At 39.5% G+C, this 132,428-nt stretch overlaps 3 protein-coding genes across 7 annotated transcripts; 2 read left to right on the top strand and 1 right to left on the bottom strand.

The window, feature by feature from the left end:
* Positions 1-26,599: 26,599 nt before the first annotated feature.
* On the bottom strand, positions 26,600-103,837 carry ODF2L (outer dense fiber of sperm tails 2 like). Its single transcript, XM_052802669.1, has 20 exons — positions 103,394-103,837; positions 102,309-102,429; positions 96,366-96,499; positions 78,977-79,023; positions 78,604-78,704; positions 47,685-47,804; positions 46,243-46,392; positions 44,642-44,704; positions 44,338-44,409; positions 42,413-42,529; positions 39,020-39,205; positions 37,574-37,683; positions 36,053-36,188; positions 35,378-35,488; positions 34,122-34,226; positions 32,805-32,963; positions 30,634-30,719; positions 30,385-30,547; positions 29,369-29,494; positions 26,600-27,396 (listed from the first exon to the last, which is right to left on the bottom strand). The coding sequence occupies exons 6-20, from the start codon at positions 47,790-47,792 to the stop codon at positions 27,268-27,270; spliced, it is 1,821 nt and encodes a 606-aa protein (XP_052658629.1). The 5' UTR covers positions 47,793-47,804; positions 78,604-78,704; positions 78,977-79,023; positions 96,366-96,499; positions 102,309-102,429; positions 103,394-103,837; the 3' UTR covers positions 26,600-27,267.
* On the top strand, positions 71,170-91,339 carry LOC128148630 (calcium-activated chloride channel regulator 1-like). Its single transcript, XM_052802676.1, is given in 19 exon segments — positions 71,170-71,506; positions 73,314-73,454; positions 73,683-73,718; positions 74,146-74,173; positions 74,176-74,244; positions 74,891-75,008; positions 75,735-75,829; positions 76,384-76,457; positions 77,326-77,553; positions 79,324-79,477; positions 79,480-79,547; positions 80,659-80,836; positions 82,625-82,731; positions 85,512-85,736; positions 85,899-86,166; positions 87,367-87,531; positions 88,412-88,579; positions 89,164-89,223; positions 90,577-91,339. Coding segments are annotated over 19 exon segments (2,919 nt in total). The 5' UTR covers positions 71,170-71,197; the 3' UTR covers positions 91,005-91,339.
* An 85-nt stretch (positions 103,838-103,922) lies between the features above and the next one.
* Positions 103,923-131,868, top strand: SH3GLB1 (SH3 domain containing GRB2 like, endophilin B1). Of its 5 annotated transcripts, none has more exons than XM_052802671.1 (11): positions 103,923-104,107; positions 108,710-108,851; positions 111,502-111,630; positions 113,399-113,532; positions 113,923-114,015; positions 116,151-116,237; positions 117,646-117,669; positions 124,467-124,556; positions 125,091-125,191; positions 130,160-130,391; positions 131,395-131,868. In XM_052802671.1, the coding sequence occupies exons 1-11, from the start codon at positions 104,036-104,038 to the stop codon at positions 131,500-131,502; spliced, it is 1,212 nt and encodes a 403-aa protein (XP_052658631.1). In that variant the 5' UTR covers positions 103,923-104,035; the 3' UTR covers positions 131,503-131,868. The 5 variants fall into 5 exon arrangements, with proteins under 5 accessions (XP_052658631.1, XP_052658632.1, XP_052658633.1 ...); XM_052802672.1 differs by having other exon boundaries at positions 103,924-104,107; positions 116,151-116,189; XM_052802675.1 differs by lacking the exon at positions 103,923-104,107 and adding an exon at positions 104,353-104,372.
* The last annotated feature ends 560 nt before the right edge of the window (positions 131,869-132,428 follow it).

Below are 132,428 nucleotides of genomic sequence, written 5' to 3'. Positions count from 1 at the left end.
GCCCAGAGCCTGCCTTCACCCAGGTGCCCTTGGCAAGGATTGGAAGGCAGGAAGAAACACCTTTTGCATTTGGCTAGGATGACCAGGGGCTTGTGTATTGCTGAAACGTCATATCCACAGCTTCCCAGGGTCTTAAAGGCAGTGAGGAGATCACAGACAGGGTCTACGCTCAAGTGCAAGGCTTCCCGAGTTCATACAGTAGTTTGGGGGGACAAAAGGGGATCGCTGGCATATACATTTTCACTGCAATACAAACTAGTATCAAATTACTTCGTGTTTCATTGCAGGACAGGAGTTTGCAGAGTGGCTGTTCCCCCAGGTTTGCTGATGAGCAGTAACCGGCTCTTTGGCGTGCGGTTGTGGGGGCAGCGGTGAGGCTGTGACCTGCAGCATGGTCCCACTCAGCACCTGCACATCTGCCAGGCTCCAAACACATCCAGTGTATCACTACTTTTAAGTGACATTCCATTGCATAGTAGTCGCTATATGCAGCAACAAAGAAACTGTGTGCGCAGCCCTTCTGACACTTACAGACCTGGCAAGTCTCACTCAGTGAGAAGGTAGAAATTGCAGATATTTGCCATTTTCCTTCTTTACACAGGTGTCAGTGTGGGTTGACAGGGCCAGTTGAAAGCATCAAAGCTGAGAGAGCTTTCAGCAATTTCTCTTACATAAAAACCTCTATTATGCAGCTGTCCCAAAGCTTGCAACATTTGGAGGAAATCGGTTTGGATGGAAGAGGAGCTCTGTGCAGGTTAACCATTTGCTGCGAGTCCTGGTTTTGCTCCTGTTCCAGGAGTAAATCAAACACCTGTGGTGAACACTAAGTGACACACCAGGCAGCTCCAGTTTGCCACAGGGTACTGGTTTCAGTACACTGGAGCTTCTGGAAGAGCCCATCTGCTCCCGCCGATGGCACAGGGGACATGGGCATATTGGCTCCCAAAGCATTTTTAAACTGGTTAGATGTGAAAAAGCAGGCAATACCCCTGCGTAAATAGGGACAGAGGCACACTGTTGAATTGCACTTAAAACCTTTTGCTCTCTTCTGTACGCGCTTTGCCTCTTCCTGAAGGCTTCGCTTTTTCAAAACGCTCCTTTAATTTGAGGGCAGTTCTAATTAAATCAAAAGCAAACAAAAGCTGGGTTTCTCCCCTGCCTGAAGCCTGACAGGGAGCTGGAGACAACCCCATGGGGATTCATGCCTGCTCCTGCACTGCAAATGCAGGGCAGTAGTGGGGGACGACTCCTGCTCCCCCCACAACCTCCCCACTCCCGGGGCGGCCCCAGCACTTGCCCACAGCTCTGCAAATCTCCCTGCGCTCACCCGAGCCTCTGTGGTCTGCGGTCACGGCTGCACCCTCGCCCAGAGTCCACCACTGCCAGACACGGGGGGTGGCACAGAGCAGGGCTGAACCCCCACCATTTGGCTCATTTCTTCCTACACCCGGGACAGGTAACACCGGGTCAGTCCTACACGATCCCCCACACTGCAGGGGAGAACTAAGTCACATGCTTGGACGCCTTCACGGGAAGTAAATAGAAGGCACACATTACTTGCCAAGAAAGGCCATCTTGAAGTAAACTTTTTATGATGCAAGTTGTCATTCAGGACAAAGCTTCCTTTCACCAAAGCACAGCATTTAAGATCACTCCCCTTCCCTTAGAGTTCCTCTTTCTCCAAAGATCACACTCCTCCTTTCTTATGTTACCAAAATGATACTCCCAGAACCAGCAAGTAATATAGCAGCCATGCCAAAACAGTGGGAATGCTTTCCTATAATATAGTTTCTTCTCAAGGGATGAATTTAAAGGAGGATGAGGTAAATTCACCCTTGTTTTATTCCCTGTAGTAGGGGCGAATAAATAATGTTGCTACACCAGAGTCAGCAGATTAGTTATTTTGCAGTTCTTCGTTGATTGTTTCCCTTGCCTTTTCAAGACCAAGAGAGATCTTTTTATTACCGGCTCAGTGAATTGAAATACTACCAGTGGTGAGCAGGGATGAAAGTTAACACTATTTAGCAAGCAATCCCCAAGATTATCTCAATGCACCTACATGCCAGTGTTTCAGCTCATCTGCTACAGATTCATTGGTGCAAGTCTGACTACCCTGCCACTGAATGCTGCTTATTCTGTTGCAACAGTATGAAAGAAAGCTAAAGATGTGCCTCATGAGGCCATGGTCTTGGGCTGTCTGTCCCTCTGCAGTGGACATGACACGAGACGGGAATACTCTGCAACATGCCATACTCTCACCAGCTGCTCTCACAGAAGTTTCTGGTCTAAAATCTAGACATGATCCTGAGAGTTTTCTGTTGAAAGCTGTAAAAGCTCATTAGTATTTCTTATCAGTTTGCAGGATAAAGTTTGTGATCTTACTAGTGAGTAAAACTACATTAAATAAAACAGCTGCTCCTGTGCCTGCCTCAGCAGCCAATTTGGCCCCACATGCCTATCAGGTTTCTGAAGCAAACCGGGAATACCTTGCCTTTAAAGGCAAAAAAAATGTGTTTTTTTTCTAATACTGTATTCACTCAAATATATTCCATATTTTTAACATGGCAAAGAAAGTCCTTAACATATCAGAATGCTCTCAGCTCCCAACAAGCTGAGCTGTTCAGCACCCAAAATTGTAGCTGAGATAGTGAGACGTATCTGGAGAAAGCTTTAAATTATTTAAACTAATTCTTACAGTGATGCAGGTTGAGGCAAAGGCACTTTGGATGTGAAAAATGAGGACTTCAGCAGGCAGAAGTCCAAATGCTTTGCCTGTTCACACAAAGCTAAATCACTCAGATCCAGGAGGATCAGGGGGAATGGCTCTGACCCTGCACATCCCCCTCAGAGCATGGAGTCTGTGCTGGAGTCACAGACACACCTTGATTTATCCCATCTGAGATGAGTTTCAAGACAGATTGCTGGGATTTAGTTATAATGCAGAACTTCAACTCTGTGTGGTGTAGCACAGCTGATTTCAGTGGTGGAAACTCAGGGTACAAAGCTGCCCACCACTAGAACAGGCAGAAAAAGTTTTTCCCTTTTGTTTAACAACCATTTGCCATGTGCCAAGGTAGTTAGTGGGACAGATTTGGAAACAACCCCGCATGCAGCGTATTTTACATATTGGACCATTTTTTTTGCTTTTCACCAGCTACAGAAACTAAAGTTTATATTTGGATTTCCTTTCACAAATATCCTACAATTGACAGAGGGGAATAAACAGTACATCACACAAGCAGTGGCACAGTACACACAATGTAAGCGTACCACTCTTCCAGATGTTTTCCAAAGTTTTACAACAAAGTGATAACTCTAGTTTTCTTCCCTTATTCTACACCAAGGCTATAAGAGAGAAAGGACAGTAAAAAAGCCCAAGCATGCATCTGCAATCACAAGTCTACGTACAAACCTTTTACAATATTGATGCATATGACTGCAGCTACAGTCACATATGGTGGCAGAGCGCTGAGACAGCAAAACAACCCATTTAACTACATAGAATAGGTTTCTAGACATACACGTGAGTATCATAGCAGAGAAGAGAAATAGTAGAGATGAACTAAATAAGGACTCAAAGCCCACAGCCACATGCAAGATCTGCATTAACAGCTGCATTCAACCAACCACCAGAAACAGCAGGATGAAGCATATCCATTTCTTCTCAAAGGGACAAAAGTAACCCCAAAGAATCAACTTTGTTAAAACATATTGACCCTACCAAGCATGACACTCCAGCCACAACATGTAATAACAGCCTTACTTACATATTGCTTCCTACGGAGACACCCAAAATAGCTGCCCAGGGCCAGCATTCACCCAGCTGAAGAGCAGCAGTTCTACAAAGGAACGTCTCAGCAACCTCCCACCAACAACGAAGCAGACTACCTCAGGCCTGGGGGGCATATAGGGAAACCAGCTGATTGTTTGGGACTGACCATTGTAATTAGAGACAATACATCTCAGCTGGAGCTTTACCTGGGCTTCTGCTGAGGCTGTTTCTCACACAGAGGGCCACAATGTATTTAATCATCAGTCTATATTTTATGTCTTATTCATATCTGTTATTTACATTTTTCTGGTGTATTGAACAGCAGCCCACATACAATGGGGTGGGGGGAAAACAGCCCTATCTCATCAAAACCATAGCACCCTCAAAAACTCTTAACATGGGGTTAAAACCTTTACCCAGGCAGCCAACTTCCCTTGCCCCAGCTTTTGTCAGGGGGGTGGTGGGGTCGTGGGATATATATATTTACATTTCTTTTGAACTTCAAAATCAAGCTGGAAGGGGTTCAAGTGCCCAAGAGCAATTTATTGTAGCTGCTGGGAGATAGGATATTTGCATACACATTCCTGTTAATATGAGTAAGCAAGAAAAGAAGGCACAAACTCCACTTCTGCATAAAGCACATCCATCTTTATGCTAAAGTGATTTATGAGGTAAAACCATCTGCCTGTAAGCACCTTTTAAAGTAGAATCAACAATTGCTAATAAAGCAGCTATTTAGAGAGATGGATAAATACATTGGTGTAAGCAGGTGCTGCTCTGTTTCAGTCCACAGCACAAATATATACTACACCAATGGTGAACGTGGGTCATTTTAAGTGACATGTTTCAAAGTAGGTTCAGAATTACATCTGATGTTGGGCATCACCACAGTATCTTCCAATATGATATATGTTGTGGTACTGGTGGATTTCTGGGACCTGCAGAAGTCAAAGATGCTTCTCCTGAACGAAATACTCTGTGCTGCACTGAATGACAGCAAAAAAAAGGTCCTGCTGCATGTCGTCCAGTCCTGGGTTTGCTTAGCTAAACCGAGTCTGAGGCCAAAATAGGACAATTGGTTGATAACCCAGGTTTGTCTCACTAAAGGTGACATTGTTACTCAAAACATAATTTATTGAGGAGATTCCTCTACTGACAGGCCAGTGTGCGTGTTCAGTAAAACATGTACAAGAGAAGCTGTGCCCAAGCTTTGTTTCCTGGTTCTTTTTGCACCCGTGCATTGAAAGAGCATGAGAATATTTCATGCCAGGACGTTACTACATTCTCCGCAGACAGGTCGTGTATCTGTGCGAGTCCTCCTCCTGGCGCTGCCCACCCTCAGGGTCTGATGGTGCTGAGCACGCACAGGCATCTGCTGGGCTCTGCTGGCTGCCCTCGGAGGATGCCTTTCCACGCCAGGTGCCTCCGGTGTGCGGAGATTTACACAGTGTGTATATGACTGCCAGCTACAGACCTGATAATATCTAAACACCCACTTTTCACCTCTTTAGGTGAAATGGGTTAAGTCCATATGTTTAGCTTTTACTTTTCCACATTCTAGAGCACATAAATACACACCAGATGTGCATGAGAGGGGATGAACTCCTGTCAGACTGCAAAAAGCTACATCAGAGCCTGCCTTTACATTTCCAGCTGCTTCTGAGGATGCTTTTGCAGTGGCTGGTACTGGCGCAGTGGCTCTTGCTCACGGGGCCCCGGGGTAGCAGCTCTGTGTCTGGACCTGGTCAAGGGTGGACCTCCCTCTTCGCACTTCACCATCAAGGACTTGAGAGCATCTGTCCTAAGTGTGATACCCCAAAGATGTATTTCACTGCAAGCTGTGCCTTTTGGGACTCGGTCTGCTAGAAGTAAAGCACAAGTAAATTTAAAAAGTCAAATACAGAAGACAGAAGCAATACGAACATTTTAACCAAAGTGAAGAAGAGATCAGTCTTGCCTTGGCAAGACGTTCATGGTAATTTCATACATCATTCTGCTGTCAGTAATTATTAATGAATAGTATGAAGTATGTGAAGTTTTCACTTGTTTTCTCATAGTCTTACATTTCTTTTCAGTGAGTTACTATCTGTCTATTGAAATTAACTTTGTACTCCATATCAGAGGACTCAGCACATTTACAGTTATTAATGTCTGTTTGGAGGACCACATTTTTAAGTATCCAAAGATTTTAGCTTAATTTTTTTTAACATGTTTTTAAAAACTTTTTTTCAACCTCAGAAATAAAATGGTTTTCTCTGTTTATCTTTACAGACTACAAAACTCTTAAGGGATTCCTTCTGCTGCAAAGTATTTTTGTCAAGGGAACATGTGTCTTTTATTTTCAGAACATTATATAGAGGTATTGTGCCATGCATGAGATTTTTATTCACAATAGATACTAGTTAATAAAGAAGAAAGTGCTCTAAACGTAAAATTAAACCATTCAAGTCAGTAAGAGCATCAACAGAAGCTGGTTTGTGCAGTTTATTGGAGAGATGTTACTAATACTAAATGATCTGCAAGGATATCCCAGAAAAATTTTCCCTGAGCTTAGTAAATTTTAATGATGATTTTGCTGAAAATTGAGTATATTCAGAAATAATGCCCAGTGCAGGTAATGATCCTGCTTACCATAAGATACACTTAGTTAATCAAAAGTACTCCAGAAACACTATCAGAGTGCCTTTATTTGACTGAGTCCAGCTGGGAACTCCACATATGTTAGGAATAAGATTTGCAGTTAATTGGCAACAGCTTAAAAAATTTGAGAAAGGCTCCTCTGTACAGAAGGACAGGATCCATGTCCATAGAAAGTCATATCTGACTCACAGATGCAGCTCCATCTTGAAGACAATCTCCTGCTGACTATTTCCAGCAGAGCTGGAGCTGAGGCGTCTTCTACTGTCACACAACCAGCCGTTTGCTTGAAGCCTTTCGGGACAGAGGCTGGGCTGGCCACTCCTCCTACACGTGGGGACGTGCTAGTGCCACTGCCGAGAAGCTTCTCACAGCAACCAAGTCACTTTTCTTTCTTAAAGCTTCTAAACAAATTAAACTCTCTTAGTAAAATAACACTTAATGGAGCCATCAGCTTATGCTAGAGACAGCAGAAGTTTGCTAAGAAGGTCTAACCCAAGAGGGTGTTTACAGTTTAAGATTTGTTTAGCGCTTATGGTATAATTTGTGCCATATGTTCTTTTATTTACAGTTCTCCCCACAAACCATTTTCTATTAGATGCAGAGCACAAGGAACTTTCTAGCTCTGCACCTTCCCCCATAACATACCCCTTCATTACAGCTGGGATCCTCCTTCTGAGGCAATTTGTAACTGAGTAGCACATCCCTTGAATCTTTTATCTGGTCTCTGGCAGTGAAGAAAAGTTGCAGCTGATGAGCCTGGTTTACTGAAACCTAATCTGACGGAACGGAGCACACATGGAATATGGAACATTAACCTGGTTTTGCAGTACCTTTCTGTATTCATCTCGGGAGAAAACCTCCTCGGGAGCCTGTTTCCAGGTGATAACCTGGGACACTCTGGAGTGAATCTTTTAGTAAAAAGCAGCATGTTTTCTGTTATTAATCATACTGAGATTGCAGCAGCAGTAGTAAATTAGTGAGCATAAATTGTCATAAATAGTCTGAAGTGAAGGGCTGAAACTGTCAGCCACCACAGAAGGGTTTTTACATTTCTCCTATCCTCCTTGAAGGGACTGAGTGTCATTATTTCGGCAGGCAGTGGAAAATCAGGGAGTAAGCCACAAAGGCACAGGGAAGAGAAGATCTGAAATGGCTGAAATATCAGATTGACCAAGGAGCTGCTTTTCTTGCATTTCTGAATGAGATTTCACTCCTGCAGTACAGCAAATATTTCAAAGTCCTTCCTGTGTCTGAGAAGGAGAGGCTTTCCCTTTACTGACAGAGGTGTATTTCTACTGGCCCTTTCTATTAGTTGATGTATTATCAAGCGGTATCCAGGCAGCATAAATAACTGTGGGAACTGAATGACTCCTAGTTTTTTCTAAAGTAGTTCTTCAGGCTACCTCCATGGTGAGTGTGGATCCGATGCTTGATGGCAAGTGTTTCTACACAGCTTCTACTGTCTTCCCACTGTACCTGATGACACTCTTTCATCCAGCGAGCAAAGAAGTGGCACTTATAATGGCCAGACATGTAACATTCGGTTTGATTTTTCTGCTTACACTATTGCTGGACTTACTATTGCTGTTTATACATCATGTCTTTGTGCAGAGCCTGCTTCCTCTGTACCGTTCTTGCTCAGAAAGAAACAGGAGACTGTTTGGACTGACATTGTCCAGAGTTTTCACTTTTCCAGGCAGTGCAGGGCTTTGCCTTATTGTAAAATAAATCATTTTTTTTCCTCCTGCTGTTCTTGAGAGCAATGTTTGTGAGCTAATAAAAAATGAAAGATGTATTGGTGGGTTTAGGTCAACACAAAAATGTAAAACAAAAGATAAAAACAAGAAAAAGGTTGTCTCAAAGTCCTTTGCATGGTCCCTTTTCTTTGTCCTGTGACCAAAGAATATATATAGTGGAAGCTACCTCTGGGTGTGAAGTTTATGTTTATTTCTCTCACATTTTAGCTTTGCTAAAAGACTAACCATGGGCTGGAAAAAGGGAAAGGTTCCACCTGAATGTAACTGTGGTTATACCGGAACGGTAGAGGTCTGTCCTCACTCCAGTGCTGGGCCCACTGGGAGCACTGGTTTCTCCTTGGCACCTGGTGGTGCGTAGCTTCACCCTGGGGCTCTGCCTTCCCCCTCCCTTGCCCTGCGCCGGCTCCTGGGACACAGCCCTGCTCCACGGCGGCTGCCCCTCACCCTTGCCTGCTTCACCGCCAGGCATCGTCTAGGTGAGTGCCATGTGGCATCATCGCCATCATCGGCTGGAGGACTGCTAAAAATCCCGTGCAAATGATCCACAGGGTCTCTGCTGCCCTGCCGGCACTGCGGATGGGAGCCCACACTGTGCCCATGTCATCTGCACCCTGAGAGGTAAATATTTATTTATGGACCAAATTTGACATTATTGACCATATTGACAAAGGTCAGTGGCATATGATAATATTAATGTAATACTTTTATTTCAAGTATCACTGAACATAACTGGTAGGCAGGAGAGAGCACCTTTACTCTAGTAAAATAGAGTCAGCCATGCTCAGCTTAAAGTGCAGTGCAGTAGTACACCTTACTAACTGTCATTCCTTTTAATTTCATCACAGCCTATTTTTAACTCCCTCTTGCAAATGTTCATATATTTTTTAAGGATCCTCACTTAAAAATAGATCAAGGGTGCTAATTTAGCTGTAAACATAATCCATCTGGCATCTTTGAAGTAAGTTCTTTAATGATTTCACTGAAATCTTAGAATCATAGAATGGTTTGGCTTGGAATGGACTTTAAAGACCATCTAGTTCCAACCCCCCTGCCATGGGCAGGGACACCTTCCGCTAGACCAGGTTGCTCAAAGCCCCATCCAACTTGGCCTTGAACGCTTTCAGAGATGGGGCATCCACAGCTTCTCTGGGCAACCTGTCCCAGTGCCTCACCACCCTCACAGTGAAGAACTTCTTCCTTACATCTAATCTAAATCTACCCTCTTTCAGTTTAAAACAATTACCCCTTGTCCTATCACTACATGCCCTTGCAAAAAGTCCCTCCCCACCTTTTCTGTAGGCCCCCTTTAAGTCCTGGAAGGCTGCTATAAGGTCTCCCTGGAGCCTTCTCTTCTCCAGGCTGAACAACCCCAACTGTCTCAGCCTGTCCTCATAGGAGAGCTGCTCCAGCCCTCTGATCATCTTTGTGGCCCTCCTCTTGACCTGCTCCAGCAGGTCCATGTCTTGTACTGAGGTCCCCAGAGCTGAACGCAGTACTCCAGGTGGGGTCTCATGAGAGCACAGTAGAGGGGGAGAATCACCTCCTTGACCTGCTGGTCACACTTCTTTTGATGCAGCCCAGGATACAGTTGGCTTTCTCGGCTGCAAACACACATTGTCAGCTCATGTTGAGCTTCTCGCCAATACCCCAAAGTCCTTCTCCGCAGTGCTGCTCTCAGTCCACTCATTGCCCAGCCTGTATCTGTGCTTGGGATTGCCCCGACCCATGTGCAGGACCTTGCACTTGGCCTTGTTGAACTTCATGAGGTTCGCACGGGTCCACTTCTCAAGCCTGTCAGGGTCCCTCTGGATGGCATCCCTTCCCTCCAGCGTGTCAACTGCACCACACAGCTTGGTGTCATTGGCAAACTTGCCGAGGGTGCACTCAATCCCACTGTCCATGTGGCCGACAAAGATGTTAAACGGCGCTGGTCCCAATACTGACCCCTGAGGAATGCCACTCGTCACTGCTCTCCACTCAGACATCAAGCCATAGACCACAACTCTTTGAGTGAGACCACCCAACCTACTCCTTATCCACTGAGTGGTCCATGCATCAAATTCATGCCTCTCCAATTTAGAGACAAGGATGTCATGCAGGACAGTGTCAAATGCTTTGGACAAGTCCAGGTAGATGATGTCAGTTGTTCTTCCCTTATCCACCAATGCTGTAACCCCATCGTAGAAGGCCACCAAATTCACCAGGCTTGATTTGCTCTTAGTGAAGCCATGTTGGCCGTCACCAATCACCTCCTTATTTTCCATGTTCCTTAGCATAGTTTCCAGGAGGATCTGCTCCATGATCTTGCTGGGCACAGAGGTGAGACTGACTGGCCTGTAGTTCCCTGGGCTTCCTTTTTTCTGTTTTTAAAAATGGGGGTTATGTTTCCCCTTTTCCAGTCAGTGGAAACTTCACTGGACTGCCATGACTTCTCCAATATGATGGATAGTGGCTTAGCCACTTCATCTGCCAGTTCCCTCAGGACCCGTGGATGCATCTCATCAGGTCCCATGGACTTGTGCAGCTTCAGGTTCCTTAGATGGTGTCGAACCCAATCTTCTCCTATGGTGGGCGGTTCTTCATTCTCCCAGTCCCTGCCTTTGCCTTCTGCATCTTGGGTGGTGTGGCTGGAGCACTTGCTGGTGAAGACTGAGGCAAAAAGGTTGTTGCGTACCTCAGCCTTCTCCATGTCCTGGGTAACCAAGTCTCCCATTTCCTTCCAGAGAGGGCCCACATTTTCCCTAGTCTTCCTTTTATCACAATGTACCTATAGAAGCTTTTCTTGTTGCCCTTGATGTCCCTGGCCAGATTTAATTCTGTCAGGGCTTTAGCTTTCCTAACCTGCTCCCTGGCTGCTTGGACAATTTCTTTGTATTCCTCCCAGGCTACCTGTGCTTGCTTCCACCCTTTATAGGCTTCCTTTTTGTGTTTGAGTTTGTCTAGGAGTTCCTTGTTCATCCATGCAGGCTTCCTGGCATTTTTGCCTCACTTCCTCTTTGCTGGGATGCATCGCTCCTGAGCTTGGAGAAGGTGACCCTTGAATATTAACCAGCTTTCTTGGGCCCCTCTTCCCTCCAGGGCTTTATCCCATGGTACTCTACCAAGCAGATCCCTGAAGAGGCCAAAGTCTGCTCTCCTGAAGTCCAGGGTAGCAAGCTTGCTGTGCACCCTCCCCGCTGCCCTAAGGAGCTTGGACTCCACTGTTTCATGGTCACTGCAGTCAAGGCTGCCCTTGAGCTTCACATTCCCCACCAGCCCCTCCTTGTTGGTGAGAACGAGGTCCAGTATATCACCTTTCCTCGTTGGCTCCTCCATCACTTGGAGAAGGAAGTTACCATCAATGCATTCCAGGAACCTCCTGGATTGCTTATGCCTTGCCATGCTGTCCCTCCAACAGGTATCGGGGTGGTTGAAGTACCCCATGAGGACCAGGGCTTGAGAACGTAAGGCTGCTCCTATCTGTCTATAGAGGGCCTCATCCGCTTGGTCTTCCTGGTCAGGTGGCCTGTAGCAGACCCCCATTACAACGTCCCCTGTCCCTGCCCTCCCTTTAATCCTGACCCATAAGTTCTCGGTTGGCTCCTCATCCATCCCCAGGCAGAGCTCTGTGCACTCCAGCTGGCCATTGACATAGAGGGTGACACCCCCTCCTCATCTCCCCTGCCTGTCCTTCCTAAAGAGCCTGTATCCTTCCATCCCACCACATCTCTGTGATGGCAATAAGACCATAGCCCTGCAGGTGTGTGCATGTCTCTAACTCCTCTTGTTTATTCCCCATGCTACGTGCGTTTGCATAGAGGCATTTAAGTTTGGCCCCTGATGAAGCTGACTTACTGGCTGGTGTGGCTGGAATTCCTTTGTGTTGCTCTTTGGGTGCTCTCCTGCTGACCTGTGATCCCTCTCCAGGCTCTGGGCATCTATTGCTGGCACGGGCATCAAACTGGTAAGAGTGGGATGGATTGAGGTGCCCCTCCTCCGGCAACTTTAGTTTAATGCCCTCTTCACCAGCTTGGCAAGCCCATGACTGAAGATGCTCTTCCCCTTCTCTGACAGATGGACCCCATCAGCCCCCAGTAGACCAGGTTCCTCAAATCAACACAGCTCACTAACTGTTAATTAAGCATCTTCATCCGGTGGACCACAGCCTATAGAATTAAAACTGTGAATAATAAAATGAAGGAAACATGAAAGAGTTTCTTTTGATCTGGAGTTTTTCCCCACCAGAATGAGATCACAAATGCTTCATTATGTTTTATAGGCTGACGGAAGTTCAAAGCTAACACTACACAGAAATTGGTTGTCATCGCTGGATTAAATATCTATGATTCAATCAGATATGGTTATTGGTTATGATAATTCCTGCAAGAGTGCATCTGTGAATAAAAACGGCAAGTATGGTAATCATATATATTCACAAAAATATTTAGGCTTCCCTAGGAGCATCATTACTACCTGTGGGAATAAGAATCAGCATTTTACTATGGAATGCTAGAAACAAAATAAGAAGCAAGACATTGGGGCCGTTTTAAAAGATGCAAGTTTCATCTAATATGCAGCTGTCCCCAGCTGGTTGCCAAAGGACCAACGATGTGCCTCTACACTGATCGGATGTAGCAGCAAAAGCCCATTCTTGACTGTACTTCCAGTCAAACACCTCTGCAAAAGCTGCCTGCAGAGAGGAGCTGGGGATTCGTGAACAAACCAAAGCACCGGTACAGAACCAGATGTGAGGGAGCCACTCGCTCTGAATGCAGAAACCCTCCATGGCTGAGGTCTTGCTGTCACGCTGCTCAGATCTGAGACTAAAAAGATGTGAGAGAAATGAGTAAAAAATAAGGAATTGGCCAGGACTATACTTCATTTCCAATGAATTTGGTGTAAAAATATATTCTTCATTGCTCACATATATCTTCAAAACTTGGGTGCTGCTGAAAATACCTGCAAGTTTTATAGCAGGAAATGTGTAAAAGCTCTTAAAAATACAACACGTATGTGAGCACTTGCTTTTGAATACTAATCATAAATGGAGAGCCTACACCATCTTTGGGAAGTGTACTTAATACAACTTAATATAGTTGTGTTCTGTGGACTTCTTGGGAGGATTTTTTTCACATCAATGAATTCTTTGTTTTATGTTGGGAAACAAGTGAATGAGCTCTGAATATATATATATGAAAATATATATAATTGCATATGATGGTTAAAGGAAGTCTACAGGAATCACTTGTTGATATTAAGCAAATGATATTTTTAAATTAACATCTGGTATAAATGAATATGATGTAAATCACATCTAGCCTAAATCAGCTTTAACTTACTATAGAAAAGGTATTGATATACAGTGTAATGCAGAATGGAGAATAATCAAGCTTTCTTCCATTTGCCCTGAGACCTTTCCACGGATGCTACAGCTGCCAAACTTTTCAGAGCTAAGAGTTGTTATGGCCATTTTTGGTACCACTATTATCACAAATTATTAATAATATGGGACTATAATTAATTTAATTGGATACTGTGATACAGCAGCCTAGAGTTTAATTGTCATACCCATAGGAGAGCAACTATGTTTTAGAAATTTGAACAGAATCAATCTGATTTGAGAGTTCATGCAGATAAAAGACAGAAATAATACTGTGCTTCATTTCATTTCCTCCCCCATTTCCAGTGCTAGTACTAAAACAATACTATCAAAAATATTCCTGCATAAGCCACCATAAGTATCACAACGACGTAAACCCTTATATTGTGCAGAAAAATGAGAAGTATGCAGACCAAAGACATAATAAATGCTTTCCTGAAACTGAATCAAACAACTTCCCTTTGGAGGTATTTTGCTGTCATTCCTCTATGGTGAAGTTGGTCGTTTTCGTTATTCCTGCTGTGAATACATGCTATTAACACCTCTCAAATGATTCTGCCCCATGAATATTTCAGTAAGAATGATGACTGTGGAAGAGGCAGATGGTAGAGCTGTCTAGAAAGCAATAGTAGCTCTTTAATGAGCAAATCCACACCAAATGACATTTAGGCATGACAGTAACAAACAAGCAGCCACAGGGATTTAGTTTCATTCCTTGTCTGCTGTATTTCTGGTTTTGCATTATTAGAGGTACATTTTAAAGAGAGCTACTGACAGTAGCACACAGCTGAAAAGATCATAGAAACCATTCACAAGGTAGTATTGAATGACAAATTGTTTTTTAAAAAAAGTTATACCAACACTTTCTGAGGTATAAACTGGATCTTGTGTGTGTGCACTTGTATGCCTACTCAGCTCCTATCGTATGCCTGTGTTTGGAGAATGTAAAAATTCCTCAAAATTTGGGGTTGTTTGGGAGTGGGAAGGAAGAAACCAAGGTTCTAGGTTCAGCCAGGTGCTCGGTAGTTATTCTTGAGGACTGATTCCCGGCCTTATTGACTGCAATGAACTCCTTGTCGCTGAAAAAACAGCAGAGAGAAACACCCTCTTTGTCCGGTTTTCTCCAGTTCACAAGTTCTCCAGCTCTGAAATTCTATTTGAGAGGAAGGCAAAGAAGCCTTTCAGTTTCAAGCAAACTGTCCTTCCCTGGGGAAAACTTCTTCCCAACCACCACCAATGATGCAAGGGAGAGAATATCCTGTGCCAAGAGCAAAGGGTTGCTTAGAGGGTTCCAGCTCTTATTGATCCTCAAGGCAGGAAGAAAAGAGTTGACTTTTTTTTGCTTACCATGGCTGGCTGTGCCTGGGTCTCAGAGCATGTCTTTGGTGGGGCAGAACAGTTTCTCAAGGGTGAAAGATTTCACCAAGAAAATGAATATTCATGCCTCTCACCAGCACTCTTACTGGACCCATTTCAGTAGTCTGACAAGAGGGCATTTGGTCCTCTACAGGATTTTATTTTCTTCTTTTTGCAATACTGTAGTCCCATTTTTTCCCATTATTATGGTCTACTCTGATGCCCTGCTAGGGAAGACACAGGAGATGGCATGTGCCTGAGCTGCTAACATTGAAAGATGCGCTAGATGCAATTTTGCTAAAATTAGGGCCTGTTCACTTGCAAGCACAGCTTTGTAAGAGTTTCTTTGTCCAACATATGAAGCATAGATTGTCTCAAAGCAAATGGAGGCAAATGAACAAAATCTGATATACAGTGAGTATTCAGAAACAATAAAGTAGAATAGCAAAAAGGTAATTTCTTCCAGGGTATTGGCCGTGAGTGTTGGGAATGCCTGGGTGCCTTAGCATCAAGTTTGATGTGTGAGTAGAATTTTCATCTAATTTTACCAGTTTCAATCATTATCTCCTTTCTTTTATAAGGTCAGTATACTCTTTAAGAAGAAGGGTTTCAGCTAAAGAGGTCAATACAATTGAAAGGCTACTTAGCATCCTTTTTCTTGAGCAGATGCTCCAGAGAGTCAACCCCAATTTATTATTTGGTTTCACGGAGTTTAAGGTTATGTTAAGAACTACAAAACCCCTGATTATTTATTTAAATGAATCTAAATATAGCTTCTTCTAATGTTTTAGTACCTAGTGAATAAAACAGCTGCCAGCAATATGTTCTTCTGAGAGGCGTTCATATGAACACTAAGTCTGTTGTTTCTAATTTCAAAAAATATGGCCATGGTCAATAGTCACCCACAGACAGGTGTGCAGTTCAAATATAAACTTTGTATTTGCCAGCACATATGCACGTTAAATACGAAGATAGTAATACTGAGTTTTACACAGTGGAACTGTAAGAGCTCTAAAATTAATATCAAATGCCTTGACACTGTCAGATGGTTAGCAGGTGCCTTGGCCTATGAATTTTACATCATTAGGGACATATTTAAGAAACACGATTTGTGGTGCAATATGTCACTGAAGTTGCCAAATTCAAACATTGAATTATGTTGGGTAAAATAATTTCTCAAGTTTGACAGATTTAAGTGGCTTAACGTGTGGAAGTTATTTTTGTCCTATGGGCTCTGTGAGCAGTTAATACAGATATTTTCAAGTGGGCAAGCTAAGGATCTGGAACAGGATCACTGACTGAAAAGGTGCTGCACTTGTTTATGGCCAGATTGAATCGGTCCACATTTCTCTATAGTTCTGAATAAAACAAAAATCCCAGCTTCAGAAGCCAGCTACAGACTTTTACGTCATGTACAGTGAGTAGAAAAGTATATGACAAAGTCCTGGCCATGCTGATGTCACTGGCAAAACTCCTATGGAGTTTTAATAAAACCCTAGCCATTGACTCTAACAGGTACTATTAGAATATCAAAAAATGAATTAGATGATAGATAGAGACTGAGCATAGGAGTAGGAGTTGCTTCATTTAATATAACACATTGTGTTGTGTGAACTAAAACTTAGGTTTTGTCTTTGTTTCTTCTCAACTAAGAACAATAGCATGCCTGAGAATGTGTGGAAAACATTGCATGCAACTTCTAAATAAAGATACCGAAGTTCACAAATTTGTGAGTTTCTTTTCCCACAAAATTGTGCGCAAACATTATTTTTAAAGAAGGAAGGGAGGGCAAGTAGAGGAATGAAACCAAGAGTTCTAAGGTATTTCTGTATGAGAGTATTATTTCATTTAGCTAGGAATAGCGGGCATGCCAGACAAAAGGAGCGTACTTTGAAATGAAGGCACAATAGCTGCAACCACAAACATTCACACTCTCACTTTGCTCACAACCCCCTTTTCTTTTTATGTTTGTGTGCATGCCTGAAATACGTTACATGTCCGCACATTTCTCATACAAGTGTGGGACTGTGAATCACCACCACGTGTGCATTTGTCTCTGAGCACTGGAAACACGCTCTCTACTAACAGTGGTCAGGAGCACCTTCCATGAGCAAACAGAACAGCATCAAAAGCCATTGCGGAAGCAGACTAAACAGAGCAGTTTACTGCTTTGAAGGAAATGTCTGAGACTGGTACGGACCCAGAAAGCCTTTATTAATGGCCTATGGATTTTTAGTTAATAAAATTCTGATAAGTCTAAGTTAATCTTGAGTTATGTATTGGTATGGAAACAATCTAGTTCAAAGGATGATTAATCCATTCCAGTGCGATAAACATTAAGCAAGGATAATTAATTCCAGATTTTTAGATTCAAGAACTTAAGCTTCCGAATGGCTAATCAAATACATACAATGGTAAGATAATTCAAGAAGTCTGATCACATCTCACATGCCCCACCAGAGGCCTCATCTATCATAAAAGAAATAATCTCATTCTCAGAGCAGTTTGACAGCACAGTCAGACATTGTACCTAAAACTATCCATCCCACATCTAGCCATCCATCCCAAACAAACTGCTTGGGCATTCGCCTTGGAAGGGCTTCTGTAATCCATATGCTCTTTCACACAACTTTGCAAGTGTATGTGAATCTTCATTATGATCTCCTGTTGGAAGCACTCAGTTTATATCATCCCAGACCAAAGTAGATGTTAAATCACTAAAATCTGGAATCAAGTCTGGCAACCTTGGACATACCTTTAAATAATTCATCCATGTGTACAGTTCTTAGATGCATCTCTTCACACTTTGGGAAGTGAAGTCTGACACGCAAAATGAAGTATGAGGTTTGCTACTATAAACCAATATTTATCCAGAAGGTAATAGTTACAGTAAAATACACTTTTCCCCTATTTAAGTAAATGATACCGTGAGGCTAATAAGATTTTAAAACATAAGTTTTTGCCAAAAAAGGAAAAAGCAGCAAATTTAGGATGGTCCTGAACGAGTAAGGAGATTCCTAGAGAATATATTGGGGAGGGCAGTTGCTGTTATAGTCTTCCTGTAAGATTTGGGCTACTTGTGCTAAAGGCAAACAGAAAAAAGTAGCACCAGAGAATAATTACTGAGCTCTTTCTGGCATGATTGTCTTGTTTCCAGTACTTGATTGGCCAAATTACAGCTGTCACTGAAATGTGCCATTTGTGAGAAAAATGAAATGGCTAGTCAAAACAAAGTCTTCACTGTAGAGTCATATAATCCCTGGGAAGTACATCATCTGGAGTTTCTGAAACTTCCTCAGCTGATGTAAATAGCAAGATATAAAGCAAAGGCAAAATGGAAATGAGCAACAAGTCTTGGAGCTAAATTACATCTTCACTTGGATTGTTGCAGCTGCAGTGAAAAGAAAACTCAGGCATTAGACTCTAATGTGTGCAAAGGTATTTCTAACATAACTCTGATCTAGCTTCCAAAATAGGTTTTAGAAAATTACTAAAAAATGTGTTTGTTTCTGCCTGGAAAAAAGCTTGAAGGAAGGAAGTCAATTCACGAGTTTCAACATTGTTCAAAGAAAGGACAACCAAATCATCAAGGTGTCCTTTAGAAACTGTGGAGAGTGATTAGATCAAGTAATGTGAGTTTGCCAAAAGGCACAATGAGAAAGGATGCTTAGAGGGCTTGTGAAAAACTGGGTGCTTGGGCACTTGAAGTTTTCATACTTTGTTTGACTGTTCAAATAAAGTATCTTCACAAAAGACACCTTCAAAGAAAGAGCCACTATTTTTCTGTTATGTGATACTGAAAAGTGCTCCAAAGGGGGCAGAATTGGATGGATGAAGCAAAGTTCCTATTTTAACACAGAATTTTAGTTCATTATATATAGTGAGAAGACAGAAGGGAAAGGAAATTTTTGATATTCACCATTCAAAGCCAGATATGATGCCAAGAACTGAGAAATGATTAGGCTGCTAGAAAGAAACAAGACTTATTGTATAAAATCAAAAAGTTGTCCTGTTTCCAGACATTAGCTTGGCAACCGAAGCCAGAAGAGCTGAATCCTAGCAAGCAGTATTTTATAAAAAACAGGAACTGCAGTTGATACCACTGTTCCAAGTACCCCCAGCAGATGTGAGTATTGCTTAGGCACACTAAGTTTGGGAGTGGAACCATGCCAAGAATGCTATCAACAAGCAGTACCTATCAGGATTCAAAGGATGTCTTCTGCAAAACAACAGCATGGAGTTCTTAATTCTGTTACTGGGATTTATTTCATTCTGGGGAGCTTGTTTTTGTTTCAGATCTTGGGATGATGGGTCTGCTAGAAACATGTCACTAGAAGACAACCGCATTTCCCCTCCATTATTATATGTGCACACTGAAAGAGAAATCAGCAAGACTACCACCTCTGAATGCTTCTGTCTGGGGAAATCTCCCATGAAATACAAATACGCAAAGAAGTATTTAAATGTCTATTTCTACGTCACACATGCTTCATAAAATATGTCGCTGCTTGAGTATAACTGCATCGAATTACTAATGGTTGGAATGTCATCAGTAAATGTCAGAACAATATTTGAACTCTCCATTTATAGCATTTAACTCCCTTTTTCTCTATAGACACACTATAGGATTATATCTCTTCAGAAATATCCATGAGAAATTTCTCCTAAACAATAATCTTAGTAAAACAAGACTTAATAAAAGTAGGAAATTTATTTGAAATGGAAAGAAACTGGATTTTTAAAAATATATTTGGAGTTAAAATTCTTACAAGATAAACCAGATCATTCAGCTTACACTTAATTCCAGAAAAATGCAAGCATCTAATTTTATATTATTTAAAGGCACTCTCCTCTCTCTTGATTGTTCCTATCAACAGCAGTCTGCCACCTACAGAGATGCTCTCTTCTGCTAATTCCAGGATCTTCTGATCCTGCTGAACCTCTTCCAGAGCCACCATCCTTGCTTTCTAAAACCATCTCGAGCTCTGAGGTTTCATAAAAAGATGGAGGCCAGAAGCTACTGAAGAAAAGAAAATTTATCAATCCTAGACCACTTTGCCTGTAACAATTCTCAACCAGGTCTCCAAGCAAGCTTTCCCAGTAGTTTAATGATTTTCAAGAATATCATAGGCAAAGATCTGATCCTTTATGATAGCTTGGCTAGTTCTGAAATTTCATTTTGACACTATTTGCCTGTCATTTTACTGTCTTGCAAAATTAAAGTAGTCTACGTTGTGAGCAGACAATGAGCACCAAAGGTAGAAGAGAAACAGGCTATTTAAAACCTTATGTGACATGCTTCTGGTAGTTGCTGGCTTTAAACAATTACATAGCCTTATCACTTTGAAAAAAATAAACCAACATTACTTATGACTCAGTATACTTGACAGCTTTGATACGGTACTGCAGACATGAGATGGATTTTATGTTTTACATAATATAATTGTATCGATTATCAAATCATTTGCAAATATAGCAACCCATGAAGTATACTGTTTGTCTCTACAAAGTAATCTGTAAGAAAAAAAGTTGGCTTCTGAATCACCGCCTGGCTCAAAGGGGTCACTTGTGTGCTTCAAGCTAAGTATACGTAAATGACTACCAGACTGTGGGTGAAATTTGCTACAGCAAATTCCACTTACGTTCAAAGGTCATCTCGTGTTACAACACGACCCAATTTAAAAAAAAAACAGCTAAACAGTGGCATGTAAACATTGATGTCATTACTGTGTTTTATGTGGTTCATAAAGCATAGGACCTAATATTCTACTGCATGGCAAGAAATTCAGAAACAAATTGGAAATAAAGCCTAGGACAGAATCAGGAAAGTTTACCTGCACTCTGGCAAAGGATTTGCGCAAAGACTTGAAAGCTCCTAGGTTGGGCTCTTTCTTCAGATTTCTTAAGATTTTTCCCTCTAGAAAAAGAATGAAATGTTGGTACAAAACAGTTCCCGTTTTGCAGCATATTAACGTATTGATTTTCTCAAGCGGAGAAAGGAGGAGGAAACCTTACTGTGGAGGAACAGCTAATGTCCTGAGAATAACCTGAAATGCCAACTTAGCATTTTTGCACTTCAAAAATGTCTTTGACTTTTATAAACAGGCATGATGGTAAAATTGAGGCTGTTAAAAATACATGGTTTACTTCAGTAGTTTATAATTCACAGTGGCATTTAGTGGGTGGAGTTGTAAATTAGTAAGTGGACTGCTGCCACAGCAGAGTAAGCTGCTGCTCTGCAAAGGAGAATCTTTGCTAAGAATAGCAATGTGGTCACGGTGATAATGAACAAGGGCTCGGCATGCCTGAAACACTGATGGGAGAGCTGGAGATGGTTGTTGGATGGGTAACAGCTGCTCTAGAAACTAGATGTTATCAAAGATTTTTTGAAAGATTGAATTGGATGAAAAGCATGCAAAGCCTAACCAACAAGACCTGGTTTCAATTTTTAGTAGTGCCACCGAAAGGAAGAGTGGCATATGAACTATTTATGTTGTCGATAGATTGGAAGGTAGAGTTTTACAGCCAACAAAATGCTATGTTTATTCTGCCAGAAGAGGGAGGCAAGATTGCAGCAGAGTCTCTACACATAAAACCATCCTTTTCCCTATCGCTTTTAAATGAAGTAGATTAACCTGCCATAAAAGTATTACGATATGTTAATCAGGTATTTGATCTGGTCTGTCAAACACTCAAACAAAAAAGGCCTGTCTATAAGTCATTTCCCTCCTGGAAACAATATTATTGTTCTCAATAAAACCAGAATTTTAAAGACACTAGATTTCTCTGAGCGGGAATGATTTACTTATCACTAGGATGATATTCCTTTGGCCTGTTAGTAGCTGTAAAAGCCCTTATCCAAAGGTTGCAAGCCAACAACATTACGTCAAGAATCCTGAGTGAGGGGTGCAGATAGGTGTGGATGGCAATAGAACTCCACCTTCAAACCTTTGGAAGATTTACCACTGAGTGACAGCTGCTACATGATTACCATTCAGCCAGAAGTACACAAGAAAATATTCTGAACCCAAATGCATAGCAGGGTGACCTGTGTGACTGCAATAAATCAATGTTTTTGACTGCTTGACTTCCCCATCAGTGGACATCAACACAGTGTTCTCACTTCTCTGGCCTTAAGTAACATGCTTGGGCTATGTCAGCCTTAAAAAGATCCACAGGAAGCTTTCGTTGAAAAAGCAAAGAAATCTGTATGAAATCATTGCGTCTAATTCACGCCCCGCACAACCCTTTCCTATCAGGCCCTGCTTTGATCCCTGTTTGTGCTGGCCAGCTCTAGGCCTCCCAGCGCAGTGAGGGCTGTACACAGATGTTATGTGGCTAAACAGCTTTCAGCAGAGGAAGCCAGGTCACTTTTCCTGTAGGAAAATCACCAACAAAGTGATTTTGTCACAAAAAGTCTAATCTGGCTCTTTTCCGAGGCAGGATGCTGGACACTATTCTAGCAGAAGACATTTTGAGCTGCATGATAATGGCCCCTCCTTAAACTTTTCTCAAAAATCCAAGTGTTGATTTCATTCCCCGTTCATTAGATGAAAGGACTAATCAAAAGAAATGCTGTGCTAGTAACCTACCACACACTTCCCTGAGGAGTCATCTGTATGGAGCTCAATGATTACTATGTGTCTTCTATAAAGATATCCCTTAAGGAGGCAGGTGTCCACAGAGAAATTATTAAGTTCCTGTGCTCTTACTGGAAAGACTCCGTCATACAATAGGATTTATAGCAGTTTTTGCGCCATAGAGAGGAAACAGATAAAGTTCTTCGATCGGCCTTAAGCCGCTAATATTAAGCTACTTGGGAGACAGGATTAAAGGGGGTAGGGCCCCAAGTAGCCCTAAGACTTAGGCTTCTGCTTTAAATTCTGTGTTCCCATACATTAACAAATCTAAAGCACATGATAAGATAATGATCTTTTACTTCAAATCCATTCTTTCTCAAAATCAGCAAGATATGAGGCACTGATGGGTTACTGCCCATTTTATTACAGATAAAGAATTGCAGGAGCGGGAGTTCAGGTCAAGTCAACTCTTTAAGGTCTGCCAATTTCAGGACTCTGCATGCTTACAATTTACCCTAATTAAAGCTCTGAAATTATGATTGAATATGGAAATGCACTGGCTAGGAAGTGAATCTGCCAATCTCAAAGCACTTCGTTTCTCATAACTCCGAAATCCTGTCCCATTAGGAAATGCATGCAGCGGTATACACCGCACTGACAAGGAGCACCATACAGATTTAAATGCTGTCTGACTGCTAAATCGCATTTTAAAATGCAATTTGGAAAGGCACCACTGAGGGCAAAGCTGGTGGAAGAGAAGAAACCAGCGACAGCGGGATCTGTTCCCCAGAGCCCGACTCCTCCTGCCTGCCCAACGCCTGCCTGGCCAGCCAAGGCGCCTCACATAGCACACAGCTTACGAGGGGTGGAGAGCATGCTAGCCCTTAGCCTAATAGCTCATTAAATCCTGGCTATCTTCTGTGTGTGCTAACCAATAAATAACTGCTGTATGCATGTTAAGTTGCACATATCCTGCTGGCAGAGTGTCTCTGCACCCAGCTATAAATGACAGAACAAACTGACCCAAAAGCAGGGCCATGGCAATCACACTTAAGCCATTCCTGGAAAACTCCACAGAAAAAGATCTAATTCATTATTTAACATGGGTAGCAAATAAAGCAATATACAGATACTGGGGAAAAATGGGACCATTGCAGGTGGCTTTGATTTGATTTACAAAAAGAACATTAGTATCAGTTCAGCCACAGGCTCTCTTATGTACCTTGGATCATACCGAGTCAGCTTTTGTGAAAAATGACCACAAGATCTCATCAAAACCAAAAAATCCTGCAACACATACAATGTGTAACATTCGACTACGTACCTTACTAAGTCTATGGTAAAAAATGTCTTCTTACTAGGAAATCTTCTATATACAGTGGGATAGAGAATACTAGCGTTTTAATCTTATTTTTTTCTCTACTCTGTTCTTACCCAGCTAAAAATCTCTTTAAGACTTCCTACTGGGTGAGCTCATCATTGAAAGCATGGTCAAACTTTTACACAGAATCTCTGATTTCTACTGCTCTTCTGGCCAAGGACTTTCTGAGCAGCAGAAGAGAAACCTTCCTGCTTGCTAAGGGTCCTGTGAATGAACACTACCAGACTGAAAACATAACCACGTAAGCAAGTGCAGTACAGACCAGTAACTGTTGTTTTGATAGTTTTTCTGTACATATTTGCACCAGTAAGATGTTTCATCTGACCATCTGTATTTGAAAACTGCAACAGCATATTAAGCATTTTGGGGGGAAATGCTAAATCAAAATCTCATTTGAAAAAAGGCTGAGAGGTGAGATTCTGGTAACACCATCATTATCAAGGACTTCTGAAATAGTCTAGAGATGAAAATTCCCAGAAAAGCAAGCATAATGAGTCTGTTTCTTCCCAGAAAATTGAGTGCCACTTTGCTATGTGATGCAGACAGTAAAAATAAATTGCTTTAAAGAAAAATATTAGAATCCCAAAATACAGTCAACTCAGTATAGCTGTAACCAAGAATTCTGCAGCATGACACATGGCTTTCTATGTTGTAAAATGAACAAGGCAAGAACTACTTTAGCTGTTATTTTACACCATGACTGAAAACACAAGCAGCAATCTAGAGTAAATGCGAGATCCTTAGGTAGTTAGAAAAAGAATTCATTCTTTATTAAAAAAAAAAGACAGCAACTTCTGTCTCTAAATGAGCTAAAAGGATTTAAAATGCAAGTAACATGATCAGCTAACACCAATTCAAAAAGGAACTGAGGAAAAAATAAGTGATCTTTGTGACTAGTAGCTCTATTGCTACCACGCAAATAAAAAAAATCAGTAATGGAGAGCCATAAAAACACCACCATCATTTGGAAAATGCTGTCTACATTTTTAAGATATTTCTAAGACTTCAGAGATGAAGAATGTATATTCCAGTGATTGAATATGAAGAAAAGGAAAGAAAGTCTAGATTAATAGAATGGAAACTATGGGTTGAGCTGAAAAAAATACAAGTTTCTGATTTTATAAGTTAAATCAGTTCACATATAGTTTGATGTACCTTAAATTTATTCTGTTTATAGACATTTAGAGGTAAATAGGTACCTGAAGCTGTCAGCAACTTTAATAATTCCACATCTATTTCTTTCGACACAGGCAGAAAAAAAAAAAAAAAGAGAGAGGAAAAAAAAAAATCTAGTTTCCTGGTGTCATGGTTTAACCCCAGCCAGCAACTAAGCACCACGCAGCTGCTCACTCACTCCCCCCCACCCAGCGGGATGGGGGAGAGAATTGGAAAAAAAAGTAAAACTTGTGGGTTAAGAACAGTTTAATAGAACAGAAAGGAATAAAATAATGATGATGATGATAATAATAATAATGTTACAATAATATTAATAAAATAATTGGAATATACAGAAAAAGTGATGCACAATGCAATTGCTCACCACTTGCCGACCAATGCACAGTTAGTTCCCAAGCAGCGATCTGCCCCCCTGGCCAACTCCCCCCAGTTTATATACTGGGCATGACATCACATGGTATAGAATACCCATTTGGCCAGTTTGGGTCAGCTGTCCTGGCTGTGTCCCCTCCCAACTTCTTGTGCCCCTCCAGCCTTCTTGCTGGCTGGGCGTGAGAAGATGAAAAATCCTTGACTTAGTCTAAACATGACTTAGCAACAACTGAAAACATCCCTGTGTTATCAACATTCTTCTCATACTGAATCCAAGACATAACACTATACCAGCTACTAGGAAGAGAATTGACTCTATTCCAGCCGAAACCAGGACACATGGATAGCAAAATACAGGCTGAAATCAAGTTACTCTACGTCTTTGTATCATTTATCAATGAAATGCATATAATTTTTAAAACCTTTTAAAAACCAGTCATGGACTAGATTCAACACTTTATTTCTGAAATCTTTCCTTCATACATGATGATGTTCAAAAAGGTTTTGATATTTTATAAGTAGCACAAGCAGAACTAAATGAACACAAGTATGGTTGTAAGTATGTGTGTGTAACGCAACAAACCCCCGAATTTAACAGAAATATTAGCTACTAGCATGTCATACATAATAAATGATAATTCTGTTTTTAAAAAGTGCACACAAGCAGATCATTAGCACATATCAGTATTTGTTAGGATGGCTAAGCATTTGCAAAAATGGAAAAAAAAGTCAACATTTTACACATTATAAATAACTAACACTGAAATACTACATTTAACACACAGGTATTGTCCGTGCATGAACTAGCTTATGTTTTCAGTCAAAAAAATATATTTAAATACACATTCTAAATTACATATATTTATCTGAATGTACTACTTTTAAAAAAAACCTATCACAGCATATATCTATAAAACCAATTACTTTCTCAATCAAAATTGTTTTTGTATTAGTCCTGTATCAGCTGAATGTTTACATGTGTTTAACCTGAGGCATAAGTCAGTCTTACTCACTTCAGTGAACACCAGCTCTTGTACTCAAACACAGCCAAATACTTAAATACCTTACTGGAGCTGAGTCACCATGAAAGGGTGACATTCAGAGCTTAAACTATGCCTGTATCTAAAATACTTTCCTACTTGTATTTTTTAAATATTACTATAGTATAGTCCTGATTACAATGGGCTGTAGGGAATAAAAGGCTGCAAATATTTCATGCGGTGCAGTAGCGCGTGCTATATTGGTGCTAAGCTACAGTGAAAAGAAAGGAAGGGAGCCTAATGCTCTCTAAATTTTTGCCTGTCTTAATAGGATAGATATCATTACCTTGGGCAACTAGACTTCTACAGTAACAGAATTATAATGACTGATAAACATTATATAATTATTAATAATTAAAATACGGAAATTACTGTGCAACCAGTACATGGGTGTTCTCTTCCCCCACGTGAACTGAAAGGTAATCTGTGATTATCTGCATTTACCAGGGACTAAAAGGACACAGGTAAGATTTTACAGCACAGGACCTAACACATGGTAAATTCGCTGACCAATTCACAACTTTGTGTGCGTACCCCACACTCACACACCTGTCACTACCATCATGCAGTCTGCCTTTTCACTTCTGTTCCATGAATAATACAATTCTTTGTATCAGCAACACCAGGTAAATTTTCCATATGTGACCAGCCAGTAGGATATACAGTAATGATTGACCTGCTTTTCCTTGCCCACAACAGAAGTTTTCCTAGGGAAGAAGTAACATTAGAGTACTCAATCCTGCAAAATACTATAAGGCTTCAACAGCCTTGCCTCCAACAAGATTTAGAGCCAAATCTTGAAAAGTTTCTTTATTAATAAATAATCTAAAGAATTCAGCCAAACATTGTTATGTATGCAGCTTTCAAAAACTGGACATAATTCTGGATGCTCTGGTTCTTGTTCTCTGACTTTTGAAGGCTGTTCTCCAGCTCTTTCAAACGTACTTCATGGTGCTTTTCATTCTAAAGAAAAAAGAGAAGTGCAATGCAACTTAGAAATAAAATACAAATCAATCAGAATTATAATGTAAGACAACTAGCACCTAAATTTTATAAGCCTTATTTACCTGTAAAAGTTTTCAGAGGCTCCACAAAACTGAAGGCTCCCCCAAAGGCCTCAGAATATTGAAGCTTTATTTACGTTCAGTCAGGACCAAACTGAACATGTTTGAATAGGCTTATAATCCAAAAAAAGCCTGGGAACGTAAAAACTAACCTTCTGAATTTTTATCATGAAAGATTCCTAGCATCTTAAATCTATCATGGACTTAACGCTCTCTCTCATGTTGACTTTTCAAGGAAACATCTGTTACTGATCTCTGATGCAACATGATTTTTGATGCCTGTAGTTCCTAATATAAAAAAGGATCATTGATAGCAATATTACCTGCTCATTAGTTCCATAAATGATGCACACCATAGATAATTTGTTATATAAATACTACCGATATTCAGGTATTTCCTTTTATGTCTATTATAGATTTCAGATGCTAGTTGGTTAAAATAAATTTAATTTTTTTTAAATGGAATTATAGTCATCAGATTTAAATCCAGCCTTAGAAAAAAATAATCAGGTTAGAATGAATAACTGAATAAAGTTACCTTCACAGTCCTATTTTGTTTCCAGTTTCACTACAACGACAGGAATAAGACCATTTTATAATTTTCTGTAATGCATTCTCAGTTATATGTAAATGTAATTGGAATAAAAAGCAAGTAATTAATTTAGACCAGTTCGCTCAGACGTATCTTTCACATTTATACTTTAACTGTAAGCTTCAAATGGAAACCATTTGAAAACATACCTATGAGTTTTTCTGGGATGAAAGACAAGAAAATTTTCTTTATTTTCTATTTTACTTTAACATAGTAAGAAATTCCTATGAAAAAATATTTGAAGTAGCATAAAACACTAGCCGATGCCTGATTTTATTTTAAGAACACTTTTGTTTTAGGGTAAATGCAGATGTTAAGTTACACTTGATAGAGACAAAAATTAAAGTGTACTGAATTCAGAACAGTATCTCTGATGTCTTATTTAAATCTTGAATAGAGTTTGCATTTAGGTTGGCTTGATTTTAATCTTCAATACTGCAAGTCAGAATACAGAATATTGTTTTTGAAAGTCTAGGAGAGGGATAGTAAACATTTTTAGTGTCCTCTATTTTAAATAGCTTTGTAGCTTATTATCACTGATCACAGGACAGATCTCTAACTGTATCAAAACTTTGATTAAAGCAAATTATTTGCCATCACTAATCTAGGGAATTCAGCGATGTCTGACATTTTATTAATAGAAAATGTGCTGAAATTTTGTGGATTAGATAAAACAATGTTTTGTTTTCAGATAGTATTACTCATCCAAAATACCTTCTTCGACTGTGGCTTTGCTGAATAGGTAAGTATCAACATATCAAAACTTGGGCATTTAAAGGCTTGACACTTTGAAAAATCAGAGTATCTCCTTTGTCAGTAACTACATTTATGTGGGACATTGGTATGTGAGCTGAAAGCTTTTCACAAATTGAAGTAACATCAGATTCTTGTAATCAGCTCAGGAAAAAAAACAGATACCACTGTCATTATGGAACTGTTATGCATTTATTCAAATCTAAGCATGCTTACTGAACATGTTGTAATTTCCCTCTCAGATTAATCTTCATACATATTTTTTTATTTTTGCCTTGCTGGGAAAACTGGATTGAGTAAGAGATGTAAAGTCATTATTATTCTAGTGATTTAGTTAGACTGGGCATCTGTTAAGTCTGTTAGAAATGTCAATAGACAAAGTATATTGTCAAGTTGAATTAATTTGCTGTTCCCGAAAGTGTGTATCAATTGTATTAGTAGTGTGTTTTTCAGTAAAAGGAATTTTTACTGTAAATGGTGATGCAGTAAGTAATTTCTTAAGTCATAAACAGTATTATTTACTTACATGGTGAAATATGCAGAGGAGTTGTTTTTTCTCTTCTTGCCCCTCTCTCACTTCAGTTTCAAGTGCTAGCATTTTTGTCTGAAGGGCTTGTTCTTTGTACGACATTTTTTCCAGTTCTTCAGCTACCTATAATAGTAATGAGAGAGAAATTATGTATGTTTACTTTCACTTAAAGCCCAAACGAAATTATTTTCTTATACCTTAGCATTAATAGCTCTACTTCCTATTCTGTCATCTAATACTTCAGTTATTTCCCATGCACAGAAATTAAACTAACATGGGAAATATTCTGGCTAAATTTGAAAGAAGTTTCAATTTGGAAAAAAATGTAATATTATTGGGAGGGAGACACTTTTGTAACTCATTTTTAAGTTAAGCCAAACTTGCCATTTTTTCAAACCCAAATCAATATCCTCACACAGTACTGAGAAAATTCAGATAGTTTATTTACATGACTGAGACAGAAATTACAACTTCATAAATATTTTCTGATTAAACTAATATAATTCACTGAAATCTAAATTCCTACATTTCCTCTTCCATTTGATTTACTGTTTGTATCCTTTCTACAAATGAGAAATCTCTGCTTAATATTGAAAGTGTGCAAAGCCTTCCTCTAAAATGAGAAGGATTTCAACACTGAAGTTCTTGTGGGCTGTCCATTACAGAAAATAAGAAAAAGGCATGATTAAGCTTTTGTTCAGAAACTTTCGCCACATGTGTGGGATTTAGTATTAGGTGCTTAAAGCATTTTGATTTGCCACCAAAAAAATGATAGTGAAATGTTGGTCCACTGACCTTTGTCATTAATTTCAATAGGATCTGAATACTACAAAGGAGTTGAATTGTGTAATCCATATTTAAACATGCAGAAATTCCCAGTAACTTTTTAGTATTGCTCCCTGTGTGCAAAATAATCTTGTCCCATCTTTTCTCCTCAAGCACATTTGGTTTTAATGCTATTTTTAAATAGAAAATGGCAAACAAGATCAAGAGATGTATTAAATCATCAATACCATTTTTCTCCCTTCTTCCAAAGCAGATTCCAGTTGTCTGGTTAATCCATTATATTCTGCAATTTTCTCTTCAAGCTGCAATTTACTGCACTGAAGACTCTCATCTTCTTTTTTGAGTTGACAAGCAAGTTCTTCATTTTGAAATTGCATCTTTTCTAACTGCCTTTATGCAAAACAGATTAACGCATTACAGTTCACTATAGCAGAAAAGTGTAGGAATTAATTGCAGTCAGATTTTTAAAAAGTTACCTTTTAAGATCTTCATATTTCTTCTGAATGTTACAGTTTTCTTCTTCTAAGGAATGACTACCCACAGAAGTTACACTGTCTTCCTCCTGTGAAAATGACAATTAGTTTCTAGTTGGAGAGACCTATATATAGGACATTACAGAGTAAAGTAAGCTTGCCTATTAAAATCCAATCAAACAATTGAACTGTAATTTCAGGTGAACGCTGTATTATGTTCAAGTAAACATTATCTTGTATTTAAAACAAATAAAATACAGCCAAAGTAGCAAACTAAAACTTTGTGTGAACACTTTAAGACTGAAAACCCACTATGTAACAAAGTTAAGTCCTAACAAAACCCATATGCTGCTCACACAGCCTTGTGTATTAGGAGTTGGCTGGGTCTACCTCCTTGTGAACTTTGACTCTTAAGCTTTAGATTCCAGCAAAAATAAGTTCTCTCACACTACAGTCACAGGAAGCATAAAAATAATACTGCATATATATACAGTTATCACAGAACACTGTAGCACTGGCAAGGAATTTCAGAAAGTAGTTAATATCAAAAAAGACAATCAAGTTTGTAAAAAGAGGTATATCAGTAGCAGAAGCTGAAGAAAGCAAGCAGCCAAACTGTCTTCCCCTGCGCAGCATCCAGACTGACAAATTTTTACATGTTTTCTTTTAAATCTCATGACAGTAGTGATGAGATTATTGCTCTTGCTACCATACATCAACAGCAGATTAGCAATAAACAGCCACATCACCAGCCTGCTGGCACCATCATTTAAGGGGCAACCTTCATCATTCACTGGACTACCTCAAGTGGTTCCATCCAGTAATTTGAGCTAATCTGGTTGATTTTGTTTATGTGAATTACAGGCTGTTCAGCTAGCAGACTGGTAGTAGCAGAAATCTCCAGCAGAGGAGCAGTAAACTGATGTCCTGGTCTAGCTGAACCCAGAAGAGGGTTTCTACACATGGTCCAGTTGCTCCAAAAGGAATTTTCCTAAATTCTGGTCATAGGATCAAGGGTCAGAAGCTCTAAAGGACATCACCGAGATTTAAGGCTGAAATTTAACTGCTGTTCCACCAGACTAGTGATTATATTCCCAATTACTTCACTATACTGAAAAGGTTTTTTGCATTTATTGAGGAAAACATGTAGTTAAGATTAAAATTACATACATCATTTTATATATGCACCTCAAAATTGTTGCTTAAGTACTTTGCTAAGCAAAGATGGATTTATGAGCATCCCTGGAAGGAGTATTTAAAATGATACAAACAAGAACAAAATTCAATGCTATAAAGATCATCTTGACAAGAAATCTAAAACAAAATCAAGAGCTATTTTTTTTTATAAGCATGTAAAGTCTACAGGGACACAGAGACTCACTGTGTTTCAGGTGAAGTTTTCCCACTGACACAGGGAGAAGATTAAGCCCCTTCCCCACCCTGCTGATTTAAACACCTTTGTCATTCGTGCTAGCAGAGTATTTTCTTCTAACTCAAAAGCACATTTCAAAAAAACAAGAGAGAAAAGAGAACAACAAAAAACCCCAAGCTTAGCCCTGCCATTGAAATTGACAGAAAAAAAAGCTGAGGAATATTCATATTCAGCCTTAAGAGAAAATACAAGCAGTAGTGCTAAAATACTACTAAAAATAGAAATGATCCTATTAAAGCATATTTTAAAAAATATTATATCAGCCAACACAATGTAATCATTAAAATGTTAAAGTTATACATCATCAACAATATAATTTATGACTATTTATCTGAGTAAATATTGTCTGCTTCATAAATCAGTCATTAAAAACAAAACTAATGTAGAATTAAATTATTCCACTAGACACAAACAATAACTAGACTTGCACATTTATTTCCAGGGAAGAATTCTGCGACACATCTCTGGACATAAGTATTCAAAAGGATCAAGAATATACTCACTTGAAAGATACAGAATCTAAAAGCAACTAGGCTCGTCATGTACTGAATTCACATATATACAGTTGGCAATGGTTTCATTTGCATTATGCTATTTCTACAGAAGAAGCTTTTGATTTATGAAGCAAATAACAAAGGAAACTACACAACTGTCTGACACATTAATAGGAAAAAAACGTTCCAGAGACTTTCTTCCACATAACTTTCTTACTTATCTTTAAAAATCAGCATGTTCTAAGCACCTGAACCTGCAGCTCCCTAAGGGTTTTGCATTTCTGTGCATGGATCCTTTCCCAGGACATAAGCTTTTCCTGATATCCTTGCTGCTTTTCCTCAGCTGCTTTCAGCAAGTCACAAACATGTTCTAACTCCTTTAACTCAGCCTCTGTTTTGTCCCTCACCTGCATAGTAGCATCACAGGAGAAAAATGTAAGTGTAAAACCATAAATTAATTGTTGCAATACTTAATGGCTTTCCATGTAAGTAATAAATCTGAAATTCTATACAAGTTGCATATCACCTATTTATAAAATACTGACAAAGTTACAAGTTCATCATTCGAGAAATTTCCACCTCTGACTACATTTCATTAAAGACTCAGTGACACTCACAATGAACATACACAAAATTATGCAAGTGTTAGCAGTTCATCATGCAACAGCAAATTTTGATTTTATTTTTACTGCAATATATTTTGGGAGATGGCATACAGACACACTAAGCAGCTTACAGGAAAAATTCTGACCATACAAGTATTGCAGTATTTGAAAAGAGGGCAACACCTAATACCATCTGAAGCCACATACAATGTTGTGCAAATATTATTTATGGGATCAGAAAATATTTTTCTCCATTCTACAACTCAATCATGGAAAAATAAAGTTAGTATGAAATAAAATGAACATCTAAGACGCTTCTCTGTGAGGACTAATTCTGCTCTCTAAAACAGAACATTGCAGGCAATGCAAAACCTGTCCCTGCCTCATCGTTATCACTTAAAAGAATATGTATTTTGATGAGCTGTGGAACTGAGGAAAGTGATTTTCCTACCAATTTTTTACTGTTTTCTGATGCTTAAGAATGCGCTGTGTTCCAGTATTCAGCTCCATATGCTGAAAAACTTAAAACTCATCTCTGTACGGATTCTCTGTTTTAACTGCTAGTTAAAACAAACAAAGCAGTCTTACAGTAGGTTTGCTTCCCTACGCAACTTTCACAGCTGTTCTGTCGAGAGACCTAGTTTTAAAATCATCAACACCAATATCACACTTTAAAAAGTGATAAAAGAATCCTTGAATTCTAAAATAGCAGCCCAACTCCTTAGTCATTATTCTAAGAACCATTTCTCACCTGTTTGCAATTGCGTAGTATCCAAAAAAGCACCAGCTCACAAGTAAGAGTTAGTAAAACATTCAGTGAATTTAAAATCAATTCTATACATGGGAAAAGAAAAAAGAGCCAGTACCTTTTGACTTCTAACAAGTGGATCACAATAATGTAGGGAAGATCAATGTCCTACAGAATTGTTTGGAAACATGCTTCATTACTGCAAAACTTACCTTATCTACTTCTAAGCATTTGTTTTCTGTTATTCTTTTGTTTTCATTTAAGACTGTTTCATATCTGGATTTCAATTCTTCTACTGCTGTTTGTAATTTTTGTACCTAGGACAACATATATTTTTCCACATACATTTGCAAGGTGTATCTTTTAAATATAGAAAAGACAGAATCATTAGTATGGAGCATAAAGGAAAACCTTTGATTTCTAAATAGAATCTCAACATTTGTCATTATATGAAGTTATTTATTTTCATTATCCTACTCACCACAGCAAATATAAAAGGGTAACCACGTGAAGAGCGCTCGGATGTCAAAATTTCATTTTCAACAATGGAGAATGAGCTACCGTTGTGCTACAGAAGCAGCAGCATGATTTACCCTTCTCTCCCCACATAACAAGTATCACCAACAGTTCCCATCTGGAGTCACCACAGCTACGAGCTAGGGTATTTCATCCCACTCGCTGCTTTAAGGCTGGGTGTTCCCTGGAACTACATCTCCCATCTTAAAGCTGGCAACTTTAATTGTGGTGATGCATTCCACAGACAAGGCACACTGGCTGTACTTAGATTTTGTGTCATGTCTTTTGTCAATGATTTTAAAAAGAGGTAAGTGAAGATGGTCAGGGAAATGCTGTTTATACTATAGCAGAAATATATACAACTTTGAATCAATGTTCTAAAATGCCTTCTGTGTAAATAAAGCCAAGTACAAAAAAGGAATTGATAAAAAGCCCATTTTAAGTCTGATTTATATGTTTTGCTGGTATTTTCAATGTGGAGCTGCCTACGTAATTAAGATGACTCTTACAACAGTACCTGAATGCTGGTTTACTGTTCTTAGGAATGAGGAAATAAAGATATGACCAAGGAGAGGCTAAATATCATTGGATATGTCCACCAAAGACATCAGACTCAAATTTTACTTTTTAAATATAGTTTACGAGGTTGCCAACTTGCTTTTTAGGAAGCAAATCTTTTCTAAGCAAGTAAGTAATTAGCTCTGTTGGCTTCAATGAGCTTCAACTGGGCTTCACACAATTCAGTAAGGATTATGTGTACTAGTAACAGCGTGGAGACTACTCTTGGATAGGGCTTGTAATGGCACTCTCTTCTATCATCCTCAGTGTTAAGACAATATAATAATCACTATGACAACGAATCTGGTTTATTACAAACAAAACCTTCATAATTTCCTCAAAGCTGCTTACGACTTTAAAAACCATACTTGAACATTTCAAATATGCTAGTCACCTGATTTTTATACTGTTCAACAAGGTTTTCCTGCAGCTTTGCCTTTTCTTGCAGATTTCGCAGCTCATTTTCAACAGAAATGGTACTGTTTTCCAATGTAGCAAGGGAAGCCTTGATTAAAACACGGAAAATATAAAAATTGTAAGAGTGTTATTAAAATAGCACAATCTAGAGTATGATAGTACTAGCAAGTGACCTGCAGGCATTAAAAAGAGTCACACAATCATTTATCCTGTCAAACAAAAATAATAGCCCACAGTTCATTTGCCAGCTCATGAGAACATTTACTTCGTAGGATAAACACAATACAAAACCTGTAAACCCTTTAAAAATTGAAATTAATAATTGAGCTAAACTCAGTTCTTTAACTTGAAAGAAAGTTTTACAAACATAAAAGAACAATTTCTAGTTAAGCAATTTTGTAGCTACTGACAGTGAAGTAAATGGCATCCTGGTTAAGCAGGTAGATGATTAGACAACCCTGTTCCTAGCTTTGCCATAGATTTCTGACACATTTTCAATGTTGCATTTTCACTTACTGTAAAAAATGGATGGCAAAATTTATTCTACGGGTTTGGGATCTCTAGACAGAAGGCCCAAAGGGAATTAATGTGGTTATTTCATTAATGTATCAGAAATACAGAGCCATTCAACAATGATTTATAATGATCTCACCTTTAGTTTTTCATTTTCGAGGTAAATCTTTTCATTTTCAGACTTAACAGAATTTAGCTTTCCAAGAACTTCCTCATCTGAGTTTCTTCTCCATTCCTCCTTTCTTTTCAGGTCTTCCAAAAGGCTTGTGATCTGCCTTGTTAGATAGGCAAGAACTTCTGTATAATATACAATGCTTCCAAAACTCTCACTATACAAATTAAATTGTACCTTAACACATACTCCTTCACTGTTCTTATTTAAACAAACAAACAAAAAAAAAAAAAAAAGGAGAATGCATTTAAGCATCCCAAGAAAGCAGTATCTATTGAAATAAGAAACCATCCCAAAGAGTGGTCCACCAAGGAAGTGGTCCTAGCTCAAATATAAATAAATCCATTACCTAGAACACCCAAGCATACTTCCAAGACAACTATGCATACACATACTGTACAAAATTGAATGATATTGAATTTATAGGGTCTATCAGATAGTGTCCTATTAAGAACATTCCATAGCTAATTTAGGAATGGTACTTTCCATTATTAAAAGCAACAGGAATTAAAACCAGCTGGAAGCAGAATGAGTACTTGAGGGAAGTATCATAGATGTTTCCCTTTTCTTATTCTTTCCTAGATGCCTCCTCATGTATACTGGACCAATAGTGGGCTAGACAGATTTCTGGACTGATGTCATGTACCTGCACTCCTGTTAAATTCTAAAATACGCTGAAAATATTTTCAGAAATGTCAGATTTTCTGAAACAAAAACAAAAGAGTCAAGCCAAATTAATTTGAGCTGTTACATATTTGAGCATGAATCAAGTTCTTTGTAAAATAAATATTCTGTGTTAGACCCAGCATAAAAAGGCACCTACCAGTTTCTTTTGCTTGTTTGAACTACAGTCCGTATTTCTACCAACAAAAAAGGTAAAAGGATATGTCACTGTCTGCCAAAGAAAACGGCATATCCTTCATGTGCATTAAGATTTGACCACATAGTTTGAATAAGGTTGGACAATTTTGTGTTGCTTTTCCTTACAAGAATAAACTGTTCAAATGTGCATCTGAGAGGAGTCCCTCTCTGTCCGCTAGTGGGGTGAGACATTAGTGGAACTGAAATAATTTTGCCATCGTTAGTCTGAAGTAGAAACTAGAAGCCTAAGAACCTTATTCTATACTGCAGCAGACAGAAGGGTTAACACTCAAGGGTTAACAAGCAGTTCAATCAGTTACTAAATAAGTGGTTCTGAGGAAGCAGCACAGTAGCTACTAGCAAGTTCAGGCTAATCGGAAGTATGCAGGGGAAGGAATATGTTCCTTACTTGTACGGGGGAATGAAGTTTTTTAAAAAGTTGTGAAATGCAGCAGAAAGAAGGCTAAAAATCTTAAATTTGTTCTAGTTTCCAACTTCTAAATTCTGCACCAAATTTTAAAATATGAATACATAAACTTGTTTACATTGTCAACACTGAGTACTACACTACTAAATATCAACACTGTGTGACTACAGAAAAAAAAATAGATCAACAGTTTAACTCACTTCTTAAGATCTTCTGTTTGAATTTCTAATGTTGTCTTTCCTTCAACCATTCTATCATGCTGGTTTTTCCAGACATCGGAAGCTGACAGTATCTCAGAGAGTTCGACTTCCTAGAGAATACAGGAATTACAAATAATGTTACAAAATAATGCCATCTAGTTGTACAAATTTTTCTAAACACAAGAGCTATTTAATATAAGATGGCTTTACTGGATCTCCCTAGTACAAAGCAATGTAAGTTTTGTCTTGTCTCAGAAGAAGAAAATAAATAAAACTACCCATATTTTAAAAAGTTAAAGTCTAAGTACAGACTTACTTTCAAGTCAGGGACACAGTTAAACACTGGCACTGTATATGAACTGTAGAATACAACAATATTTCAAAATTTAAGATGAAAATATTTTCTTACAACAAAAATATTTGTCTCCAATACATCTACTACATATAAATTACATAAATCAATACAAAAATTAATTTCTGCCAAAACATTTTAAGAATAAAAAATAATAGCTAGGTAAGAAATGCAAAGTTAGGTAAAGTCCCTCAAAGAAGTATGGATAATTAACCAACACATGCTATCTTGAAAGTACACTGGGTCTTCAATGGGGAAAGAAAACAACAGTGTGACTACAAAACATCAAAAGTTCAGTAGTTACCAGCCCTCTGCACTGCAAAGTGCACTTAAAGATCCACTACTGTCTTCTCACAAAAATCAAAGAAAACAAAAAAAGTTATTAAGCATCTCCTGGTATACTAACTGGAAAAATTTCTCTTTAATACTGACATATCAAAAATGATGGCAACACATCTAAGAGTATGAAAACATACTCTTATTAGGAAATCTAAATAAGGCAATAAAGATCTCAGCACAGTTCTGATCCACCTGGCCTTTTTGAACATTTACATACTGTAGGGATATGCAGGGCAAGAATCTAAGGAACAATTTGGTTTAAGGAAGTTTTGTACTTGGATTTTGAAAAGGTTCAGAGCAAGCTGCTTGGAAACAGAAAGCTAAGTATCCATATGAGATGTCATACACCGATAAATAAAGAAAACAAAGAGTTCAAACCCCAATCATGGATTCAAACCCCCCAATCTCAGTTAGTATACTGTACTTCTGAGTTAGTGTATATCATCCATAAAGGTCTAACAGGAAGATAGGAGAGGTGTAACTGAAAGCTGGTAAACTCCTCTTACTACAGTTTGAAGTGTACAACCTCATGGCTTAAGACATTCACTAAATTTTAACAAAACAAAGGCAGTGAACGTAGTAACAGTTTGCATGTCACTTACAGCAACCTTTTCTTTAACCAAGGAGCAAAAATATAAATGAGATGAAAACACAGCATGACCAACCAACTTTTCCTATTTTCCACAGGTGAAAGTCTCTCAATTGTTCAATTTAAAACAATACAGGATGACATTGCTAACAGTGTAGTCACTCACACGTTCTCTTATTCTGGAGGTTAAATTTTCCACTGCTGCTTCAAAGTGTTGTGCTCTTTGTTTCTGGGACCTCATTACTTTTTTCAGAGCAGTCTTCTTTTGCTCACTTGTTTCCTTTAAGGCTAACATCTGGTGCTTGTATTCACCAACTTGATGTTTCCACTCTGCTATTTTCTTTTCTAGAGTCTGCAGCATAATTAAACATCAACTCTTCAAATTCTGTAACTTACAGATCATTTTGTGACATAACATAATCAAGAATACCAATTACATTTATAATCTGTTTCCATAATGTCTTTGTATCTCAAATCTTGTGGTTGATACAAAGAGCTAGCCAAGATATGTACAGCAGTAGGCAAGAGAAAATACATGTTGGGAAACTCATTACAAAGACAATCAAGAGAAGAGCTTGAGGAGCTGCAGAAGCAGGCAGGAGTAGGGGGAAAGACAGCAGTCTAACCATCACTGTGTGCTTTTGGAAATGGATCCAGAATTTCAGTGTAGAAGGCATGGCATGGATGTTAAACACATTTATGAGAAGGAAAATAAAAGTGGTTTCATCACCCCTAGCAACTGATTTCTGTAAAGAGTATCACCTTAATGACGCTACTAGTGATATTCACTGATGTAGTAGTAGTCTGTGCTCTGAATCTATAGTGAACATATACACAACTAGGGCTGGAGATCAGTATAACTGCATACGAAATTTGAATATGAAAGTTAAGATCTTAGATTTGGGTTTAAGTCCAGAAGCTAGGAAAGGCTGGGGTCTTTTCTTGAATATATGTATTATGATATGGTCTGTGATTAGATGACAACATACTATTTTCTTGGAAGATCTCTGACTTTTTCCAATGCATATAATGGCCCCACTCTTTTAATGAAACAGAATTGTTTAGTGAAGAAACTATTTTCTATGGCAAGTTATATTTTGTGTTCAATGGATAGTGAAGCAAAAAACAAAAAAACAAAAACACAAAAAGAAAAGATTAAGCACTCCCTTGCCCACAGCAGACAATTGTTTAAAGATAATTAAAACAGGCTATGATAAAGGTTAAACTACAGCAGTAAATCACACATTGTAAGGACAACTTATAATTTCCTGAGTGCTTGGTTTTGCAGCACTCAGGAAATAAAATACCTTTGCACTAAATATATTTTTTATTTAAATACATGTAAAACTACGTTTGCATTAAATGTATTTTTAATGAATTTAATTATATTATCAGATGTGTACAATGCAATCGAGATGAGAGCTGGGTTCTACAACTGTCATTGTATTATCTTTTCTATTGCTGTTAATATTTCTGACTAACTAGATTTTTACATCACTCAGATGAAAGCAGTGTACTGATCCCATCCAACCCAGGAAGCTGACCTCTCTAACTTCATGACTTTTGTATTTTTTCATCTATATATCACTTGTTATTTAAATGTGAATGGAAAAAAAGACCAGACATTAAAACAATACATGATGACATACAATAAGAACAATATCAGGCTCTGCTTCAAAGAGAATCTCACATGCAATTATTTTTAAGGTGCTACAGCTTATCAAAAAACATGAGCAAGCTACCAGTAGACAACTACTTTCATAAAGACAAGTGCAAGTTCCATTCATATTGCTTACTAATCTCTGCCAAACTACAGAAATGTAAGTAGGCTAGAAGTGTAAATAAATTGCTCAAGTCACTAATAAATATCCTAATCAGAAGAATGATTAATGCATTTGTTTCTTTCATTTGAGTCTAGGTCTGACACTTAATTATGTTCTACATGAATAACAACCAGAATGAGATGCCATTTACCTACTGACTACATTAATGTACCAGCCTTATTCAAGATACTATTTGCCAGTTGCTATAAAATATGCATATTATGCATATGAGAGGATAACTACCAGTACAGGTCCTGCTAATGGCCCCCAAACTTTTCCACAATCAATGCAAAATGTATGTGGTTTTCCAAGTAAAAGATGGTCTCAGGTACTGGGACTCACCAAAAAGGAAAAGTACTACTTCAAAAAAAGAAATGACAAAACCCCCCAAATATGCAGGAAGCAGTTTTCATATATAGATGCTTTTAGGGCATTTAATAAACAAAGATGTGACTTGGGGGCAGCAGCAGAACACCTTCAATCAACAGGGCAAATAGAAAACCTGAGTCTATGTACAGACTTCAACTGTTGATATAAGTAAACAGCTGTTATCCCCTGTTACAACCGCAGGAGGTCACAATTACACTAAGAGTAAGTGCTTTGGGCATTATTCAGTGGCTGAGGTAAATTTAAATCGAGAATTAATTTCATGAAGGTAATGTGGAGCTTTCGCAAGCTTTTGTCCAGATACTACCAAAATCACCATCAGGATTTAAGCTAGCAACTGACTTCAGCACTTGTGCAGAGCAAACAAAACTTCTAAATAAAGACTGAATGAAGATACAGCTGTATATCAAGTTACTTTATGTAATGAAAATATTGGAATTCTATAATGGCACTAGGTAGAACAGGAATTCTATAATGATACTAGGTAGAACAAGAAAGTAATTTTTATTCAGAAGAAAACATGAGGTATTTATACAGACACAGACATACGTGACTTTTTTTGAAATTTAGTTGCTATAGGTTACTTGACAACTTCAAATTATACAATTAATAGGGGATGCTACTAAAAAAAGTTTGGCAATTAGAAATACATTATTTTTAGCCAATGTTTTCTCATTCATGCCTAAGTTCTTGACAAGTTTCAAATACTGAAATCTGAGGCCAGCTCCAGCCTCTGACACATGACCTCTTCCTTGCCTTGTTCTAAAGCCAGTAACTGATGCAAATGCCCAAATTTGCCTCTTGCTTTTTAGAACAGGAAATGAAAATAACTTCACCTACCTTAAACAAAGTGAGGTTAGATACTAGTCTTAAGTGTTCCTCTTTCAGTCAGTATTAAGAGTTTTATTGATTCCTTCACAGTCAATAAAAAGAAACAGGTGGTGATTCATCACCCTTATCTTACAACAGAAACTCATCTTGGGGACTTGCCTATCCCTTTCTATTGACTATATGGAGACTGCCTCAGGATCGATATCTATCATCTAGATAGCAGTTAGGTGAGTGCAAATACTTCTGTGTGTTTAGCTTCTCTTCAGCAGAAGCACTACTACGCACAAGCTAAGAAAAGAAGAAAAAAGAACAAACTTGCAATTAAGATAGTGTGGTCAGGCAGACTGTGCAAAATATAAATGCTAATGATTTTTATTGTTTGGGATTTTTCTTTTACCAAGGGTTTGATTTCAAGTGATACTTTAAGATTTAACTCTCACACCTGAGTTAAACTCTGACCACAATAAGGATTTGCTATTTTTTTCAATAAACTGAAACACAAGTAAAAATATGCTGACCTGTATTTTCACTTTTAACTCATCATTTTCCACTTCTTTTCTTTGAATCTGACATTGCAGGTGAGCTTGTACTGCCTTTACTGATCTTGACAGGTGGTCTTCTTTCTGTACATTGACCTAAGAAAGAAAAACAAACACAGATCTATTGGTCTATGGAGATATGCTGTATGCTGCTATCTATGTTCTTTCTACTTTGCCATAGTTTCTAACTGACATTTGAATGTCCTCAAAAGCTGGAAAAGATAAAACATGCTCTACAATTATATTCATAAGCAGTAACTTGTTACTAATGGTATTAACGTTAAACAGAAATCACAAACTTGAAAGAGTGTATGTATAATTGATGCCTCATATTTAATCTGACTCTTGAAGTAGTATGAACAAGGCCTCGAAGCACAAACTCAGAAATCCAGGCTGAGCAAAGGCATCTAGCTAGCAGGTTGGCCAAAATTAAGCCACACGGATCAGCTCTGCCCTAACTAATTAGGCCTGAACTGATCTTCATTAAATACCAAAGACCACCACCTGCTATTACAAGTATTGATACATTTAATTCAAACTCTAATTCAGGGGGGATACATAAAGCATAAGGGAAGAGGCAGCTTATATCACCAGAACCGAGGTCAGATGATTCTATGAAATTTCTTGCAACTTGATTCCCTTGGCTTGTTCTACATAAGAAATAATGAAAACAGGTAGAAAGAAGTCATATTATCAGTATAGATTAGAAAAGCATTGTAATGCACCAGTGCAAGTGTTCATTACAGATACCAGTAAGACAGGCAGACTCGGACTCAGTTAGGTATTGATGAAAATGCCATTTATTGGAGATAACATAAGAAGGAACAAAAGGATAGCATAGATAATTATTTCTCCCTTCAGATCCTGAGCACCCCAAATTGTTCAATGTTAGACAGATCTCTAGTCAGGGCACAGCGTGCTGCGCAGATGCCATCAACGCTGAGGTTTGATGGCATTGTGGTCTTCAGAATCTTTATAGGTTTTTCTGTTCAGCATTTCTACTCCCAAGCAAAAGGATGTTTCTATGAAAAAGTGCTGCTTCACTTCAAGATAAAGACAAGGATGTGCCAATTGCCAGGTGTGAAAGGGGGCACCCACACATGCTCCTCTATTACAATTAGCTGGCTAAGTTTATCCTGCAGCCAAGCATTATATTCTCTTGGTTAAGGAAAGAAAAATTCTTAAAGAAGAACCATGGCTCTCAACAAACCCCAAGGAGTTACAAAAACCAAAGTACACCATTGTCCCCTCAAAGGTTTAACTGAGCCTACTCTGTCCGTCACTAACACTGAACCACACTGCACTGTATACACATAAAGTGCACTTTAGGTATACGAGTACTGTAACACAGATTGCTAAACTACCAGCAAAATAATTTTGAAACTTTCATAGTACCTTCTTATGCAGGACAGATAATTCTTCTCTTCCTATGTTGGTTTCTGCACTGAGCCCCTTCTTTTGGCTCCAAGAATTCATGAGGTCTTGTCAGCCTTTGATGATACTAGCTCTGCTGTCAGTACTACCTCTCCCTATTCATTGAGCTCAAAGAGCCATGGAAACTAACTGTGAACAGTAATCTGTTTAGTTTACTCTGTATTACTTCAATATAAGTACTTTTTTCCAGAACTATTGCAAATCTGTAAATGAGAAACCAAAAGCCATTAGTCTAGATGTATGCCCCTCCCTGAACCATGGGACATCAGTGTTAAGGATAACCTATATCATCAATAGGTTTGGATACAGTCTCAATGGTTTTAAGATATTTCTGTAGGAAACATCTTTCAGGATTTTCCTTTTTTTCCATGGATCTTTGAAATAATTGCTCTTCTCAAAATTTAAAATTTGTAAATAAGAATCTAGTACATTGGGAGAAAACATTCATTCCAACAGAACTGGTCACTCACTTTTTCAAGCTGAAGCCTGGATAAAAGTTCTTTAACATGTTTCTCCCTTTCAAGTATTTTTCTCCTGAGATTCTTCATAGAAAAAAAATAACAAAGAAATTATTTTAATGTTTGTACACAACAATGCAACAGTAATGTATACTGATGAACATTTCAGCTGTAAAACTAAGATTCCATTTTGTGATGATAAACCACAAATGCTCCCAATTTGCCACTGTCACTTGAGATTGTATGATCCCAAGACATAGCCATTTTCAGATGTACAGCATAGAACAAAAAGTGACAGAAATTTTAATTTACTTACAGTATTTTGGGTTTCATTTTCACTTAACTTCTGCATCAAAGTGTCAATGTTTTTACTGTTTAACTGCAAGAGAGAAGCAGGAAACATTAAAAAACTACTTGCAATTATAATTGATGTAGCATTTTTCAACAGTTTTGAATTTGGCACATATCATTTGCTACATTTTCTAATTTGGTACATATGAATGTAAAAGCTCGCATACTTTATGAGCTACTTAGAGTTGGTGGTTTAAACCCTAAAGATTCAATTTATTTTGCGCATAGAACTTCATAGCTGAAGAAAACAAACTAGGCTCATTCCACACACCAATTTATTTATTTTAGCTAAAAGGACTCTAAATACCATAAATACTTAAGTGTTATTTAAACATTCAGTCAAATAGTAAAAGCATTTGTACAACTTGTAATATTTTAAAGATTAAGTATTAAAGCCTTTCAAGAACTTAAGTTAGGTAGGAGAATTTGAAGATTGAACCAGAAAGCATAGGCTAGAAGATCACAAAAATAAACCTACATTAACTGTTACTACAAATCCAAAAGAATTTATGTGCCTATAATATTGTCAGCTAAACTTCTCATCTTAAAACGTCTGATTCTGGGAGTTGGGTAACTTTCCATTTTAAAAAAATTGACTTGTGGGACTTTCAGGTTGTAAATCCTAAACATTTTAATTTCACTAGTGAGAGCATAAACCCACTGCCTCAGGGTGGAAACTTTGGCATCAAAAGTTCTACTGCAACTACCTGCAAAGCATATCTTATCCTGGCCTGCATGTAATTCCTCAGAATGTTCTGTAACCTTGATCCCATGTTTATCTGTAAAGTCAGTACATGGACCCCAATTCTGCATCCAGGTTTCCACCTCCGCATGCACTGCAAACTTACAAACATTGTATTCAGTAGTAGTCCTATCCTTTCCTGACTACACTGAGTCAGATTTGCTATCAGCAAAAAACTAATATATAAATAGGAATGGTGTTTTGTGACTCCACAGTAATTCATCAGCAAAACCAGAAGTGCTTAGAAGACTTCCCAGAACTGAGAGGCGACCGGAAACCTAAATTACTCATACCATCATTCCATTCTCAGGAAATTGTCATCCCCGCAGTTAATTCTCTATAAACTTCCTCTCTAATGAACAACAAAAGGCCTCATGCTGTAAGACAGCTAGCATTGTCTATGAAAACCTGAAAATCAGGAAGGTTACCCTTAAAATTAAAAAGTTCAGAATAAACACCCATCTCTGTTAGCTTGCAAAAGGTTAGCTTTATGACTTCCGAAAGAAAGCTGAGAAAGTCAGCAATGACAAATCACATTTAATTTTAAAAGAAATCTACATTCTTCAGTCCATCAGGTTTCTGTGTGAGTTCCATATGACACTACTGTCAAACAGGAATTCACTGTGATCCACCTCCTGTTTTAAAATACATAGCCCACCAAATTCCTTCCAATTTTGCAGGAACTTTCTTAGTGTCCAGGACATAACAAAAAAATCTTGCCAATACGTCTATTAAAGATAATAAGACTAAACGTTAGTTTAAGACCTGCATAAAAAATGTGTATTTGCATTGGTTCTATGTTTATGCCTTACATATTTTCTTACTTGGTGCGCTAGACTGTCAGATTCTTTGCTTAGATCAGTAAAACATTTTCCATCTTGGATGGCTTTTGTAGTTCTGTGATAATCCTTTTCATACAGCTGAACTGGTGAACAGAGTTTTTCTGCTTCTCCAGGTGGCACATACGTACTTTCCTGAAACAGCATTCATAATTGTGTAACAATTTAGTATCACTCACAGTTAGGACACTGATCTTGCTAATTCAACATGAAACAACTCAGCTCTTCAGGAGAATCATTAAGGAAAAATTTTAAAGATCAAAGAGATCTCTCATTTATGACTTCCAACAAGGGTAAAAGCCTGTGATATCACAAGATGTACCCTCAAACTGATCACTCACAGAACACACCTAATCTATAAGGCAAAGGTAAACAGTTTACCTCCAGTGAAGGTGGAAGCCAAGTCCTGCTCAGACACCATTATGTTTCACAGCAGAGTTCTTCCAATTTGGAGGCAGCAATGGCTTTTCTCTTCTCCCAGTTTGGAAAAACTCCTCACCAGGCAGGGCTGCACAGGAACATGATGCTGCCCATGTCACGGCAAGTCCAGAGCCAAGTATCGGTGCCTACTACCTTAATGCATCCCATTTTCCCTGCTTCCTTGTCAAGCACCAGGAACCTGCCGTCACCCTCACCCCTTCTCCAAACACCTCTCTTCTGCCTCTGCCCTTGCACTCCAGCATGATTGATGTCCTCGCTAAGAACAAAGTTATCTGTTTACTCCATTCGGTGCTCCACTGACTACTCATTATTTTTCAGAAGCTCATTGTCTTGCCTTCTCCACCCACCAGGATGCATTTCTCCTGCTTTCAGCCTGTGCCAGGTGCATCGCCATCAAAAGGATTTGTCAGACTAAGAGTTTATATTCCTATATCCGTATCTCCTTAGCATAATTGAGAAAATGAGTAACAGAATTTCGGAAGTCCCCAACGAAATAAATCACTTCCTCACACAATCAGAATGTAGACTGCTCTGCTTCCAATTGTTGCCATAATGCAAATAACTACACTCCAAACATCTAATTGTTTTTACATATATATTTATGTGTCTTTTTATTACAGGCTTACATTTCCTGGCAGACCTCAACTTGTGTAACACAGTGCAGGTCTCTACAGCTTTTTCTTCGTTATATAACCAAAACTAAGTTCTTGAACTTAATTACTTTGAGTGAAAACAGCATCTTGGAAGATTAAACATTGTGTTTCATTTATCCTAGCCCATCGATGTAAGCAGGAAAGAACAAATAAGAATTTTTCCATAGTTTCAGTATACCATTTTTATGTCCAGCACTCTCACCCGTTTTTTTAAATATCACCTACTTCCCATCTGTAGCTAGGAAGTATGTTTTGAAATATCTGGTTTGAATCTTGTTAACCGAGTAAATAGAATGAAAAAAATCAAGCTTAACAGGAACAGAATGAACTTGCCTCAGTAGCATGAGGAAGAAGAAACTTTTCCTGAAGATCGAAGTCCAGTAAAGGAGCAGTACCGCTACATACAGGTAAAGACGAGGATGACTGCGATGATGACGACATTTTGTTTTAACGCTGTGTAACAAGACAGTATATGTTAACATATATTGGTGTTCTGTGAATCAGTAACTGAAACATTACCGGCATCCCTGGTCATTCCCACAGAAAACAGTGTACCAGACCACGTAAACCCCAGTCTCATCACAGATTTAACACAGTTAATGCAACTGAAATCTTGCACATATATTCATAACTTGTAATCTCTTAAGTATCACTGAATTCACACGTTTGGTGCACAGAAAGCAAACCCCTCAACAGCAGAAAACTGAATACACGCGAAGGACGGCGTAAAGCTCGCAGCTGCCATTTCCCACTCCCGCGCTCCCCGGCGCAGAGGGTGAGGAGCGGGGGCGCGGGCCACCCAACAGCGGCCCTCACCCCGGGCCCCGTCCCCTCTCCCCTGGCCAAACGCTCCTGCCCCCGAGGTGTCCCGCGGGGCAGCGGACCCCCCCCGCGCCCCCTCCCGCGGGGCAGCGTACCCTCTCCCCGGCGTCCCCGCCTGCGCCCGCCGCCCCCTCACCACCACCACCGCCGCCGCCGCTGCCCGCCGGGAGCCGTTGCCGCAGCAACCAGCCGTTGCCGCGGCCTGCTCCTCTGGTGGCGGGCGGGCGGGCGGGAGGCGGCGGCGCCCTCCCCGCAGCCAGCGTTCTCCCAGGGGCCGGGACCCGTCCTGGCCCGCGGCGCAGCGGCTGCGGACGCGCCCCGGGAGGACCCCGCCGGGCCCCCCCCGGTGGGGGCCGGTGCGGCCCGCGGAGGCCCGGGGAGACGGCGGTATGGGAGGCAGCTGTGCGGGCCGCTCCCAGCTCTGCGGAGCAGCGTGGGCCTGCGACCTCCGCGGGCCTGGAGAAGCAGCATCGCCCCCTCCCCCGAAAGAAAGAGTCTCATGCCGTCAGGATTCCCAGGCACGTCAAGAAGTGGCTGTATCCATTACCACCGCGTAGCTTGTGCGGGCGGGGTGGTGGTCGTGCGCACCCAGGAGCTTACTGTCGGAGCGAGATGGACAAGAAAGTTGGAAAGCTCTGGGGAGCTTTGGATCCTGTTTTCTTTCTGGGTGTTTCCATTAATATATTTTTTCTGAGGTTAAACAATAAGAACTCATGTAACCTGACTGTATGTGAAGCTTTTTTGGCCACACGTTCTCAAACATTGTAGAAAAGCCACGTATTTTTAAATAAACACTTTCTGATGAAAAATAAACCAATTACTCTTGCATCACATGAGAAAACACTAATGACACTTGAGGCGGCACTTTATAGAATATCCAAGGCATCGCAACAGACGTATGGAAAGATCACTTTCAGATAATGAAGTGTGCAAACCAGAATGATCATGTGGTATGAATACAATCATATGTATAGATATATATAGATCGTATGTGTAGATACATATGATCATACATAATGATAATCTGCACATTTTGTTTAGAAAGATGCATACTGATAGAAATGTTACTTTTTAGTATGCTCAGTAAATACCAGTGTCAGCAACTTGTATTTTTTAAAAAATCTTGACATTGGGGGAAATAATCAAAATATAAAACATATGCTTTGGCATCACTTGTAAACATGCCAATGTGTTTGTATTTTCTTCTCTTGCTGGCAGTGGAATTTCAGAGAACAGAGCAGTTATTCCCTTTATACACTCTTCGGAGAATATTATCTAGCCATGTGTGCACCATAATAAAAACAGATTGAAGGTTAAATTTCAATCTTTTTAATACTAGTGGAGATTAAATCACTCCAAATCCATTCTGGAGTGAGTGCCTGTTTGTACCTGAATTACAAGAGAGATTTTGTCTTTGCATGTGTGTTGCCGAAATCCGGAATAAAACTCCTTAACAGCAATGAGAAGTTAAGAAGCAGGCACTCCTTTATTGCAGCGCTGGGCACACGGGGGATCGCTCCACCTATCGTGTGCACCTGTCTTGTCTAACGATACAGTTAAATACACACCTGTTATACATATTCATTAAATATCTGGGAAATGTTATACATAATCATCAACTTTCCAGTAAATCATTAGCATATGTATATGTCTCTTCACGCAGGCGCAGCAAAGGTCTCTGGTGGTCTTCAGAAGCCCTCTGGTGGTCTTTCATAGTCTTCCTCACTTGTCCGCTTCTTGACCTCCTTTAGCTGATTCTGCGCAGTATGGTTCTCATCACTATCTATATTAGTTTGCATAAAAATGTATACTATGTTCTCTTTTGAAATCCAACCTTTTCAATGATTGGTCTTTCAGTTTGTTATCAAAATGGGAAAGGTAGGGAGTTTTCAAGAAGCAAATCTTCTTGGCTTCTTAAAAGAAAATATAAGCCAACGATAATCAGCTAAAAGTACAGTACTGCACATTCTTTAAGTTCTTTATCTACTATGGTTACACCCCACAACTCTATATTCCTAATATTTCAGTTGTAATCAGATTTGATTTCTTTTAAAATGTAACATTTCCCCCCTTTGAAAGTTTTGAAAATCACTTCAATACTTTCACTATAATTCTACTGATCAGTTACTATATATTGGAGGAGGTTCTGGGATTCTTTGTTCATTTTGTTGTTTTGTAACAGCTTGGACGATCATGTGATTAAAAGAAGTTTCACGAGTCAAACGTGTTAGTCGATTCATCATTCTCCAAGTTAGGATATATAATATTGCTGACAGAGTCAAACTGATCAAAACCAATATCAAAAGAACCACGATGGGGTGACACAACTTGTTCAGGATGCCTGTAGCAGTAGGTGACCATCCGAAAAGTGTGTCCCACCATTTATGTTCTGCATCTTTTTGCACTCTTTCAAAAATTCGGTGTATTTCTTTCACATTGTTATGAACAGTTATTAAGGTTTTCTGTCCATTTTCCCTAATTTTTTTCCAAAATCTCAACTAAATCCTTGTGTTGTAATAACTGTTTTACCAAAGCAAGATTCATTCCGATGGGTATAGGTAGTAATTCATGAATCAACATATAGTTAGATTGCAAAAGTTGGTGAGATGTGACCGGGGCCGAATAGGAAAAGTCACATCTTACAATCTTAGTAAAATTGTAAACACAATAATTTGAATGATTTTTAGTCTCTACAACTACCTCGTCTACAGATAAAAAGTCACAAACAGTCCTCAAACATACACAGCCTTTGCCGATATATATAAGTACTGTTTTAGGGTTTTCATTAGGATGAATCTCAAAATGGTAAATATTTTGTTCAGTATCTAAACAAATATCTTGTGCCTCCATTGCATTACCTTCACAAACAAATCCTTGTTGTTCCCGTACAATGCAAGATTCCAAATTAACAGTTTGCCATTTTTCATTCTCTTTTCGGGCCCATACTCTATGCTCAAAAGGATAGAGTATAGTTCCGTTGTGGTTCAACCCTAATGCAATAATGGGATAAATTGGGTATATGGTAGCATTATATATAGTTAATACAAAAGTTGTAGCTGTGTTTGTAACGGGATCATAAGTAAAGTTTACCAAGTTCCACTAGGATTGGAGTTCTTTCTCAAAATCAGTGGCACTGTCCCAAATTATTTTCCGAATTTCAGTAGGGAGAATGCCTTCTTCACCTTCTCTTATAATTGAGGCGGCTACCGATTGCATCCATATTTCAGCCTGGATACAACTAAGAGCCAAAGAGAGGTTATTTTGGACCACCCCAAGTGCATCAGTAATCAATTCGTGGTCCCTTACATTTACCTCTTCCCATTTTGGTAATATATTGGACAACAGCCACTGGTTGGTCCCCAAAGCCAATAACGAGGATCGTAAAGGTTGTTGCAATTTGGTCAAATCACTAATTGAAATAGCCAACTTGTTCATTATTACTTCCGAATCAATGTTATTTAAAACTCCCAATCCTGTTCCCAAAACACCGGTTAGGTCCCTCCGCGTTCTTCTCATGAAAAGAGTTCGTTTTTGTAGCCAGGTTGTCCATCCCTCGTAAGAAGTCTTTAGGAAAGGTGAGCAAGCTGGCTGAATGTCTGAAACATTGTTCTGCATCGACTATTCAACCCGTTTGAGAGACCATGCCGGGTTAAGCAGCATTTGTTGTAGGCCCGTATTTCTGATCACATACGGTCCAATTTCAAAGATTTTTGGGCTAAGTACAACAATTGGTTGAGTAGTAGGTATTGTAACATCTACTTTAAATCCTCCCCAATATTTGGTATTGTTTTTTTCCACACATGACGTTATAAGAATATTGTACAGCAGTCAAATTTAACCAACAGTCTAGATTTTGATTTTTACACAACAAAGTAGGGTCATATGGTCCAATCCCATAACTTTTTGTGGATTCAATGTGAGATTCAGTGATCAGTCTACATCTTATTGCGATGTTATCTCCTTGTATCACCGTAAAAGAGGGTATAACTTCACCTTTGTCAGTTAGCGGAAAGAGGGTATCTATGTCATCGTGTGTGACTACTGCAACAAGCATCACTATAGGTCTAGTTACAGCATTCATTTTGAATTTAAATGTTAGGCCTGATAGTTCTCCTATCGGTGGATTAGATCGCCAATTGTACACCACATAGACTGGTTTGGTCAGAGTGAAATTGTACCAACAATCTCCTTGTTCCTTAATACAGGATTTGGTAATTTCAACATTGCTGGTACTTGGGTCTAGGGAGTAGTTACCGACATTCTTTTGACGGCAACACATAATGATAGAATCCTGTTTGTTACATCTCCATTCTATAGTAGGACAGAATTTCGTAGTGATGTTGGAACTTGGGTCTAATAAATTTCCAGAGATGGTAATTGAAGAGGCTTTCTCATAAAGAGATCCTTCCACTTTTCTGCATCCCACTTGAATTTGTTCTCTAACCGTTCCAGTCAAGACACGGACCCAGTCTTTTCTGTCCCATTCCCTCCATTCAAATGGGTGGTACACTTCAGAATCATGCATTACTACAGTGGCTAAGCTTGGGAAACGGCCTTTGGGATATCGCCCCATACTCTGAGTATACTGAACAATAGCTTGTGACCATGGCCATTCTGTATTTCTTTGGCTACAAATTAGGGGTGAGATACAAAAAAGTGTTATCAGCCTAATTAAGTGACTCATAATTCAATAAACAACATGCCAACTATTTATAAATTTTCAATTTTAAAGGACCAGTTTCTTTAGCCTTCCAGTTCCCTGTTAGTGTTTTCTTTACTCGAGTATAATGAATCCATGCATCTGACTCCGCAATCTTGACAGCGGTGAAGGTGGTCAACAATATTTGGAAGGGTCCTTTCCAGCGTTCCTGAAGAGGTTCAGAAGTCCATGTCTTCACATAGACATAATCACCTGGCTGGAAATCATGTACTGGATTTTCCAAAGATAAAGGTCTGTTCCAAACAATTGCACTCCGAAGCGCAGTTAGAGTTTTTCCTAAAGAGAGCAGATAGTTATACACATCTTGCTTTCCTTTTAAATGTATGTTCAGATTTGGCTCAGGAGATTCATAAGGTTTACCATATAATAGTTCATAGGGACTGATTAATGTCCCACTCTTTGGCTGAACCCGAATTCGTAAAAGGGTTAGTGGGAGGGTCTGAGGCCATTTCAAATTAGTTTCCTGACATATTTTACTAATTTGTCTTTTTAATGTTTGATTCATTCTTTCCACCTTCCCACTAGATTGTGGTCTCCAAGGTGTGTGCAAGTCCCACGTAATTCCTAAAATTCTACTAACACTCTGGACTACTTCTGCAACAAAATGGGAACCTCTGTCAGACGAGATTCCAATAGGTACCCCAAATCTCGGGATAATCTCTTGTAATAACCATTTAATGACTTCCTTTGTTTGATTAGTTTGACTGGGAAAGGTTTCCGGCCATCCTGTAAAAGTATCAACCCCCACTAGAATGTATCGATACCCATTCTGTCGAGGTAACTCCGAAAAATCTATTTGCCAATAATCCCCTGGTTCCATTCCTGATTTCAACATTACCATTTGAACTTTCCTTTTTACAACTGGATTATTCTTTAAGCATATCTCACATTTCGCAGTTGTCATTGTAGCTATTTCTAGCATTTTTACTGATATTACTTGCCTTTTCAAAAGAGTTATTAATGCTTCTGCCCCCCAATGACATTCCTTATGTTTTGTCTGTATTATTTCCCTCATTACAGATGGTGGAATTACTACTTGTCCTTTTGATGTCACCCACCATCCTTCCAAATTTTTCCTTGCATTTAATAATTTCCCCAATTTCTCATCCTCCTCTGAATATTTAGGTTTTTCCTTTGGTATTGCAATAGTTTTTGTAGGAATTAATGTCATTTGTAGGGCATTCCTTTTGGCTGCTTCCCTAGCTGATTTATCTGCTAATCTGTTCCCTACAATCTCTTTTGTATTCCCTGATTGATGTGCTTTACAGTGCATGATTGCTACTGCAGTTGGTTTCCGAACTGCTTGTAGTAAATGTAAAATCTCCTCTTTATATTTAATGTTGGACCCCTGAGAGGATAATAGTCCTCTTTCCTTCCATAAAATCTCATGGACATGGACCACGTCAAATGCATATTTCGAATCAGTCCAAATATTCACTTTTTTTTTCTTCACTCAATTCTAGAGCCCTTGTCAAAGCCACTAGTTCCGCCTTCTGAGCTGAAGCTGTGTTTGGCAAAGCATTGGCTTCTATAACTGATTTTTCAGTTGTTACCGCATATCCTGCATAGCGGATTCCATTTTCAACAAAGCTGCTACCATCTGTGTACAATTCCCAGTCTGGATTGTCCATAGGTACATCCTTCAGATCTTCTCGACTGGAATATACATACTCAATGGTAGTCAGGCAATCATGTTCCAGTTGTCTTTCTTCCTGTACAGAATTCAAAAAGACTGCAGGATTAGTCAAATTAGTGGTTTTCAAAAGTACATCATCTTGCTCCATCAAAATTACCTGGTATTTCATCATTCTGCTTGGGGAGAGCCAATGGCCTCCCTTTTGCTCTAACACTGATATCACCATATGTGGTACATATACCACCATCATCCTTCCCAAAGTCAATTTTCGGGCCTCCTGTATTATCATCACAGTGGCTGCTACTGCTCTCAAACAAGCAGGCCAGTCTTTACTTACAAAGTCCAATTGTTTGGAAAAGTATCCAACCGGTCGCTTCCAACTTCCCATCTTCTGAGTCAGCACTCCCAGTGCAAGGTGTTGTTTCTCATGTACAAATAACTGGAAGTCTTTAGTCAGATCCGGAAGTCCCAGGGTTGGTGCTGTCATCAGGGCCTGTTTTAGATTCTTGAAAGCTCTCTGCTGATCTGGACCCCATTCAAATGGTGGACCTTTAAGAGCTTCATATAAAGGTTTAGCCAACAGACCATAGTTCATTATCCATAGCCGACACCACCCAGCCATTCCTAAGAAGGTTCTCAATTCGTGGGTATTCCTCGGCTCCAGGATACTGCAAATTGCTTCTTTGCGGTCTGTTCCCAACTGTCTTTGCCCTTGTGAGATTTCAAAACCCAGATATATCACAGTCTGTTTTGCTATCTGGGTCTTAGTTCTAGAGACTTTGTATCCGTTTAACCCCCAAAAGTTTAAAAGATCAATTGTTACCTTTACACACGCTGGTCTCTCCTCTGTTGCTATCAATATGTCGTCTACATACTGTAGGAGCAAATGTCCAGGTTTGGGACCATCTTGTTTTCACATCTCAAGTTCTTTTGCTAATTGGCTCCCAAATATTGTTGGACTGTTCTTGAATCCTTGCGGCAATCTTGTCCATGTCAATTGTGTTTTTCGTCCTGTTTTTGGATTTTCCCACTCGAAAGCAAATAATTTTCGACTTCCTTCTTCCAGGGGTATACAAAAGAAAGCATCTTTTAAATTAAGCACTGTAAACCACTGGTGATTCTCCCCTAGAGCTGTTAAAAGTGTATATGGATTGGCCACTACAGGATGTATGTCTTTCACTATCTGATTTATCGCCCTCAGATCCTGTACTAATCTATATTCTCCTGATGGCTTTTTCACTGGTAAAATTGGAGTATTATATTCAGATTCACACTCCTCTAAGATTCCATATTCCAAAAATTTATCAATTAATTTCTTGATTCCCAATCTAGCTTCAGGTTTAACTGGATACTGTTTTAATCTCACTGGTTTCACATTTTCCTTCAGTTCTACTTTTACAGGCTGTGCCATTTTAGATTTTCCAGGTATCTCTGTGTTCCAAACTGTAGGGATCACAGCATCATCAACTTCTTGTGGCATCTCCTGAATCTTAACCTTCTCCTGTATCATCAGTATTTCCCCTGTCTTTGATTCTGGTATTTTTAAAAGAATTTCTCCTCCCTTAAAAGCTATCTGTGCATTCAATTTGGATAACAAATCTCGACCCAACAGGGGTATCGGACATTCTGGTACATACAAAAATTCATGTGTAATTGCTTTATTTCCAAATTTTAAATCAAGGGGTTGAAAGAATGGTCTATTCTCCTGTTTCCCAGTCGCTCCAATTATGTTCGCTGTTTTGTTTCCCAATTTTCCTTTATAAGTATTCAAAACAGAATATACTGCTCCCGTATCAACTAAAAATTCAACTTTATCATTTCCCAGCTTAATTGTAACCAGAGGTTCAGCTGGGTTCCCCTCCGGTCCCCTTCATTCATTTAAAGTTATCATTTTTGCAGCCTCTTGCTGACTTATTTGCCTTTTAGGGCAATCCCTTTTCCAATGTCCATCCTCCTTACAATATGCACACTGATTCATTCCTAGAGGTGCATTAGGTTCCCGGTTACCAAAGTTTCTAAAACCTCCTCTTCCCCGAGCTCGTCCTCTTCCTCTTGCTGCATTCTCTGTTAAGACAGCTATTAATCTACTGTCTCTAATCTTTTCTTTCTTTTCTTTTCTTTGCTCTTCTTCTTTCTCTCGATTATTATAGACTTTCCATGCTGCCTCTAACATTTTATTTAAATTTCTTGAATCCTCTCCCTCCAATTTTTGGAGTTTCCGCCTTATATCAGGCGCCGACTGTCCCATAAAAATCAAAGCTAATTGTTGTTGTTCTGCTTCTGTTTCCAATTTCAAATCAGTATATTTTCTAGCGGTTTCCTTCAATCTTTCTAAAAACACAGAGGGAGATTCATTTTTGTCTTGCTTTATCTCATATAATTTAGACCAATTCAAAGCTTTCGGCATTGCATGCTTTACTCCATACAATACCCATTTTTGATATTGAGTTAACCTTCTCCTGTGTACAGTGTCATTTGGATCCCACTGGGGATCCCCTGAAGGAAAACTCTGTTCCAAAGTCCCAGAAAGCGTTTCATTCATAAGTGCTGCCTCTGCTTGTGCTTTTCCAGTTTTTAATACCATCTGTTTTTCAGTACTATCCAATAAATTATCCAATATTACTTGTAAATCATTCCAATCGGGATCCTGAGTTCTAATAATTGTTTCTACAACCTTTCCTACTCTCTCCGGATCTTCTCTATAAACCCCTGTTGCCTGTTTCCATGCCATCAAATCCATAATAGAAAACGGCACCTTGACATATACTGGCCCATGTTGTCCCACTCCCTGTCTCAAGGGAGCTAACAATTGAGATTGCTGACGAGTTCTCCGAGACACTGGGGTATGAACTACTACTTCTGGTGTCTCATCAGCTTCTTCCCTCATTCTAGTACTGTCCGGTTCTATTATTCTCTCTGACTCAATACTCCTCTCTCATGGATGTGAGGGAGAGAGATCCTGTTCCTCCCTTGGTGGGGCTATTTCCAATTCTAGTCCCATTTCATCCTCCTTTGGCACCGTACATCTAATGCACCTCCTTCCAACATCACAAGCTGAACAACAACTCTTAACTTTCTTATTTTCTGAAGTCAATGTCATCACCAAATTGTCTCGACTTATTAACTTGCATTCTTTTTGTCAATCCGTTCTCTGCCTCAAATAAAAGAACAGATCCACATATGGCACTTCACTCCATTTACCCTCTCTCCTACAAAATAACATTAACTGTAATATAGTATTATAACTTAAAGTTCCATTTGTTGGCCATTTTTCTTGATCTTCCAAAACATACAAAGGCCACCAATGATTGCAATATTCAATCATTTGACTTTTACGTAAATCATCATGTAATTCACTCCAATGTGCCAATAAACATCCCAATGGTGATGTTTTTGGTATCTTTTCATCAGTGGTTATATTTCCCATACTCTTACTCTTAAATAATTTGGCTAATGCCATTATGCTTATATATCAATTACCAAATACACCAAATATCAATTATTAAAGTTCCAAATATTAATAACCAAATATTAAAAATATCAAATATCAAATACCAAATATCAAATACCAAATATCAAATACCAAATAAATGCAAATGACAATTGTCCCAGATACACAGATGTCCAACCCAGCAATAGCTTTCGCTTATGACTTACGGGCAGACGCCTAGGCTTCTCCACAGACAGGTACCCTCTGAGCCCCAACCCTGCGAAGCTTTCGCCGCGCCTTACGGGCAGGCTATCCGAACAGATTCCAGAGAAGAAGTGCCTTACCCTTTCTCCAGGGAACGTTGCGAGGAGCTTTGCGAGTCGAGAGCGATGGTTCCCCCCCGAGAATCCCTCGGTGCCGGCTGGAGTTCGATCACCACTCGATCTCGTCCAGTCTCACTCGCAAGGTCCCATCTGGGTCGCCAAAACTGTTGCCGAAATCCGGAATAAAACTCCTTAACAGCAATGAGAAGTTAAGAAGCAGGCACTCCTTTATTGCAGCGCTGGGCACACGGGGGATTGCTCCACCTATCGTGTGCACCTGTCTTGTCTAACGATACAGTTAAATACACACCTGTTATACATATTCATTAAATATCTGGGAAATGTTATACATAATCATCAACTTTCCAGTAAATCATTAGCATATGTATATGTCTCTTCACGCAGGCGCAGCAAAGGTCTCTGGTGGTCTTCAGAAGCCCTCTGGTGGTCTTTCATAGTCTTCCTCACTTGTCCGCTTCTTGACCTCCTTTAGCTGATTCTGCGCAGTATGGTTCTCATCACTATCTATATTAGTTTGCATAAAAATGTATACTATGTTCTCTTTTGAAATCCAACCTTTTCAATGATTGGTCTTTCAGTTTGTTATCAAAATGGGAAAGGTAGGGAGTTTTCAAGAAGCAAATCTTCTTGGCTTCTTAAAAGAAAATATAAGCCAACGATAATCAGCTAAAAGTACAGTACTGCACATTCTTTAAGTTCTTTATCTACTATGGTTACACCCCACAACTCTATATTCCTAATATTTCAGTTGTAATCAGATTTGATTTCTTTTAAAATGTAACATGTGCAAAAGGCCTAATGATTTGTTCTCTATAGGACCCGTAGCCTTGAATTGAGAATGGACCATCCCCGTCAGTCCTTTGCTTCGGCACTGCAGTTTATGAGCTGTGGCTTTGGTGTCTCATAGTCATCTTAGACAGAAGTCATAATTTTAGCTTCCCAGAACTTGCTATATGATTGACTTATTTTTAAAAGAAAGCAATAAATTGTTGCAGTTACCTAAAAATGTGGTGATCGCTTATGTAATAAGCAACCACTATCCATCAGTGAGGGCTAATTAGGATGATAATTAGCACTGCACTCTGTACCTCATAAACAAAGAATGAATTACAAGTTTCAGTCCTCAAAACCGCATTCTAATGACTGTGGCACAATCCACAGATTGGAAAATAATTAGAAATATGACACACAGTTCTACGATGACATAATTGCAAGCCTTAATAAAAGAGATGTGCTGGAGAGAGGCTTCTTTAGATACCACAGGAACTCTGCTGAGTGTTTGTCACAGCTCATGACTTTATCTGCTCTAGAGGCATAACTGAACATTTAATTTCTGTGTCAGAAATTCAAAACTCCAATGCCTGCTTTTGTTCATTGTTTAATTTTGGCAATAGCCTGCTATCACAGTCTCACAAAAGCAGCAGATTTGCTGCGACCCTGTTTATACACTGTTCCTTCCCCATCCTTTTATGCACTGTGTGGTGTAATACTGACCAGAATGTCTTTCTCCCAGCAATCCTTAGACACTCACTGCCTTACACAGAAATACTTATCCAGCAGAGATGGAGAGATGACAACATTTCTTCCCACACAATCTTGTAAAATAGTTATGGTGGGGTTTGCTACTTCCCTGGCTGTGTCTCAGCATCTCCCACTCCGTGTCACGGTGTGACAGCTTCTCAAGCAGGGAGACAGGAAAGTCCTTGACTCCACAGTGCCTGGGGGCAGCGGGCAGCGGGCAGCGGGGTGAGCTGCCCGGTGGAGTTACAATGCTGTAGTGCTATTGAATTCCCCACAGCCAGTCACCCACTCAAGAAGCTTCATCTCTTTGCACAGAAGACTTAGCAGGAGCACTAGATCATCTTCACTGCTCAAAGAGCAGCAGTGGGTGTTTCTGCACCCACTTAAGTGATGGAAGAAATATAAGGCAATTCCAAGATACAGGGAAGTAGCAGGGAGGGCTTTCTTCAGAACAGCATGTTACATGGCAGCAGGTCTGCGTGTCCTTCATTTGCAGATTGCGGATTCAGTGGTGGTGGTCTTAGGTTTTGGCCAAGGACGTTTGTGAACACCTTACCCCAGATGCAGATTATAGCAGCCACAGTGATGCAGAACTTTCCTTATTACGTGTATTGACCTGCCTGGGTCAGAGTTCCCAGTGTTCACCATAAATCCTCCTGTACTGGTGCCACTCCTCATTTCCATGTGAGTCACTTCCAGCTCAGTCAGACATCTCAGCTGTTTGCAGGAGACTTTTTACATTTTCAAAGGAGGCAAAAATATCTTTAATTTATTTCTCTTTTATTAAGCAGTCCTTAAATCCACTTGCATTCATTCCTCAACTTAGACTTTTTCCCTGTGCAGTGCAGCCCAGGGGGTGAGTATGGGACCTGTTTGTTCCCCTTCCTTAGCACGTGCATCTCCTGGGAAACTGCTTGCTCCAGTTCCTAAATTGCTACAGACCCTTCCTTACACTGTAAAATGGCCAGAGAGCAGTGTGAGGTCCCAGAACTAGGGTGGGTACCACAGGAGTCTGTTCAAGACTTGGGAAATGGGATAGAGACTTTAAGGGTGGAAGAAGGAGCAAGAGGACCCATTACAGAGCGGAGTTCCAAGCAAAAGGGTAGAAACAACTGAGAGCGCATTGTATTTGCAAGATTAAGATAGCTTAATTTGTAAATAATTTAGTTACAGAAATTCCTGTCCAAGAGAAAGGGGCACACTCAAACATATAAGTTCCATTTTAGACAGACTTTTGGAAGGCCTGATTCTTTATCTGGCCAAATTCTCTCTTATCAGTGACAGCCCATTAACAAGTAGCCCTGGAAATTCTGCCTTTCAGTGAGTGGAGGCAGACACTCTTCTGTGCATGGGTGGAGCAGACAGCCGGGCTGTGGTTAGCGGGACACAAACAATATCTACAGGAAAATGGGGAGTTCCTTAGAAGTTCTTAATGTGGCCAGCTGGAACTGTGAGCAGAAACCTAGGTGGATGTAACACACCATAACAAATGGCAAGCCATTCTCCCCGTGTAACAGCAGGGAACCCATCCCCAGCTGGTCATTCATGGTGCTGCTCAGGGAAGATGCTCTTAGATTCGCCAAACCTCTGCTTAAGCCCCAGTAGCCTGTGGGTTCCCCAGTCCCGGGCATTCTCTGTGGTCGCAGCAGTCCCTATGGCTAAAAACTCCAGCTTTTCCATGGTGGGAGGGCTGACCTCACCTGCCCACAGTTAGCACAGCCTGGCCATGCCTTTGCAGAGGCCAGCCCCACATGGGGCACTGGCGGGCTCCAGCTCTTGGGATTTTGGCAGCACTTGGCCAAGGACGACTACTCAGGAGAGAGATGGGCTGGAAAGGCCCCGACTCACCCCGTGCTGGGAAGCTGGGAGGGAGCTGGGGATCACTGCCCAGCCTGGGGTTCCTGCTGGGGCAGAGCCGGCCAGGGAGGAGGGAGCCCAGCAGGCACCCGCCTTGCCCTCCCATGCGTGCGGCTCCAGCCCTCTGCGCCCTGCGCCAGCTCCGCTCGGGCATCCTTCATGCTCATGGGCAGGATTTGGTTTTGGCACTTCTGGTTATCACCAATGAGAAATTAAAACATGAATCCTGTGAAAAGTTACAACTCAAAGCCTGTTGCAGGGAATAGAGTGCAATACATTTTTTTACACACATTTATTATTGCACCCAATGTACCTTAAATTTTAAAAAGCGATGTGAAAAAGTATTTGCATGGGAGTGCCCTTAAGAACTGGCAAAATCATGATCTATGAACCACCATTAGTAAATATATAAGTAATGATCATCAGTAACAACATCAGTAATAACAGCTGTACCATCCTGTTGGTTATAAATGAACAATGACAGTGCTGGACTGTAAGAAGCTCCAGGCTAAATCTATCGTAGTCCATAAGTGGAGTCCTTGCAAGCTGTTTAATCATAGAATCATGGAATCATTTAGGTTGGAAAAGACCTTCAAGATCATTGAGTCCAACCATCAACCATGCCCACTAAACCATGTCCTGAAGTACGCCGTCTACTCGCTTTTTGAATACCTCCAGGGATGGTGACTCAACCACTTCCCTGGGCAGCCTATTCCAATGTCTGATGATCCTCTCAGTAAAAAAATTTTTCCTAATATCTAACCTAAATCTCCCTTGCCTCAACTTGAGGCCATTTCCTCTTGTCCTATCTCCAGACACCTGACAGAAGAGGCCAGCACCCACCTCACTACAACCCCCTTTCAGGTAGTTGTAGAGAGCGATAAGGTCTCCCTCAGCCTCCTCTTCTCTAGACTAAACAGCCCCAGCTCCTTCAGCCGCTCCTCACAGGACTTGTGCTCCAGGCCCCTCACCAACTTGGTTGCCCTCCTCTGAACACGCTCCAGCACCTCAATGTCTTTCCTGTAGTGAGGGGCCCAAAACTGAACACAGTACTCGAGGTGCGGCCTCACCAGTGCCGAATACAGGGGAACAACCACCTCCCTGCTCCTGCTGGCCACACTGTTTCTGATACAGGCCAGGATGCCATGGCCTTCTTGGCCACCTGGGCACACTGCTGGCTCATATTCAGCCGGCTGTCAACCAGCACCCCCAGGTCTTTCTCTGCCGGGCAGCTTTCCAGCCACTCTTCCCCAAGCCTGCAGCGTTGCATGGGGTTGTTGTGACTGAAGGGCACTTGGCCTTGTTGAACCTCATACAATTGGCCTCGGCCCATCGATCCAGCCTGTCCAGATCCCTCTGTAGAGCCTTCCTACCCTTGAGCAGATCAACCCTCCATCCCAACTTGGTGTCATCTGCAAACTTGCTGAGGGTGCACGCGATCCCCTCATCCAAATCATCGATAAAGATATTAAACAGAACGGGGCCCAACACCGAGCCCTGGGGAACACCACTTGTGACCTGCCGCCAACTGGATTTCACCCCATTCACCACAACTCTCTGGGCTCGTCCATCCAGCCAGTTTTTCACCCAGCGAAGAGTACACTTATCCAAGCCATGAGCCGCCAGCTTCTCAAGGAGTATGCCATGAGAGACAGTGTCAAAGGCCTTACTGAAGTCAAGGAAGATAACATCCACAGCCTTTCCCTCATCCACTAGGCGGGTCACCTGGTCATAGAAGGAGATCAGGTTGGTCAAGCAGGACCTGCCTTTTGTAAACCCATGCTGACTGGGCCCTTCTTATCCTGGACTTGCCATGTGAGTGCTCTCAAGATGAATCGTTCCATAATCTTCCCCGGTACTGAGGTCAGGCTGACAGGCCTGTAGTTCCCCAGATCCTGCCTCCGACCCTTCTTGTAAATGGGCATCACATTGGCAAGCCTCCAGTCCTCTGGGACCTCCCCTGTTGACCAGGATCGCTGATAGATTATAGAGAGTGGCTTGGCAAGGACCTCTGCCAGTTCCCTAAGTACTCTTGGATGGATCCCATCAGGTCCCATAGATTTGTGAGTGTCCAGATGGCGTAGTAGGTCACTAACTATTTCCTCCTGGATTAAGTGGGGTATGTTCTGCTCTTCATCCTTACCTTCCAGCTCAAGGGGTGCAGTACCCTGAGGATAACGGGTCTCCTTATTAAAGACTGAGGCAAAGAAGGCATTAAGTACCTCGGCCTTTTCCTCATCTCTGGTTGCTATGTTCCCTTCTGTATCCATTAAAGGATAGATATTCTCCTTGGGATTCTTTTTACCGTTAACATATTTGTAAAAACATTTTTTGTTGTCCCTTACAATAGTGGTCAGATTTAGTTCTAGCTGAGCTTTTGCCTTTCTAATTTTCCCTCTGTATGATCTAACAAGATCCCTGTACTCCTCCCAAGTTGCCCACCCTTTCCTCCAGAGAAATCATTTTAGAAACCTGGTCTGTGACTGGTCTGAATAGCTTTGGTCTGAATAGCTTTGGTCTGAATAGCCTGTCTGGTCTGTGTATCCTTCATACTCAGTTTCATTTCTCCATGTGGTTTTACATTTATTACAAGTCAGAAACCTTTGCTATGAGTTCCAGTGTTTTTCTGCCCTCCTGCCTTGCTTTCTTAACCCATCACCCCTCTAATAACTCCTGGCTGGCAATTGTGCTGAAGACAGCAGTAATACTTGTCTAGGTGGAGTTTCAGAGTCATGAGGGAAGGCCTGGCAAGAAATCCAAGGAGAACAAAGGCAGGTTGTTGCTACAGAGGCAGAAAAGGAAGTGTAGAGGCAGAACAAGAAGTATAGAGGCAGAAAAAGAAGTAGGGACTAGTTCATAACAGTTGGTTAATTAGCCTTGCTTCTGTACATGCCACTTTTCACTTGTAGCTATCAGAGGCTGAGCGAAGGATAAGAGAGACATGTCCAAGGTTTGCCTTCTAGTCTATCTGAAGCAGAGGTAGATGCTCACTACAAAACCCTCTGATTTGCAAGTGCCTACTTATTCTCTCCTCCTCCTCCCTCCTTCGGATGCCTGCTGTTCTCTACATACATAGTGGCAGCTCCTTCTTGGAAACATGGCAATGACCTGTACACCCTACAACATGAAAGCAGGTGGAAAAATGGTAAATGTATCAGTTTCACACCTAACTTCCTAGTAAACCATTATTTGATAGACATCTAAGGCTCACAGGGTAACTTCCCTAAACTATTTTACTTTTCTGGTTTGCCCTCAGTTGTTGAGAAGAAAAGACTGAAGAATACAGAGCATATGTTGTTTAACCCTTTCCTGTAGGTTTCCTACATGTCTCAGTAGCATGTACTGCTGTGCAAAACCTGCGTTAAATGTATAAAGGTAGCCTTTTTTTCCTAACCCCTTAGTAGTGTGTCTAACTGGAAAATGAAGCACTAGTTTGTTGACGTTAGTTCCACTTACAATGTCAAATATTAAATTACAATTTGATGCGTGGTTTACTCTCATGTAAGTGTATATTAAAAAGCATCGCTGTTTTATCATACATTTGCAGAGACAGAATTCAAGTTCAAACACATAATGGTAAAAGCCAATTTTAAAAGACATAAAAGCTAAGACCTTCAAATGGTGTTATTTAAAGTTAGTCACACGTAGCCACAAAAGTGAATTACTTGATATTAAAAACTGCCTAAGGTTGAGTGTTGCTAGAAAGTTGCTGTTCAGAAAGTCCACCATATAATTTTGCTGACTAATTTTGCATACAGTGATATAATGGCTGACTACAGTTATCATGCATTTGCCCTTCTGTTCTTCCTGCAGGCAGAATTTTTATTCATGAGTGGGTCCACGTTTGATGGGGGTGTTTGCTGAGTATGACAGTGACAGGCATTTCTATGCAACTGGGCAGAATCAGGTTAAAGGTACAAGGTAGCTCAGCGTTTTCCTCCATCTACAAGCACTTTGTGTTGGGCTTTAGAAACCTGACTGGTCTTTTTCTAGAAACTTTTTCTATAAACCTTTTTCTTTTAGTCCTTATCTTATCCCTCATTAAATATCTTTCCTACTTTATGAATAGATCATGTGATTTTCTCTGCATTCATCTTTACACATTTCTGTGGTTGATGGATTGGCAATGATGTTGGGCATTACTTTTTTCTGAACTGACACCAGACACTTTATCACTTCCGTGCTTTCGTCACCACTGGAGATGAAATGGTGCTTGTACAGAAATCCTCCTTCCTTTCTGCTCACAGTGTTTGTCTAAGCTTTTCCTTCTCATCTCACCTCTCCCTTCTCAGAGTACACTGCGACTTTGGGGCTTTCCTATTAAGCTTCTGGGTCTCCCTTGCTTCAAGCTCATTTTTTGTATCTTTGCTACTTCTGCAAAACTTCACCCCATGCTCTTACCACTGCAGGAGTGCCTGGCTCACTATCTGTTTTTCCTCTCTGTCCATATGGCCAATGGACCTCGAGAAACAAAGTTCTATTACAGCATATTTGACCTGCAACTCACTGATCAAGTGCCTGTACATAATCAGGAAGCAATTTCACGGGCATTTTCCAGGGTACAGCAGTATTTGTAAGTGGTAACTACTGAATTAATAAGACTACTTCTGCAGTTATAAACTTTAAATCTGTAACTGTAATATTTTTACTCAGGCAATGAAATGATGGAGAAGCAAACAAATCAATAATTATTCTTGGTGTCATTTTGGAATGTATATTCATATTTTTTTATAAGGGTAACTTTTTTACATGGACAGAGTGCAGACTACACTCCAAGCACCATTAATGTCAGCACTATATTCAGATAGGGTTTTTAAGTGGAAATGTATTCTGTTTTATCCTTAGGTGTTCCTCTGATCTTACCAGCATCTATATCTGTGAAAAAAAATGCCTGCACTGAAGGTAATTGTGTCATTAATGAGCTAACATGGCTTTTTACGGAAGGATATGCATTTATTCCTGAAAGAAATCAAACTGCAGAATTGTCAATAATATATATGCGAAGTTTATCATCTTTAAGTACAAACACATAAGAACAGATTTCTTTCAATGAAACATACTGTTATTAAATTTGCTATATCCTCCTTTTTGAAATGTAATATTTATTTCAACTTTTATGTAAGTAAATAAACTGTAATGCATACTGTTATAACTGTAAAATGAAGTTTACCATCAGCTGAGGTCTCAACTGTATAAATCAGCAGTTAAGATTTATTTCCATCCCTATTTTTATTTGTTACTCTTTTGTTGCTTAATTCTGATTTTTGTCTATTTGTTTATCATTGTAGGTGGCTGAATTCTGTAATGAGCATAACCAGAACAGAGAAGCACCCAATCTGTAGAATCAAATGTGTGACTACAGAAGCACATGGGAAGTAATTAAAAACTGTACAGATTTTGAAAAGAATCTGTTCTTTAGCTTTATAATGAAATAATAGATGATTTTGTCAAGAAATTAGCATTTCTTTTCATTGAAACACAGTAAAAAAAGGCATCTTAAGACTGCAGTCTTCTCGAACAGTTTTAACATACCATCAAAACCAGAGGACCTGCACAGATTGCTATCAGAGAAGAATCTTCCTGTTATTCTTATATTCTGGATAAATGAATCTAGATAGCATGAATAAATACAACCATTTTTTATGTTAATTTATGTCATTTTTATAGCTAGGTTCTGATATTGTTAAGAATGATGGGATCGATTCCAAGTACTTGTTTACTTTCCCTGAGAATGGCAGATGCAGCCTGAAATTTTACATCCAAGCTAACAGAACTATCGTGCCACAAACTGCAATGCCATGGAGTCATGCCATGTCTATACCAGTTCATGTAGAAAATGGTACAGGGAAGTAAGGCAGAGAAAATTATACAGCTATTTATTCCAGCATTTGTATACGTCAAGTCCCTTCACAAATACTAAGGGTAGGCACTAGAGCAATGACAGCCCAGCTAAGAGGTATTTAGTGTTGAACACTTTTCAAACACTGTGTGTGGTTGTTTCCCTTTAACACAAGAAAAGTCTGTATTCCCCAGAAGAATGTTTAAAGTAGACTGTAAACAGCTGTAATAGAGCACTGTCTGTATACTACAGATAGACAGGATTTGTGTTTGCCTGTGAAAAGAATAACTGCAGGTTTATTAACTAGAGTACTATAATCAGTCATCTTAAATTAAGAACTGTTGAAGTTTCAGTAAATTAAACTGTCCTGTAATTATAACAACAGTTACTTCAATTTCATAGTAACTTTCTTAGTAATTAGCACTCTTGAAACTGTAAAGAAATAGCTATTGCACTAGAAATTATTGTACTTGATTGAATGAATTGAATGAATTGAATGAATTGAAATTAATGAATTTTTCAGATTTAAAACCATATAAATGAGGTTCAGGTTACCTCCATACTATAAGAATATGCATATAGTTAAGATTAATCAGCATTTTTTAAAGCTTGCGGTAAAATCAAGACGAACCCATCAAGACCCTCAGCTATTAAAAATGATATTCAGATCAGAAGAGGAAGTTTCCATAGAACAGCTGCAGAAGGCTCCTTCGTAGTGTCTGCAGTTTCAATGGGACCTTACGCTGATGTGTTTCCACCATGTAAAATTATTCATCTTGATGCCAGCATAGAAGATGATAAGGTCATTTTATCGTGGACTGCCCCAGGAAATTATTTTGATGAAGGCCAAGGTACGTTTTTGCCTTGCTATCCTGCCTCCTGCCCAAGGTGAAATTGCAAAATGAATACATTTTCTGTGGGCATTTTAATTGAGCTCTCAACCTTTATCAACAGTATTTTGTTGCATCTGGAAACACCTGTATAAGAGCCAACTCAATTTTTGTCTGTACTTTGTAGCAGAAACTGAAGACTCAACCTTTCTCATTCTTCATCATGAATCAAATTTTTGTTAACTGTAAATGGCTTAAATATGCTATCCTAGTAATCCTGTGTGATACACATCACACAACACAAGTTCTGTAATGGAGCTTAGTCTCAATGACACCAGTGGGAATTTTATGCAGTGGTTCCAGGGCTTTATTCTTGCTCTGCTCTTGCAAAGATTTTAAATTGAATTAACCGATATGTTTTTAGAAAGAGCTTATTGGAATTTTAATGGAAGGCTCTCTTTCACTATGTTGTAGTATTTTGCTACTCATGGAAGACAGACATATACTCTGTGAATATAAGGAAAGAGTGGGAAGAAACATCAAATTTGAACAAGAAATAGAAATTTTACTTTATTTAGTGCAAGGTCAAATTCAGTGAAGTCAGAAATACTGGGAGACTTCAGTGTGGGTTCATGATGGCTGCCATCATCTATTCATTTCAGTGCTGTGCTGTGAGAAATTTAATCATTCAAGCACTCAGTTTTGGTAATAAAATAAGTTTTTTGCAGCTCTATCTGCCATGCTGCATTTATTTTTCCCAGCAGCTGAACTAATTAATGAAACTGATACTAAGAAGGTAATATTTTGAAAGTATTTTGAAAAGAAATTATTTTGAAAGAGATCAAAAGTTTGAATGATAGCTAACACACATGACTATCTTCTAATACTTTTATTTTCAGCTGCAAGTTATGAAATCAGAACAGGTGAGACTCCTCTGGAACTAAGAGTCAACTTTTATAACACTGCTTTTGTGAACACTTGCCCTCTATCACCTGAGCATGCTGGCTGCAAAGGTAACTTAAATAGTTTCACTAACCAGTAGTGTGGAGATGTTTAAAAAGGAATTGGTCATTACTATTTCCAAGGCTTCAGTGACTGCTAAAGAAAAACTGAAAACAATAATTATTTCATATTTATATGGACGCCCCCCCCCCCCCGAAGAATTTGGCTAATTTTTGTGTCCAATATCTCAGAAAAAGTGGGATGATGTAATTTCATACCATGACTATCAGGAGTTATTTTCTGATACACTAGGAAAACAGATGGGGATAAATCTTCAGCCTGAAGTACTTTTAAATGCATGTGCCTGGATAAATTTCCCACAGTGATTTTAAAAGATTTGCATAAGACCTTCAGCAGCAGTTTACTCTCTTGATTATTAACAACTCTTACAACATCACCAAGAAGACACAGTATTTTTAAAAAAGGCAGAGGGGATGACCTGCAAAATTATTGGAAAATCTCCTTAACATCTGTCCCACAAAAACAATGGGAAAGCTGATACAGAATTTAATCAAGAATGGATCAAAGGATGAAAATATAATCAGGGTCAATCACTACCACATTTATTCCATTGTTATTATTTTTAATGCAATTATGAATTTAACAATGTAGCTGTATCAGGAGATATTTGTGAACTGATTACTGTGTGATAGCTCAGTTCAAAATATAGTACTATGTTGGATTAACCAAGCACCTCGTTAACAAATTAGGAGCTACCTAGCTGGGAGATCTCAAAAAGTAGCTGGTAGGGAATCATCATCTAATAGACATTTCGCAAAGGATTGCAAATCATGATAGGCGTGATGCTGTTAAATACTTTATCAAGGAATTGGAATAAAATATAAAGTAACTTCTGGACAAGTTTCTTTGAGTATGAAGTGAGAAATGATGAGGAGGGATAGGACAGCCTCAGAGAGTAATGTGGCTTGCTTGACAAACTGTTCCCACTCAAGAAAAACACATTTTATTCCAAATGGGATGGTTATTCATCTAAAGGCAAACAATGCCATTTAAAAGCGGAGATTTTACATACCAAATACTGTATACAGAATTTATCAGCATTTTACTATCTCACTGATCTAATCTTGCTTTTTCTATTGTTTCAAGTTCATATTACATAATTATTGCATTGTTCAGATTTTTTTTCCAGGAAATTCCAGTTGTGCTTTTGCAATTATTTCTCTCTTCTAAAATGAATAACAAAGCATAGATCACCTGAAGAGGCATAAGGAAATGAAATTGTTTTTTTCAGCTCACAATAAAACATCAAGTATTTTCTCCTAAAATTAACACATAACTAAATGCAGCCAACAAATCCGATATAACTGTACTTGCATAGAACATCAGTGTTTTGTTGCAAACTGTTATACCTCTTTTTGACATAAAGGCAGTTTTAGGAGCAAAGATCAGGTGCAAATCCCTCAAGGATGAGGCACAACACTCAGCGAGTGAAAGCTTTGGCTTTATGGAAAGTGTAGCGTTACCACGGTGGGAGCCCCAAGGCACTGATGCTAATCAAAATGGGGACCCAATGCAGCGGAGCCCTGCTTGGGAGTGAAGCTCAAGGGAAAGCACCGCAGGGGTGGATAATAAATCTCGCGCTGATTAACATATCATACATATGCAATGTCCTGTTTGGCTCATTAGCGAACTCGCTGATGTAATGCAGGTCCTGTTGTCCGAATGCCAAGATCTGTAGCTGGCTCTCATGCTGGCGGCCACGCAATGAGCGGGAAGCGAATGACCCCAGGTTACTATGACAAAGAGATAAGACGCGCTTGGGCACTCTACATACTTGGACAGGAAGAAGCAAACTATCCCAGGTTGCTGTAACAAGAAGATAAGATGTGCTTGGGACTCTACATACTCGGACAGGGGAGGCAAACTATCCTGGGTTACCATAATGAAGTCTTCTCCCACCCTACAGGCGGTCATATAAATAAGACTGCTAAGCTATCATTTTCTAACCAAGAACCTCGCAGACAGGAACAAGTAATGGAGGTGTTTAAGAGTTTGATATTTTTGCTGTCTTTTCAGCTCCTGCATGTGGCAAAAAGTTCTATGGTACAGCTAAATAAGAATGGCTATGAGGATTTGGTTGTTGCAGTTAATCCCCAGGTGCCAGAAGATGCCAACATCATCCTGAACATGATGGTAAGAACATTTGTGTTTACATGTATTGTTTCTCAGCAGTTGTGACTTGACTTTTCTGCTTGGAAAGTAGCACAAATCAGGTCTAGCTCCCATTCTTGCCAATAGTTTTTTTTCTTGTTGTTTTGAATTAATTATGGATTAATCCCATGGTTACTAAACTAGTAACTTCTAATTTGTCTTGCCATCTGTTGTCACTACTAAGAGCACTAATTCCCTCAGACAATGCTGTAATATCTCTGTTGGGAGGCAGACTGAAATTCCTTTAAGTAGCTTTCCAAATTATGTTTACCTGAAAGAATATGCTATGAATGCTTGTTTAATAGCCATCGATTATACTACTGTTTGTCATTAGCTAGTACGTCTCATAATGTTCCTTTAAAAATTGTAAATGAAAAAAAGAAATTAGGTTTAGTGGCATTTCTGGCCTTAACTTTTATTCCAATCCAAGTAGATGCCTCAATGGATAAATCGCCCTAGAATAGGATGCTGGCCAGGTCTCAAAGTAAAGAAATTGTTTTCTACAAAGTCAAATCATTTTAGAGAAAACCTGCTGAATGGGACACTTCTGACAAATGCCCAGGTTCTGCAGTATGTCTAGTGCCTACTAGACCCTGATGTAGGGTTATCTCAGTCCCATGTAATCTCTAAGATCAAGTACAAAGGATACCATGACATTTTTAACATTTCCAGATTTCTTTCATCTTGTGAGAAGAGGCTTACGTGAAGTAAAAGTGGATCTGATAGTTTACTTTTTACCATCAGTCACTGACTGTCCCCTTTTTTAACAATAACTAGAGTTTAGATCACACCATTTTCATTAAGGACAAAGCACTGCATGTTTTTTAGGGTAGAAGTATATGAGTGATGGTTACTGTTACTGTGAGATACCTACCACGTATTAAATTCACATTATAGCTGACCTTATGAGAACTTGCTCTTACACCATTCCTTCAGTTCCCTTGAACCAGTTAAAACTGCTCTGTTCTATCTGCAGAGCAGGCAAGGGGTCGCACAGGAACAGTTGAAGTGGCATGTCCCATTACTGCTGAGCTTCTCATGGGTCAGCACTCACTATCACTCTCAGTCCTGGCAAACTGAACCTCTTCAAGAAATCTCCTTTAGCTGAATTTTATGTACATGTAACGTGGACATTTGATTCCAAAGCCTCTGTCACAGCTTGTTTCTTAGCTTATGAAAAGCCTATGGGACAGATTTTAGTCCCCTCCTTCCTGTTTGTTGTTTTTCCACTAAACACTTAGTTGTTATTGGAGAGAAAAATAAACAAAGGGAATGCTTTTTCTGATGCCTCTACTCCAAGAGAGGTGGTAAAAGAGCAAGAGGAAAAGAAAGTAACGGCAGCGTATAGTAGCTATAATACAAATAAGGAGAGATGTGAAACAGCAAATTTGACAGAAAAATTATGACATTAATCAGATAAATGAAAAGCAGGTGCAATGTTGAAACTTGCCCACACTTGCTGTCAGGCCAGTATTAATTTAAGGGTAAAATCCTTGTATTTAGTAGTTTTCATCTCAAAGGAAGGCTAGAGTGTGAATTTTACCACAATCTCTGATTAAAAGCAGGATTATAGAATGGGTGAGAGATTCCAAGAATTACAGCTTAGTCCCTGGCTTCTTTGTTTATTCTTTTCTTAGCAAAGATTGTAATACTTTCTAGTTTTGTGTTATGTACTTAGTTCTACTTTATTGTACTGCTGTGTCTTGATAAGGCTAAATTATTAATTGCACATACAGTCAAATTTTTAATATTAACATTGATATTAATATTTTATTCTTTCATTCCCTAGAACATGATTAAAAATGCTTCTAATTACTTGTTTGAAATGACAAAACATCGATTTTTCTTCAAGTCTGTAAAAATCATAATTCCTAAAACGTGGAAGAAAAACACGAACTATTCAAGATTAAAAACAGAATCATATGATACGGTATGATTTAGAGAACTCTTTATGATTAGAACAACAAGGAAAAGCTAGACTGATAAGGCTACATTATGAATCACAGCAAAATCTAGGACTAATCCTGGAAGTTCTTACTCAAAAATGTTGAGAGTGTTCATAGGATAAAAAAAATTGCAGGACTGAATTTATTCAAGAAGAATCACCTAACTTTTCTCTATGCTCATGTCATGTATAACTTTGGTCTTACTTTTTCAGGCAGATGTCATCATAGCAGACCCTTATATGACACATGTAGATGATTGTCGTGGTTTCAGCCCAGCCGGTAACAAAGGACCACGCAGCCGCTCGCTCACTCCTCCCGCCCCCCTCCGGTGGGATAGGGAGGAGACGGAGGAGAGAAAAGAAAAAAAACCTGGAACCTCGAGGGTTGAGACAAGGGCAGTTTACTGGGACAACACAAAAAAAGGTTACAACAACGGTACTAATGAAAGAATATACAAAAAGAGTGATGCACAGTGCAACTGCTCACCACCCGGAACCCGACGCTCCGCCACCGAAAATCGGGAGACCTCCCCCCGGCCCGCTCCCCATTTATATACTGAGCATGATGTCACATGGTATGGGATAGCTCCTTGGCTAGTTCAGGTCGGCTGCCGCGGCTATGCCCCCCCACCTCCCAGGTTCCTGTAAAAATTAACTCTATCGCAGCTGAACCCAGGACAATGATCCTTATACCTTACATTATAGAGACAGTACATCCATTTCACACCTAACTTCCTGTTAAATGACAATTTGACTAATGTTTATGGAGAAAAAGGTAATACTACTATTTAATTTAATTGTCTGTTTTATTGTTCGTACAAAATGGCCAAGATTTTTTAAAGTGATTAATGAATTTAGGTACTTTGCTTGCTAAAATGAAAAAAACTTCGAGAGACTTATTTTTCAGAAATAGCAACTACCTGTGAAATTTCTGAAGTTAAATATTCAAACACTACATCCAGAAGGTGTTCATCCCTTTGAAAACCTTAAATGGTTATTTCTCTGCACTTAACTACTGCCATTAGCAGTAGCTTTCATTTTATGACCACTTAATGAAATAAACTATCCAGTGTTTGTGTACTACACGGTGTCAAAATATGTAAGGTTTGCTGCTCTATGGGACAGAAACCTCACAAATTTCCTTAGGAGATTTTTGCCAACTTGGAAGAAAGCCTCTAGAACAGTTGCTGCATTTCTGAGAGTCAAATATGAATAAAAATTCTGGTCCTGGTTGCTAAACTGATGCCTTCCTAGTTTTACCTCAAGGAAAAATTACTAACCCAATTGCTTAAATATTTCACAATCTTCCTGTATTACCTCAGATAAGAATTATTTTAAATTGTTAAAATGTCTAAGTAAAACACTGAGTAGCTTTTAAACAGTTGTATTTAGAATGTGTGTGTGCTATTCTTTTTCAACAGGTCGAGTTTTTGTCCACGAATGGGCTCACTTTCGGTGGGGGGTGTTTGATGAATATAGTAGTGACATGCCTTTTTATGTGTCTAGAAATTCTGAAGAAGCAAGTGTTGAAGCAACAAGGTACTATTTCTTTCATATTTCTCCTTTTACATTACACAGGTTTAAACATTTCAATAACGTTTTCAATATTCTCCTTGTCTGTGCTGAGTTTGTAGAGTGTCCATGACCTGTTCATATGATTAAAAGATGCTTAGTCAGCAACCCCTGTTGCCTGCTCTGCAGCCCAGAAAACCACAGCTGTCTGGTGCTGTTTTGTAAGAGGTTCAGGAGATCAGGCTGGATAATCTTGTGCTCTGTGTGCAACTGCAGACTTCAGCCACCATTTGTTTCGTACTTATTTATTTAACAAAATTTTATTAAAGAGCAGTATCAACAACACTGAAATTGCCTACTGAAACCACTGTGGTTTTAAACACTTTCTACAAACAGGGATAATAACTGAATGGATGCAGAGAATTAGTTCAGGCTCGCCTTTTTTCCTAGCTCAGGCATACCAACACACTTTTTTGTATTGCAACTACTAGCAGGATGTCTTGTCTGCATAGCCTACAATTATCACAAGGAAGATCACAAAAGACCGCAAGTATTTTATGATTTTAACTATTTCTAGATTAGACTGAGGACCATGCCAGGCACTGAAACAGCCTACCTATGTACTTGTGCAGTGTCTAGTACAGTGCTGTGTCAGCAGCAATTTGGCTTTGGGCAGCCAAAATTCAAATAAATAACCAGTTACAGACTATATATGGGTTCTTTACCAGCCCTGCCTATCTTCTCTTTCCTTAGCTGTCCAGCTGGTGTGACTGGTATACCTGTTTTTCAAGACTGCAGCGGAGACAATTGTGAGCCAAGAATCTGTAGATATGATGGTCAGCTATATGAAAAAGTGTGGGATGCTTGGAAAGTAATGGGCACATAGTGAACAATACAGACTCGATAGAATTGATCAATTTGTGAGCCAAGGATGTTTTGTAGGCAGCAGGCTTCAAGGACGCTTTGCTTGTGGACACATATTTAGCTAGCGGTAGTAAGAGCATTCCAGACGCCTTTAGAAGGCCTTAAACAGAATAAACAAGAAGACAAAAAAAGAAAGATACCAATTAGAAGAACACAGGTGTGCATTCCACAATAAAGGGAACTTGGCACAAAGAACCTCAATTCCGCAGCTTATCTTGACCAATTAGACTGAGACAAGTTTAGCATGTTTTAGTTAATACAACCAATTATGCCTTATGTTTATGCGCATGTACAGTGTTGATATAACCAATCATTAGGTGTAACTAGGCGCGTGGACAGCTCATGCTAACCAATCTCTAATTTGCTTATGCGTGAACAGTAACTAGAATGAACATATAAACCGAGCTACCTTGGCAATAAAGTGGCATCTGCTTGATCATATTGATTGTGTGCAGTGTCCGTGACTTCCGCGTCAACAAAAAAGGATGTATATTTATTCCGGATATACAACAAAATATGTCATTTTCTGTTATGTATTTGCAATTACCTTCTGTAAGTATTACTATACCTTTCTGGACTGAGAGTTTAGTAACATTTGGGGTCTAGTCAGTTATTTCTGCTGGGGAGAATGATCAGTCAGGTGTTTCTTTAATTAATTTCTATTTAAAAGAATATGGATGATGCTATCAGTTCTATCAAAATCTGTTCAAAAGAGAAGACAAAGGAGCTACTACAAATGATTTGACAGCTGTTTCCTGTCAATAAGGGTGAGATGTACTGCAGTGTCAGCATCCTTCTTGCTCCATGTTTGGAGAATCAGGTCAATAGGCATGAAAATGAAGCATTCTTGCCAGATGCCTTGTCCATAAGACAACTGTGGTTTTTGATCACTCCTTATGTACACTGGCACCTAAACTGCGTTACCTGGTTAGCTCTATTACACTCCATTGCAGAACAATCTGGTCTGTCTATATATCCTTAACACAGAAGCAGCAGCCCACCTCTCTTGAAAGCAGCCAGGACAACCAGGCAGGCCTCCTTACGCCAGCTCTGTACTGTTCCAGTGTCTGGGAGAGGGTGCTGGGACAGGGGTTAGCAGGACAGTCAGTCTCCTTGCAGGCTAGATCTCTGTCGTACAGGATCACAATTCCTCCAGTTATTGACCTTATTTCTTTGGGCAAGCTTTTACCAAGAACTTTGTGGGTGTACTGGGCCTGGCTAGGATACAGTTAATATTCTTCATAACAGATCGCATGGTGCTGTGGTTTAGATTTTTGACCAAAACATTACCAATAACACACTAATGTTCTAGGAGAACACCTCCATTTGTCCTGTCCCCCACCACATATTTTCTGAGATATTTTCTTATGCTCATACTGTTCGGTTCAGAATTCTTATCAGCTTCAATCTGACCTTTTAGGTGGTTGAATTTTGTGACAAAAACACTCACAATAGTGAGGCTCCAAATATGCAGAATAAGATATGCAACCACAAAAGCACATGGGAAGTAATTATGGAATCTGATGACTTTCGCAACTCGGCTGTTATAAATGCTTCTGCACCCCCCTCTGAGACTACCTTCACACTACTGCAGACCCAAACCAGAGCAGTCGCCTTAGTACTTGATGTTTCTGGGAGCATGTCAATGGTAAGAATATGCATTTTATAAGCAATTTTTGGCAAAAATTTTAAGAAACAGAAAAAGTTACAAAATAAAAAAAAAATCAGTCAATTCTGTAATTAACTTGATTATTTTAGAAAAAAAAAGGACTACTCTTATTCTCCTTGGTAATTTTATTTAGGAATTCCTACAAGATACTACTTAAAATACTGACAGTTGTAGACCAAACTTGGTCTTTTTTTTCTTGTAAAATCTCAATTTTATATCCTTTCCTTCCTTTGTTCCAAACCTAGAATGACAATGCCTTTGTATTTCTTCCAAGCAGAAAATGTATCATAGATGGAGTTTCACATTTTATTTTTGTTATGAATGATTCTAAAATTTAAAGTAAATATGTAGGTCACAATACGTCAATAAATTAGATGTTCTTTCCTCATTACAATATTGCTCTTTGGAATCAAGAATGTGAGCTGGCATAATGTTATGTCTGTCATTTTAACAAGGCTGAGGTTATTTTTCCTTTTTTTTTTCCATAAAACTTTGCATAGGTTTATTCTTTCACAGCTCCTTGTGGCATGAGATACTAAGCTTGTTTATGGATGGAAGCACTGAATATGTGCTTATTTGCATAAACATCCTAATACTTTTATAAAGCTGTAAGCAATCTGATCATCAGTAGAAAGATGACAAAATTATCTGGGTAGGTAAGGCAGCTATCTCATGATTTATTAATAGACTTCAAACATCTTTGCATACTCTAACAGCTGTTAAAAAATCAGCCTATATATTCTTTTGACGACATACTGCATTTTCTTATCCGTAACTTACCTCTTCCACAGTTCAGTAGTGAGCCGATGGCCATTGCTCTCTTATTGAAAATACCGCAAGTTCAGTGTTTCATTTCCCACAGGAATTCAAGGCTAAAAACAAGACTATTCATCTAAAGAAAGTAATTCAGAAGGCTCAAACATGTTGAGAAATACTCTTAAATATTTGACAGTCATACCTTAAACCAAAATATACATGAAGAAGCATAAAGCAGTATATGCTCCAACTCTGTAGTTATGTCATACATACAATAATTGGGGGATTCTCCCATAGGGCTCCATCAACAGATCTATTTCCAGATATGCCGTTCTAGTCCAGAGCTGTTCTTGAGACTGATCTTCAGCAAAGATCTGCAACTGTAATAAATTATATTATTTTTGTAATACAGATGTCTCCCAATCATACATTTTATTAAATCAGTTAGTAAATAATAATGTAATAACAAAAAACAAAATTAAGATAATTATGAAATAAATATTGCAAGAATAGCTAGCTCCAGAGATAAATGTTTTCAAATATAACTTTTTTTTTCAGTAATCCCTTCGAATATTTGCATTTAAAATAGCCATACTTTTACTTTAATATTATATATATTCTCAAAATATTTAGTCTCTAGACTAACCTACTCCTCAGGCTTCATAGGTGTTGTCCTTTTGCATTGCCATCACACTATCAAAAAAAAAAGTGACAAAAATCTTGATTAGGAGTAAAGTCATAACATCAGAAGATGGACTTTGCCTAGCGACATCTTTCCTGGAAGCTGCAGTTTGCTGCACTTTCACAATACCAGAACGTGGTTTACATCTCCTCTCTTCTAGAACTGAGCATACATACGAGTTACCTTATAGCAGATAGTTTTTAATTCTTAATTACAATCTGATCAACATAAAAAATTCCTACATTTTGTTCATAGTCATAGCTTTTCAGAAGAGATTGCATTCTAAGGATGTTGATTTTTTTCACGTACAGCATGACCGCCTCAGACATCTCGGTAGTGCTGCAGAGGTATTTCTGCTCCATATTATTGAAATTGGTTCCTGGGTTGGAATTGTCACATTTGACACTGACGCATCTGAAAAAGCTCCTTTGCAACAAATAACCAACGACGCAGCACGCCAAAAACTTTTCAATGTTTGCCTACAATTGCTAGTGGACAAACTAATATCTGTGCAGGCATACGTAAAGGATTTAAGGTAAAGTACAATGTGGAAATATCTCCTGGAATGTATGGAAAATGAGGAAGAAGCGAGAAACATACCTGAACGTGGATTTCTACACAATGGTAGAGTTAAGAAAGATAACATGATTCTTGAATCTATCAGGAGAAAATTTGGTATAGAAACTATTACCATTATATGGCATTAGAAAGAGTATTACCAGAAAACGGGCCAGATGTGATGTCCATGCTTCAAAAAGGATATTGAAAAATAAGATCAAATTCCAAAATGAACTACAAGAATGATCTAAATTTTAGAACAATTCCCACAGTTCACTAGTCATGAATCAAGCCCCTAAAATTGTGAAACCACATACAAATCATGAGATTGGGAAACAGTGATGGATATATATTATTATTTATTTGTCTGTTTTACTTCCTTGGGCTGACAGTCTGAAGTCCCAGAAGATGTTACCTAATTCAGATGCAAAACTGAAAATCAGGAGCAACGTGTAGGAAAAAGGAAGAAAGAGAAAGACAGAAATTGTACAGAGAAGGATGAGACTACTGAGATAGCTGACAGTCCAGGGCAGAGAGGAGGCTCAGGACAGGGGGACATCAGGAGGAAGACTGGCAACCAGACGCAGATAGAGGCCTCCCCCTTGGTTGCCCCCTATGCCTTTCTGCCCCACCTTCAGTTACCTCAGAGTCCACCCTTAGACGGAAGTCTGTCCTTCTCTACTCCTGAAATTTTGATGGAGAATAAAGAGTAGTTCCAGACAGTGGACATAAGTTTTTAATATGATGCCCTTAAACATCCAGTCCCTGAACCAGCAAAGCATGTACAGGCAGAATGCTTCTGACATCTTCAATTTGGGACAGGTTCCTTCCCTAGGAAAACATATATTAAATATTCATTGTTTATAACTGAACACTTACTAAATCTAAGCAATTAGATCTTGCAATATCAACTGCAATAATTAATACTGTAATAGTGTTACATAAAAATTTAAGCACTTATTAAAGAATAAATGTGTCTTATATTTGAAGTTAACAGCTCTAAATGCATACATTGACTGTGCTCTGGGATAAACTAGTATTTAAAAATTATTCTGCTGCTTATATCATGAATTCTTTTCTTGATGCAGTTAATTGCAGAAAAAATGACTACTACATGTGGTTCAGAAATTGTGTTACTGACAGATGGAGAGGACCCATGTATAGCAACTTGCCTTGATTTGGTGAAACAAAGTGCAGCAACAATTCACACCATTGCACTGGGGCCATTGGCATCCAAAGAATTAGAAAGATTTTCAAAACTAACAGGTAAATATTCTAAATGCACTCTTTGTCTGGCATGCATGTTCAAGTATGAAAATGTAAAAGCATGGCAATTAATAGGTCTGAAAAAAAGAAATTTAAGAAATGTAAAACAAATTTAATTTTAAAGAAATTTGGTTTTCATGACAGGCTTTTTTAATGCAAACAAGCAGAACTCTTTAGATCCATAGATAGGCTTTAAGAGCTGTCTTGATTTAAAAAATGCAATAACATGACAATACCCTATTACTAAAGGAGATTTAATTATGATATTGTTATATAACATAAAAAGAAATGTCTAGAATTTTATTTCTGGCATTACATGCAATGCCTAGAACTTTCTATATGCTTTTACTTATAAGCATTTTTTATTACATAAAGAATAATAATTTTCTCCAACTGTTGAGGCTGAAGTGCACTGGCTAGGAAATTGTAAACATGGTGACTACCCTTGTCATTAGCAAGTATAGCTGTCAGCTGAGCTGGAGCTACATAATCAGTTTGAAAACAATCATTTAAGAACTATCCATAGCGGTGTTGCTTCATGCTAAGGCACCTGCAAATGCCATGGAAGAACAAAAACTTCTTGTGTAGATCTAGAAAGCAAGCTGACTCCAAATAAAAATGGTGAATAAATATTCTAATAAAAGGTGCACATGCTGTGCATTTTCAGACTACAATCCACTTGTTTTAGCAATTTAAATAACTTGGAATGCCCTTATACACTCTACAACATCATCAGATCAACATGACTATGGGAGAGTCCAGAGTTCAATTCTATTCTGGCCTGTATTTTAAGACAGAATTTGTTGTTTAAGCTCCACTTGCGGAGTATTTATTAAGAATGATTTGTGAGCCAGAAAGAACCCAGATAGTCCTTTAGCATATAGTCATCAACCAGCAGGCCTTCCTGCTTAGAAACAAAAATCAATTTTCCAAAGATACTGAATAGATCTCTGAGCTAACACCTCCTCCAGCTCATACGACTCCATGTGTTCTCTCATGAGACAGACCCATACACCTGATGTAACCTGCACACCTTATGTCAGTCTGTGTGCGAGGGATGGGGGTGAGAGGTGTTGGGTGGTAGGGAAGGGCTGTGCGCAGCCTCTGCACACCCCGACTAGGCTCCACAGGGCTCAGTGCTGCACGGCAGTCTCTCCCCAACTCTGGGATTCCAGTGACCTGTACACAGTGATGGCTCAGTTTATGTCCGGCATGCATGATCCTAGTTTGAGAGAGACTTGCAACAAATGTGTGAAGTGCAGATGCTTCAGTAGAGCAGTGTGAAGCCATATTCACAATGAATTCATTAATAGATCTGCACCGAGTATGAGAACCTCCAATGGACTAGAGCTGCTTGAACTCGGTATGCATGAAGAGAGATCTAAACTTCACACTTGGAAATAAAGATGATCTGGATTTTAAGAGTCAAAAACCATGGAATGCCACTGTGTCTTTTCTACAGAGGTATTTTCAGAGCAGAATTTCACTGAAGGGATAATGTGACTCCAAAAGTACTAGGAGAAGTCTAAAAATGCTGTACTTGATGATATGCTGCAGGGAGTGATTTTTTTGCAAACTTTGCTAATGAGAGATTAAATGAGTTCATCACACAAACCAGAATTTACTATGACACATGCTTTAACAGAGTAAGAAAAAGATACATTTCTTTTTTGATTTTGTAACAAATTGACTGCCTCAGTAGAACATTCAGTACCAGAAGTCACATAAAATTTAGCAATTTTAGAGTAAAAAAATAGTATTTCTAATTCTTTTGCTCTTGTCTTACAGGAGGTTTAAATCTTTATGCTGTAGATGGAGCTGTCCCCAGTAAATTAATTGAGACATTCAGTGCAATTACATCAAGAAGCGGAGATATTTGTGAACAATCTATTCAGGTCTGAATTTCAGCACTTCTTTTTCCTCCTATGCTTTTAGTTGATCAGTAGTTGAATGAAATTAGACATTAATGATCATAATTGTCAGTGGCTCAATGTAGAAGTAGGAGCAAGCACATTTTTTAGTGATCTCCTACATTTCACTGCAATGAAATAAGTATATAATTTACATAATGTATATAATTCTTGATTTCACAAACTCAAGAAAATTATTTCTCATAATTGTCAAAGTCCAAGAGACTTTGAGAGAAAAAAGCAAGCAGAAGTCCCCCAGGATATTTAGTTCACTCTTACATGAAATATTATCTTTTAGAGCATTTTAACAGTCTAACTCAAGTAACAAAGATACAATTTAAAATACAGCTTCTCTCCTAAGCCATATGTACCATTTTAATGTATAAACTTTTAGACTTTTCATCTAGGCCAATTGTTAATTAGAATTTAGCAACTCATTCCTCACTGTTAATCATAGAATCATCTAGGTTGGAAAAGACCTTTAAGATCGAGTCCAACCATCAAACATGCCCACTAAACCATGTCCTGAGGTGCCTTGTCTATGCACTTTTTGAATACCTCCAGGGATGGTGACTCAATCACTTCCCTGGGCAGCCTGTTCCAATGTCTGACAATCCTCTCAGTAAAAAAATTTTTCCTAATATCCAACCTAAACCTCCCCTGCCGCAACTTGAGGCCGTTTCCTCTCATCCTATCTCCAGCCACCTGACAGAAGAGGCCAGCACCCACCTCACTACAACCCCCTTTCAGGTAGTTGTAGAGAGCGATAAGGTCTCCCTCAGCCTCCTCTTCTCTAGACTAAACAGCCCCAGCTCCTTCAGCCGCTCCTCACAGGACTTGTGCTCCAGGCCCCTCACCAACTTGGTTGCCCTCCTCTGAACACGCTCCAGCACCTCAATGTCTTTCCTGTAGTGAGGGGCCCAAAACTGAACACCGTACTTGAGGTGCGGCCTCACCAGTGCCGAATACAGGGGAACAATCACCTCCCTGCTCCTGCTGGCCACACTGTTTCTGATACAGGCCAGGATGCCATGGCCTTCTTGGCCACCTGGGCACACTGCTGGCTCATATTCAGCCGGCTGTCAACCAGCACCCCCAGGTCTTTCTCTGCCGGGCAGCTTTCCAGCCACTCTTCCCCAAGCCTGCAGCGTTGCATGGGGTTGTTGTGACTGAAGTGCAGGACCCAGCACTTGGCCTTGTTGAACCTCATACAATTGGCCTCGGCCCATCGATCCAGCCTGTCCAGATCCCTCTGTAGAGCCTTCCTACCCTTGAGCAGATCAACCCTCCATCCCAACTTGGTGTCATCTGCAAACTTGCTGAGGGTGCACTCGATCCCCTCATCCAAATCATCGATAAAGATATTAAACAGAACGGGGCCCAACACCGAGCCCTGGGGAACACCACTTGTGACCCGCCGCCAACTGGATTTTACCCCATTCACCACAACTCTCTGGGCTCGTCCATCCAGCCAGTTTTTCACCCAGCGAAGAGTACACTTACCCAAGCCATGAGCCGCCAGCTTCTCAAGGAGTATGCCATGAGAGACAGTGTCAAAGGCCTTACTGAAGTTAAGGAAGATAACATCCACAGCCTTTCCCTCGTCCACTAGGCGGGTCACCTGGTCATAGAAGGAGATCAGGTTGGTCAAGCAGGACCTGCCTTTCATGAACCCATGCTGGCTGGGCCTGATCCCCTTGTTGCCCTGCATGTGCTGTGTGAGTGCACTCAAGATGAATCGTTCCATAATCTTCCCCGGTACCAAGGTCAAGCTGACAGGCCTGTAGTTCCCTGGATCCTCCCTCCAACTCTTCTTGTAAATGGGCATCACATTGGCAAGCCTCTAGTCCTCTGGGACCTCCCCCGTTGACCAGGATTGCTGATAAATGATATGAATGATAATATTTTAACACAGATCCAGTCCTATGTTTTATCCAAAATATACCACTCGCAAAAATAGCTAGATTATAAGCATCAGTCAATGTAGATTTGAAAAGCAGGTCTAGGATTTTTTGAGTCGTTATATTGCCTTTAATTGACTCTTCTGTCCCACCTATGCAGGCTATTTTCTAACTGCAGACTTTATTGTTCATAATATAGGAGTGAGAAAATTACACAAAATTATTTTAATTTGAATAAAGGAAATATTGTTTACGTCTCTATTCTATATATTCTCCTCTGTTCTGTTGTTATTTCTGTCTCTCTCATTACTCATAAGCCTTACAGTCATACATGAGACATTTTCTTTCTCTCCTCCAGGATTTTGAGACATACAAACTGCAGTGGAAATACAGCTTACTGGCACAATGGGTTAGATAGGTAGATAAATAGTTTAGATACAGAAATGAAGGACTTCCACTTACTGTAACTTATTCTGTTTGCCATAATTTCACACTTACTTAAAATCAACATTACTATGCAAGCAGCCATTTCATAAAGTGAATCTGGTGTTCTATTAGTTTTCTTCATTCAACAGTTATGCCAAATGGCTCTTAATTTTCCTGTAGCTAGAGACAGCAGAACTAGAAAGCCTGCCATCTTCTCTATATAACTCTGAGTTATAAATAAGTAAGAAGAGATCCTTTTTTCATGCTAGTTTCCAAAAGGCATAAATGCTTTTCAATTCTCTCCTCCAAGACTAATCCATTTTAAGTCAGCATTGAATGGATACAATATTGTGCAATGGATGAGGAATCACTCTGAAAATACATTAAATGCTTCTTTACTAAATAGCAGTAAGACAAATTTTATTTCTCTAACAACAGCTTGAAAGCAAAGACCTAGTTGTTCAGCATTCTGGATGGATGAATACTACTGTGCCTGTGGACAAAACTGTGGGAAATGACACTTTCTTCCATATTGCATGGAGTCTATCTCGGCCATTTTTTTTCCTGAGGGACCCCAAAGGAAAAGAATATGGAAGTTCAGACTTTACAACCAGTAATTCAAACCCAAACACAGCCAGACTCAGTATAAGTGGCACTGCAGAGGTAAAGACTGAACATTTTCTTTTATTTTCTGAATTAACATTTCCTATAGACTAGCATACAGCTTTTCTTTAGTTAAGTTTTCGTTATATAAGGGAGTCAATGGCCCTGTTAGAACATGAAGCTTTTTCACTAGTTTTTTATATTTTTGTATTTTATTTGCAGGTGGGTGATTGGCAGTTTTGTATTAAAAATGTTCATACAGCAACTCAAACTATATCAGTAACAGCTACCTCTCAACCAGCATATTCTGATGTTCCTCCTGTGAGAATTGCAGCTCACATGAACAGGGCAAATAAAGCATTTAATCCAGTTGTTGTTTATGCAGAGGTTAGCCAAGGGTTTTTGCCTGTTCTTGGTGCAACTGTGATAGCCACCATAGAGAAGGATGGTGCTGGAGCAGTAACACTTGAACTTCTTGATAATGGCACAGGTAAGATTCCATATACATAGTAAAAACCTTTGCATTTATGCATTTTGGAATCCAAGTCTGCATGCTCCCCTCAGATTTATCACTAAGGACTGAGTCATGGCTATGCCCTAAATCAAGAAAAAAATAAAAAGGGAGACAGAGAACCCTACTGCTTTAGGACGGAAGTAAGCTACAAAGCTTTTTCTTGGTGAGGAAAACAAAGACGTGGGCCTTTACCTGAAAAATTGTTCTGCTTTCTTTCCTGTGCTGTCATTGAGGGTGAAAGCAGAAGAACTGTCATGGTAGAGGGTACATTGCTCATATCTACTTTCTGAAAGTGTACTTCATGTAAGCATCTGCCCTCAACAGGGAAGTAAAAAGAAAACAAGCTGTTTTATTAGTCCATCTCATATTCAATGAAGCTGGACCACAGTCTTAACATTAGCTCGCCAAACGTTAGCTTTATCTCTTTTGTTTGCTAAATAAGTGCATTATTCTTCTTTTCAAGAATACTCTTTCTTAAAGCAACAGCCAGACATTCCTAGCATTCAACATCCATCGATCTCTTTTCATCTCTCCTCTTCCTTTCCTCTCACCGCTGCTGTAGACCTGTAGCTTTATAAGTTCAGTAGTAGCCAGCAGTGCCTCCTCATTCTGTACTTGCTTTCACATTGCTGTACTTAAAAATATAGTAAGATTTCAATGTGTTATCCTGTGTTTCTTAAGCATGTTCTCTTTTCTGAACCCATGAGGTTATTTTTACATTGCTGCCAGGCTTTAAAATAGTTAGCTTGGATGCCACCAACAGATCATCCACTGCAGCCAGTCAGGTACAACTGCACAAGTTCACTTAAAGAGAAGGAATCCTGTTTTGATGAATTCCTGGCCAAAGGTTAAATTATGACATTTTTCTAATTTAAAGGTGCTTTATGTAGTAGATGGTCAATAAGTATTAACTTGGTGGTTCCATATAGTAACAAGAGATTTACCTAGTTAAAGGTGTTAATGGAAAGTGGTTCTTTTTAACACAATACATACGAAATGCAGGTTGTCATAGCAGGACCACTCCTATTTTTAAAGATGTCCACATTACAAAAACACTGTCAGGTTTTCTGCATAGTAATGTTCACGTTTTATGTTTATGTATGAATAGCAAAAATAACCGTGTTTACCAGCAGGTATCTTATTTGAGATATTAATTCTCAATATTTCTACACTAAGGCGCTGACACGATGAAGGATGATGGAATCTACTCAAGATACTTTACTTCTTTACAAGGCACTGGAAGATACAGACTAAAAGTGAATGCCCATGGGAGAAATACAACCACCAGACTTAGCCTCAAGCAAAATCGAGCCTTGTATATACCAGGCTACAGAGTAAATGGTAAAGAGCGTTTATGAAACAGATAATTCTTTGCATGGTATGTATGTAGGGGGATGTAAAGGTTTAGCAAATGGGATCATTTAGATTCACAAAAATTGCATTTGATCATAAAATGTGTTCCATCTGTAATTTTCACTACAAAAAGCCCAAACAAAACAAACCAGCTCTAACTACTGTTTCCTATGTATGGGAATAGCATAACATCTTGTCTTTAATCTAAAAATTATTTTCTCTTACAGCCATGAGAAGGATAAATATTGCTCAGAATCTGTATTTCAGCATCTCACAACAGGAATTTCAAATCTATAATTCTTCTTGAGACTTTAAAATGGGGATTTATGGTAAATAAATTCAGCCTGAAACATTAGTATACGAACTAATGCTGCTAGAAAACTTAGCTTTTGAGATTCTTGATTTTTTAGTACTTTTTCATCTTAATGCTGAAAAATATATTAGTTGTTGCAATTTAATATTCTCCCACTTATACATTGTGAAATTTAGAAAACCCAGCATAAAAATTGTCTAAAATACTCACAAAGTATGGCCTATATAACCGAAACTCTCTTAGGGCTTGCAATATGGGTGAAGAGATGGATAGAACTACCTTAATGCAGCCATGGCTCACCAACATCTGCAACCTGCTTTACTGGTTGCATAATTTCCAATTTTTACACATTTCAGACTTGGTCTGCTTTTTGGGCTTTTTTGCTGAGAATTCTGAGATCACCTTATTTTCTGTTTTTACTTCTCTAACTTTCCACTAAATTTGAATAAGCTAAAGAAAAATTACAGGATGAGAAGAGATAATAGATAAAAAAATTAAAAGAAAATGCAATTCTGAGTTCTGTCATGATGAAAAGTTGAAAAATGTTTTAAACAGGTAAAATTTATATGAATGCACCAAGACCTAAATTTGCTGATAAAGAAATCCAAGTCAAGCTGGGAAGTTTCAGCAGAATTTCAACAAGTTCTCTTGTAGTTAATACAGCAGGAGATTCTGCTCCTATTTATCCACCCTGTGAAGTTACAGACCTTCATGCTCGTTGTCGTGGTTTAACCCCAGCCAGCAACTAAACACCACGCAGCCGCTCACTCACTCCCCCCCCACCCAGTGGGATGGGGGAGAAAATTGGGAAAAGAAGCAAAACCCGTGGGTTGAGATAAGAACGGTTTAATAGAACAGAAAAGAAGAAACTAATAATGATAATGATAACACTAATAAAATGACAACAGCAATAATGAAAGGATTGGAATGTACAAATGATACGCAGTGCAATTGCTCACCACCCGCCGACCGACACCCAGCCAGTCCCCCGAGCGGCGAATCCCTGCCCCCCACTTCCCCGTTTCTGTACTGGATGGGACGTCACATGGTATGGAATACCCCGTTGGCCAGTTTGGGTCAGGTGCCCTGGCTGTGTCCTGTGCCAACTCCTTGTGCCCCTCCAGCTTTCTCACTGGCTGGGCATGAGAAGCTGAAAAATCCTTGACATTAGTCTAAACACTACTGAGCAACAACTGAAAACATCAGTGTTATCAACATTCTTCGCTCTGAACTCAAAACATAGCACTGTACCAGCTACTAGGAAGACAGTTAACTCTATCCCAGCTGAAACCAGGACACTCGTATAGAAAACAAAACAATAGTCTTGTCTTGGACAGCTCCAGGAGGTGACTTTGACAATGGAAAAGGTGAGTCAGACACTACATTTTTGTGAGATGAAGTTGCTATTTTTATCTGAAAGTACATACCCTGAGGACCACCACTCAGGAATGAGGGCTACATCTTTCCTACCTGAAAACGTAACCAAACAGAAGGTTACCGTGTTGCATGATACCTGGTTTAGTTCTTAATTTTTCATGTTAAAAAAAACCCAAACCAAGTAAACCAAGGAATATTATAAACAAATCAAATAAATAAAATTGTAGTACAACCACTAGAGACTTTAGCAACAAGTCTTAGTCCATGTCTGTGCATAATTAAAAAAAATAAAAGAAAATCAGCCAACATGGACAATACAAAGCTTTAGTCTATTTACAAAAATGTAAGTGGACTACAGAGATGCAGTAACACTCTATCCAAAATACTCACTTTAAAGTTGTTGTACAGGAAAAATGAAACCTAATTCCAGATGAAGTGTACAAGCATTTCCTTGCATAAACCAGAGATTGTATGTTAAAAAATACAATCTACAGTTACACAGACTACAGTTTCAGATTAAAATCTTATATTTATCTAAAATTTTTAACAACCAGCCACACAAGGAAAAAAACTCAAAAAAATTCTCAACTTCTTTTATTGCTATTTAGCAACTATATGTCTAAAAACTTTTACAGCTAAAGTGGTCAGTTATTGCATTATAGTTTAAGATAGCAGGCCCTGCACTGGTTTGGAGCTGGGCATATCATGCACATCTCTCTACTATCTAAAGAGGAAAAGATACTCATAAGAAGTTGGGGGGAAGAGGGGAAAGTCTTGAAAAGCTACAGACTTGAAAGAGAAACAGCAGAACCCCCCAAAATTAATCAAACACATTTATAGCAATGTAAGTACCAGTTCTTTGATTACAAATGGGAGAATCATTTTGTGTCTTTCACAGTTTTTGCTATCAAAACCTCATGTTGAGAGAGAGAAAACAGCTCAGATGCAAGGCCCGCCCCTGCTATCTACACATATATTTTAACTGCCATTTCACCTTATGTTTGTATTGGGACAGCACAGTTTCTCATTCAGCTACATTTTGTACAGGTCTGCACAAAGCTAAGAGTGTTGGTGAAACAGTATTTTTAAGGCAGATTCAATTTCAACTTTTATTGAAAAGAAGGAGTTCCCAGACTGAGCAACAATAGACCTTTGACGCTGTAAAGTAAGGTTTAAAAGCAAACTTGCCAACCCTCCATGCTGAGCAATAGTCAGTAGTAAAACAGGAATCATCAGCACTTTTTTTTACAAAATGGCTCTAGAAGTCCTATACTGTCACCACAAGCAGTGATATTAAAACATCTGTTTTAATTTGTTGTTAACATGTGTTCTTTTTTCCCTAGCTGGTCACTACATAATAAAAAGTAGTAAAAATCTTCTGGACCTAAGAAATCATTTTGATCATGCTACTTCTCTGAATTCCTCTAATCTCATACCTAAGGAGGCTGGTAGAGAAGAATAATTTAAAATAAAACCAGAAAATTTCATAATAGCAAATAACACCATAATCTACTTTGCTATGCGTGCTGTTGATGATACCAACTTGATTTCAGAGGTGTCTAATATAGCACAAGCCACATGGTTCATTCCTCCAAAAGCACCTGTGCCTTTAGATGATGACGGCAACAATGATGGTGCTAACAGTACAGTAATAGTGGCAATAGTAGGTCTGTGTGTAGTAGTTGTCTGTACTATTGTAAGTTCAACTCTGTGTGTTTTGCAAAAACAAAAGAGAAGACTGGATATTGAAAAAATGCAAAAGCATGTGTAAAATTAAAAAAATAGAAGGAATTTACTGTAATTTTTGCTATACAAGTTTCAAAGTAGGGAAAGAGGTATTTGTATATTCAAAAATAAGTGCACTGATTTTAAACAGATTTGTCTTTTTTCATAGGTTTATAGGTATAGATTTTCAAAAGTGTGTCTTATATTCAAGTACATGTACACTGATTAAATGTTAAACATGAAAGCACATACTCAGAAATATAGTAAAGTATAATATGTGTACCGTCATTTGTTTCTATGTGATAAAAATACTTAACTCTTCTGTTGCAAGATTTTTCCAATGTAGTGTGGTTTTTTTCTTAAATAAAGGCAGCAAAGGAATATGATACTTTCCTTATTTTTATTCTCCACATAACAATCAAGTAAGGCAAGGTGGGAAAGAAATCAGAAAAAACTTCAAGTAGTGCAATGACTTCCTATGTATCTTCCGCAGGTTTTCAGTTAGGCTTAGTGTGCCGAGAACAAAAATATGTACCTCCAGGCTGTTTATTTTTTAAAAATTTTTTAAAAATATGTTCCTTCAGGCTGATTATATTTCAAAAAATATTTAAGTATGCATATCTATACGTGTGTAGAAGAGTTGAGTATATAAATACTTTCAGAATGAGAGTTGCAGAGTATATGCAAATGAGCACATGGAAAATGTTTCTAGGTGAAGACTAAACAAAGCTATAAATTTGGAGCTAGAATAAACCTTTATATAATAAGAGGTAATTTAAAAGCTGCTAATGAAGAAGAACTGTGAGGGATACAGGGAGAAGGGTGATCTGTGTGACTCTTAGGTTGCTGACTAGCAATTTAACAACTGGCTCAAACCAGAATGCTTCAGTGGCCATACATGGCCAAGTACTTTTTACCTCTGCCTTCCAAAAACTGGGAGAAATGTACAATAATAATGAAAAAATGTTAAATTCAACAGTCAAATTTTCATTCACAGTCTAGCATTACCCAGTAAATATACCATGTCTAGCAAATATGAGTATTTTTATTAACAAGCTTGATACTATTAATGAAATTTCTGATAGTGGGAATTACACTTAAGAACCAATATACAGTTTTTATAATTAATATAATATAATATGCACCCTCACCAAGTTTGCTGATAACACTAAACTGGGTGGCAAGGTGGGTATGTCAGAAGGCAGAGGCCTCTCACAGAGAGACCTGGACAGGCTGGAAGAGTGGGCTAGCAAGCACAGTATGACATTTAACAAAGAGAAGTGCAAAGTCCTGCACCTGGGATGACATAACCTAAGAGCCCAGTACAGGCTGGGGTCTGTGCCTGGGGAGCTGCCTTGCTGAAAGGGACCTGGGGGTCCTGCGGAGTCCTTGCTGAACATGAATCAGCAGTGCGCCACTGCAGCAACAAAGCCAAATCAGATCCTGGGCTGTATCTGCATTACTAGCAGAGATAGACATGTGATCACCCTGCTCTACTCAGCACTTGTCAAGCTGCACCTAGAGTACTGTCTCCAGTTCTGGTCACAACAATTAAAAAAAAATGCAGACAGACTGGAGAGGGTCCAAAACGAGGGTCATGAAGATGATCAGAGGACTGGAGAACCTGCCCTGTAAGGAAAGACTGAAGGAGTTAGGTCTCTTCTACTTGAAGAAGAGAAGGCTCAGGGGGGATCTCATCACAGTATTCCAATACTTAAAGGGTGGCTACAGAGAGGATGGAGGCTCTCTCTTCACAAGGAAGCCACATGAAGAAGACAATGGGTACAAGTTGCACTAGGAAAGGTTTCATCTTGATACAAGAAAGAAATTTTTTACAGTGAGATCAATCAATCACTGGAACAACCTCCCCAGGGACATGGTAGAGTCCCCATCACCTGAGGTATTCAAGATGGAACTGGACAGGGTGTGCTAGGTAATCTCATCTAGGCTCCCTTTTCCATGAAAGGTTGGACCAGATGATCTTTTGAGGTCCCTTCCAGCCTGGGCTGTTCTATGATTCTGTGGTTTTCCTGCATACACCAAAAAATCTATGCAAATATTGAATAATCATCTGAAGTTTTCTTCTCCGTCTTTATATCTGCAACATGAAATTTTGCCCTTTGTTCTACCTTAACTTTTACATTTTAACAGCACCAACTTTTTAATATTTTAATGGAATTTCTCTACCTTTCCTTTCCTATTTCTAGACTTTCTACAAGTTCTGCTTTTTCTTTATCTAGGTTTCCCATTTTATGTGGGTTTCTGTACTTCTAATGAACCATCTCTTAATGAATCTTACTATTAGATGTGTTTTCGGATCTAAAATTCCATTTCCCCAAGCAATAATAAATGCCACAATTTCAGTTCATATCAAGGCCAGAATAGTTGTCACATTTTAAAGAGAGACTCCTTCGGAGAAGAAAGTCAGAAATCAAAGCATTATTTGCTGATATCAGTTCCCTCGAATAGTTTTTAGGTCACTGAATGTCCATTTATTCAGAAATACTTCCTTTTGTTTGCTTGTGATGTGTCTTCTTATTCCCTAAAGTATTTCTGCTGCATACAAATTGTATGGTAGGAACTACATCATACAATCAGAATAAATGGGTTGCAGCAGTGTTCCCGGAACTATTTCCTAGAGTTATGTAAAAATATGACATAGCCAATCTCTATGATCCAAGACAACTCATCCATTACTCTGAAGACACCCAGTCTACCTGCCTAGCAAGTAGAGCTGCAGTAGTCTATTGTGTGGCGATACTGACATCTACTGGGCTCCAACAACACTTCCAGTTTTCCCAAATGTTCCAAAAATCGGTTTAGATCAAAGCATCTCTCTCTGGGATGCTCTGACCTTAATATAAATGCATATTTTAAAGTACAATCAAATATGAATAGTCGAAGGTTGAATTTAGTACTTAAGGCTGGCTCTTACTACAGGAGCCTGAAGAAGATTTATTTGAATTAGGAGCTTCAGTTTACTGAGCTCTGCCTATTGTAAAAGCTCTGAAGAACTAAGTTCAAGTAATGCAGGATTCAGCACTCCCCCAACACCTCTGCAAAAGACAGACAAAATTTGCTCTTTGTATTGGCTTTGTGCGGCAAAGTTTTGACAGCGGGGGGGGGGGTGTGGTGGTGTTACAGGGGTGGCTTCTGTGAGAAGCTGTTGGAAGCTTCCCCCGTGTCTGACAGAGCCAATACCAGCCGGCTCTAAGACGGACCTGCCGCTGGCCAAGGCCGAGCCAATCAGCGATAGTGGTAGTGCCTCTGGGATAACAGATTTAAGAAGGAAAAAAAGTTGCTGGGACACACAGAAACGGCGGCCAGAGAGAGGAGTGAGAACATGTAAGAGAAACAACTCTGCAGACCCCCAGGTCAGTGAAGAAGGAGGGGGAGGAGATGGTCCAGGCGCCAGAGCAGAGACTCCTCTGCAGCCCGTGGGGAAGACCATGGTGAGGCAGGCTGTCCCCCTGCAGCCCAGGGAGGTCCACGGTGGAGCAGATATCCACCTGCAGCCCAGGGAGGACCCCAGGCTGGAGCAGGTGGATGCCCGAAGGAGGCTGTGACCCCGTGGGAAGCCCACACTGCAGCAGGCTCCTGGCAGGACCTGCGGACCCATGGAGAGAGGAGCCCACACTGGAGCAGGTTTTCTGGCAGGACTTGTGACCCTGTGGGGGACCCACGCTGGAGCAGTCTGTGCCTGAAGGACTGCATGGCATGGAAGGGACCCATGCTGGAGCAGTTTGTGAAGAACTGCAGCCCGTGGGAAGGACCCACGTTGGAGAAGTTCGTGGAGGACTATCTCCCATGGGAGGGACCCCACGTGGGGCAGGGGAAGAGTGTGAGGAGTCCTGCCCCTGAGGAGGATGAAGCGGCAGAAATAACGTGTGATGAACTAGTCTGTAAACCCCATTCCCCGTCCCCCTGTGCCGGTGGGGAGGGTAGGTAGAGAATTTGGGAGTGAAGCTGTGCCCGGGAAGAAGGGAGGGGTGGAGGGAAGCTGTTTTGAGATTTGGTTTTATTTCTCATTACCCTACTCTGGTTGATTGGTAATAAATTGAGTTTATTTTCCCCAAGTCGAGTCTGTTTTGCTCGTGACGGTAATTGGTGAGTGATCTCTCCTGTCCTTACTTATCTCGACCCACAAGCCCCTTGTTATATTTTCTCTCCCCTGTCCAGCTGAGGACGTGGGAGTGACAGAGCAGCATTGGTGGGCACCTGGCGTCCAGCCAGGGTCAACCCACCACACTCTTTCATAATTCCTGACAAGCAAGTGCAAAATGACAGGGTAACACTGACTGATTTCAATGATTATGTCTACACTGCAGTATGTGTGCTCAAAAGCTATGTGGGCTGGGGTCCCTGTCAGTGACACAACTGCCACATGCCCGTTCAGACTAGCTAGAAAAGATGCGATAGTTAAAGTCAAAACTGTACAAGCTTTGTTCCTCAATATGTTCTTCTCAATGCTCTTAAAGTAATTTCAGCTTCCAGCTTCCTATGCAGACCTCATGGTGTTCCATGGAGAAGATAAGTTTAATTATTCCTATGCCACATATGGAGAAACTGTAGTACCATGTAATAAAGTGACTTTCTCACAGTCATCAGCAGGGAAGTAGTAGAGCTGCAAATACACGTCCAGTCATTAAATTATCATTGCATAGTAAAAGGAAGATACCCCAAAACTTTAATTTTTATTTCTATAGGGGTCAGTTATGGCCTATAGAATTTTCCATACAATCTTCCTCCAAGTGTAAGAGAGTCAGCTGCTTCTAAGATAGACAGCTGGGGTGTGGGATCAAATTATTATCCTGCCTGGGTATCAAACTAACTCACTATGGCTCTGGGAAGTGTGATACTGAAAGGACAAAGATCACAAAAACAACACATGATTTACCTAGTCCAATTCCCTGAAATTTCAGGACTTTCACCAATTGCTGCATGCAGTTCTAGTACAACTCCAGTTTAAGTGTTTAGAGGAAGCACAGCAACAGCTGCCACAAGGATCAGTGGAAAGTGCACTAATGTGAAAAGGAGCATTAATTCTCACTCAGATAGCTGTATTTTCTGAGCAGAAGCATGCTGTTGAGAACAGCTGCTTTCTGGTTCTGTCAAATCCAGTCCCCAGATTTTTCATGAAAGCCTGATTGTACAGAGGCCAGGCAGCTGGCACTACTGATTTTATAATCTTTGCCTGGTTATTATCAAGCTAAGCTCACAGTTGTTAATGTTGGCACAGAAGCTGTAGACTCACACACAAACAAATGCCCTTACCTATTTTAGTAAAACAAGCTTTGACTATTAAATAGAGGTAAAGTTTAATAATGTTTATTTAAAATGACACATTCTGCTCCTTTTATTTTTATATGTCTTTTAACTACATTAATAAATGCTAAATCAAATTTACCTTCAGATTTTCACGCACATCTGTTTTGAAAATCTGGTTCCAGGATTGCTGCTATTCTTCAAAGTATTAGTTGGAGCTCTGCAGAATTGTGACTGGTAATACATTGCCAGAAGTCTTCATTTCCCACTGTTTAACTGCATTAAAAGATGACATAAATACATAAATATTCATAAAACAGCTGTTTAATGCAAATACATGCTGCAGTTACGTAAGTCATGAGTGGGAAGGGGAATAGTGGATATACACACAGTGACACAAGATGCGACCCATATAACTCAATGTATTATAGAACTAAATATGTATTAATTCCAACATGGGTACTACATTATTGGGATTACACATGCTACCAAAATGTATTTGTTTATTTTACCATGTTTTCACAGTGATATAAACAGACTTAAGGAGGCATTTTTGGGTTGTCTTTGCTAAACCTCTGACTCCGAAGCCTTTGTTTTAAACACTACCTTCTCATAAAGTCAGAAAGCAGTACTGGGAGTCAGCTTAGAAGCATTTCAGTTATAAGCTATTATTCTTTATATTAAAATATTTTGTTTTCTTAATTATACTATAAACCTTTATATTAATATAATTTTGGTTGGTTGGTTGGTTTGGGGTTTTTTTGGTAAGTGTAAGCCTTTATGGATATGGTCCAAGACTTGTTAGCATCCAGGAAAGAATACTGGAAGCACTCCCAATGGATACACTAGATATTGGTAAGTGGTATTCAAAGGATTGCTTTAAAATTCAAATATTTTAGGACAATCATACATTCCTTAAAATTAAAGCACACCTTAATGGCAAGGTCAACAAACACTATAAAAATTGGCATTTTCTATCAAGCCATTCTGAACCATACTAAACTGTGCTAAACCTACAATGTTTCTGCAAAGTGACTTTAAAAAAAGCTCAAGATTCCACACACTTTCAATGCTTTCGATTTTCATCAAGCTTTTCAAGAAAAGTCTAATGACAAGAAATAAAATCTTAATTTCTTCACAGATAAGCCTGACACAGAAGCAAAGTTAGTACAGAGTTACTAACAGCAACTGTGCTGCAGCATCTAGTTATTCAACCTACAGATGTCAAGTTTCTTGCCCTATTTTGCAGTGTATTCAAATGTAATACTTGCTGCAAAACTTTACAGCTACATGATCAAGATTTACGTAGACAAATGTAATGATCTAGAGAGATATAAAGGGCTAGAACTACAGCAATTCTAACCATTGGTCTTATTTGTCTCCCACTTCAGGAAATCTTAATCAGAAAGCCTCAAAGCCCTCACTCAAATTATTACCAAGTAACAGTATTGCAGTTCTCTATATAAATTCTACTTCTGATCATAGGCAGGGATGTTCCAGAGTCTGTTTCTATCCAACAGTAAAATGATGTAAAAGGTTATTTCTTCTTTTTGGACATGTTATACGCAAGGCTGAAGATCAGGCAGTAGGCAAAGTACCGTGTTCACCATACCTGCTGGTGCATTAGTCACCCGCCACCTTCTTAATCGTCAGAGATGAGAGGACATGGCATGCTTCAATTTATTTTTCAGCCTGACACGATTATGTAGATTCTCTTGTGGCTTATACTTTGGTACTTTTACAAGTGACCATCCCTGCTGTCTACCCTACACTTCTGAGGGAAGATACTGTGTGGACACATATTTAGCTAACGGTCACAAGAGCATTTCAGACGCCTTTAGAAGACCTTGAACAGAATAAACAAGACAACAAAAAAAAGAAAGATGCCAATTAAAAGAACACAGGTGCGCATTCCACGAGAAAGGGAACTTGGCACAAAGAACCTCAATTCAGCAGTTTATCTTGACCAATTAGACTGAGACAAGTTTCACATGTTTTAGTTGGTATAACCAATTACGTCCTATGTTTATGCGCGTGTACAGAGTTGATATAACCAATCATTAAGTGTAACTAGGTGCGTGGACAGCGCATGAATAATGTGTGTAACCAATAGTAAAATAGCCAAACGCATGTACGGATGTAACCAATGTATAAAAATGATGTCTGATGCTCTAGTAAAGGGTCTTCGACTATGATCATATTGATCTGTTGTTGAGTCCATTACTATGCTCCCGCAGTTGGTGCCTGAACAGGGACCCCCAAATTCTGCGCTACGTTTGGAGAACAAACGGCAGGATAAGAGGAAGACGGGAGGAACCCGACCGAAAGACCGGCTGCCCTGGCTGGTGTGCCCATAGAGGCAGATAAGACAGTGCTGTCATTTTTTCGCCTGTCGAGGTGAGGACTCGCCCGTAAAGGAGGTGAGCGGTCGGGGGAGGAGATGGGGCATATGCTTTTCAAAGAAGAAGAAGCGGTAGTTAAGCTCCTCCAACATATACTCTCAAAGAGAGGCATAAAATATGATGAAGCTTGTTTAAAGCGGCTTTTACAATGGACCAAGGACAGACACCTTTTAATTAGTGTGGGTACAGCTTTTGAGCTTAGTACCTGGGAAGCTATCGGAACCTTCCTATGGGATGAAATTAGTGACGGGTCTAAAGAAGTTAAAGGTCTTGCAACTTTATGGAAAGTAATTAAGACAACTCTGCAAGAAATGAAAGCCGATCGTAAAGCGTCTGCGTCTGCTTTTGCTGCTTTCTCCCCAACCGCAAGCGAAGGGCAAACGCGGGGAGAAAAACATAATGCAGCGAGAGAGACTTTTGGCTTCCTCGGAGCTTGTCCGCCTGCTCCTGTGCCCTTAACTTCTGCTCCAGTCCCTGGGACTGCCGATATTAATCAGCCATCTGACAGTTCCCAAGCCTCCCTAACCGTACGCTCAAAGGAAACCCTACAGAATCAGGAAGCGAGTAAAAATCCGCCTAGGAAAAAACAGCCCCCAGATACCGCCGCTCAACATGAACAAATTACACTTAGCATATACCCTCCGTTGCCTTCATCTACGCCTGGGTCGCCTCAAGAGCATGAAGAGGGGCCAGAGCTCACCTCACAGCAGTTGCAGTCAGTAATAGAAAAGCTGGCACAGTTGGAGGCTGCTGCAAAGCGAGAAAAACCACCAGCCATATCCTTTGATGCACTCCCTCGCTCTCCTCCTCCTCCTCCTTCAAACCCTTTTTTACCTCTGCCCCCTCCTTGTCCTGCACCTATACCTCTGCCTTCTCCACCTCCCAGGGAACCGATCCCCACCTTTCCAGAAACAACAGACCCCCGGAATAAATGGCGGGGAATTATTCGCGATGCCTTAATTGAGGGAGAAATCATAGCAGCTCCCACAGCGTTCCCGGTTATTGCTGGGGCTGGGGGTGGACCTAATCAATGGGTTCCATTTGATTGGAAAATCATAAAAGAAGCAAAGGTTGCAATTGCTCAGTATGGTTTAAAATCCCCTTTTACGCAGGCAGTTTTGTCCCATATATTTTCTGGGTCAACCTTAACTCCACATGACTCGCGAATGCTTGCTAAAACCTTGTTGTCGCCATCACAACAGTTATATTTTTTCCATAGGTGGCAGGAACTCTGCGATGATGCTGAGGCAGGAGATAGGGGACGTCAACAAAATGATCCCTTATTTCAATGTACTGCTCAAATGCTGATGGGTTCTGGACCATTTTCAAACACCACTTGGCAAGCTCAATTTGATACTCAAGTTTTAATGCAATCACAGGAATTGGCATTTAAAGCTCTCCAAAGCATACCCGAGCAAGGAAAGGTTTCTCCTTCCTATGTTAATATTCGGCAGGGAGAATCTGAACCATTTGCTCAGTTTATAGACAGACTGCATACCGCATTGGAATCTCACGCAGATCTTGATAGTAACATGAAGGTTAAGTTGCTTGATCAGTTGGCGTTTGAAAATGCAAATGTGAAAACAAAGCGAGTATTGTGGACGTTACCTCGAGGTGTTACTGTTAGTGAGATGTTAGAAGCTTGCGACCGTATGGGTGAACAAGGGAAAGCTGCTCTTTTTGCTTCTGCATTTGCCGCAGCAGTGCGACCTCTGCTACAAACAAAAAGCAGGGGAAGGCCAGGAGGAAAGAAATGTTTTAATTGTGGAAAGCCAGGGCATTTTAAGGCGCAATGTAAAGTTTATGGTAAAGTCTCTGGTGAAACACCATGCGATCGATGTGGGAAAAAAGGCCACATGACTAAAGAATGTAAATCAAAGTATCATGTCAGTGGCAGAGTTTTGGGAAACTCTCAACTGAGTGCGAGATCCCCGCGCACTACGACACAAATACAGCAGGTGTTAATTGACAAAAAACAAAAAAAGGGGGAATTGTGGACACATATTTAGCTAACGGTCACAAGAGCATTTCAGACGCCTTTAGAAGACCTTGAACAGAATAAAGAAGGAGACAAAAAAAAGAAAGATGCCAATTAAAAGAACACAGGTGCGCATTCTACAAGAAAGGGAACTTGGCACAAAGAACCTCAATTCAGCAGTTTATCTTGACCAATTAGACTGAGACAAGTTTCACATGTTTTAGTTGGTATAACCAATTACGTCCTATGTTTATGCGCGTGTACAGAGTTGATATAACCAATCATTAAGTGTAACTAGGTGTGTGGACAGCGCGTGAATAATGTGTGCAACCAATAGTAAAATAGCCAAACGCATGTACGGATGTAACCAATGTATAAAAATGATGTCTGATGCTCTAGTAAAGGGTCTTCGACTATGATCATATTGATCTGTCATTGATTCCATTACTATGCTCCCGCAATACTGTTCCTCAGCACAGGTGGCAGAAATAAACATGCTGACTCCTCAGCTGTTTGCAGCTGATTTTATCAGAATGAGTTAGGGTATCTCTACACACTGTACATTCTTTGAATATACCTTCAGAGCTCTCTAGGTCAGTATCTAGCTTGTAACTAAGCCCACATGCTAGGTATGGCTTTCTTTACCCGAGCCAGATATATCGGTTTATCCTGAACCCAAATCCCTGACAATGTTTTTGGCTCTGAATAGCAGCTGTAGAGAGGGACCACATTTCCTACCAGGACCAGGTATCGAAGCTTCCAATAAAGACAGGGCAGAAAGCCTGTGTGTGGTAATCTCTTAAAATGACAACAGGAATCTCCAAGATTCAGCTGTTAACACCTGAATGCCTGTTCCTTCTAGGATGCCAAAAAAAATTCCAGAGTTTGTCCTGAACACTACATTATAGGCCTACGGGGTGTGGAGAAAGAGAATTTCAAGAAAGGGAGTAACTTAGCAGTGTTTTAAGAGTAGTAGAATACTGTGGAACTCAGGAAGCACGGAGTTTCAGGTTGTGATCCAATAACTGAATTTATTTATACATTGTAGGATAAAACGGGGAAAAAAATTATCCAGACCTAGGGTTTTATATGAAATATATAAACATGCACTAGAACAGATCTTCCTCTTAGATAGGTGTAGTAACCATTAGCCTGAAGAATTATTTTCTCCCTCTCACTCACATTCTGACTGCTTAAACATTCATGAAAAGAAGAAGGATGTTAGAAGTGAGAACTGAAAAAACACATCCAATGTCCCACATATGCCAAACAGCCTATCTGCTAAAGGTGGAAGTACTGCCTACTTAAGGCATTTTCCTAATAAGTAGTACTGTTCTGTTCAGGGCTCCTTAGGAAAGCAGCAATTAAAAGGAGGTATTCCAAATACTACAAGAACACTCTAACCCATGGGGGGCTTAAAGGATGGGAGTCTTCTTCCTCTTCCATCCCAGGTATGCTAGAAAGGAAAGGTATCTAACCATTTTCTGAAGGAAAAAGCACAGTGTCAAGGCTGTTGGTTAATATACCACAGAAAGCAGCGCTTCCCTCTCTGGCAGGTGAGGCTCATGTCATGGACAGCAACAAGGTGCAAACTTCAGGGAAGAACTAGCAGTATTTTGTTTTGGGAAGAGCTAGACTGTGTTGGTTGCTGTCAATTCCAGCCTGAACATACCACTCTCCCAAGGCATTATTGGGGTACATTTACCTGAGGTGGTGTTTCTGCCTCAAGGTCAGGAACTGCTGCTGCTGCTCTCAGTTGTTTGGCATCTCTGTCTTTTTGTGGAACTTCAACAATGGGAACTGCTGATGCTTAGCACCAATGAAAGCTATGAAGTGAAATAATTGCAGCTGTGTGTCCAAATTTAAAATCTTTGATGTTGGTGTCTTTTCACGTATCCTACACTGATATCACAATAAATTGTAATCAGCTCTTATATGACCATGTAGTGCTGAGCATTACAAGAGAGACTCATGAGACCTTTATATACCAGTAATACTCATTTTAAGAAATGGAAACAAACTTGCCATATAGTTTTATATATAAACACTTACACCCTTGTATAAGTGAGACAATAAAAGCTGAAAAAGGTAAAACCTATTCAAGTAAAGCAAACACATACACACAGTAGCTTTCAAGCCCTCTCCTTATCAGTACTAAAGGTACAATGGGAACTTGACAAAGCCTGGGTTTTGTTTTGGTTTTAATTCCTGGAATCTGACCAGCATGTAAGCGAGATTGCTTTGATTGTTACAGTTATTTCCTTTCTCTGGAATTCACTTCTTGTCAAAATGCCCTAGGATTTCCTCTGACTTTTATCAAATTTAGCCAAACATTACTTACTATTTGGATTATGAGGTAAATTACTTAACTGAATGACCAGGGTCATTTTCAAGCTGGGAATATTAGTTTGTTGCCAATGATGCCACATTGTAAATCTGTTTTCTAATCGCTAGCCCATGTCAAAGGTCCTTTCTTTCTGTCCTGGGCATTTGAAAATCACAATGACAGATGTTAAAATAATGGAAGTTATTAAAACTAGAGACTATTTTCTTCTTCTAATTTGCTTGATTGCTGGCACTGAGTTACGCTTCTACAGCCAACGCATTTTCAAATACTCCCTTTGTGATGCTTTGGTGCTATTTTATACTTGCGTCTCAGCATACATTCACCTAAAGAAGCTCTTTTAATCAACGGCCTTTTTCTGAACGATTTGTTAAAAATTCTTTCCCAGCTTACATTTTCACGGTCTATCCCAGAACTATTTTTCATGATGACAAGATTTGACTTACAAAATACCGGACTCAAGAAACGGGAGCGGGGGGGGGGGGAACTTGTCCTCTCTGAGCCGGGTCCGAGGGTGCCAGCCCCGGCGGGCCAGGCCGGGCCTCAGTCCCCCGGAGCGGCGGGGTTTCCACGCGTAGAGCCGCGGACGAAGGTGCCGCGGGCGGGCGGGCCATCACCGCCCGCACAAGAGGCCTCTGCCTTTTCCGCCCGCCCCGCGAGCTGGTCTTTACGATAAAGGCCGCGACCGGCGCCGGGGAGCCTCCCTTCCCCCACGGCTGGCGGGCGGGCTGAGACTCGCTCCAGAGGCAGCCCCAGCCGCAGGCCCTGGAGCGCGCCGATAACGGCCGGGGCTCCCTGCGGCGGGGACGCGTGCCGGGGCCCCGAGGGGCAGCCGCCCCCAGCGGCGGGACGCGCCGCCCGCCCCGCCCCCCTCACGGCGGCGCGGGGCGGGGCCGGGGCGGGCGTCGCCGCCGCTCCACCGGTCGATCCGGGCTCTGCGGCTGACGCCGCGGCAGCGGCCAATCCGTTGCGGCGCCGGGCCGGGCCTGGCACCGCCCCCCGGCGGCTCCCCACAGGGACGGGCCGGAGCGGCTGCTGCCGCCGCCGCGGGTGCCCGGGCTGAGTCAGCGCCCCCTCCCCCGCCGAAGATGAACATCATGGACTTCAATGTGAAGAAGTTGGCGGCCGACGCGGGCACCTTCCTGAGCCGCGCCGTGCAGGTAACGGCCCCGGTCGCCTGCCCCTGCGGGGGCCTCGCCGGGACTGGGCTTCGCCGCCGCGGCCCGAGCTGCGGGAGGTGGGCGAGGCCGCGGGCTGGCACCGCGGGGCCGCCGCTGGCCCCGGCGCGGGGCGTTGGCCGGGGAGCTCGGCTCCGCCCTGGGCCGGGGGAGCGGCGGCCGGGAGGGGCCGGGCCGGGCCGGCGGCTGGGCCCGCCGCGGGCTGCCAGCTCTGAGGGAGCGCCAGGCCTGGCTGCGCTGGCGAGGGGTGAGCCCGGACCTCTGGCCTGGCCGGGCAGCGATGTGCTGCTGTGAGGCGCCTCCTTCTCAAGCCAGCTCCTTCCCCCGCGGGTCCCCTGCTAGCCCCGGGCTTGGCAAGACGCGGGGATTTCGGACAGGCTGGTTGCAAAACAGCTGGCCTCGGGGGGCTGGGGCAGCCGAAGGTCAGGACAGGCAAAGAGGGGAGGAGGCTCCTGGGCTAGGGGGGACGAGTTGGGCAGGCATTAGCTGCGGGGAGATACGGTCGGACTTTATACGTGGAAAGGACAAAGGTGTGTCTCGCCTGAAGTAAGCTGGTGTTTTTACTGGCTGCTAAAAATGTATCCCGCTGCCTGATCGTAAAATTCGAGCTGTGGTGTGACACGTGAAAGTATCTGTCTGCTTAGGCTTTGGGGGTTTGTGTGAGCTTTAGTATCGTTTTTTAAGCTTGTTCGATAGCCCATTGTTTCTGAATCGGTATTCCCCTTTCTTCACGCTAAGGGCACTATAATTGGCTTTTGTTTCTTAGCTGTTGTCTTGAGCCGTAATCCCCTTTCTTTATATAATCAAACCTGAACAGATTTCCTGTAGGGAGGTGGACATCCAAGCAGTGCACAGTAATCCACTTTGGTTTCTCATGAGTTCTCGCTGGGTCACAGTCAGGTTTGGAACGTGATTAAAGTTCTTATCTGGTCCAATCGGTCTGGTGTATTGCCCTAAATCTCAATATTCAAGCAGAACCAATGATCAGCAGCACAGCAGAGCTCTGAAAATGCAAACTCGTCAGAAAACATTGTTGTTCAAATTTAAATGAACTTAAAGCAGTCGTTGTGGCTTCTCTTTGTGATGGAGGTCTTTCCATGCTTCCCCCCCCCCCCCCCCCCCCGCCCCGCCCCCGGCTTCTTCTAGGTCTACATGTTTCCCAGACCATCTCTTCCTTTCCAGCCTCCACCCCTTTCCCCTTTCTTGCTGGACAAGACAAAAAAGGAGATGCAGTTCACCCTTTATTGTAAGATCCTGTGATGGGATGTTGTGATTTCATCTCTTATCTTGAGTTTTTACATTTAAATCAGCTTATTGCATTAAATCTAATGTAGGTTTTTGCAGTCTGTCAGGGTTTAAAGGTGGTGTGAACTGTGGTTTACTCCAGCATGTGGTATCTGTATTGTTCGTTTCCATCTGAATAGCTACATTAGTTATCTGCTTAATCTAAACTAAAATTAGTGGAAATGTGGAAGTAGTAATTTTGCTCTACCAGCTGCTACTTTCCCCTAAACCGAGAAGTTTAATGAAGCCATTGAGGGGGAGGAGCAAATCCCTAACATGTTCTTACAAACTAACTCATGTTCTCTGTGCTACTGTTGCTTCCCCTGTTTTTTTTAAAGTTACTATGTAAGGCCTACACATAATATTGATTAATTTTGTGGATTTTTTAAAATATAATCTGGGTGTAGATTTTGTGTCCTCTAGTAAAAATTACAGTTCTGTATATTGAGTTAAACTCTTATGTTCAGGTATCACCAGATGATGTGATACGACCTGACACTAGTTGCTTTGGGATATTAGAAACCAAAAACCCTACCAAACCCTATGAAACAGTTCAGCAGCATAATATGGTATGTAGGAAAATCACTTAAAATTTCCATTTCAATTTGTAAGATGGTGAACATCTTGTTAGTGTTTCTCAGCCTTATCAGACTTTTCTGTTACAAGGGGATTGGGGCTGTTTTACCCACAACTACCTGATATTCATGTTCCAGGAAACCTGTCCCTTCTGTGGGTGAGATTATACTGTGTTCAGACTGACATATTCTAGTTAGTAATCTACAGAAAAATCAAGCTTACTGGCCATCTTCATCCAAAGCCTACCCTTCCTTCTGGCAGGCAGAAAATGCTTGAAGGAGTCATTCTCAGTCAGTCTTGCAGTAGTTGCAGTTTGTGGAACAAAGTAGTGAATGGTTATAGTTAGTGATATTTGAGGTGAAATAAATAATTTCGTAGAGTATAGTAATAAGAATGTGAGTCCTTCCTCTTGCCAGGCTGTGTAATCGACAAGCTGCCTGCTTAGCAGTCGGGAGCGAGCTGCCCTTTTACTCTTTGGTAGCAGGAACACTTTTATTGTTCATGACTTCTACCTGAAGTTAGAGGCTTATCTTAATGTAATTTCTCCTAGTAATTTTGCAGTGTAGACTTGAAATGTCGATTGGGCTGAGATAACCCAGTTGTATACAAAACAGTACAACTTCCTTCTGCGTTAGCTGGTCATATTCAGGCAACTTTTGTATATATTTTGAATTTAATAAAGGTACTTAAATTTAATAAAGATAGATGTCTTACTGATATGATTTATTCCATCAAGTGCTTACATTAAGTATCTCAGTATGACATGTTTTAAGCTTTAATAAAAATGAAAACAAAACTCCTAGAGCTGTAATCAAAGTAGAAAATCATTAGTATCTGCCTATCTTGGAACATTTTTTTCTAAGCAGAAGAGAAATTCTTGATTCATAGCACCACCTTCCTTATTTTGTTCTTATCCTTAAGTGACAGAGTAATGTCTGAAAAAGGACATAAACCAGAAAGACCAGTTCAAATTTAGGTTTCAGGGTAGCTGAGATGGGAAATCAGTGGCAGCATTGTTGCATTAAACTGATGCTGGAAACCGTACTTCTGTCAAACTATTATTTACCATGCTGCTCAGTATTGCTAAAATCAAGTTTTTCCTTTAAGTGTATATGTCAAATCTAACATTGCAATCTTCACTAACCAATCTTCACACTGCTGAGAAGATTTGTCGAAATATTAATAGGAAAGCCCATTTTATATACAAATACTCTTCTCTGTAATTAGTAAAAAATCATTTCAAAACCATTAATATTTTATTGTGATGAATTTGTACAAAGTTTTTGAGAACAACTTATAGTACCTGACATCTTTTTTAAGGAGCCTTTTAAACAGTTGTAGTAATACATCCATAAATAAACTCCATTCTTCCCTATACTGCAACAGAACTTTCTCACAAAGGCAGTTTGCTTTTATGTAGAACTGGAAATGCTCTAGCATTTATTTAGACTTTAGATGTGCATGCTATCAGAGTTGGTTTTATTTTACATCTGATAGAAATTAAAACAAACTTGGACAATGTAATTTGCTTGTATTGTATTTTTGTTTCTTACTGCAAGTTTAAATATGCCACCAAAGAACTTGTTAAGAATGAAGTTTGACAGTCAAAAATGCTTCCAGTCCTATTATGTTCTTAATTGGTAAGCTTGTTAGGGATTTAATCATAAGCCAGGTTCTTCTGAAAATGCCTGACTTTAAACAGGCTGTCAAGTGGTGAGATCATCATTGTCATGAGGAACTACTGCTCTAAAGAGAGGCAGGCAAAACCCTCGGTTCCGGTTTTGCTTGGTTCCCTGATGTGAAACGTGTGGCTTCCCCCTCTCCCAGAGAACTGGGATTGAAGTACAAACTGCTTGTGGATTAATAAGAGTTGGCATGAATTTAATATCAACTGAAATGAATCATCTGCTGGATTTACTTAGCTAAATGGAGTTACATTATATTTCATTGTCACTGAAAACACAGCTTGGAAAAGAACAGCGGAGGTCATCTTTCTGTTTCTGTAAGGCATAACAGGATCACTTATATCTAAACAGTTCATCAAAACATTAATTTGTCCTATTCTAAAGAGCAAAACACACCCCATCCCCAAAGATATATATTCCAAAACTTCCCAGAGAAGTCTATTTTAGCTTTTTATCCTTGTCTTTAAAAGCTTTCTCTAATGTCAAATTCTAATTTAAATCTTCATGCTGAAATTTCAACTCACTACTTTTTGTCCTGTTTGCTGTGGGCAGGATAACATTTTTTGAAACACATTAAAGGTAGCTACAATGAGAATCTGTTGTGTCTTCAGGTTTTACTGCGGGAGAAGGGACAAACTTAATTATAAAATATACAAGATTGAAGTAATCTTTTAATGGTCTTCCTTACTGCTGGCCTCTTTCCTTTTGGCTCGTGTTTCAAAGCCAAAATTGGACAAAATGCTTCAAGTGAGAACTCTCAGTACCAAGTAGAGCAGAGGATTTCTTCATAATGTTGTAAATTACCTTCCTCATCTTGGTCTGATTATCACCCCCCCCCTTTTTTTTTCCTGATAGTAAGGGTGTGTTGTTGAACTTAACAACTTTCAAATATATCCTTAGATTTTTATTGATGACTGGGTAATGGTTATGTCTTTGAAAACATGATCTGTAACTAATATGAATGAATAGTTACTGTCTTAAACTTGTCCTGGGAAATTATTTCTGTGAACTAACTATTTTCAACCTGTCTAACTCATAGTTTACAGAAGAAAAGCTTGGTCAAGCAGAGAAGACTGAACTGGATGCTCACCTGGAGAACCTTCTCAGCAAAGCAGAATGCACTAAATTGTGGACAGAAAAAATAATGAAACAAACAGAAGTACTATTGCAGCCAAATCCAAGTAAGGAGCCCTTCAGGTTTTTGTTTGCAACTTTTGAATTAATAGATCTGCCAATGTAAAAGTTTAGTGCAACAGGTATTGCATAAGTTACGACTAAATATAGTATTTTTAAAATACGAAGGTTGGAGTTAGGGAAAGCACATTTTGAAGAGCTACTGAGAATCAGAGGCACTGTACCAATTGCTGGTACTTCCTTAACCCTTCAAATGGGAAAAACTTTAGACAGAGCTCTCTAAACTATAGCATTGGTTCCATACTTTGGTCAGTTCTCAGGCTGACTGGTTTTTGAGGTGTTTCCAGTTTAATTGATTTTCCCACTCTAATTCCAGAAGTCTTAGGTAGCTGTAAGAACTCTGAAATTCTTCATGGGGTAGATGCAGTGGCTTAAGAAATTTCATTACTATTTCATTACTTTAAGCTGTCTGCACCATATGATTCAGCTTGAAGCAGGCAAGATGAACTTAAATGTCTAACAATTCCTTTACTAAAGAATGGTTAGATTGATACACCATAATTAGGCAATACAATAAAGTTTCAAATGAATTTTCATCACTGGTGAATCTCTTACTGTAACAATAACAGAAAAAACCATGGGTGGAAGAAATGTAGTTTTCTGGTGTGTTAATTTTTTTTGTTTCTTAAATTGCTGCTATGAGTAGTAATGTTGAGGATATCAGTTTCGGACATATCCTATAGTTTTCTGTGCCATTCGTGGCAGTTTTACTAGAGTTGGCAGCTATAGGAGTTTGCTTAGTGTCTAGATCTAGATTTCAAGTCAAGACCTGGTCTTTAGTCACTGGGTGAACTACTTTTATCAAAAAAAATCGAAGCCTCCTTTATGTTCACTCAAATGATAAAATTATAATACCACTAATACCTCTGCATTGAAAACATAAATATTCTCCATGTAATGATATACTGAGTTAGGATTTATTAGTACAGGTAAACCATACACTGATAGCACTTCTCTAATGCCAAATAGATAAATTCTTTATAATGCTTATCTTAGAAGCATTAATTTGGAAGCCAGTTGCATCCTTTAGTTCTATAAAGGATGGAACTTTAGTTCCATAAAAGCAGTATTTAAAAAACAAACATAAAAACCAAAACAACTAATCCTGTGGGAAGGATGCAGTAGAACTAAAAGAATATTCTGGCTCAAGTTTCAACTTTTGTCTAGGCCAGAGGAAATAGTTATCTGTTCATTTAATTCAGTATTTGTAATATCTATTGACTTTTTCAGAAACTTGTAATTGTAGAATATTGAATCACTAACTGAAGGCTGGTAGAACTGTGTGAGGAAGATTGAGTTGGATGATAATGTATGGTAGGTAGTATCTCAGTTATGCTGACCAGTCAATTTTCTGATGTGTAAAGATACTCAGCATTAAGCAGTGGTCTTCGTCAGTGAATGTAACTTCAGCTTTTTGGCAGCCTACTTGGGAGGACTATCACATGCTGTAGAGAGCTTCTTTTGGTTGTTAATAGAGCAACCCTGTCTCGGAGAGGAAAAATGCCTTTCAATCACATTTTTAATTGTACCTTTAGGTCAGACCCATGTAATAGTCCATTAATTTTAGATTACTTTTCAGTTCTTTTGTCATTTAGTCAAAAATAAATATTATGGATAGATTAAATTAAAACCAATGAATCTGGATCATTTTTAGTTCACCCTTGGTGCCAGGGAATGTGCTGGTACGCATGTTTGTCTCTGTCGGGTTGATTTTTGTAACCTTCATGAGAGAGTAATTTAATCCAGTGCTGATGAAAGTTGTCTAATTAACAGTATTATTTTTGGTTGCATCAAAGCAGCAGGTTTATTCATTGGAGAGCTTCTTTGTGGTTGTCTGTACTATTGCAGGCTGAAATTAGTTCATACTGACAGCATAAAGTGAGCTAGTTATGAAGTCAAAACAGTTGGTCAGGGAAATTGGGTGTTGTATTTGAGGAGTTTGCTACTGTAATTAACAGTGTCCCTGCTTATGTCTGTGAGGCTTTTTCACCCAAGAAGCATACTGTGGCTTAATATTATGAGAAATGGATGGATATTAATGATCATATAGTCATGACAAGTTTTTTTGATAATTTTGCTGCTCAAACTAAGGAAAGATAGGAATACAAAATGAAACATTTTCTAGTATCTTTAGTGGTTTCTTTCAAAGCATTTCAAGGAAGCAGGGAGAGTTGGAAAGAGAGGATATGATTTCTGGGGCTACCAAACTTTCAGAATACCTTAACAGGGAACCTACAGTAGTTGTTGAACTTAATTCCTACACTCTTAATTCTGGTGAACAATTTTCACAACTTTTTCCTGGAGGGGGCAAAAAGACTGGTTTTGTTAAGAAGTGGTGTTCTATTATGCTATTACAGGGAAGACTTCTGGACAAAATTTTGAAAAACTATAAATATGCTGATAGAAGGGAGAGGAAGAGTATAATTTTTCACTTTCACAGGTGACTCTAAGAAACACTTGAACATAGCATGACAAATATGGAATAAAGTCAGTTGCCAAGAACAGTATCTTCAGCTTAACGTTGTTCACTTAATGTTGAGTTTAATGTTTGGATTTTGAATTTTGTTTGTTTGTTTGTTACTATTTCTAACTTGTGTTTTGAATGACAGTAATTATTTCAAATAAACATTTTTTTAGATGCCAGAATAGAAGAATTTGTCTATGAGAAGCTGGACCGTAAAGCACCAAGTCGCATGAATAATCCAGAGTTACTAGGCCAGTATATGATTGATGCTGGGAATGAATTTGGCCCAGGAACAGCCTATGGTAAGTAGAAGTAAAAGATATGTCTTGTGTTGCAGAAATGAAGGGGGAAAAATGCACAGCTCTAATTTTTCTTAACAATGTAGAATGATATTTCTTGTCTTCCTCTAGATAAAACAGTTCAATTACTTTTGTATCAGTTTGAGATGACCTGCTGTATAACTTTGAGCATTAGGAGATCAATGATGAGGTTTCTATCCAAATCTAGAAATAGAACCTGCTGTTGGAATGATAACAGTCTTTGTGGATGGATAACTTTCTTACCAGAACAAATAATTCTGGAATTTAGTTTCCTCGTTAAAGGACCACACTTGCACATCTAACAACATTTATGCATTTTATTTGTGGAGTGAAAATGTTATCTGAAATTAACTTCTTTAGAAAGAAGCCTCTCTAACTTTAAAGTACTACTGCTTTTCGTATTATGTATTTTGCTAAAGATGAGAGTGTAGAACATAATCTAAATTTTCTTCCTTCTCCAGCAAATTTATATACCTATGATAGGCGGATTGGGGGTGCTATATCTAATGTTTTTACCCTGGCATTAGTTATAAAGTGTAATTCTAGTGTTCTCTACAACAAGACTCTTAACGTTCCTGATAATAGATTTAGCTGTTAATTTAACTTAACCAACTGAAATGCATAGGTGTTTATGTATATAATATAGTCTGCAATCAAAGTCTGAGTTAGCTCTCTTTAGTTGCTTTCTTCAAAATTGCAGTGGGAGGGAAAACTTTTGTTCTGGGAAGAGTGAGTTCTTTATATCTGGAAATAATGGTGTTCCTTTTCAAAAGAAGGAAAGTGCACTTAAAAAAAAAAAAAAAGTAAATGTTTTATAGAAGACTTATGGACACAAAATCAATAATGGCAGGCTTTGTTCCTCTTACTTCCACATGGTTTTATGCCGGTATCTGTGGCCTTCCTTCTGATCATCAGCGTCAAGTCTTGCTTTTTAACATCAAATAAAGTTGTACTTACAGGCACACTATCCCTTAACTTGCAGAATTTTTGGAGTTCAGGCAAGTAAAATCTATTATCATAAAGATAGATACACTGTTAGCCTTCATGTGGTGACACAAAATATTTTAGTTCTCTGAAAACTTAGTGTCTTTTCTGACTCAGCCCTGTCAGTCTGTTGAAACATGATAATAATAACTGTATTCTTGATACACTAACTTCAGTTTCAATACCTAGCTCACAACCAAATTTCAAAGTATTGTTCAGTTAATGTACAAATGCATATTTAGAAGTTGCAGTAGATGGGGGCAGGGAAAAGCACATTATTTTCCAGTAGCTAAATGAGCTTTTTCCTTGCGACCAACTACTCTTGACTTAAACAAAAATATGGTATCGCGGAGGAGGTTGTTGGATTAAAATAAGTAGGTACAATATCCAGTTCTAAAATAGGTGTTCACAACGGAGCTGCCATAGTTGGTGCCACGTCTACAATGCTGTATCTGTTCTCATTGAAATCTTGCCTTGACCTGTCACTGTTGTTAATAAAAATTGTTTGGTTTGGTGTGTGGGTTTGTTTGGTTTGGGTGGTTGTTTATTTGGGGGCGGGGTGTGTGGTGTTGTTTGGGTTTGTTGGGTTTGGGTTTTTTTGGTTTGGGCTTTTTTTTTGTAGCTGGTTTGGATTTCTTCTGAAAGCCCTTGTGATGGCATTGGCTTATCTTTCAAACTGCTGGCCTAAACTTTCCTGCCTGTAGAAACCTGTTTTGTTAACCACCTGCCTGAATTACTATGAAACTAACATTTTTTTCCTTTGCAGGAAATGCACTTATTAAATGTGGAGAAACACAAAAGCGAATTGGGACAGCAGACAGAGAACTAATTCAAACTTCTGCTATAAACTTTCTCACTCCCCTGAGAAACTTTATTGAAGGAGACTACAAAACCATTACTGTAAGTTGAATTGTGCGTTCTTCAGCATTTCACACCAATTGTAATTGTAAATCTTCAAAATGAAGTAGTAGATAATTGTGCACTATTGCTTTCTTCAAACTAATGTAGGAAAAACTCAGGTAGAATTTGTGTCTTCAGTGTATTTTCCTTCCTTTTGACCAAGTAAAATCAAAATAATTCTGAAAACTTGCTTTTTGTAACTATTGTTGTATTAAAAGTATGTATCTTGAGTATAAAATGTGTGAGAATAATTAAGGTCTAATTCTGCCTCTCTGTTCAACTGAAGAACCTTTTTGCACATGATACTGCATTAAAAAATTTCCAAGTAGACAGGCTTTTGCTTTTGAGTATGTGTACCTATTCTCACAAACTAACCTAACTCGCTTTCAGAAAGAACGTAAACTATTACAAAATAAAAGACTAGATTTGGATGCAGCAAAAACCAGACTGAAGAAGGCAAAAGTTGCAGAAGCTCGAGCTGCAGTAAGTAGAATTTTTTTTTTAATTCATCCATAACTTTTAAACTTATTGGTGTATATTTATAAACTCGACTGCTTGGTTATGTTTTCAGTCCTAGTTTCTTACACTCACTATTTTTCTAGATGATACTTTGTAAGAAATGCCTCAGTGGAACACAAGGAAACAAAAGCAAATTGCTGATCAAGGTGTTAGTCATCTATTTTTAGATATTCCATCAAGTTGAACTTACTTGACCCAAGTAAATATTCTCCCCTTGTTCTGTACTAGATGAGCCTATATTGCCAAAAATGACTTGCTACAATCTGCCAAGATGGTTGTAAATACAAATCATTCAGAGGTCAAGTTTTGGCATTTGAACCTCTACAAGCGTTGAAGCATATGTATAATTACTTCCAACTGATGAACCTATCTATACTTAATTTCTCTATATCAAATATTTGTAGTTTACTCTTTCTATATTGTTTACTATTTCACACCACCAAACAGGATGAGACTCTTAAACTCGCATCTCTTAACCATTCTTATTCCCTCAAGAAATGCTTGTTCAAGGAGATTAAAATCACTACAAACTAAAAAGCTTTTGCTTTTTAAACTCTTAAAACACCTCTAAATGGAAGAATAGATGATTGAATGCATGCAATTTCAGCAGAGTACGCTTATAGTATTTTCATAGCTATCCTTTGACTGCATTCCGAAAAGTGCAACAGGTAATGATGGGTAGTGAAGTGATTTTTCCCTTAAGGGTTAATGCAGCAGGGGTCATGCGCGCAGATGCTGAGGGAATACAGGCAATGTAAGTACGCAGGGACAGAGTACATGATGAAGAGGCAGAAGCAGGACTGTCATATTTTCCTGGCTTTTCTAAATGGGTCACTGTCCTGAAAGATCTTAGAAGCGTCATCTCTGAGACAGAGCTTTGTAGATGAAGCACCTTGCATCTTTGGGATGGTGATCCTTCTGAAAAAACAATGTCATCTCTACCTGACAGTTCTGCTTCTATGTCTCAATCCTCCATGTCACGCACACTGTCCCTGTATTTAAATTGTCTGTATTTTCTAAGTCCATGCATGCATTTCTCCTTACATTATGTAAATTTTATGCAAAAAGGTTACTTCTCTACTTGTCGAGCTTTCTTAATTTGTAAGACTAACAATGGAGAGCGAAGTAGGGTTTTGGTTAGCTAGTAGTGGAATTCGGAAGCAATGCATAGAGAAGCAATGGATAGTAAACTATTCCTTTGCTTGTATTTGTTCATAGTTAAGTTTCCAAACAAAAAAAGTATTTTCGTTATTAACTTCCTCTGTGGTGTGGTAGCAGGCATATACCTTACTTTCTAAAGCAATAGAAAGACCATAAGGAAATCGTTGCCCTTGAGCTTAGTGTTAAAAGAAAGGCTCTAGATTTGAGTTTTAGTTCCATCACCAGTGTAATATCTAGAGCTTGGTGCTTGGACAAAATCATTGGCAGTTGCTGCTGCTACTACTTGACCAGTCTTAAATAATCATATAGCAAGTAATTCACCGATTTATGCACAAATAATTTAGTGCTGGTAGAGTATGAAACTCTAGGCCTCTTACTTCACTGCCTTGCCTATACTTCAATTTTAATTGCATTTTAACAGCAGTGTGCATGTTTAAGAAGTATTGGATTGTAGATTTCTCAGAGAAGTGAAAAAATTGCATCTCTACTTTATCCTCTGCAATATAGAAATGAGAACTAACCTGGATATAGGTGTGATGCAAATGGCTCATCTTCTGCTGGCTCACTTATTTATGAAGGAAGATATCTGACAAACAGGGCTGAACTGATAGGTTAGCAAAGTGTATTGAGTTATGATGCAAACTTTTATGTTTTACTACTTTCTTAGATAGGATAAAGTGATAAATTGTATCTATATTTGATTATTTTTTTTGTGTTTAAAAAAATATTAAATATTTGAAATAACATTCTCCCATGCTTACTATACACCTGAAGTAGCTTAGATCAGTATTTAAAATAGAAATCTAAACAGTTTTATTTATCTATATTCTGTTCACAGTCTTGCTTAGCTTAAACTTGCAGTGCTTTGTGCCAATAATCTGTTCATCTGCTATATTCAGTGTTGTAACTTGCTTTTGTCTTTTATCTATGCACTTAAGCAACTAAACACCTCTCAGCCTGAAGAGAATAACATTATGGTAAATGTCTCTTACGTGCTCAACTTGCTGCATGTAAAATGGCTAAAGGTTTGTTGGCCTCCTGTGTTCATTCATTTTCCTATCAAATGTTTCCTCTTGCTATCCAGCTCATTTGGTCTTGTTTCAGATGTTTTCCATTCCAAACTGGATTGGTATAGTATACTAAATACACTTATGTCAGTACAACATTAGATGTTGTTTTTATCAGAATATTTCTGATAATCTGAAGTATACAGCATTCTATTCTAATTTCTGTGAGTTTATGAATTAGGATGCAAAGGAGTTGATTTTTTTTTATCACTTCTGAAATTAATTTCACCCATTGGAGGGAAAGGAATTATTTCATTCTCCTGTTTTTTTAATATCAGTAGGAGTGAATTATGTGAAATAGCCAGGAATATGTAGAAATTACTCCCTTCAAGCAATGTTTTACAAATAATTGAAACTGAATTAATAAATTAATGGCTTAACTTAAAGTACAGTATATCCTAAACTTGTTGCAACACTCATTAATGCAGCTGGTTTTAGCACCATAATTGTGAAAGTGGAAAAGGAAGGGGTTAATTAATTATGTACGACATAGACTGTGCTGTTCAGCCTGTCCTGCTTTGGGTCTTGGATCTGCACAGCATAGCGGGTCTCATCTCAATTAGTGTTCCAGATTTCTCAGTCATGATCAGATAAAAGAGCGAATAAACTTGTTTGTTACAACTTGCTTCTGCAACCTTTATACACATTTCTTCCTACTGAAGTCCTGATTGTGTCATCTTAGAACTGCAGAAAATGAAGGTTAAAGGAGAACTGCATTACAAGAGTGAATTGGGACAGCAAACTGAAGTAATTAATTTCTAAAGTAAATTCCTTGCAGTTGTATGGTTTTGCTGTACTACTTGCTACTACTTTAATACTCAGTTTGAGATACCTCTGTAGCATTTTAAATTAAATTTAGGTTTCAGTAAGAATGCTTGTGAAATAGGAAACCAGTAATGGAATTAGCAAGAGAAATCATTCATTTGTCTGTTTCAGTCTTTACTTAACATGGTGTTAAAACGAGAATAGCTTTCCATAGTTTTCCAATATTTTAACACATTAAGGTAAATTAAATTCCTCCATAAGGTAATTTAGTTTGTCTCATTCATGTAATTTTCTAAGTAATGTCTTCTGTTGTAATAGCCTGTTTTAAATATATTCTTGTAACATAGAAGTTCTACAAGTCATATACTCTTCAGTATCTGATTTATTTCACAGATACAGTGCTGTCCATACTTTTTGTAGTTTCATTGTACATGAAGTGCTTTGGGCAACTGACTTACAGCACTCCTCAAATCCCTGTGAAGTTCTGAGGACAGGAAAGTAGTTAAAAGCCTAAGTATGGTTGCATCCTGTATTAAAGTGCCACCAATGTCTCAAGTTTGTATGTTTTTATTTTTTTCCCCCTGCTCTTAATGCTGACTAGATATGGGCTGAGGAGGTGACAAAAGTAAGTAAACAATTTAGAAACTGCAGAATTCTGAAACCATAACTTGTGCTTATCTAATGTAATAAAGGATATTGCATGTTGTTGATTTCAGTCTAATGCTGGCAGCCTGATGCATTACATCAGAATACACTGGTTCCCTCTAGGGCTTTTCAAACTCCACTGGTGAAACAATGCCTGGGGCTTGTTTTATAGTAAGCTGTTTCTGGCTGTCACTTAGTACCATATGATTCTCACGTGACAAGACTACAGGACTTGTCTCAAAATTTACTGGTATGGCATCCTGTTAAAAATGACCTCCTAAGAATTAGCTTATCTGAAGATTTTCAGAAAGTAATCTAAACTGTCCTGAAAAACACTGTTCTTCAACTTTTACCCAGAACATGGAACAGTAACTAAAATGCTGGAGTGCATGCAAGAAACTCAGAGCAAACTCTGTTTTGGAGGGGTTTTGTTTTGTTGGGGTTTTTTTGTTTCACGTCTTTCTCCCAGTGTCACTAGAGAATGCTGTGCTTACCTTAAGCAACTGAAGTTAGGAGGTAGGCACATCTGAAAACTGTACATGGACTGAAGGCTGGTTCATAAATACAGCATTAGCCTTGGGGATGGGGGCTGCACCCTTCTCTTGTCATGCCATCCCTTGCACAGGGACAAACTCAGTGGAGCTAATGGAGTGTTAGGCAACAGCTGCTTCGGTGCCACGAGAAGGGCTGTTATCAGGCTTACTGGCTCTGACAAAGCAGTATTGGGAACAGGCTGTGAGAAGCTGTGCTAACAGTTAAGAAGAAATTTCTTAGGGGATTTCTATAGAGGAGGGGAAATAAAAGTTAAGGGTAGCTGGAGGGCAGGGGCTTTGGAGTATGGTTCTTAAAAGGGGACTAGATAGGCAGCTGTGGGAGGTGTAGGGAATTGCTATTAGAAGCTGGGATATGGAGCTTTGGGTGAAATCTTTGGGGTTGTGAGAGAAAATAAACAAAGGCTTTTTCTGTTCCAAGTTTCTCCGAGTTATGGTGCAGACAGAGGAGTATATCTGTAGAGTGTGAGAGTTTAGGGGGAAGAAGGAATTTAGAGATTGAACTGTAAAAGGAGGGTTAGGTCAGCTTTGATCCCAAAGTTTGAGAATTATTTTACTATTTAAGTAAAGTAAAAATTTGGAAGCAGCAAACCTGTCTGCTGGAGTACTTGGTACTGTTTCAGGGAAAAACATGGCAGGGAAGCAGTACTGCTGTAACGAAAACTAATCTTGAATCTGTAAGACAATGATGAATAAAACTATTTGCTTTTCAGAGATGATGACAAGCAACTTTTAAGGATAGTGAAATCTAACAGATTGTGTCTTGGAGAGAAAAAGAAATAATACAAGTGCTTAACCATAGCATAAAGGAGACTAAAAGCTTTAAATCTTGTAATAAATTACATAATTCAAGCTTCCCTTTTTTTATTAAGCATATAAAAAGCAGAAACTATTGAGAAGAAACCGTAACACACATGTTCTGCCAAAGATACAGTAATCCATCCAAGTTTCTAAAGGCAATCTGTCCTTCTGTGTTTGAAAGTTGGAGAAACAGATTCATAGATGTTTTCAATTTACATCTAAGAAATGTCCCAATAAGGATTTTGGACTGTCCAGTGATCTCTAGATCAATTACAGGGTTTTTTTGAGTTAGAACAAAACGTCTGCATGGTGTCAATGACAAACTTTCTTCAGTTTAACTTCCCCTCTGAAATGTAGTATTAGAGGATGTTAAATACCGTACTATAAAACACATAGGGTGGGTACTAATATTACACACTTTATAAACATGAATTTTGTTAGGAATCTTCTGAGGTGTCTGGTGCAGTCAAGGGAAAGAGCAGAGGCTTTTAGTGTCTGTTCAGCATGTTGAGGTTAGACTGGTTTTCAGCATCAAGAGGAGCTCCTCTCTTTTCGCTACGAAGGAGACAAGGAGGCACAGCTATATTGGGTAGCAAGAATATATCCATTATCACTGTTTTGCTAATAGCATGTCTAATAAAACAATGTTAGGAAGGTGATTTTATTTCCTATGCTCTTATGATTGTGTGTCACCCTTTCACTACTGGATTGCACAGTATTTCTGAGAGGTCACATTCTTATGTGAAATTTGGGGAGATTATGAACTTCTGAATATTCATATTCAGAAACTGGGTTCATATTCTGAACTTGGAGAGCAAGTACCATTTTGAGGGATCTTCATGGGAGATAACAGTGAGGCCTTCTAATTGTTCTAAAACCAAAATATTGACTGCAGCTGGGGGTCACTGGAAAGTTTACGCTTGTATTTTGAGCTCTTCTTTCTGTTTAGAAACTAAGGTGATCAGGCCATAAACTTCCCAGACTGAAAGTTGGCTGGTTTTCACCTTTACTGTAAGGTGTAGAGTAGATACACTGTCCTGCTACTGTTCACCTAGCAGTACTGAAAATAGGGATAGGCAAAACAGATTAAACACATCATCACATAGTTCAGTTTATGTAAATCTGTACAAAGCCAGTATATCAGGCTTTTGTAAAGCAATGTATTTAAAGTCACTCTGTACTGGCTAAGTTAATACATGTTACCACATTACTTGCTTTGCCTTTTCTTATAGAAAATAGTTGATTTGCTAAAATATTGTTGAAACAAATACTATTATTCTGATGGATATTTCCCCTTCTTATAAGTTCCTATTCTCATGTATTTACTTACCTGGCAGGAAGAAAGAAACATATTAGCAACTGCTGATTTCAGAGAAGCAAGAGACTAGACTATTTATCTTCAGATAAATGGTTTACCTATGAATTTGCTGGGTTTTTTTAAAGGAAATGAAAATGTTGCTAATACAGAAGGGAATGCATTTCTTCCCCTCTTGGCTATCAGATCTGCTTTTTTCTTCTGTTTGTTCTTAGATTTCTCTGAGGGACTGCCAGATGGATTTCACTGATATTAATACAGATTTAATAGGAAAATTCCAAGCAAAGAGTCTTGCCTCAACAAACTTTGAAAACCTAATTAGTTTGTAACTTGATAAAACTGAGATAGCAGTGTATGTAAGAAACACACAGTAGTCTATAGCTGCTTCCTCACTGTTTAATTAATGTGTAAGCCTTCCCAGCTGCAGTGACTTCAGATGGAAAAATGTTTCTTGGGTAACTGCGTCATTCTTCTGTGCCCATTTCTGACATTAAGATCCTTCCATGCAGCTTTTCATATTGATTAACATTAGCGGAATGCAAGAACAGGATGTTTGCAAACACATAAAATCCTTTTGAAACCGATAGCCTATCGGTATCACCCCATGAAGTTTCCTGAAAATATATTTTCTTACTCCGTTTTGTTGAGAACAGTAACTGCTGCGTCTTGGACTTAATGTAGATTTTTGCCTTTGGGTTTGTTTTTAGAAAAAAGCTACTAAATGCATATAAGCATTGAGGCAAGGTAGTCCAGATTCCAGGCTGAGGACATTCTGTCTTGGAACAGTAAATCTTAGATATTACAACACATATTTTTATGTATTTGTGTGTTTGAGTCCTTCCACGCGCGCCCCCCCCCCCCCAAGTACTCTAAAGTAATTTTGGCTTGTGCTAGATGGAAGTCCTTTAAAACTGCTATAATATTGTCAAATTATTTTTAAAATGCTGATAATGATATGTAACATGGAATAAATTTGAATTATTTAAATATGAAACTTCAATCATTTTAATAGAAATTTTACTCTAATTGAAGTTAGAACATTTGCTATAGTTCGGATTTATTTATTTTTGAAGACACCTCAATTACAAGCTCCAGAAATAGTTGCAGTAGCTTGGTGGCCAGTATGAGACATTAATGTATGAAATACCCTGTTAACATGGAATATTTATGTACAGCTGGTGGCCGTGCAGTTACCTGAACAAAAATAATGTGAGGCTTACCCTGAATTAGCACTCACACGGCAGCTCCAGGATAAGAGGGGGATCAGGCCCAGTCAGCATGGGTTTATGAAAGGCAGGTCCTGCTTGACCAACCTGATCTCCTTCTATGACTGGGTGACCCGCCTAGTGGATGAGGGAAAGGCTGTCGATGTTATTTTCCTAGACTTCAGCAAGGCCTTTGATACTGTCTCTCATGGCATACTCCTGGAGAAGCTGGCATCTTGTGGCCTGGATAAGTGTACTCTTCGCTGGGTGAAAAACTGGCTGGATGGACGAGCCCAGAGGGTCGTGGTGAATGGGGTGAAATCCAGTTGGCAGCGGGTCACGAGTGGTGTTCCCCAGGGCTCGGTGTTGGGCCCTGTTCTGTTTAATATCTTTATTGATGATTTGGATGAGGGGATTGAGTGCACCCTCAGCAAGTTTGCAGACGACACCAAGTTGGGAGGCAGGGTCGATCTGCTTGAGGGTAGGAAGGCTCTGCAAAGAGATCTGGACAGGCTGGATCGATGGGCTGAGGCCAATCGTATGAAGTTCAACAAGGCCAAGTGCCGGGTCCTGCACTTCGGTCACAACAACCCCATGCAACGCTGCAGGCTTGGGGAAGAGTGGCTGGAAAGCTGCCCGGCAGAGAAAGACCTGGGGGTGCTGGTTGACAGCCGGCTGAATATGAGCCAGCAGTGTGCCCAGGTGGCCAAGAAGGCCATGGCATCCTGGCCTGTATCAGAAACAGTGTGGCCAGCAGGAGCAGGGAGGTGGTTGTTCCCCTGTACTCGGCACTGGTGAGGCCGCACCTCGAGTCCTGTGTTCAGTTTTGGGCCCCTCACTACAGGAAAGACATTGAGGTGCTTGAGCGTGTCCAGAGAAGGGCAACCAAGTTGGTGAGGGGCCTGGAGCACAAGTCCTGTGAGGAGCGGCTGAGGGATCTGGGGTTGTTCAGTCTAGAAAAGAGGAGGCTGAGGGGAGACCTTATCGCTCTCTACAACTACCTGAAAGGGGGTTGTAGTGAGGTGGGTGTTGGTCTCTTCTGTCAGGTGTCTGGAGATAGGACAAGAGGAAATGGCCTCAAGTTGAAGCAAGGGAGATTTAGGTTAGATATTAGGAAAAATTTTTTTACTGAGAGGGTTGTCAAACATTGGAACAGGCTGCCCAGGGAAGCAGTTGAGTCACCATCCCTGGAGGTATTCAAAAAGCGAGTGGACAGGGTACTCCAGGGCATGGTTTAGGGGGCATGGTTAATGGTTGGACTTGATGATCTTGAAGGCCTTTTCTAACTGAAATGATTCTATGATTCTATGAATTATTTGGTCAGAGCCCTGTTAACTTGAAGTATGGAAAAAATTTACATTGTCTTTGGCTGCCACTGTGTGGTGGGTTGACCCTGGCTTGGAAGCCAGGTGCCCACCAATGCTGCTCTGTCACTCCCCCTCCTCAGCTGGACAGGGGAGAGAAAATATAACAAAAGTCTTGTGGGTTGAGATAAGGGCAGGGAGAGATCGCTCACCAATTACCGTCACGAGCAAAACAGACTCGACTTGGGGAAAATTAACTTAATTTATTGCCAATCAAAGCAGAGTAGGGTAATGAGAAATAAAACCAAATCTTAAAACACCTTCCTTCCACCCCTCCCTTTTTCCTGGGCACAGCTTCACTCCCAAATTCTCTACCTAGCCCCCTGCCCAGCGGCGCAGGGGGATGGGGAATGGGGGTTGCAGTCAGTTCATCACACGTTATTTCTGCCGCTCCTTCCTCCTCAGGGGCAGGACTCCTCACACTCTTCCCCTGCCCCACGTGGGGTCCCTCCCATGGGAGACAGTCCTCCACGAACTTCTCCAACGTGGGTCCTTCCCACGGGCTGCAGTTCTTCACAAACTGCTCCAGCGTGGGTCCCTTCCATGCCATGCAGTCCTTCAGGCACAGACTGCTCCAGCGTGGGTCCCCCACAGGGTCACAAGTCCTGCCAGAAAACCTGCTCCAGTGTGGGCTCCTCTCTCCATGGGTCCGCAGGTCCTGCCAGGAGCCTGCTGCAGTGTGGGCTTCCCACGGGGTCACAGCCTCCTTCGGGCATCCACCTGCTCCAGCCTGGGGTCCTCCCTGGGCTGCAGGTGGATATCTGCTCCACCGTGGACCTCCCTGGGCTGCAGGGGGACAGCCTGCCTCACCATGGTCTTCCCCACGGGCTGCAGAGGAGTCTCTGCTCTGGCGCCTGGACCATCTCCTCCCCCTCCTTCTTCACTGACCTGGGGGTCTGCAGAGTTGTTTCTCTTACATGTTCTCACTCCTCTCTCTGGCCGCCGTTTCTGTGTGTCCCAGCAACTTTTTTTCCTTCTTAAATCTGTTATCCCAGAGGCACTACCACTATCGCTGATTGGCTCGGCCTTGGCCAGCGGCAGGTCCGTCTTAGAGCCGGCTGGTATTGGCTCTGTCAGACACGGGGGAAGCTTCCAACAGCTTCTCACAGAAGCCACCCCTGTAACACACACACAGCCCCCGCTGTCAAAACTTTGCCACACAAAGCCAATACAAACTACTATGCTGACAGAAGCCCTGGTGAAGACACTGTTGTGCCAATGAACACTTGGTTTGTTATTGGGAGAGGTGGGGTAATACCACTGGCAGAAAAATGCCTTCCTTTTGCATACATTCACTCTACGTGGTAGGTGTCTGATGATAAAACTGTTTGTTGTTTATGCAGGGCCTCAACATTTCTGAACCCCAAATGCAATTACTCTTTTTGCCTAGTAAAGGTCTGCAAAGAAAAAGCACGTTTCAAATACCTAAGCTTGTGATTAATGCATTTGTATGGGTAGCTGAGAATCAAATGGAACTGTTGAAGTCAGAAAGTGTAACAGAGTGCAATGTACAAATACTTAATGTGCATCCTTACTTTTAGTCTGAACAGGAAGTACGAATTACTCAGAGTGAATTTGACCGTCAAGCAGAGATTACCAGACTTCTGCTGGAAGGAGTCAGCAGCACACATGTGAGTACCCAAAAGGGGTATAGGGGGAAAGTCCAAATCAGCGCACTTTCTAAAAATAACTACAGTAAGCTGCTCGGGAGCTTTGGGCTATGAGTTTTAACTTCAGTGCGTTAAAGCATCAAACCATGTTCTTTTATTTTTTGAATTCTAGTTAAGTATCCACTGAATTTAACTTTACTCTCCCATTAACCTTAAGCATGCAGGAGCTTTCATTTTTATCCTTTAAACTCAGTTTCCCATTCATCAGATCAACTGAATGTTGAAACTACAAAAATGTGCTAAAATATTTATTCTCTTATGGAAACAACATAGGTAAATGGCATGATGCTTGTACAGCACCTATTTTTTGTGCTCAAATATGTTAATTTTTGTGACTTCTTATCCCATTTCAGTGGTAAATCCAGGCACTGTGCGTATGTGGCATAAATCCCTATATGCCAATATTGGCATTAGCATCTGACTAGGAGACCAGATATTCTAATGCAGTATAGTACTTTTACAGACTAAAAACTTGAATTCTTTGCTGTATTGTAGGCACATCATCTTCGCTGTCTGAATGATTTTGTTGAAGCTCAGATGACCTATTATGCACAATGTTACCAATACATGTTGGATCTCCAGAAGCAACTTGGAAGGTAGTAACGCTGTAAAAACTTCAGAAAAAAACAGTTTTTTCTAAGTGCTTATGAATAGTAGGAAAACTTAGGCAGATATAAGTGGTGAACACACAGGCATGCTGGACTGAAAGGAAATATATCTGTTCTCAGGTAATTAATATGTAATTACCACAGTGCAACTACTTCCCTAAGCCTACACACAGCACTAATGCCTCTTGAGGGTTGATTTACTGAGATTTTGTGTATTTTGTAATTGAGGAAGGTAAGCCCATGGTAACCTCATTTAATGACACAAAAAGGAATTTCTAGAGATTTACTTGTAATCGTTCAGTTTTCTTATGCTTCATGCTACAAAACCACTATGCAAGGTGGGAAAAGATTTTGTACTGCCTGTAAATTCCTGTTACATCTTACTTTGCTACAGGGTACTACCTGATTTTCAATGAAACTGCATTCTCCACTGTAAGTGAGTTGCCAGCATGGGTATTGTATCTAGGGAGAAATGTAATTTATAATATCTATAATTAGTAATCCAAAGCACTCACAGTGGAATAAGCAAGTTTGTCTGGTTTTACTGTTTCGTGGGTTTAGTGTTTTTAAATTAAGAGAAGAAACTGTCTGACATTAGTTTGTGTTCACAGTCCTTTTTGTGTGATTGGTGGTGATATAGAGATCTACATACTTACTTTTCATAAAGTTTCCCTCTTCTAATTTTTCTTCACAAATCAGCCTTTCTTAGGGTTATACCAGACCACATTCTTTAGGTGAGCATATGCATTGAAGGATTGTCTGTACTTAGAAGTTTACTGTAGTGTCTATTCTAAATAACTGTCTCTATAAAGTATCTCTGTTTATGTTTTTCATGACAAGGAGGTAAAAACAAAAGTGTTCTTGAGTTGTGTCCTTTTCCTGACTTGCAACTTCCTGTGGCGTTTGATTTCCTTTCCTCAGTTTAAAACTGTGATTTCAAAAAAAAGCCACATCTTTTTTGTAGCGCATAAATGCAAGTTGTAGAATTGATAGCTTGAAAAGAAACATTTACTGGATTAAGGACAAGCGTCTCTTAAATTAGAAATTAAGTATATTTAGTATACAGAAGTATATTTACACAACTATTTTGAGAGAATGTTTTTAAAATCTGTACAGAAAGCTTTAAGCATAATACCTTAACCTGAGGAAAAATGTATTCCTCTTTAAAATCTCTTGATTTAAGGACGTACAGCATGACCAGAACAGCTGTCTTTGTTTAAAATTTGTGTAAACTGCTACCAGGTATAAAAAAGTATATTTGAAGAAAATACTGCCTTTAGGAAAACAGAAGGATGTATCTTTCTGTGGCTGTGATCCGATTAGTAGTGTTTGATAAAATTACTATGACTGCTAGAAGACCAGAAGCATGGAAGCTTTACAAAATCCTAAATGCCTCAAACAGCCAAATGAGTTTATCTGCCTGTGTGGACTAAACAGTAACGGTATTAAATCTTGGGTGTGTCTTTCCTTCCTTGCGCAAGGAAGTCCCACTGAACTGTAAGAGAGCACTGGGACGGGGTCTCAAGTTGCGCTCCTTGCTTTGGAAGAGTTCCTGGGATTATAGGCATACGGTGCATAGCACTTGCATTAAACAAACAGATAAGCAGGATGTGTGTAGCGTTCTTTCTATGTTATGTGTAGGCAGATATAGTACCAAATAAATAGTTTAGGCAGCTCAGCTAGATTTTGCTGGTATTTGCCAGCACTCTGTTGGTTAACAAGGGATATATAGTGCTGTTACACATGTTCTTTTCACACATCTAAGAATGACATTGTGCCATATTCTCATATGAAAGCCAAGAGCTGCGAGGGACTTATTTTTATTTTGAAGTTGTTGGTGGACCAGAAGTGTTCAGCCTCTAAGTGGGATAGTTTGTTGCTTGAAACAGAAACCTGGTTCTCAGAATAGTTGCATATTATATGTTTTACCTGGGTCAGAATCTAGGGTATAAACCTTAACCTGGTTCACACTGAGACTATTCAAGTTCCAAAGCTGAGTACTGATTTTCCTGATGTACTTTCCAGAGTCAGCTGTAGGGAAGGTGGGGGAAAAAACTTCAGTTCTCTTTATAAAAATAGACATGGTTTTATGGGTTGTTTCTCTTCAGTGCAGCACCAGCTGCTTATCCCTCTACTGCCTCCCCCTCCAGTGGGGCTGCTTAAAGAATCAAATCTCCCAGGTTAAAAGCAATCTCTCTTCTTTTTTTTTTTTTTTAGTTCCTCAGAAGGAACTAAACAAATCTATTTCAAATATCCTGGTGCTCTGGCTGCTTTTCTTGCTGATAACTGCGTTTGCTCTGAATTTTCTCAGCTTCCCTGACAGCAAAGCCTAAGCTTTGGCATCATTATTTTTTTTTCAAATTACCCATTACTAGTCCCCTACTCTACAAGCTGTGAAACTCCTGCTGCTCAAGTGCTCAAAACAAATCCCAGACAACCTCTGTATAGCTGAAGTTTTCCAGTAACATGCCTACATGTGGCTTTGCAAAAAGAACGGGACTTAATGCTTTACTTACTGATTGACACAGCGGTTATAAAGCTTTGGCTTGCTTTTCCACTACCTCTACAAACCAGTGACCCTTTGAACTGAGCAGAATGATTTACAAGTAATTACTGCATTAACAGCTAACAGGTTTAGCAGTATACTAAACAGTAATTTAGCAATATTGAGAAACAGCTGATTGTCATTTAAAATTAAATCCCTCTGCCAACTAATCAAATAATAAATATATCATGAGGCACAGCTGAGTTATCTCAAAAAAAAAAAGTGTGGTTTAGTTTTTCTTCCATTTGTTCTGCTCATTTGATTTGTTCAGCGAACATGGTGAACTGGTTTGAGAAACTAATCTGGCAAAGGAAAAAAAATTTTTTTTTGGTGGAGTCGCAGTCGTCTTGGTGAGTTGAACCAGGTCTTTATGATCAAATGAAGTGAAGGTAAGCCAGAGGGGGAAGTGGGGCTTCCTTGTTTTGACAGTAGTAAACTGCTAACTAAACTCACACCAGTCTCCTGAAAGTCTACCCAATTCTTATATGCAATTCAGTCTAACTGTGAAGGAGCTAGTTCTGTCCTTCACAATATGTTCCTGCTGTTTCCCTTCAGTCAGATATAACAATAGCATGACTGCAAGGTGAACTTGTTTAACAAGCTGTTCTGATGGACAATTAGCAATCTTCTTGATGATTTTTGTTAGATCAGATTGTTGAAACAACTCAAAACCAACAGATTGCTAGATCTGACTCAAATGACAGAGAATGAACATTCATGCAAAAAAGGAGTAGAGGAGTGGATCCACCCTGTTTGGTGGCAGTGTAAATTTACCAGATTAAGTATCGTGTGAAACTGTAAACTTGTGTGCAGTACTGCTGCAGCCAATACAGACTTGAGCTGCCTTAATTCCACCTATGTTCGTGGCCACGTGATCCAAAAATTAGTTGCTGTATTGATAGATTTAGTTTTCACCTGCATCAGCTCCCTAAACTAGCTCCTTTTATGATTATATGAGCACCAGTAATGCTGCAGACATTGGTGTGGGAATATACTGATCTTGATTTATATGGTTAAAGTTGCCACTGAACCGCATCTTCAGGAAGAACTTAACTGGGTAGCATAGGTGGGAAGGGATGAGATGAGACTGTGTTTTCTGGCAGATTCATACACACAATATGAATAGATCTTCATTATGTCAAAAGAGTAGGCAAAAAAAAAGGGGGTAATATGTCAACACCCCAGGTGTTAATGAAAAAGCATCTATGTAGAAGTTATATGTGGGAATTGACTGACTAGTTGATGTGTAGTCAAAAGAATGGAAGGAAATGCAGCTACAGTTCCATGTCATCCTGACTCAGTCTGTGTTCTACTTGCTGACCCTTTTTCACTTCATCAGCTCCACCACTTTTCAGAACCTTCATTGACCTGCTTTTAAGGTAGAATCAGATGAGTGCTGGAACAAAGTAAGGCAGCAAAGGGACAAGGAATTGACTACATCAACTACTAAATAAATAAGTTTAGTCTGCCATGGAACTGCATCCCAGGTTGTAGGGCAGAGTGACATGAGACAATCTCACAGCTCATCGTTGCCCCCCTGCTGTTCCATTCCCCCTACCCCACTGCCCTGAAATCTCTTGCTTCTGTGTTCTTCTTTCTGCTCCTTCCACTTTTCAGCCAGGTTATTCTGTCCTTTCCCTTGTATCTGCTCTGGCTCTCATCACAGTTTTTAGTAATTCAGCTCATTAACTTAGTAGAAGATTATACACTTTTTTTTTTACCCCTTTTTTTTTTTCAGGCGGGTTAATGAGTTGAATTGACTTCATAGAAGGGTCTGGCAAGCACTACAGCTGGCACAGAACAAGCAGCAGCTTGACCTAGAGAGGAGGGGCTTAAGTTGATATAAGTTCATCTTTAGTGTAACAAATATTTTTGTTTTACAGCTTGCATTTAGCTGAATCAAAGAACTGATTTAGATTACAAAAATAGTTGTGATTTTTCTTCTTCTTTCAGAGGGAGGCTGTGTTTTTAACCCGCATTATAATTCCCTGATCTGGTTCACCAGCACAATCTTTTGTGTAGCCACATAATTGAGGAATGAGCAGGAGGAGGTGGAGGCTACTTTTACTGGCAGAGCTGTCAAAAGAAATGTTTATTAAAATACAGTCTGAATTAAGTCTGACCAACAGTGCTTTCCTGGTTTTGCCTTCTTTTTTTTTTTAAGAGGCAATTATCAAGTTTTTTTAAGGTGTTAGTATTTCTTTTATTGGTTTGATTTATACTACAGGTCAGGAACATGTATCTTTATTTAGATTTATACAAATATCAGTGCTGTTCCGTTACTACTGTCTACTGGTGTTTATTCTGTAGTTGATAAAAGCAAGAATGCTAATTTAGGCATGGAGGCATGTATAACTCCCCATGTAGAACTGATTCACTCAGAAGTCTTTTCATTTTGTTTTCTCCCACAGCTTTCCATCTACTTTCCTCTCTAACAATAATCAGTCTTCCTCAACTCCTGTGCAGAGTGTTTCTGCTCCCTCAGTCTTGGCCTCAGCCTCTGCTTCATTGACTTCAGTAAGCAATTCAATAGTTACTTCAGGCATCAGTGAACTGAAGTCATCAAGTGGCAGCAGAAAAGCTAGAGTTCTCTATGATTATGATGCTGCAAACAGCAGTGAATTATCACTACTTGCAGATGAGGTAAGTGTTTTCTATGTACTTTGTTAATTTAAAAGTAAAATCAGAATGCTTGTGACTAGCCAGCGAAGATGTGCTACGTCAAGAAATCTGTGTAGTTGATTTTTTTAATTAAACTTCAATAGTACTCTTAGGGCGTTGTCCTGTACCTATATACCCTAATATTCTGTAGTGAGAATTAACATTTGTTACAGCAGCTTAGCTTGCAAGAGCATTTGCTAGACAATCAAGGTGCAATTGTGCTGTCTACTTTTTACTACACCTTTAGCACTGTTATTGATACAGTTAGTCTTTCAAACATTAAATACTGCAATTTGGGAAGAATATGAAAATACAACTGCTTCTTGTTTTGATGGTGATGGTTGTGCTGTGTTTATTCCCATTCCAATTCAATTGTGCTGTTAAGTCAGAGAGTCTATGCAAAGCAGGCGGAGATATACAATAAAGCAGAGTGCTGGAACAGAGTTCCACCTGGTAATGTGACTGTAGCTTAACCCTGAAGATGAGCATCCACAAAAAAATTTTCAGACTTTTTGTTTTTTTCAATGTGCATTACTTAAACATTTCTATTTGACTTTTTTCTTATCTAGACATTGATTTAGGTAGAAGCTGTGGCCTAAGATTTCTGTTAAGATGTAGCACATCAACACCATCTGTCTTTCTGTCATGCATTTGAAGATCCAACAAACTTTCATTTAATTGCCTGTTAAAGTTGATAGCGATATACAAGATTTATAGATTAAAAAAATAGAAAAGAAACAGTAATTAATAAAATTTAATCAGGAAAAAAAAGGGACTTTAAAATGTTCTACTATATCTACTTCTTTTCAATGGACCAGTGAAATAATTTTTATGAGCACTAGATTAAGTTCCATGGATGCTTATATTAAATGCTCTATATAACTTGGTTAATCTCAACTCTAAGACCTTGGAAATCACATGAAGGTAGACTGTAATTTTTTTCCAGGCAAGGAAAGTTTATAATTATGTGTTTCTGGTTTTTTAGGTGATAACAGTGTACAGTATCCCTGGCATGGATTCAGACTGGCTGATGGGTGAAAGGGGAAATCAGAAAGGCAAAGTGCCTATTACTTATTTAGAACTGCTGAACTAAATGGTTGGCCTGAATAAAGACTGTCAATTATGGTGACACATATTTATATACAATTAACGTTCTGTAAGCAGGTTTAAGTGTCTTCCATGTTATTGTCTTGAGGGACAAATACCAGCCATTACAAACTGGCTTTTCTGCCAGCATGGTTGCATGGTAAATACTCTATTCAAACTTAACGTGTTTAAAGCTTTTACTTCATGTGCCAAGAACATGTTTCCTACAGATTTGTTTCTACTGAAGTTTTCACTAATACAAGCTTCTACTTTTGAGTAATCTAGATTGAAAGCAGGAGGTACTGTTTTCTACTGAAATTTTTCATTAATGGCAAAGCTTTTCTTCACATAAAATAAACTTATTGTGAACTGATGCAGGTGTAATGCACGTTATTTGAATAACCAAAACCAAACGTGAAATGTAAACCTTAAAGAAGTCCATATGCTTCTGTTCCCAACACCTGTGGTGTTCAAATGTGCTGAGGCATATACGGCTATCTGCTGAGTAACTTGTGCATTTAATCACCCTTGAAAAATGAAAACAGTTATGTTCTCTCTGTTGAAAATTTAAGGCAAGTTGCTAGTATGTTGAGGTTTTAAACTGCACCTAGGTGAATTGACACAAGCTAGTGACATGTGTTCTGACTTGTTTTTAATCTTGCCTTGTATTTTTTCCCTTTAATTGCTTTCCAGAAAAGAGGCTAATTCAGTTTGATTAGTAATTATTAAGATTCTTTCAACTGCAAATCAGCCTTTATGTTAAATTAAGCACTACATTTTGCTAACCAAATATGTACTGTCTCTCTACATTTAAGTAGTTCTATAGATGAGCATACATTTGTTCAGATTATAGGTTTTAATGAAAATCTGCTTCCACAATTCTTATGCAACAGTTTATTGTCATGTTCTAATTGGATTCAATTAGCATTACAC

The sequence above is a fragment of the Harpia harpyja genome, chromosome 11 (genome assembly GCF_026419915.1).
Source record: "Harpia harpyja isolate bHarHar1 chromosome 11, bHarHar1 primary haplotype, whole genome shotgun sequence".
NCBI lineage: Eukaryota > Metazoa > Chordata > Aves > Accipitriformes > Accipitridae > Harpia > Harpia harpyja.
This window is presented reverse-complemented; position numbering and strand designations above follow the sequence as displayed.

What these genes read in the sequence shown, in the direction of transcription:
- SH3GLB1 (XM_052802671.1), top strand. Translation starts at nt 104,036, where the DNA reads ATGAACATCATGGACTTCAATGTGAAGAAGTTGGCGGCCGACGCGGGC. An exon ending in GGGCTGAGGAGGTGACAAAA is followed by an intron (nt 117,670 to 124,466) that starts GTAAGTAAACAA and finishes CCTTACTTTTAG; the next exon opens with TCTGAACAGGAAGTACGAAT. An exon ending in AAGGAGTCAGCAGCACACAT is followed by an intron (nt 124,557 to 125,090) that starts GTGAGTACCCAA and finishes GCTGTATTGTAG; the next exon opens with GCACATCATCTTCGCTGTCT.
- ODF2L (XM_052802669.1), bottom strand. Translation starts at nt 47,792, where the DNA reads ATGTCGTCATCATCGCAGTCATCCTCGTCTTTACCTGTATGTAGCGGT. An exon ending in TTCTTCCTCATGCTACTGAG is followed by an intron (nt 46,393 to 47,684) that starts GCAAGTTCATTC and finishes ATGCTGTTTCAG; the next exon opens with GAAAGTACGTATGTGCCACC. An exon ending in TCCTCTGCATATTTCACCAT is followed by an intron (nt 27,397 to 29,368) that starts GTAAGTAAATAA and finishes TTTTTTCTTTAG; the next exon opens with AATGAAAAGCACCATGAAGT.